General features: G+C 45.6%; 7 protein-coding genes and 4 long non-coding RNA genes across 22 annotated transcripts; 6 read left to right on the top strand and 5 right to left on the bottom strand.

Moving 5' to 3' along the window:
• The first annotated feature begins 32,091 nt into the window (after positions 1–32,091).
• On the top strand, positions 32,092–32,811 carry LOC125739353 (uncharacterized). The gene is made up of 4 exons (XR_007397123.1): positions 32,092–32,248; positions 32,449–32,488; positions 32,579–32,728; positions 32,779–32,811. It is a non-coding gene; the product is annotated as an uncharacterized LOC125739353 (long non-coding RNA).
• Positions 32,812–34,420: 1,609 nt separating this feature from the next.
• Positions 34,421–37,634, bottom strand: c1d (C1D nuclear receptor corepressor). The gene is made up of 5 exons (XM_049009378.1): positions 37,585–37,634; positions 37,184–37,327; positions 36,922–36,988; positions 36,384–36,439; positions 34,421–34,809 (listed from the first exon to the last, which is right to left on the bottom strand). The coding sequence occupies exons 2-5, from the start codon at positions 37,322–37,324 to the stop codon at positions 34,624–34,626; spliced, it is 450 nt and encodes a 149-aa protein (XP_048865335.1). The 5' UTR covers positions 37,325–37,327; positions 37,585–37,634; the 3' UTR covers positions 34,421–34,623.
• Positions 37,635–37,675: 41 nt separating this feature from the next.
• Positions 37,676–48,319, top strand: LOC125738570 (uncharacterized). Of its 9 annotated transcripts, none has more exons than XM_049007707.1 (20): positions 37,676–38,106; positions 38,182–38,389; positions 38,476–38,642; positions 38,833–38,963; positions 39,054–39,220; positions 39,667–39,752; positions 39,838–39,918; positions 40,403–40,517; positions 41,728–41,903; positions 42,399–42,620; positions 43,569–43,777; positions 44,061–44,189; positions 44,372–44,509; positions 44,659–44,890; positions 45,076–45,277; positions 45,647–45,872; positions 46,166–46,293; positions 46,872–47,044; positions 47,342–47,564; positions 48,180–48,319. In XM_049007707.1, the coding sequence occupies exons 1-20, from the start codon at positions 37,948–37,950 to the stop codon at positions 48,317–48,319; spliced, it is 3,312 nt and encodes a 1,103-aa protein (XP_048863664.1). In that variant the 5' UTR covers positions 37,676–37,947. The 9 variants fall into 9 exon arrangements, with proteins under 9 accessions (XP_048863664.1, XP_048863663.1, XP_048863662.1 ...); XM_049007706.1 differs by having other exon boundaries at positions 42,396–42,620; positions 46,169–46,293; XM_049007705.1 differs by having other exon boundaries at positions 42,396–42,620.
• A 310-nt stretch (positions 48,320–48,629) lies between these two features.
• On the bottom strand, positions 48,630–54,166 carry dnaaf10 (dynein axonemal assembly factor 10). Its single transcript, XM_049007715.1, has 8 exons — positions 53,819–54,166; positions 53,473–53,573; positions 53,203–53,333; positions 52,990–53,091; positions 52,777–52,892; positions 51,508–51,642; positions 49,191–49,288; positions 48,630–49,003 (listed from the first exon to the last, which is right to left on the bottom strand). Exons 1-8 carry the CDS (start codon positions 54,002–54,004, stop codon positions 48,796–48,798), a joined length of 1,077 nt encoding a protein of 358 aa, XP_048863672.1. The 5' UTR covers positions 54,005–54,166; the 3' UTR covers positions 48,630–48,795.
• Positions 54,167–55,776: 1,610 nt separating this feature from the next.
• On the bottom strand, positions 55,777–74,160 carry LOC125738572 (calcineurin subunit B type 1). Of its 3 annotated transcripts, none has more exons than XM_049007718.1 (6): positions 73,896–74,160; positions 64,045–64,084; positions 60,029–60,205; positions 59,157–59,216; positions 58,725–58,909; positions 55,777–58,184 (listed from the first exon to the last, which is right to left on the bottom strand). In XM_049007718.1, the coding sequence occupies exons 1-6, from the start codon at positions 73,896–73,898 to the stop codon at positions 58,137–58,139; spliced, it is 513 nt and encodes a 170-aa protein (XP_048863675.1). In that variant the 5' UTR covers positions 73,899–74,160; the 3' UTR covers positions 55,777–58,136. The 3 variants fall into 3 exon arrangements, with proteins under 3 accessions (XP_048863675.1, XP_048863673.1, XP_048863674.1); XM_049007716.1 differs by lacking the exon at positions 73,896–74,160 and adding an exon at positions 65,799–65,972; XM_049007717.1 differs by lacking the exons at positions 64,045–64,084; positions 73,896–74,160 and adding an exon at positions 60,434–60,896.
• On the top strand, positions 68,186–74,230 carry LOC125738574 (uncharacterized). The gene is made up of 3 exons (XR_007396866.1): positions 68,186–68,322; positions 68,437–70,673; positions 74,095–74,230. It is a non-coding gene; the product is annotated as an uncharacterized LOC125738574 (long non-coding RNA).
• A 3,275-nt stretch (positions 74,231–77,505) lies between these two features.
• cnrip1b (cannabinoid receptor interacting protein 1b) lies at positions 77,506–80,778 on the bottom strand. Of its 2 annotated transcripts, none has more exons than XM_049007720.1 (3): positions 80,313–80,778; positions 79,371–79,503; positions 77,506–78,374 (listed from the first exon to the last, which is right to left on the bottom strand). In XM_049007720.1, the coding sequence occupies exons 1-3, from the start codon at positions 80,489–80,491 to the stop codon at positions 78,210–78,212; spliced, it is 477 nt and encodes a 158-aa protein (XP_048863677.1). In that variant the 5' UTR covers positions 80,492–80,778; the 3' UTR covers positions 77,506–78,209. The 2 variants fall into 2 exon arrangements, with proteins under 2 accessions (XP_048863677.1, XP_048863676.1); XM_049007719.1 differs by having other exon boundaries at positions 79,359–79,503; positions 80,313–80,755.
• Positions 80,779–82,506: 1,728 nt separating this feature from the next.
• On the top strand, positions 82,507–90,315 carry plek (pleckstrin). Its single transcript, XM_049009139.1, has 9 exons — positions 82,507–83,041; positions 86,603–86,758; positions 87,031–87,212; positions 87,382–87,473; positions 87,690–87,874; positions 88,540–88,644; positions 88,941–89,024; positions 89,757–89,829; positions 89,920–90,315. The coding sequence occupies exons 1-9, from the start codon at positions 83,000–83,002 to the stop codon at positions 90,057–90,059; spliced, it is 1,059 nt and encodes a 352-aa protein (XP_048865096.1). The 5' UTR covers positions 82,507–82,999; the 3' UTR covers positions 90,060–90,315.
• A 1,872-nt stretch (positions 90,316–92,187) lies between these two features.
• LOC125739241 (uncharacterized) lies at positions 92,188–95,087 on the top strand. Its single transcript, XR_007397101.1, has 2 exons — positions 92,188–94,491; positions 94,589–95,087. It is a non-coding gene; the product is annotated as an uncharacterized LOC125739241 (long non-coding RNA).
• A 20,263-nt stretch (positions 95,088–115,350) lies between these two features.
• On the top strand, positions 115,351–116,440 carry LOC125738856 (uncharacterized). Its single transcript, XR_007396924.1, has 3 exons — positions 115,351–115,570; positions 115,810–115,868; positions 116,069–116,440. It is a non-coding gene; the product is annotated as an uncharacterized LOC125738856 (long non-coding RNA).
• Positions 116,441–129,039: 12,599 nt separating this feature from the next.
• On the bottom strand, positions 129,040–134,356 carry prokr1b (prokineticin receptor 1b). Its single transcript, XM_049008308.1, has 3 exons — positions 134,293–134,356; positions 131,971–132,497; positions 129,040–130,657 (listed from the first exon to the last, which is right to left on the bottom strand). The coding sequence occupies exons 2-3, from the start codon at positions 132,435–132,437 to the stop codon at positions 129,961–129,963; spliced, it is 1,164 nt and encodes a 387-aa protein (XP_048864265.1). The 5' UTR covers positions 132,438–132,497; positions 134,293–134,356; the 3' UTR covers positions 129,040–129,960.
• Between the last annotated feature and the right edge of the window lie 7,417 nt (positions 134,357–141,773).

Genomic DNA, 141,773 nt, shown 5'->3' with positions numbered 1-141,773 from the left:
ATCAACCAATCATACGGCACAGGCCCAGACTGGCAACAAATCCACTTTCCTACTGTGACTTGATGTTTTATGGCTCACGGCAGCATGTCTAAATATATAATTCCATAAGCACTTAGACATTGCCCCCCAGCATGTAAAACCATACCAAAGCCTATTAATGGACACCTCTTTAATAAGATGGGGGGGGGGGGGGGGGCATTGAGCACTGTGGAATGAACCACGACAGTAATCGGCCAAGCTGATTCTGCTGTGGCTACAAAGGAAGGCTTGGACCTTGAGATGCTGGGAAGCCAGAGGACGTGGAAGATCTCTGGGCATCAGTGTGGCAGCACTGCCATGTCCCGGAGACCTCGAAGGAGCTCCCCATTTCTTACAGAAAAAGTCAACATCATGCTCCACGAATATGCAGTCGAGAAACCTCTGTCAAATCTCATTTCCAAGCCTGGGTAATGAGGTTACTTAGATCCAATTAGAAAGGGCTTTAAAATTAGTTACGTGGGTTATCAAATCAGATGACAGGAAACATGATGATGAGCTTGGAACTGCCAGATTCATGATCTAATCAGTACACACAAGAGCCATCCAGACCGCCTTCCAGAATCCTGCCAAGGCTTGATGCGTTTCCATTCCTCAAATTCATTTTGTATCACTCTCATTTTATTAATTACTAAATACAAAAATTCCACTTCCTCTCCTCTGTTGAGGTTGAGTTTGCTTGGTGACTCTCTTTTAAGAGAGGATTGGGATAAAGACAACCCACCTGGCATTGAAGCAGCCTTTGAGTGATCCTTACTCAAGAGGGACCGTTGACCTAGATGGAAGAGGACTTCCTTCCCTGAAAGGCATAAAAGCAAAATTGGAGCCTTTATAGAAAATGAAGTAGATTGCCTACTGAATCGCACTTCTAGAACAGAAGTATTGCCTGTTTTTTATGACCAGTTTTCCTATGGAACAAGGCACATTTTATCCAACGAAAGCCATAAAGCTTAACAAAATAAATAGCTGAAATGTTTATTTAAAAATCCAACTGAAAACATTAGAATAGTATTAAATGTTGGGTAACCCAAACATGTTATAGAGCAGGAAGTTCTAAGCAGCGGAATATGTAGATTTCACAGGCTTTCACTCCCGGTTCCCATCCAGGCTCTGATTTCAGGGTTTTCCGGTTTTCATCGACTCAACCATGTCTTATTGGCTCAGAGGAGATTTCATGAATGAGGGCGGCTATTTGAGGAAGAGCACTTCCTGTGCAAAGAAAAAAAACCTGTCAGAGCGGTCGGCAGGAATGGCCACATTTCCATGGCCGCTTTCCAGCAATTGACTACGGCAGCCAATGGGAGGCTGTGGCAGCCCTGCTCTGGCTTCCACGTGAAACTGGAATATGAGCAGTGCTACTTTCTTCCATGCGAAGCTCCTGACCTGTCACTTTTTTTATAGTTTGGGGACGTTTTTTTTTTGTGAAAGAAGATGTCTGATCTTGGCAAGAGGCCCACACTATCGTCTCCATCATCTCCATCATCTCCATCCCGATGGTTAGTAGCAGGAGTCACCCATTAGCTGGATTTACTTCCAGGCCCAACTCCATCACGCCGGCTGTTCGTGAAGATGCCGTACGGCACAAACTACGTCAGCCGCCGTCTGCTCCAGACTTGGCACTTGGCAGCTGATCATACTCAAGGACTTGGTCCCATTTGCCAATTAAAAAAAACATGTGTGGTTCAAGGCACCGGCCCTGCTGTTTACGGCGCGGTGTTTGACCGCAGCCCACATGGGGCCAGGCAGTTGGACCACAGCCGGACGGCCTTTCACACGCCGTACCATTCATCTGCCGGCCAAAAGCCGCCCTCTGTTTTGCAGAACCTTCCAGAATGTGCATCCTCAAAGTGGCTGTGAAGTTCTTCCCGCACAGCCTCTTCAAAGGTGCGGGGAATGGTCCCACTTCTTTCTTCCACCACGACGGACGTGAATTATTCCTCCCGAATGATGAGCGTGGAAACATCATATGTTGAGCCAGACATCACGCCTCGACGACACATAGACCATGGATCGGGCGATCAAAACGTCAGGCCGCAATACATCTCTGCAGAAAACAGCCGTGTAAAGTGAACAACTCACGCTCTCAGTTTTAATCGGACCCCCCCCCGGTCCCCGTCCCCTTTCACGTCTCTTTTGTATAGAGGGGCAGGCTGCAGTTATTGTGCCAGGAATTGCCTGTGACAGTATTTCACGTTCGGCGCTGGTCTGTTGATGTGGTGATTTATCGCCAAAATGAGGGGGAACGTAATGTAAAAAGATAACATGCTGTCAGGGAAAGAAAAGGGGGGGGGGACAGAATGAGAGCCCTGCAATGCCCCCAGAGCACTATCATTCCTATCTTAATTCCCCCCTTTTCCTCGGCTCACATCTCCAGACCGTGGCGTCCCCTGTGCCTTGGCCAGCCGCAGTCTCTTGCTGCCCTCTACAGCTGCTGTGATGCGGAAGGAAAGACCAAGTCTCACCCGGCCCCAAGCATCCCTCAATATTACCACGAGATCCAATATATTTTATGCTATGCGGGGTTTCTGATATGGGTAACTGCTGCCATATCCCTCTGGCATTCAGCCTTGTACTGAGGGCTGCATGGTTGCTATAACTTTACATTGCCCCTAAATTACCTCAGGGCAAAATCTCTGGGACATTTGTCTGAGGTTCTTTCACCAACTGGAGTGTGTGTCTGCTGCAGGAATGCATGTAAGCCGGTGCTTTACTTAAACATTTCGAACGCAGAATATGTCCCTGTCTTGACAGGCAGAGTGATTTGCAAAGGATTGTGAGGCTCCTTTAAGGTGCTGAACTGGTCAAACAAAAGGAGGAGGAACAAATACCATGTAATTACCGCAACCTACCTCACCGGAAAAGTGACGAAGACTTCTAGCGGAAAGGACCCAGCCCAAAACCTGACGCAAATGCAATCTTCAGAATCCTGGGATGTGGGACCTTCTTTTGTACCTTTGAGTAAAACACTTGAATTGGCAAGTAAACATCCATCCATCTGAAGAGGAACAGGTGAGTTATGACATAATGTGGGAGCCATTGGTCGTCACGGGAGTATCACGGGCATGTCAGAGCCTCGTTATCGCCCCGACAGCGCGTCTAAAACGCGACAAGGCTTGTAACCACAATCACGGCTTCACGCTTGTTCAGCGGGAGCCAGGTTTGCCCCATCAATACTGAGATAACAGGCAACGCAGAAACAAAAGATATATTTTCAAAGAACTAACTTCACCCTCCTTCCCATAATTCCCTGACAATTAAGAAGCGACAACTTCAGCACCATGTCCAGAGAGGGATTATGCCAAAGGTAAAGGGCCTAGCGGGGAGAAATCAGGACAAACAGACCTAATTTCAGAAGCCTCGCAATACTTTGGCTTCCTTTAGTACCTCAAATATAGGGTGGTAACCTGTTACACAGACAAGTTTCTCTCTGAATATAGTCCATGCATACGTAAATCATTCCAGAAACACTTTGCACATATTTTTAAAGCACTGGGAGTAAATTGCTTTATTATCATATTCTGTAACTGCTATAAATCTTTAATATAACACCCATTCGTCTTTCAGTCGCTTTTCCTAGTCAGGGTCATGCAGTCTTTAATACAACCCTGCCTCCATACATTTTTTAGTAAGTTGCTGGAGTTTTTTTCCCTCCATGTTTTCCCCTGTGCTGAAATCTTATTGTTGAGTTATCGGATATTCAGACCCGACTTAAATCTGGCAAAGCCGGAGGCATGTTTTGGTCGACCCAGTTGGGAAGGGCTTCTCTCTCACCCCCCCCTCGTGACTGGTGTCCCTCCAGGTGTAGCAGGATGAATGCCTCGCATCCTGCTCACACCAGGCCGGCGGTTTTGCCCCCGCCTACCAAGCCGTCCTCTGGCTCTCATCCCATTTTACAGCCACGCAGGCTTTCCTGAGCTCTCAGAACCGGGTCACGCCAGTCAAATCCAGTACTGCATTTGTAACTGTGCATTGTGTGTGTATGTGGCTGCCTGAATCTTCTCTGCTCACCCATCAGGGGAGCAACACAGCCGCAACACAGTGCTGTGTGCTACCTCTGTGAGGCTGCACAGACTTCCAGCGGCACAGTTTTGCAGTCTCACATGACACACATCAGTCATGGTCAATTTACGTCTATATGAAAATACAGACTTTACACGTAAGAGCTCATGTTGTACGTAAATTAGGATGTAAGTATTAAATTTCACCTGATCGATGTAAACACTTTTGGAAAAATATTTTATGACACTGAAAGAAAATTCTGTAAATGACAGGATGGATTCCTAGCAAGGAAGGGATATACCACACACTTGTTGAGACTGTGCGCTTGATCAAATAGGCAGCACTGAAAGCACAGTCGTGGGATTTCCGCAGTGGGCTTTTGCTCACAGAACCTTGTTCCCTTATTGAATTATCACCCAGAAGCTGGATAAATGGTGCGTCTATAATCCACCCATTTTACAACAGGTTAACCAATAGAGGCTTGCTTTGAGGGGACTCCCTGGAAAGGAACGCTACTCTATCACGTGATGTACACTCATACAAAGTCACACACTTGGGCCACTTACACAGTCATACACAGGGGATTACACAGAGAGAACATAGAGAGAACTTGCAAACCACAGGCCACAGAATTTCTGAACAGGCACTTTCACACCAAAGTTTTGGCCCTAGGTTCCTGGTTAGAAGTTCCTGGTTAGTCGTGTCGGGCACCTTTGTAGGTCCTGGCTGCTTCCATGTGGTGCTTTCAGGTTCACGGGAATTAGGACCTTCATGTTAGGAAAGCATGGGAGAGCTTGCAAGTTAAACTTCACACACAATTTGATATGAAACCACACTGGCACACCAAAACAATGGAAGACGTATTAGTTGTTTTGTTAGTAATTTGTTAATTATTAGGGGGATCAATCACAATCAAAGTAGGACATAGCCTTTTATTTGTATTTTATCTATACAACTCGTAACATTTATAATTCATTATTAAATCTGGCCAGCAGATCGATGTGTTGTTTTCCACAGAATAAAAAACGATGTAACCTTATCCCACTAATTAGCCCTGGTAAGTTTCACTGCCGACGCCGGCTATAGAAGAAAAAAGTATATCTGCTATCGATTGGATTTTCCACTGCAGAAATATGGAGATGCAAGCAAAATGTATTCATTAGTGATGCATTAAATGTAATGGAGTTACAAAAATAATTCCATCTGCTCAGGTTTTGCTCCACTACCTCTGGCTCTTTTTCCCCGCTGCTGTTTTGGTCAACTAATCAGCAAGTTATCGCTATAAGCCCCTCCCCAGTAGTTTGTGTTTGAATGTACCTAGTCTGGAGTAGGGACTAAAAATGGGTTCTGGAACTGCCTCAGAGAAACAACAATTGTGCTGAGTTCCTAGGGTGTGAATGGAAAAAAGTTCTGGAAAATGGTTCTGGTTCCTGCGGTGTGAAAGCTCCAAATGACCCGTCGAAAAAATATTCCGTATTTCCAACGGACCTTAAAAATGATACAACATATCTGAACTGATAGACACTGAATGCATTTTAAAAGGCCTCAGATATTTTAACAGATTGATGTCAATGCACTGTGCTCCCACTGATGTTAAATGCTGGTCCAGTAATGTCAGAACCTTGCCGAAAGACCTCCGCCCTCAGTCACTCTCATGGGTCTTAATAGTGAGAGTTTCTGTTAACTGGGCCCCGTAAACAGGCACTCATAAGAAAGTAGCTGTTTATGCTCCTATTAAGGGCAAGTTCCTTGTCACAGGAACCTTCTCACCCAGCCGTGGCCCCTGCCTAGTCGGAGACTGTGGACAAGGGGGGTTGGTTCAAGCTCATCTCTCGGCAGGATCTCACCTAACGTCACCCAAACTGACTACTTTGGAGATTAACGCTATTGTCGAGAACGCTTGTAACCGCCGTTAAAAATATAAAGAAGTACAGGGGGTCTTGGGCGCGTGGGTAGAGTGATGGCTCAAAACACTAACACCCATAAACAAGGAGGTGGAAAGGAAACTCGGGCAGGGATGTGATTAAATGCTTAATGACAAAATTATTTGACTGCTGGGATCGCAATTAGGCAGAGAGGTATTTTGAAAAGAGTCTAGTGCCAGACAATCCCTAATGACTCTTGTGCTGGCTTTTAATGCGGCTAAGAAATAAAAACTGGTAACTTGAAGAAAAAAAAAAAAAACGTGTGGGACAATTGCCAAATATCCGCAGGGCATTAGCAACCAACTGGTGAACCTCATTAAAAAGCAGAAAAACCTATAACCATTAAAAGTCCATTAAGCAGCATGTAATTTTGTGGAACTAAATAGCAGGCAGTAATCAGAAGCACATGAGGTCCAGCTGGGAAGCTAAGCAAATTGTTTCGATTAGGGGCGAATCCATCACCAGGAATGCTCTTTCTGCTTTTTGATGGGAGAGAGGGATGGAGAGGGCTGGGGGGGGGGTCCATTTTTCTCCCCAATGTCACTCCCCGGCAGATTCCATTTTCGGTGTAATTATGGTGACTGATGCAGATTACGGACAAAAGGTGAGTGAGTGACCAGAAGAGCCAGGCGTCGCTCATTTGTTTGTTCCTGACAACATGCTGGGATGGGGTGGTGGGGGGGCGGGGGGGGGGGGATACACATCAAACAGGCTGACCGCTTGCAAGGTTACTGAGCTGCGTGGTGGGGAACTTTGGGCTTTTGGAGCTCATGAATAATGCAGATTACCACAAGACCCTAAGGCAGGGGATCAGAGAGCTAGAGAGAAGTCCAGCACGGTTTGGACCTGGCACCATTGCTTACGTCCTCCGTTTTGGAAACCGACATGGTCACCTCCCAGTGCACCTCCACTACCGGGCTTTATTCCAATTCCAAGCACGCTGATATTATTCTCAGAATTTGCAGCTTTCCGCCAGATCAGGATGTGCCTCATGACGACACTGTAGGAGAAGGCTTGACTAACATTGTCCAGGATGTACATTTCAGAAATCATCATTAGATGAACCGTGACGGGAAAATTTAACATGGGTCAACAGCTGTTAGTCAACATAGCCTATTCCCAGTGGGGCACAAGAAGCCAAATGTGGAATATTACTTCAAAAAGTTAAAGGCCTTTGATCCGTATGGCCAAAACAAATGGGTACATTACTGACCTCTGTGTACCACGTGGAGGAAATGCACAAATACCATTTTTAAAAGTCTGTCTCGATAAGCCAGATACATAATATTTGTTATAGTGTTCATCTAATTCTTCAAAGGTGTTTCATGCTTCTTCTGCCCTCAGAAGATGGGCTGGAGGTATCAGACTCCCAGAGACACACTCGCATGGTGCTGGGCACGTGCCCGGAGCAGCTTTAATACGTGTGTACAGTCATTACACAGTGTCAAGAGGTATATTCACCTGGCAGCCTCTGTTGTTAGCAATCTGCTAAATTACAGGGTGGTATTAAAGTTCTTACAAGGCTGGCTCAGAATCTAGGTGAAGGTTTTTTTCTTCCCCCGCATAAAATCTCTGGCATGCTTCCTTTGCATTATTGCATTAAGCCCAGCTAGGTCTGAACAATAAAGATGTAAAATATATGTCAGATATATGACATATAAATATGGTGGCACAGTGGCCACCGGTTTTACTTCATACCTCCAGGGTTGGAGGTTGTTCTCCCCGTCTTGTACGAGTTCTTCCAGTGGTTTGGTGTGGGGGCGGTCCAAAGACATGTAGTTAGTCTAATTGATGTCTCTGAATTGCCTTGTTTAGCGTCAGTGTGTGTGTGTGTGTGTGTGTGTGTGTGTGTGTGTGTGTGTGTGTCTGTTCCCTGTGAGGGACAGGGATCCGGTCCGGGGTATAGAGGTTCTCAAGCTGATGTTAAAGATCTGGTGACTGTTTTTCATGTCTCTATATTACCTGGTCATACAAACTCGTCTTTTATTAAATATGTCTGACACGTGTTGTGCAGTCAGATGTAATAACTGGAGAGGTGATAAAGCTGGTTTAGCATTTCATTGATTTCCAGCAGACCCAGAAAGATGCAGTAAGTGGACTGAGGCTGTCACACAGGGGAACTGGCAGCCCATTCAATACACTCATTTGTGTATTATTTATACGAGTAATTTATATATGCTTTTGTTTGTTTATTAAAACTAGATTTCAGGGTAGTTCTACAGGAATTTTAAGTATTAATGAAGCATTGAAGTAAATAAATAGTGATTTGAATTATATTGTGATAAGTACTGATATTTTTTTATATGAAAAAAACCTTGATAAAATATTTGGCCATTTTGCGTAGCCCTAGGATGATATCAAAATTGATTTACACACTTGATTTACATACTGTCTGTCTGTTACTGGACATTGCAGCATAAATAATATAAAACTCTCATTTTCGGTGCAATCAGGAGGCAATCTTTTGCGGGAATTTCCTTTACGCCAGTCCCATGTACATGACCGGCCAGAAAATCATCTAAACATTTATTAGCTGTAAACTGCTCACGTGTGTATCAAGACATGATGTTAACTAGATAGTTGACAGTGTCATAATACTGCTGCACCCCTGCACTCATGACTCTGTAACGAGTATGGATCATGTAAACCCGCCTTGATGAGTTTTTGCTAACATCTAGTTTTCCAAAAGACTAGATAAAGGAAGATCACCATCAACCACAGGTGTGTCACTGTTTCAGTCTTGTCATTTTTTTGACCAGCAAGATGGCAGTGTAAACGCTGGCATTATGGGAAGAGTGATGTAGGTGGAAATCCTTAATAGCCTAGCGCTGTTCCCTATGCCGCTTGGGATTGGCTTCAGACCTCTCTGCAACCCTGACCAGGATTGAGTCTTTTGCACATTGATGGATCCGAGATCCCAAAGCTTGACCCCCAATTCCCCCGCCATTGCATTGTGCCATAATATAAAGCTGAGTGGTGCTGGTAGGGGCTGCACCCTCCACCAGCACAACCACTATCACTGAGCCCAGGTCTTAGGGCTCAGCTGTACCGTGAGAATGGAAAGAAAGCCTCTCTCCAGTCTCCATTAGGGCTGGTATTCTGCCCATTGTGTGTCCAGCACAGCACTGAAACGCTCCAACTCTTCACCGCACACGATGAGCAAACACAGTGAAGAGAACGCCAAGACTGGAGTACACGTCTGTCATAGATTAGGTGTTAAATGGTGCCCGAAACAAATGGTTATAATAGCGTAACTAGGCAAGCTGGGTCCTGTGTTTGGAAGGGTGTCGCCTTTCAGCGCTGGCTCGTTATCGCTGTGTGACTGCATGCAGACAGGAACCCTGCCACTGTGGCCTTGGATCCGTGGGTTGGCAAGCGACTCTTGGGCGACAACCTTGGAGCTTTGGCATGGATGCTATGAAGGGCAGTCGGCACATGGGGTAGTTTGCTCCTCCTCTCCTGGGATTCCCTACACTTTGATCTTCTCAGCATTCCTGCTTAGTATAGACTAATCCCCAGATCAACCGGTGTTAACCATTAACTACAATGACTATGATAAGCACCAGTGTGCGGCAGGATTAGCAAGTGGCTTGAGCACAAGGGTGGAATACCTGGTGCACTCGCTCCCAACACATCAAGCGGAATGACAAGCACAAGGGCACATTTGACTGGGAAGTCCGTTGTGTCGGGCACTGAATCGCAATTTGTTTCCGGCAGTAACAGAACCTACCCTGCATATCAATTACCGTTCCACCGCTAGCTCTCCTCACACCTGTGAAGGCGTTCGGCATAACTGCCTCCTGGATCACTTCCCGCTCACCTTGCTGATTTATGCACTTGGCCCTGTGACAGTGTTCTGAGATGCCGATGCTTTTCTCGCACCAGATACTTAGCTTGATGCCTTTCCTTTATTTTAATTGCTTCCTTCTGCTCTTATCGCCAGACGAGAGAGTCTAATGTAAAAACACTACGAGATAAACAAATGGAGTTTGGAAGGCCAGAAACCTCTATCTGCCCGCAATCCCCACACTTCCTCTGAGAGAGAAGGAGAAACAGCGGAGGGGGGGGCTGGGGGGGGTAACTGATTCTCACCTATCCGGTACGGCCCATTTACTGTAGCCTGGTGGTTTCCCCCTGAACTGAGACACGCTTCCACACCCCTATCCCAGTAATGGAGGAAGTGGATATCTGCTAAGCACTCCGGGTCACGGACAGTTTCCCACCCAAACGGCATGCAAGGTTTTGACAATGCTTAAGGTTGCTGTTCGACATCAAAGGGGACCCGGTGCAGGCATCCACTCACCCAGCAGACGGCTCAGGATGACTTGCAGTCTGAGCGCAGTCTGTCACCATTGTTTATATGCATATTTACCCACAGACATCACAGCAAAGGTATAGGGGTCAAAGCAACCAATCACCTTTGTCTAAACTTTCCAACGGTCACGTCCACAACAGTATAAGAACCACGGTGACCAATCACCGCTGTTTAGACTTGCCTACAGCCATCTCTGCAACAGTATATCTGCTAAGACGACCAATCACTATTGTTTATATTTTGCCCCAGCAATAGTATATAGATCAAGGCTACTAATCAACAGTATTTACATTCATCCACATTCATCTCCACAGCAGCAGTAGCATATGGGCTGAGGCTACAAATTAAGCCAGTTGGATATCCGAGAGCAATGCCTTATGCTTGCTGTTCAGGCCTGAGGCACGCCAATGGTGCGCTGTCAGGAGGCAGGTCCAGCACAGCTCGGGGGGGGGGGGGGCTGATCCAGCTGCGACTCAGGGATAACTACACACGGCGTCTTTCTTAACACACTCCACCTGACGACAACGTGTTTAAATAATCGGTTTGCATTCTCCCTCAGCTCTCCGCTCCTACTGGCCCGGTTTGAGTCGGAAAAGGTCTGCTTAAGCTGATTGATGGGGATGCAGTAAAAAGTGAATGCTAAAACGGTCTCCGACAACCAGGCAAGGGCCACTCAATTTGTTCTGTCTGCACCTCGATCTTGCCGGCCGACTTTGCAGAGCCAGATCTTGGTGTCATCATTACATAATTCACCGACTTGGGCTCTCCTCCCTCTACACCCCATATTTCTTTTCGTGTGTTTCATTCGCCACTGTCTTGTCCCACTCACCATTCACCAGTGGCTCTTCTGCATACCCTCCATACGCTCTCCTCGTATCCCAGTGTCGTGACTCCAGTTCTCCCTCCTGTCAGGCAATGGCGTAACCTGAGCTTGCAAGTTTCAGCAAGTTTCCCCGAGCAATAACTTAACCCCGGGCTCCCAACCACCAGCCCAAGATTAACGTCCATCAAGGCTTCATTCAGAGTAGACGGGGGCAGTTCTCTGTTCACATCTCCCCTGCTGCCTCTGTCTTCCTGCGTAACTAGACCATTCGTCCAGCTGGGCTCCACCGGGAGGAGTTTCAGATGCTGAGGCTCCAGCTCAGCATCACCCAGAGGCTGAACCTTCATCTCAGACCACGTCTCACATTCTACATCACATGGAGCCCGTCTATCCTGGCCTCCCCCACTTGTTGTGTCTCGTTCTACAAGTGTGGAAACGTCTGTTTCATTTCAGCAACCACCACACACCCCCCCCCCCCCCTTCCAGAGTTGCAAAGTAACTCGATCTTTGAAATTTCTCTAGGTTTCCTGAATAACCAACCAACCCCCCCTCCCCCCCCCCCCCCCCACCACCACCTCATCTCAGCCCCCGCAGTGTGTGAAGATTAATGCCCAGGAAGGAATGAGCCAAGCTTTGTCATCAATTATGAGGAGAGGAGTATTAAACTGTAGTAGGAAGTGTCTGAGCACTGGCCTGGCGTTCTATCACTTGGGCCTAGGGCCTGCCATCCCACCACTGCCATCCCGCCACTGCCATCCCACCACTGCCATCCCGCCACTGGCACCCTGCCACTGCCATCCCGCCACCAGCTGACCTGGCCCATCACCGAAGCCTTTGCCACTAATGCACACAAACACATGCGACTTTGATCGGCTGTTCTCCAGTTGAGAGCCTTGCGATTGGGCTGCAGGTAACTACCTGCTCCAGCAACACCCTATGTGGGAGAACGGGAGTCACACTGCGCTGGCCGGGCTGTCTGCACGTTGCCCAGCTAGAATCTTCTCGAATCCGCCTTCCCCGGTTTCACGTGGCTTCTCACATCCTACTCCAGCCTTTTATTCGCCGGCCATCAGCTGGGAAACCGGCCTCAGATGCACAGAGGCAGCAGTGAAGCTTGGCCCATTTGCAGGTTTTGTTTTGTCAGCGTCAGCAATTGTTAGAAACCAGTTTCAATCGCAAGAATAGCAACACTGTACCCCTGGGAACTGCCTTGTCATATTGGGCATTCAATGATTCCGAGGCTCTCATTTTCAATAGGAAACGCAGACCATAAACTGGAGTCCCATGTAAGAATCTCCAGCATCACCACACTCCCCAGCTTGAATATGGGGTGTAGAGGGAGGAGAGCTGTATCTGACATAGATAAAAATGCCCTGCCGTTGAAATTTATATTAACCATAATAGCCTAAATGACCTAAGATAGGGAATGGTTACTCCTTGCATAAAGCCACTCAATCCAAAATCTCGAGATGCAAAGGCACCCCCCCCCCCCACCCTGCCCCCCACCCCGCCCCCCAAAATACTTAATGCATTTTGGTCTGGGCTCTTCCATAGTAGTTGCCATTTCCCCTCCCAGTAAATCCCAGCTAAGTTCAGGCACTTGCGCGGTCACGTTTGGACATCTATTGGTATTCAGACCCCATTTAACTGCAGGGGGGAGGGGCTCATGAGATAATTGCTTGATGGAGCGTGGAATAAGAGGGCAGGTGATAATCCGGTGCGATTAAAATGGGGGTGTTTTCATTGGCAGGCATTACCGGGTTGGGCATTGTAAGTAACCCCGGGGGTACATAATCAGGGCTTTGGCAGCGTACACTTTCAAGAGGGCATAGCCTCTTAGCATTCCTGGACCTCCATATCACCAAGCCAGTCTTGGCAAACTCACAGATCCCTCATTCGCTGGGGAATCTGCTGATATACCGAAGGAGTCAAAACTTCTCCAAGAGGAGATGGACAAGCCTGTTCCACACAAATGCTGCTCACATATTCCAGGGTGGGCACAAGTACATGTTCGACAGTTTGAACGTTCAACACGCGGTTCACAAGGCGTTAAGGAGCACACCGGAAGAGGCACACAAAATTACCATGCTGCGAGGTTCTGGGCCCCAAGCCAAGGGTGAATTGATCAGATGACCTCTGTGGTCTGCCATGTGAACATGAGCTCCCTGGCCTTCTCGTTACCAAGCGCTGGCAGGGCCGCACCCCCCCCCCACCCCCCACCCAGCTCACGCTATACTCCAGGGTGCCCTTCTCCCACTGTCTCGCACCTTCTTTAGGGATTACTCCCTGGCCTCTTCCTGCTAGAAGAGTAGGAGCTCGCCAGCATTCCTTGGCTGGGGTGAGCTGATCTTAGAGGTAGGGCTAAAGACTGGGACCCCCTAAGGGGGGGGGGGGGTGTGAGCATTGCTGGAGGGCTGGGGTACTGGTGAGACGGTGGGGGGGGGGGGGTGGGGAAGGGGGCGTCAACACATAGAGAAGCGGAGCCCAAGGAAGCTACTCAACACTTGGGAGGGCCGCTTTCCTGTGCTGGGCCGGGGGGGGGGGGGGGCACGGGCACCATGGCGACGGAGCATAAACAAACAGGTTCCGTGGTGAAACCGGAGAGGCGCGGCCGCACTGTGCCAGATGTTTCCAGACTCCACCAGTCGCGGGCGGGTTTCACATGCTCCTGAAGGCCCGAGGTCTACAGGTCTCCTGGCTCAGTGCTGTCCGCACGCCGCCCCCCAGCCGCCCGTGTCGTCCGATTTAGCACGTGTCTGGTTCTGTTTGTCTTATTGTCATAAAATGATTTCTCACATTACTAGAACGCGCGTCTTTGAAAGGCCCCTTTAACGGCCAGATCGGGTTCCTCCAGTGAGTGGAGCGACACCAAGTGCTGCCAAAGCATCCGGGCGCCAGTGGCCAAGGCCTCTGCGTGGATTTTTGTGTCTTATTTTGGCAGTGTCAATGGTTCTCTTTTTAGGTGTGGAAGCATCACTGGGAACAGAAGCAGACGTACTCTGCCCCTGCAGTCAGTTTTAAAATCTATTTTCAGATAGATCTTAATGATTGGGACTTAAAAAAAATAATAATAATAAACCTTTTTCAAATAAACTTGATCTGAGGCATCAATGTGTGCAGTGGCTCTCCAGTGCTCATAACCTCCATTCCACACGTGATGTGGCGTTTGTCAGCTGGAGTAGTTGAATTTATTCGTGAAATGTGCTTCCCTCAGCCCAGTCAGTCAGCTTAATTGGACACAACTTTTCTGTTCTTTATGAATATGCTGGCATAAGTTGTTCAAACAACAAACCAGATTCTTTTACGAGAAGGTAAATATTTTACAAATCGGGTATTTATTTAGAAGGCAGCCTCTGCCAAGTGTGATATTATTTGCATGATTGAAAAGCCTGTTTCGGACTCGGTGCTGGGGCTTTCAAGTCGGGCCATATTTAAGTAAATATGGAAACTGCCCCCAGCTTTAAATCGCAAACACGTGAGCAGTCCTCTGCGAAAATCACACTCCCGGCAAAGCCCCCGCGAACGGAATACAAATGGGATCCTTAATTAATGACGACTGGCACTTGCGGTTGACTTTTTTTCGGGCGATCTCAATTAGGGGGAAGTCCAGGAAACTGTGAAAAATTATCTCGGGAAAAGAGTTTGACTTGGTAGGTACAGGGTGTGCGCCGGCTTTTTCAGAAATAAAATGCACGCCAGTGGGTCTGATTACACTCTGTGGTGATTTCCCTCCCATTTAGGGCTCAGCTAACTGCAAACAATCTGTCTGAGGGCGGAAATCAGATCCAGAACTCGGGAAAAGTTCGGAAAAAGGCCCTTGGAACACCGACGCAATCAGTCAGTGGCGGAAACAAATTCTGCGTTTCGCAAAACATTAGAGTCGAGTGGCGGAAAAAAATGAGCCAGTCAGCCGGTAGGTATGAAACAAAATTTCTGGGCTGTCTGGGTTAACCAAGAAAAAGTAATTGCCTTAAATACAATACATATATATGGTAAAACGTTGATAATATAATATTGCTTAAACCTCACAATCATTTTAGCTTCTCAGGTACACATGAGCGACAGAAGTGTAGTTTAATTCTCCTACCTCTGTACAGGTGTGATAGTGTGTTATGAGAATAAGCAGATTGTTTGATCATAATTTAGTAAAACTTAAGCATAAGCAGGGGAGCCTCAAAATAATAAAAATAAACAAAATATGAAACTGCTTTAAAATTTTACATTTTCAAGGGTATTTAGTAACATTTACTCCACGAAGGATTCATTAATTCTCTTTGGGCTCCACTTGCCTTGAGAGCAGCAAATAAAAAAATAGCTATAAAATAAGAAAGTAGTACGTAAATAGGAGCATGACGTTGCACCACAAGACCCCACGGCACGCTAACTTGCGGGCGCTAACTTGCGGGCGCTAACTTGCGGCCGCTAACTTGCGGGCGCTAACTTGCGGGCGCTAACTTGCGGGCGCTAACTTGCGGGCGCTAACTTGCGGGCGCTAACTTGCGGCGCCTTCAGCCATCAGAGCTAACATGCGGGCTGTCCGTGGGATGCTAATTAGTGGGCTGCAGCACAAGGTGCGGCTTGGTACGAGATTCTGAAAAATTTCCCTAAAAAAGAAAGAGACGACGCTGTCATTAACTTTGGGATAAAGGACGCGAGACGTTAATTAAAGTGCCCCTGACAGCCTTTGCACAGCGGACGCCGCATCGGTGACAGGAAGCTAACAGACGGGTGTGGGTCATGCTGTGCGAGCTCTATTTCTGGGTGGAGAAACATCCTTGCCGTTTTAATTGGTGGGGGGGGGGGGGGGGGGGACAGAGATAGCATGCCCCCCACCCCCTATGAAGCTGTGCCAGGCCAGAAGCGATAAGGACTGAAAGTTTGCGGTCTGGTGCTACATGTGATCATCTTGTCACGGAACAGTACACACACACACACACATGCATAATTCTGAAGGGGCATCCCTGTCACACTCACATATACATACTGAAGTGACATCACACTCATTTCAAAGGACCAGCATGCACACGTGCACATGCACTGGCAAACACGCCCAGAGGCACGCACACGTGCACATGCACTGGCAAACACGCCCAGAGGCACGCACACGTGCACCGAGACGAATGAAGAAAGGCATGTTGCTGAAGCTGTGGGCCAGGCAGGACCCCTGCCATATGTAGGTAATGAGCTCTCCCTGGGCCTGCGGTGCCGTCTTCGCCGCCAAATCCCTCCATCACCCAGACCTGGTTCAACGGTGCCCCCCCATCACTACACCCCAATTCATGATTCAGCTTAGGGTGACCAAACCTTGCCAGGTCTGAGCTAACACAGCTCAGGATGTCTCCTGGCAAAAACACCCATTGACTTTATTCATTAAATTTCGCCGCTCCTCCCTCCCTGACCTGGAGATCTGAACAGATACAGGGACCACGGGGCCAGTGGATTTCCAAAGACTCCCCACCCCAAACAAATAAGAAAACCTGCAAAAAATCTGCAGATCCCAACTCTCGCCAGGCGACAGTCACCCGCAGTGATGGCGGCGTGAACCAGGTGCCTCCGTTTCCTCTTTGTCATGGTCATGTGGAATCGATAAATGATGCCAGGGCAGAATGACAGCATGGCTGACAACGGGCAAAGTTCTGGGGGTGAGGAGCGGGAGAGGGGTAAACTGCACAGTAATGCTGCAGGACTCACAATTGCAAGAAGCAAACGAGGGGGTGTGAAATATTCTGGGGGAAGAAACAAGACTTCAGTTAGGAAACAAGGAAAAACAATAGGAGAGATATGGGTGTGTCCATCTGTTCATCACACACACATGTCTGTAGGAATCGACCCACTTCTGAAAGCATGTCAAAGGGCACGATACTGAAAGAGGATCATGATTTGTCCTAAATAGTACAACGGATAACGTACAGCCTGTCCCACAAAGGCTTCATCCCACTGTGAGTTATTTAACGTCGGCAGGAACTAAAATGCGAAACCAGAAAATATATTAAACGTGAAATGCATAAACAAACTGCCAGCATCGACTGAAACGACAGACCTTAAATTGCTCCGAATTGCCGCTAATGAGTAATGAATCTTTTCCATTGCTGCCATTCGGAAATAAACAGGCAGCTGTTGTTAATTACATGTATTTTCAATAATGAATATTCCGGAAATGCAACAATTAAGCATGGGCTTTCATTATAGCCCCACCCTTTGAAAATAAAGTGCAATTTAACGATTCACGTTCATGAGCTCACATCGTGGAAACCCGGGAGTGGGTGGGTAGATCTTGTGATCAGCCTGGAGAAACTGAACCAAGCCCAACTTGACTGCACAGTGCAAAAAGCGCGGCGGCAGTGATGGGAGCCCCTCCCCACCAAAATGCAATTACTGTATGCCCAGGGTCCACAAGGCGAGGCCAGGCTGATTGCCTAATTATTATTTTTACTTTAATATTTGGCACCGGCAAAAAGAAATAGCTACACAGGGTCAGGGAAGGTGGAGAAGGAGGGTGAGTCTTTCTGAACGAGTCCAGGCCTTTGTAAGATAGAAAATTCAGTCCCAGAACACCTGAACGCAATTCCTCAGATTGGCGGGGATGAAAGCGGAGCGGCTCCATGCCAGCGGAAAGCTGATCTCCCGGCAGCTGGCTCGCCCATTTCTCAGGTCAGAAATTCTATCCATCTGCTGCCCGCCTTCCCCCGTCATGAGCTCAGGGGCCCTGCCGCGACCCGCGCCCACACCGTCCAATCCGGGGCCGAGGCCGGTGAGGGTGGGGGCGGGCTCTGTGATGTCTGATCTTGACCGGAGAGGCAGAAGTCGATAAATAACGGGAACGCGGAGCGAGTCTTGCTCTCTTAAGTGCTCTTGCCTGACTGGTCTTCTGGCTCTCAAGCTGCCTCCTCCAGCGAGGGATTTTAAACCCAAACGCCCCCCATGTCTAACACCACCAGCACCCCTCCCCTTAACCTCCCCCCCCCCAAGCCGTGAACACAACCAAGACTGAGAGTTGCCTGCGCTAAGCTACCGAGCCTCTTCAAAGCCTGGTCTGTTTGTTCCGCCGCCGCCGGAGGAAATAGCCGAGCAGCCTGAGAGAGCTGTCAGGACGGCGGCCCGATGCGAGAGCCGGGGCGGCCAGCTGCTTCTCCACACCAGCACTGCACGGTTCCACCAGCACTGACAGCATCGCAGCCCATTTACAAAGCTGTAGCTGAATGGTACAAAGAACAAGAACCTTACTGTCGGCGCCACTGTTTCATGGGCTAGGAAAGTACAGTATATGAATCCTGTGGCAAGCAATATCACTCCATATATATTTGTATTTAGTGGTTCTATCATTATTAGAATATTTATACGATTACTTTAACATTCAGGTTTATACAATGATGATAAAAGTTTGGGTCTCTGCTCACTGTCCTCTTGGTTTCTTAAGTTATGTGACCTTTTCTCACCACAAGGGGTGTCCATTTTTGCCCGCCTGCTGGGAACCAAACTCACAAACAGCTCCATACCACAGATTTGCACTGGAGCAGGGAGGTCTTGAGGAGAACCCAGTGGACCTAACGCTAAAGCGTGTTAAACCTGTCAACCTGAAGCTTATAGGATGGATTTGGGGCAGATGTTCTACCCACCCAAGTCGGGGCCACAATCCTCAGACGAGTTCCATCCCTGTGGGACCCTCACATTTGAATATCTCTGAGCTTAGCATACATAGAGTGACTATGCCTCTAGCTTATCTAGCTTTAAATAGGCATTCTGTCCCCGTGAAGTCATAACAGGCCACTTAAACGAGCCAAGTGATCGAACAGCCATTCCTCCAGGAAAGAGGGTGGTGAGCAAGGTGTTTGGGCAACTGTCCATGGCAGTAAAGTGGAGAATGCCACCTGTGGGAACAGTGGGAACTGACGCGGGGCTTTCGAGCTAAAAACAAACAATCAAGTAACAAGTAACATTGTCAGGAAGCCCTCCTGCTCCATAGTGGATTTCGGCATTCCTTGGGGGGGGCGGGGGGGCATTGAAGAGGTCATGCCCTCTCTCAGGGTGTCTGAAACAGCATGACGATCTGGTCCACATTAGGGTTTACTCATGCTGGAGCAGACGGTGCAGTTTTACAGCCATATAAATTACCAGCATAATTATGGCATGTTCACACGCACATCCCTGGGAGGGCAGGCTGAGCCCCCACATGAATATTCAAAACCCCCCCGTTAGATCGTATACCCTCGGAGCTACATGTGTGCACCTTACAAACAGCATCCAGTCCTCTGCCAAGCACATCGCAGATCGAGACTGGCTCCAGTGAAACGCCACACCCAAAGTTCTCGCGTTTCTCCCGAAATAACCAAGCGACCCCGTTTGGACTCAACCACGGGCATGGATGATGACAGACCTTTGATCTCAGTGCTGGGAAGAGCTCCGATCACGCCACATTCCGCCGGCTAATCACAGCATTTTTAGTGGCCATTACTCACAAGGCAGACCCCCCACCCAACCCTTTACCTGAAACTGTGACCAAGGAACGGCATGACGTAATGCAACACGAGAGTGCCGACATATGGAATTTGCATTTCCACGAAGGCATCTTGGTGGTTCCTGGCTTGTCCGGCTAGGAACCCAGGAGGACGGACATACTGCCTGACAGTTGTGGCTACAACTGAGCCACTTCTCTGGCAGCCATTACCTCCCCCATTTTTGCAGATTTATCACCTAGCATTGACTATAGAATCCTTACCAATTAATTATCTTAGTTTTGGTTCACAGAGGGAGGTGCTGCAATGTCCCCTAGTCCCACATCTGGTCCAGCGCTACCCCTGACCCTCTGCTTCAGGCTCCAAAGTACAGTTGATTATTCCAGTCAATGTAAGACGTGCATTACAGATCATGGTCATGGCCCTAATAAATCACATGACCCTCTGAGGTCATCGCAGAAGCCAGCCTCACTTTGGGGCCACTGGCCTCAGCAGCTCAGTAGAACAAAGACTCTTTTGTGTCCATTACAGGTGAAGCGGCCCAGCTTCACCTACAGATCCTACTGGCTCCTTTCAACAGCTGACTATCATTTCCCGCTTCCTGATTTACTCATTAACGTCTAACAGAGGCCCTGCTTCTTCAAAGAAAAGAACGATTGACGCCGATGTCCAGACACGACGGGTAGGAGCACACAGCCCCCTCGCTCTTCTGCCGTGAAGTTCAGTCAACATTTGGAAACCCGTGGTGGGGAGAGGGCCTCCCTTCTTACCCCCGGCAACGATGTGCAATTGCACCTCTTCAAAGAGGTGCTGCCGGACTCCTAACCAGGCTGCGGTTGCTGGTGGCTCGCAGGAGTTTCACCCACACATGCATTATTAACAGCATGGGGGGGGGGGGGGGGGCACTATGCGTCTCCGAGAGGCATGTTTACGCCTGTTTGTACGCAAACACAGGAGGCTGCCTTGGTCGGGTGCAGGACTCAACGCAAGGCCCTCACAGCCGCTTAAGGGGCAGGGTTCGGCTGCCCCGACTGCCTAGCAGTTCCTTGTGAGGGATGGAGGGGTGCGTGTTAGCAGCTAACAATCAGTAGGGGGGCATGATTACTCTACACTGAGACTGTGGTACCAGAATGTTCTACTGCAAAGGGCTTCTGTTTACCGAGTTGACGAAGCTAAGAGGGAATGTGCCACTAGAAGGGAGCACTAAGACACACAAACCTTTGTCATGTATAAGTGCTATTCTTATCCAGCCTCTCTTGATAGCAGAAATGGTTTATTGCTTAGTTGCAATTCGGTTCCCAGCATTGGTACAGCTGGCGTGGGATGCCAGCCGTCAGTGTCATGGGTCAGACGGAGACGCTATCCTCCAGTAGCGAAAATCACCAGATTTACAACTGAAATCTTACAAGATCGTCCCTACGCGCTCGTCTCCCCCAGCCCTTTCAGCATAACCTCAATATTCTTTCTCTCCTGATGCTTCTCGCACTCAGATTTTCTGCTTTTCTTGGCCTTTTTCAGCTTTTTGGGGGCGTCAGCACCTGCTATGAGGCAATAAAGGGGACAATCGCTTTGGACTGGAAGCACTGGGCAGGGGTTGGGGGGCTTTGAAGGGGTATGTAAACAACTTGTCTGCCCGGACAAGGCATTCTGACAGGTCCCGGGTAGTCAAACGGCAATTGTTGCCTCTCTCACATCTCGGGGAAAGTCACGGCTGAGCGGCTTCACCCGTGGCTCTCTGGGTAATGGTAGCCTTTTGTGGTTATCATATCGCTCCTGGATAAAATTCAATAAGAGAAACTGCTTTGAATCAAGGCGCTGGAATGCCGCCAGCTGTGTTACAATACAATGCATCTACAGAGAGAGAGAGAGAGAGCGAGCTATAGAGAGGGGCGAAAAAAAGGCATGGGGGGGGGGGGGGGTTTGCTTCTGGACTTATTCTTCAGCGTCTAACCCACTTCCAAGGGTGTCCTGCATTTTCTCTACACTATGTGAAGATGGCCATGTGCTCCTTGACCTTCGGAGAATAGTAGCAGTGGCAGATATTAAAACTAATATTGCAGGGTTTATAAGGGATGAAAACTAAAGCTGATCCTCTTTAATGTCCACTCAATCTTTTCTATTACCTATTTTTAACTTTTTTTTTTGATACAGACCTTTCGGACAAAAGAGGGGGGAGGGGGAGCTAAGTGGGGTGTAGCATGGGTTTGTTGTCACTTGAGGTGGCAATCCCCCTTTTTTTATTTAGCCAGTGTTATATCCTCGTGCTGCCTGGGCTCCTTCTTTCACGAAAGGCACCTTTAACAGGAACGGGTGAAGAGCATGAGGAACTTATTACTGTCTGGCTGATTGAATTCCTTCCTCTGGATCCATGCGACGTTACTCCTGCTACCCAGGTCGGTTGTCGCTTTGTTGTGCAGGATGTGAGGTTCTCCAGCATAGGTTCAGCAACTGAAATGACTTACCCTTGATCTGATGCGACCGGATCGTTGTGCAGCGCTGGGCAGCCGCACTGCCCCAGGGGACCCGACACGTGGTCGAAGAGTGTGAGGTCACAGGACTTTCAGACCCTTCTATCAGAGGCCGTTGTGGCATGGAGTTTGTTCCATTACAAAAGGAATGACTGGTTGATCTTAACTTAACTGGTCTAGATTCAGAAGGCTACAAGTTAACCCGCTGTATGGGGGGGGGGGGGGCACATAAAACCCAACTACCTGCCACAGTCTCAAACACTGAGATTTTTGTGTTACATATTCCACATCTTTCAAGGGTTTTGTAATAAGCAGTCTGCTCATGTTCATCCATGTCATCTGGTACATGCATGCAAGTGTCCGGTACTGATCCAGTTTAATGTACCTGTGAGTCCAGAATGTCCATGGAAAATCCTCCAGGCTCCAGCAGCAGCCAGGAAGTGAGCCCGGTAGGACGAGCACATCTCAGTGGCTGACAGCTGCTTCTCCTCCTAGGTGGCGTCACTGCAGGAGGTCAGCGTGCGGAAACACAAGCCGCCCGCCAGGTCGCCGAGCTCGTTTGCCCTTAGACGTGTCGCTGATGAAAAACACCCGCTGAGGACTAGACAAGCTGCAGCGGGTTCAAATCCCCAGTCCTGTCAAAGGCTCCGACGGCTCGAAAGAAAGACACAGGGAACTGTGTTTCTGCAAAGACCTAGAACAACACAACACCGCAAAGCAGTCCCATGAAAACACGGCCTCCCCGAAGCAGACACTCCAGTAAAATGACAGGAACTGACTCAGTTTTTACGGCTCTTTCCAAAGCAAATCCCCCTCCAGCCCCAAGGTGCCATCACCATCGCATCTCCGTACACTAACACTGTGTTCCTCTCCTGACTGGTCCCACATAAAACAAAAACTCAACTGAGTCCTCAGCTAATGCTAACAGTGGTTATGCATCTCCTTCAATTTGCTGGCAACTTGATCTGTCAGCTTTCATGTCTGGCTTCTTTGGACGGGCTACATCGACATGGATTTTTAAGTTTCTGTGGGTAACACAAATACACTCTCATACAAACACAAGGGGAGGAAAACTAATGTCCTTTTAAAGCAAGAGGCAGCAGGGGGTTCTGTTTAAAACAGTCTCTTTTAAGTCCCCCGACGTTTTTGTACCACTGACATTCTCATTTTACCTTATACCCCGCCGGGTCGCTTGACGGAGCTGAACATGACACAAGAGATATTTCTGCGAGAATGAACACCAGCGGGGTGAGGCAGTGTTCGGTAACGATGAGCGATCCTAATTGGAATGTAACAGGACCCAGCGAGTGACATGATTTTCACAGTTAGGTCCCTGGATCCTGCTCCACCCCAGACAGGACGTTCTCAAAACGTTCTCGATTTTTAAAAATAAGTTCACTCCAAGCCACTTGTTCGTACACGCTCCTAACTGTGCTACCCTGTGCTTAACGAGCGCCAGTGATGCCCGAGTGAAAGTAAAGCCGCTCGTCCGTTTCAGGCATACAGAAATGTCTCTTTACTCCTGCCGTTACTCGACACCGTTTATCGAGCTTGATAGTCGGACAAATTGGGGCTCGTCGTGAATCGATGCAAACAGCCTGTTACGGAAATGAATGACTCATTCAGCAAAAGCAAAAACGGTTCTGCGCATTTGTCTTCATCCGTGAAACAGACAATGTGTGCATTCATCACGGTTAATGCAACGGCAGATCCGGAGTCTACATTTACTTCACGGATTTAGTAAGCACTTGCTAAAATCCCACAGAACCACTTAAAAGATGACATACTTGAATAAAGATGTTTTTCTTTTATTCAGCTCTGCATATTCTGCTTTAAAGAAATCTGTCATAGTCAGACTCTCCTGGGTTTGCGTGAGTAAATTGGGACACATGGCCCTGCATTGGTGGATGGATGGGAGGGGAAATGGACTAGAGAGGTGGACTGAGCTCGCCCACCCATCTGTGGGGCAGGTGCCGGCCAGGAAGGCCATGGTGGGACAGCTCAGGCTCAAAGGACGCCAACAGCCCTCCCCAAAAGCACCCGCCAGAAGTCCGAGGTAAGCAGTGACTCGCTGTCGCCCCCTACGGTACCGAGTCAGAGTCCGTAGCCAGCCCAGCCTATAGTTCCTGCTTTCTGCATTCCAGCAAAGTGCCTCAGCGGTCAAGCTGCCCAGGCCAGACTGCCTGCCTCTTATCTGCATGCTATTTATTATGTCACTCCCATTTACTGAGATTTCCTTGCCGCTGTATCGGTTGCCTGACAGAGTTTAAATAGGACAGATTGATGGCTTCCCTTGGCATCTTTTGGAGATTCGGTACGAGCTGAAAAAGACGAGAAAAATTACATAAAGGATGATCAATGACCGTCAACAGCAGGTGTGGGGGAATCTCAGTCTCGGGCGCCTTGCAAGAGCCAAGTGAAACTTTCTGGCTTGTTGGCAAAAAGAATCAGTTCAGCGGGAGTCCCTCCTGACGCACTCCACTAACAGACAGTATGCACGTGACGCCCCTCAGAGATAACGACAGGCTGTCTGCCTGTTCCCAGGCCCCACCATCGATCCCTGAGTCACCGTCCAATTGTTAGCTATGGGCTAGTTGGCCTTGTGCGGTTCCACAGCTGGGACAAATCCACAGACTCTGAGAAAAACAACACCGCTGAGAACAGAGATGGGAGGGATAACAGGTCTCTGTTGCCTGCACGGGCCCTTTCCTGTCCTTGTCCTCATCCCTGTCCCATTTGGCTGGCCCGGAGCTGCAACAGGACCACCTCTCAGGAATGTTTACCCAAACCGCCCCTTTAAAACTTTAACTGGTAGCTGCAGAGCACTGAAACAGGAGGACAGTGGGGTGAAACACCCACGGGAGCAGCGCTAAGGTAAACACAGAGGGGAAGTTATGGATCCATGGCATTCCGAAGTCACCCCCCCCCTCCCCGCCCTCGCCTCCTGTGACAAGGGCAGAGGAAGCATGCCTGCCGGAGTGAGAGAGAAGCGACTGCAGGGGAGGCCAGGGGAAGGGGGGGGGTGCGGTATCGAGTTCCTGGCGACCTCTCCTCATTTGACAGAAACAGCTTGGCCCTGACGAGGCTGGTGCCACCCGTGCCCGCCTTTGTGAAGCGGTGCGTCACTGACGCCGTGCAGCTATCCTGACAGGCTGGCATGAGGTCGCTGTCGGGGGTAGAGTGGGGTGGGGGTTGACCGCATTCTGCCGGGGTGTCAATTAGGCAGCAGGAACAGGGGTCACACCTGCAGGTGTCTCACTGGGTGATAAATGATGTTTCTTTAACTTCAGGAGCTGTCATTTCGAGCCCCACTGGCTGCGTCCTTTCTGAAGTATAATAAAGTCCTTTCAGCAGGCGGGGGTGAGGGGGGGGGAGTGATGCTCGATACCACGGTTGCCAAAAACACCAAAATACCTCCCAATTAGTTAATGATACATTCCGTTTCAGCTGGATGTAACAGGATTTAACAGGCTGTCGTTGGAGACCTGGCCTCTTATGCAAACTGTGCCACCCCCCCACTGGTTTTATTACACAGACCATGGTCCACCCCCCACTCTGCTGTCCACCTGGAGCACTAACTCACCAGCAGGTGGGGAAAGTGAAGTCCCTTTGAGACCGGCAGGATCGCGATATTTAACAGCACATGCGTGCAGTGCAATGCAGGAGCGCCTACACACGGATCGCATTTCAGCTGCCGAAATTTAGAGCAGTATGCAGGCATGGTGTGTAAGTCAGTATGGCTGCAGGAGGTGTGCTGGTTAAGAACATGGAGTTAGACTCCAAAAGCTTCCAGTTGAAATCCAAGTAGGACTATTAGCAAAGTGCTGAATTACCACATTAAAATATACAGCTAAATAAAGACATAGATTCTCAAACTGTATGCTGCATGGATAAGGAAGTAAATCCAAACGTCTTCCACCTGCTTATCCAGGTTAGGATCACGGGACCCTGGAACCCACTGCGGCCAGCATAGGGCAACAAGCCGCGATAGATAATGGATGGGGTGCCTGTCAGGCAAGAAAATGCAGCAGCGATATTATTGACCTGCATACTTGAAGTTCAGTTTTGCAAAATTCAGTCCATGGGATACATTTTTGAGGAAATTTAACAAAAGTCCTTCATCGGGTTACATGCGGACTGGGTGAGTTTTGGTTCCCAATATCGTACAGAAATCTCATCTCAAAAACCTTCAAAAAAAATTTGCTCCTAAATTGTCAAGTTTATTGAGATCCAAGTGTTACCCAGTTAATTTTATTAGCATAAATGTTATTCTTTCTTACTAGAGGCTTTTATCGAGAGCGACTCGTATAGATTACAACCTCCTTGCTTTACAGCTAAGTGCTGAGGCTTGAGGCCCACAAACGCCAGGCTGAAGCTTAAGCTCATAACTAGACTGCAGAGGCAAATGAGACTCAGAATGTGCTGCCAGGGCCGTTTGTACACGAGGTGGAAATCGCTGAGGATGGAGAATGTAAAGAATGGGGAGGGGGGGTTGTGTGGGGTGTTGCCTTGACTCCAGCTCCCGGGGGGGGTGTACAGTGCAGCACCTGTGGTAGATCACATGACCTCAGCAGCAGGACGACCCCCCGACAGCTGGACAGATGGCTGCACCCGCCCACATCACAAATCCGGCAGATCTCTCTCCTGTTCCAAGGCTGCACTTCTCCAAAAGGTGCTTTTCCCACGTCTGGATCCCAAGTCGACCACCGCAGTTTGTCTGCTGTACAAGCCGTACCACGGCAGACCCATGAGGCTCGGCACTCTACTCCAGGCTAGTGGCGGCCGACCCGGATTGCAGCTGCGTCCGGTTCTGCCCGACCCGCCCCCAGCCCCGGCAGAGCTGACGGTGCTCTATTCCTCTGGCGGGCTGCCACGTGCTCTGTGTTACAGCCGCCCAGGGGAAACTCGAGGCCCCTGGACCGGCTCACAGGAGCAAGCGCCGAGAGATCAAACGCACTCTCTCTCTTGGCTCGGGTCAGCCGCATGCTAATTCCTATCTCCTACACCACGGCACCGAGAGCAAATTTATCGGAGCCTTTCCAGCTCGCAGGGGATGGGGCCCAGTCAATTGGGCAGAGACATCCCGGGCTAGGGAGGCCGGCCCAATACTCGAGAAGCGAAAAAAGCAACAAACGTATCACTATGTCCTCCACATTTTCACCCATGCTGGTAAACTGTGATACCAGGGCTAGGACATCTACAAATGCTCGGACAATCAATTCTTGTGTTGTGACAGAGCTTTCAGCCCTCAGGTAGCACCAGCAATATAACTAGATGTAGACACAATCATGGTTGTACAAGTGCTTCCAGGTTTTGGCTAAAACCCGCGAGAAACTTAGGAACCAAACAAATTTGATGAAAGTCCTTCAAAATTTGGAAAAGATTCGCAGCATCATTTACGGTATTTACCTTTTTGGTCAAATTTATATTCTAAGAAACAACTGTTGCAGCCATGTTCAAGCAATTAGAGTGCAATGGTTCCAAAACTCCAAAACTCCAGATTTCGCTGACAATTTGGAGGAGAATGCGTGGGCTCCAGAGCCCTGAGCATACACACGCAGCCCTGACATACAGGAGGAGACGAATCCATATCTCCCTTTAATTGCTCATCAGCAAAAAACATTTGTTGTTCCACATAATATATGGGCGTCTACTCTATGTTGGCTCTGTCACAGTGAGGACAAAGGGTTCATATTTACCCTCCTCTGGTACTTACTGCCACAGATATTGTGCCAAGAGCCATCCGCTTTCACAAGGTCAACGGGGACAAAGGAAACATACGTGTAAACACTGGTAACCTCCACAAAGCCCCTATTAAATAGATACACGTGTAGGAAATGGCTGACAACAGGAGTGGGGGATGGAAGCGAGGGGGTCAGGTCCCTCCCTTGAGCGGCGAATATCTTGTATGTCTGATTACATCGAGCCAGAAGGGTCAGTATGCGAATGTGTCGGAGTGTGACCATACCCACATTCATGGTGCAATGTCTACACATGCGTATGCGTGAAGAACTCAGCACCACGTGGTACAGCTAGCAGACTGTGGTGACGGCCTGGAGGACACGCGCCTTCCGATATAACACCTCTGGTCGGGGGACCCTCACCTCCCACCCCGACGGACGGATGGCAAAAAGGGCTAGGATATGGTTTTATCCCCCACAATTGTGGGCAGGAAGGAACCCGCCATCCCCCCCCCCCAAAAAAAAAGAAAAAAAAAACTTGCTGGCAATGATGGGGGTCATTTCCAACCCACCCCCATGCAAGTAAACGAATCTCAACAGCAACAGCGGCTCCTCAAAACCCAAGAGCAGAAGAGATGCACAGACAGCAAAAATATCTGCATTAAGGGAGCGAGCAAAACTGCTTTGGCATATAGTACATGAACCTGAGACTCTGGAAGCTTCTTCCAAGCCTCTGTATGCAGAACTACATGGGTGCGAGAAAGAGAAAATATAATCACTTTAGAAGAATACAGTGGCTTTGTAGACCAGTGCCTCTACCTGGCTCACTCATGTTTGCACACGCCTCTGGTGGAAACCATGGTTACCGCAGCCCCCTCCCGCCCCACAAAGATCTACTAAAAATAACCCGTGCTGACTGCCCCCCATCGAAAGAGGCTTGGGTCCGTCTCAACTCCTCAGCAGCAGATCACCCTTGGGGCGTAGTAGTTAAAGAACTGGTCTGCCAACAGTCTCACTGATACAGCCGTCAGAAGCACCTAGCAAAGATGGTCACATTCGACTGTCTTGTCGAGTCTAACAAAACTATTTACTCTGCTCACCAACCTCACTTTTTTGTTCCCTAAGGTAGACAAAATGGCAGCCGATCATCCCACAATTGGCCCCGAAGCAGGTTGGGAACTAATGCTTCCATTTCATTGAAGGGTTTAAAGCTCACAATCCATTCTCATCCCCCGATACGTTTTTAGATTTTTGAACCCGCTGTCACAAGTGTCACATTCATTTTAACCTGTATTGAAAATGGGCTCCAGTTCCACCAGCCCTCTGTCTCCTACACATTGTGATGGTCCAGAGTTTGGTAGAAAATGGAGGCCAATCATCCTACAATCAGCGGTGAAGGAGGCTGAGAGCAGCATCTGTTTGTTTTATTGAGAGGTTTAAAGAGCGTGATCCATTCTCTCTTTCTGACATCTTTTTAAGAATATTCTCCCAAATTGGTGAGGGACACAAAGCACAATGGATGGAACCAAAACAGATATTTTAAGCAGTGTTATCTGCAATTGTATTCAATTTTATGCTAATTACGTTTCCTGATGGATATCACCACTTTGCTAAACCCCTCAAGGGCTTTCAGGAACCATTACAGACTATTTACCAAAGTGCTATCAAAGTAAGTGGTGCCTTGCTCAAACCGCCTGATACAGGCCACAATTTCACAATCGCACTGTGAGCAAGAAGGCACATTGTTTCATGTGTGTTACAGCTCTGTGGTACTTTCAAACCGATTACTGCGGTCATAATCACTGTTATCATGGTTGTCTCCTCGGTGTGATAAGAGTGATTATCAGGACAAGCGAGTGCTTATCTGCTTTGATCTCTCAGCGGGAAAACAACATTAGCCTAGCTTCTGCCCGTAGAGGCTTCCTAGACAGCAGAAGGTGGAGCTGTCATTTGCTGCCATCTAGTGGAATGATCAAGGATAGACAACTAAAAAAAAGAAAAGGACTGCAAAAACGTTGTTACCAAATATTTTGAAGATATTTTAATTTACTATTTACAGTCTATATAAAACAAACAAGAAACCTCATAATCATAGTGTCTGATCTTCTACTCCTTTGAATGGCAACACGATGGTACTATCCTGTCGCAGTTGGTGTACTAGCAGAAGGCGAAAGACGGTGAAGCGTAAAGGTGTGGCGAGTGTTAATCCTCCCCCAGGGAGGACGGGCTGTCAGAGAGAAAGCTGGGTCCTCCTGGTTACCGCAACGACACCAGTAACTTTACGGACCGTCGCCACTTTCCACGTAAAAACCGAGAGAGAGAGAGACGGCGCAGACGGGAACCTCTCAAACGGTCAGCTGTCGGGGTTTCGGATGCTCCGTCTTCCCACTCTTTCACACCCTTCAGTTAATCCCAAAAAGGGAAATTGAGCATGCTAACACCACCAGCCTTACAGGACTGCCTCACCACGCAGATGAACGCGTGACATTGTACGATAAATGCTCCATGTAATCACGGTAAAAACTCAGGGTGCGTGACTGACATATTTAGGACGCGTGTGATTAGTGGGAGCTGCTAGCACGCGAGAAACGCTCGCTCCTCGGCTGGTGAAGAAGGGCGCATACTGCGACAGTGGCAACAGTCAGACCCGGAAACTTGTCAAAACAGGAGATCATCCGCCCATTCACATCTTCCTGCCAGCTGTTGGCAGCACCCCCACCTTGCCCCTAGCAAAACCAGAGCCAGAGTGATCCTGACCCCAAACCAACACCACACCCCCCCCCCACCACCTCTATCCCAGACCAGAAATCCCCTCCGTGTTCTTTAAATGGGTTATCAAAACAGTGTACATAAATGTACTCCAGGAAGGCGGGTGGAGCGGGGCCTGGCAGTGCTGGTATTAAAACCAAGATTCGTCTTTTGAGGGTGGGGGACAAAAGAGCATTTGAGGCCTTTGGCTGCAAAGCATCAACATTCCTTGGAAAATATATAGGCAGACAGCTGTGTTGCCCCCTGCCCCCACCCACTAGTGAATACACCACTGTCTGACAAATTATGGGAATGCTCCAATCCATTACACACCTCTCTTGTGTCTTAACACTCTTAGGGGAAGTGGTGTCTTCGGCTGTAAAGTCTGAGGGGGTGCTTCCTGTGCGCGATTAAAATGCGCCAGTTAAGTTGCATATCCCCCCACCCCCCTTTTATTGCCCAACTCCTCCCCATTTCCCCCACTGTCCGTGCTCCCGGCTTGCAAACAGGGCCTGACATTTCATACCCAAGCCCCTAACACCCCTTCACAGCTCCTGACTAAACCCTCAAAACAAACTTCCTTCCCATCTGTACAGCCAGTTGGGGGGGGGGGGCTCTTATCTTGATGAATCTATCCATTTGTTAGACAAGGTGAATGCAAGGTGGCACACAGGCGCGGAGAAAACCACCTGAGGGCTGTCCCCATGCAGGCAAACTTTTCCCCAAACTTATATGCCTGCCAGCTCTACTTAGAAAACTGACTGGGGGGGGGAGCAGACAGAGGGGTGGTCTAGATGGAGGCAAGATACCCCCCTACCCTTACCCCATTCTTTGTCACAGGCGTGCACGCAGCGCAGGTCATCGGTCACAAATGCATCTGCGGAGAACGCAGAGATCCTCGGACTCCAGGGCTCCTTAACTGGGTCACCCGAGGCAGACATGCCCGTCTACAAGGAAAGACCCCTGGGACTCGCTAGGGCTCCCTCGCACCAACCAGCCACAGAATGAGAAAAATGTGCCTTGGAAACAAAATTATATATAAATACGCACAAATATCAGAGTGTGAGCAAGAAGCTATAAAATCCAGGCCACGGATCTGGACGCACTCTGCCGTTTGGCCGCCATGCTTGGCAATAACTTACCGCATCAGAGAGCCTGCCAGAGACCGCCATTAATCTTCCCCAGCCCGGGGTCAGAAAAACCAGTAATATTTTGCCGGTCCCAGCTCCAGCTAGGGAATTCTCCAATTCTAATCGGGGAAGAGGCATATTGTTCACTTTGGCTCGGGATGGGGGACATTCAATAGGCCACGGGCAATATAAAGCAACTGTTACAACTCTGGAGCAGAACCCTTCTGTCTCCCAGAAGTCCCTGCTGGCCCAGCTTGTCCCCACCCCCCCCCCCAACCGAAATGACAACGGCCGCTAGCTAAGGTGTCTGCGTGAAGGACGAATTAGCGACCTCTACGCCATGAACCCAGCTGAGTCCGCCTTCGGTCGGTTGTTAGCCACATGCTAACCAATAGTGCCACAATGGCCACAGGACAGGAGGCTCCAGGAGGTGCAGTCTGGTGGATGAGAGCTCCTAGGATGTACAGGAGGTGAAGTCTGGGAGATGAGAGCTCCTGAGATGTACAAGGGGCTCCAGGAGGTGCAGTCTTGGGGATGAGAGTTCCTGGGATGTACAGGAGGCTCCAGGAGGTGCAGTCTGTGGGATGAGAGCCCCTGGGATGTACAGGAGGCTCCAGGAGGTGCAGTCTGTGGGATGAGAGCTCCTGGGATGTACAGGAGGCTCCAGGAGGTGCAGTCTTGGGGATGAGAGCTGCTGGGATGTACAGGAGGCTCCAGGAGGTGCAGTCTGGGGGATGAGAGCTCCTGGGATGTACAGGAGGTTCCAGGAGGTGCAGTCTTGGGGATGAGAGCTCCCGGGATGTACAGGGGGCTCCAGGAGGTGCAGTCTGTGGGATGAGAGCTCCCGGGATGTACAGGGGGCTCCAGGAGGTGCAGTCTTGGGGATGAGAGCTCCTGGGATGTACAGGAGGTGCAGTCTTGGGGATGAGAGCTCCTGGGATGTACAGGAGGTTTCAGGAGGTGCAGTATGTGGGATGAGAGCTCCTGAGATGTACAGGAGGCTCCAGGAGGTGCAGTCTGTGGGATGAGAGCTCCTGGGATGTACAGGAGGCTCCAGGAGGTGCAGTCTTGGGGATGAGAGCTCCTGGGATGTACAGGAGGCTCCAGGAGGTGCAGTCTTGGGGATGAGAGCTCCTGGGATGTACAGGAGGTTTCAGGAGGTGCAGTATGTGGGATGAGAGCTCCTGAGATGTACAGGAGGCTCCAGGAGGTGCAGTCTGTGGGATGAGAGCTCCTGAGATGTACAGGGGGCTCCAGGAGGTGCAGTCTTGGGGATGAGAGCTCCTGGGATGTACAGGAGGCTCCAGGAGGTGCAGTCTTGGGGATGAGAGCTCCTGGGATGTACAGGAGGCTCCAGGAGGTGCAGTCTTGGGGATGAGAACTCCTGGGATGTACAGGAGCTCCTGCTATCCCAGCAGTCAGCAAGTGCATGCAGAGCCAGCCCCAGTCACACTGTAGCAAAGAGGAGGAATTTCCCAAAGTATGCCTGGACTTTACCTGCTTATAGGAATGGAACATTCTGAAGGCTGCCTTGGACAAAGGCAACATTACCCATTTGTTGTGGGACTCCTGCAAGTTTGTAGCGGTCACCAGAATTGCCGCAGGCGACACCCCCTGCCATATTCCATCAGCCTCAACAAAATCCACCAAGTGAGCCTCAGGACAAGCTATTTCAGGCAGGTTTCCTTCCAGTCTGCCAGGCCACAGCGTTGCTCGAGTCCTGTTCGCAAACTCGAATCTGAAGCAGCCAAAACCTCAGCGGTCTCATCCGAATCTCTCATACCCATCAGCTCGCACCCACCCACATATGAAAGTGAGGTTCCACCCCCACCGCTTCCCATTACCTCCTCTGAGAAGTCTTCCGAGCCACTGACCAACCTCCACCACCACCCTATGACGTACCTAAGCAGAGCGCATTCCGGAAAAGAAGGGGTGAGGGGGGGGGTCTGCATGATGGACACGCTGCATCAACACTATCCAGACCACGGGCTTAAAGTGGAGCCTTAAAATCACATGCTGGGATTTCCAACCGCAGCACGTCGAACACACAAGAGAAAACAATTAATTGGAGGCTGCTGGAGAAGCGCCACATTAATTAATACAATTAGCCAGTATCTCAATTGACAGGAGCGTGCAAAACCCAGGAATGAAGGCAGTGACGTGCAAGAGATTGATGAGTAATTAGACCCCCCAGCACTGCCCACAATAGCCAGGCTGCTCTGGAGCAATATTTTAATTAGTCCCTCCCCAGCTTGGCACAGGCCTAAATCCCCCTCGCAAACACATCTGGAGTCATCCGGCTGCAGGTTTTCTGTAAAAGGAAACTCTGACACCTGACGGTATTCCATTCGGTTCAGATCTCTTGCAGTCCGACCTCCCACCACTGAGATCTGCAGCCGAAAGGCCCAAATGCCTGCAGACGGAGTAGCGTCAGTCGCTAGACGGCTTCCGGAGATTCGCAGTGGGCGACCTGATTCGTTTGCGGTGACAGCGGGTGGCCTAGTTAGCAGGTGATCCGCTGGAAAGGAAGGCTCCGGTCTTCCCAGTCCTCCGATAATCAGTGACAAGACCAGCAGAAAGCAGGAGCGCAGAGCTCATACAACGCGTCGCTTCACACACTGCAAAGGCAAGACGTTTAACAAAAGACCCGTTACCAGGTACCACTGGCGCCCCGAGCTGACAGATACCTCCATGTTTCCTACGAAACGCTGACGAGCATGTGACCATAGAGCAGCATTTATATAGACAAACCCACACCAAGCTACCGGGGCTGCAGTTAGGCAAAAACAAAATGGAGATGAGGAGGAAAGAACTTAGTGTAATGCTTCAATAAAAATCAAAGTCCAAAAAGAATGAACATTTTAATCATTTCATTACTCAACATCAACACTGATGCACAAAAAAACGCCCAATAACCGGATGTTCTCCTTTTAAAATCTCCATGATGCTCCGATGTTAACTTTGCGGAGAAAGTCACCACCGTCCCCCACAGATGAGTGGCCCCCTCGGTGACGCCCGCTCAGTCACGACATCCGCTCCGCCCCCTCACTTTCGGCTTGGCTTCTTGCACTCCCTCGCCTGGGAGCTGCCTGGCGTGCTGCCCGCCTTTTCCTGTCCCGGCTCCCACAGCGCGCTGCGCATAAACCTGGATGCCGCCGCCTTGTCCAGACGGGCCGCCGTCTTCCTGTCTGCCATCTCTCGCACCTTGTTCATGTACGTCCGAATTCTCTCCTGTGCAACAGGGACAGGTTACAATCCAGCTCCTCCACCAGTTATGTCAGGCCACTCGTGATTCTAGCAACCCTTTCCCAGCATGCTCTACTTTTAAGCTGGTGTGTGTGTGTCTCATATATATATATATTTATATATTTTATATTTTAGGTTTATCTCCCCCCCAAGCCCCAGGAGGCCAATTTTAAGCAGTTTAAATGAAAGTTTGCAGATGTAGTTACACAACGGGCCAGTGCTTTAAGGAAAATATCAACCTTACTTAGAAAGAGAGACTTTTAAAATGACAAACAAAACAAGAGGGATGGCACATGGGAATTCTGGGAAAACAGAAAGGGTTAGATAAGTGTGCTTACAGACAATAGTTTCCAGTTCACTTTCTGTGAGCATAATTGCACATATCAAAAAGGAATGCTGAAAGGAGAATTATTAAGGCATAAATTACAGAACGGTACTCTGGAGTCGACACATCCTTGTCTCCAGGGCCAAAAAAGCTTTTATCTCAGAGTTTTGAAAGCACAGATGGAGGGGGAAGGGAGAAATTAACTCAAGGCATCAGCCCCCATTTTTTCCACCAGTCTCCTTCTTGGCACTGAAGGAGCACTTGATCCTCCACAAATCCCACTCTGTCATTCAACGATACGTATTAATCTTATGTGAAAGCAAAAATTACGGGAGAGTCCCTTTAATGTGGCCAATGCACAGCTGTCCTTCATTCCTAACTAATTGTTAGCACAGCTCTATTACTTGAGAAACAGAGGACTTCAATGGCGGGGGAGATGACTGCGGGTGAACATGTCTGATGGAGTTTAAAAGATAAATTTAAAGACAGCGTGTGTCACGCCAGAGAATTTTTCATTAAATATCAATTAAGTAACTATTTACTTACATAAATTTCAACTGTAGTACGATGTTGAAGCAATATTGTACATTAAAGAAATATCCCTTTAATAGGGTTCAAAGGTCACCCAAAGCAGCTCAGTGGATGAACTTACCGCTCACCTTGCTTTTGCACTAAACGTTAACGTGGGTGTGGATTTTGCTGCATGTTAGTGGAGGAGTTAATGCTAAACGCAAACATTCCTGCACATGCACACACATACTAAATATCTCACAGCTGCATCCTGTGTCTGGCAACCACTTTTCCTCCCAAAAAACAAAAAAAAAAAAAGTAAAATAAATAAATAAATAATAAATAAAAACAGGACCACCACAGAGACTAGACATGTGTGCACGCAAATTCAAAATGACAAAAGCGTAACCATTACACAACGAGCATCCTGTTGCCTATTTATGGTTTACGTGACTGTCAGAAGCAGTATTCTGATGTTATTTATACAATTTATGGACTTTAATGAAGAAACATGTAACAGAGAATATCAACAGAAGTATTGAGCCCAGTGTCACTGTCAGACTGTTTGCTGAAGCAAGAAGCAGAATGAGCTGAAAACAGCAGCAGTTAAAAACGGCATTTGTGAACTGTCAGAAGAAGAATATTTAAAATGTGTTGCCTTTATAGAATAAATATGTGGTTAAATCCAAGCAAAAAGAAAATAAAAAAGTACTGAAGTACTCACTAACTCTTGCTTGACTCCATGCTCCTTTGGGTTTACACCTTGTGTCACCAAGTATGCTGCAGTGGGAAAAATAGCAGGTAAAGCTACAGTACACACTAGGACAGAGTTTCCCAATCCAATCCTCAGGGACCCTCAAACAGTCCACATTTTTGCTCCCTCCCAGCAGAGAGCAAAAATGTGGACGGTCGGGGAGGGAGCAAAAACATGGACCGGTTGGGGGTCCCTGAAGACTGGGTTGGGAAACACTACACTAGCATGTCAGGGAAACCCCATACCTTACAAATATTTAGCAACGTTCACATTATAAAAGATTTTTTTTTACAAAATCCATTTTGAAAACAAATAGGTTGCTAACAGAAAACACTTCATTGCACAACCCACTATCCAGGGACTTATTTTGGTAGGAGAACCTACGGTAGGGTAATTGTTCACCTCAGGCTACATTAACTAATTACTATACACTTTAAAGTTACGCACATTATCCCCCATGGAGAGAGCAGTGTCAATCATATTTTAAGATTAACAACGCTGCACTTACTCCAATATAACGAATTTAGGGCATAAGCAGACATCAGGTCCAGCTTGGCTTGTTCAAGGGGATCCAGCTGGAAGAGATAAAAAAAAACAATACCAGATGGGCATAAGTCCTAACCACGGTTTGCTGGAGACTGTTCAATCTTTCATTGTGAGTCCAGCGCAATACCCAATTTTGCTTTTGAAACGTTACATCAAGGCCACGTTTTACATTGAGACATGGTGGTTTTTGCTGCATCCTCAGGTAAAACTGATAGCGGTCTTACTTTTTGAACGAGCTCATTCTTCGACACGGACACCAAGGTCTTCACCATGTTGTGCATAGAGTCCACAGACGAGTCGAACTCCGTCAGATACTCTTCGATCTCGGCAGGGTATTCCTCGACGGGTACATCTTCATCTGCCATTTTCTGCAGTTACGTCGATAAAGGTTGTCCAACCGTTACTTAAAACCCTTAACTCCACTGATCCCCGACAGAGTATGTGGCAAGCTAGCTTATAGTATCAGTACCATTAACTAACTAGTTGTATTGTAATTGTAGCATAGTCGGGTGTTCCTACTAGAAGCTTCAATCACAGTTCCATAATTTCCTTTCACGACCACTAACCACGTCCGTACACAAAGGAAAAACACAGAAAGTAAATACTTATAAACGTACACACACACCTGCACCCAAACACGTTTTATAAGTTTACTTCCTCGCGTGACGAAATTCCCGGAAACGGAAGCAGAAATGAGCAATCTGGGAAATGTTGTTTCACAGCTGACAGCTATATTTTTTCTGTTATTATGAACACAATTTTAATACTGAACACCAACAATAATGCGTATAATCAATTAAAGTTAGATCCATTGCTGTCGTTATCCGTATATATTTTTATCATTTCCGTGTGCTTTAAATGTTTTGTTAAATTGTCTTGTTTCTATAGTGACAGCGTCGTGGGGTTGATACCTAGGTACAAAAATCAGAGAAGTTTACCACTTTAGTGCGGAAACTTCTGTGGTCCGTTTAGATCGTAAAATAATACGATGGACAATTGTGATTTGGAGAAGATCACAATTTCAGTCGGAACATTAGACCCCCCTTTCCAACCATCTATCACGCGATACAAAGTTACTGTCCCAAGTAATATTAACCAAGTGACACTGAACCTTCAAACCAGTGACTGCGGCGCCTCGTACAGAATCGTGAGTACTATACCCTCGCTATCTAGGCACAGGTACTTGGTTCAAGCCTCTGCAAACCCCATATTTCCTTTACAGTGTTTTGGCAATGGCTCAAATGTATTAAACGTTGATGATGGAATGAATCAGGTGGATATAGAGGTAGTCGCTGAAGATGGTACATCGCAGATTTACTGCATAGAAGTGATAAAGCTGTCGGCCAGCACGGCGAAACTGGAGGACTTAATAGTGTCGCCGGACACAAAACTACACCCTACATTTTCTGCAAACATGTATGAATATTCATGTAAGTCTGTTTGTCATGTAATCAACTGTTCAATACACTGCCGCATTTCAAATGGCGTGCTGCAATTATTACATTCATTTTCTTAGGTATGGTTAATTTCGATTGCGACGCAGTAACTATCCTGCCAAAAATACCGGATGACAACATGCAAGTTTCGGTCAACGGGACTCATATACCAGGACAAATCCGCTTAGCAGTCGGTGACACTCGGATTGAGACCAAGGTTTGCTCGGCAGATGGCACCAAATCCCAAGTAAGAGATCGCAATTCTACCAAATTTTGTTACAACGATCAGTTGAAAATATTTGCTGTTCTTTGTTGATTTTTTTTCTTGTGTCATTTTCAAAGCAAACGAGATTATTATTTTTTTCATTGAAATCACGCTGAGTAGGTTTGCTGTGATTGCAGAAAGATACTGCCTGCAAGTGCATCATCTCTTGCAGGTGTACACAGTACTGGTGACACGGAAGGAAATTCCCTTGGCTTTTACGTTTAATGACGTGAAGGACCGGTTGGAATATGAATGTCCCGTTTCCCTAACAGCCTTTTATCGTCCTGTTTCAGTAAGTCCCAGGTGAGGAGACACCTTTAGTGCTGCCTGCTTATTGCTACCCAAGCCCACAATGAAGACTTATCTGTACGACTTATGTCATCCCTTCCACAGCGAGCCTAAGCATATCTTCTCCTCCCCATACATTGACATGCTCACCCGGAGGTCAAAGGTGAACCCTCTGAATGAGCTTCCCCTGAAGGAGAGCTGGCGGGTGCCAGAACTTGATCTGGACAGGAGGATGTCAGCTGCTCTAGTCCAATGTCCCTTCCACTATCGTGGTAGGTTCTGATCAGCAAACCCTGAAACGTACCCACAAACCCACAGTGTGGGTTTGCACAACAGGTTTGCACAACCTGCATGCAACATCATGTCCTTTTCCAGGTCTTGAAGTAGAGCAGTGTGCACGACTGAGCTTTTTATGTTTACTCCTGCTATTTGTTTATAAAAGCAATTTGAGGTCAAGTGGGATCTTCAGGGACTCACCTGCACTGTTACTGCTGGGATGCACTAATCAGACATCCAGCACTAAGTGCTGTTGCTCCAGGATGCAGACACACTAATCACAAGATAAATTGTAACTCTATTTAAGCAAGAAGGGTCTGATAGAGACAGACTGTGATTCTGTCCAGAAGTCTGTCTGTCTGTCTGTGCCTCTGCTGCCTCTGAGGCGTCCGCGCAGTCCATTAGCGCACAGGAAGTGACCTTGCCTCTATCCCATGGGAAGGATGTGAGAGTCTGCTGAGGTTATCCGAAGCTGGGTCACATGCCAAAGGATGTCCGTGCAGGCCGCCCCAGAAGCTGGACCCAAAGGTCAGTGTGGAAACTTCAAATGGAAGCTCAGGATGCAGGTCACGTGTCCATCATGTGAATATGCAATGCGTGATCGTCCTTGCAGGAAGTCACTGGGACAGAGTGGTATAAGAAGTACTTTGCATTCTCCAATAAACTGGAAATCGAGACGAAACACACCTTGGAGGTAGAAGCTGTGCTGTGTTTGTCTGTATCTATACTGTCAAGTGATTTGTTACAGACAGTCTTGCATCTATAAAAGTACACAAAGTATGAAATATTTAACTATTTAGACGTGCTTTGGAACCTGTATTGCTGAGATTACGGTCCGCAATACGACTCAAAAACCCTAATTAAAACAACACACCTAGTCTTATAAGCATTGTTTTCATTTGACTAAGTAACTTTTTCTGCAAATCAGATACATTGTCTGTTAAAATCAAGCAACAATTTCTTTGCCTAGTTTCTCAACCCAATCTTCAGGGACTCCAGACAATTCACATATTTGCTACGTTCCTCATTCCCAGTGCACCTGAACCAAACAATGAGGAACACCGAATAGCAGGAACTGGTGTGCTGGGAGTTGGGAGGGAGCTAACATGGGGGTTCCCAAGGAGCTGGTCAAGAAACACTAGATCATTGAACAGAGAGCTTCCTCTTTCCCCCTCGAGATGCGAAGCTGGGAGATGCGTCTCCAGACGGCGATAGGGGGAGACGATGTCGGTGAACTGAGCCGTCACGGCGACGCTCAGCTCAGACTGTACCGAGAGAGGCTTCCCGAGCCAGGTTTGTGAGACCTCTCCATGGAACTCCTCCCAGCTACGATTAGAGAAGCTTCCAGGTTAGCCCTCTGCTACAGACAGCATAGTCAGACCAAAAAAAACATACACTAAAGATGTAGTCACTTGGAATTTTCATTCATCTGCTTCCACAATCAGAATGAATGGGTCTGGAACTTCACCGAAGGGTCATAATTAAAGCAAACTCATTGTCCTGTTTCTGCAAAGGTAAAGCTCAAGTGAAAGACAATATAACCCCTGGCAAGATTTAGGCAGAAAGGAGTTATCTGGGGAAATCTGGGCAGGACAAAAGAGTTGTATAGCTTGGTGAAATCTTGGCTGCTCGCACAAGCCCCCTTGCCCAGTGGCGTCCCAAAACTCATATGTCTCCCACACTCTCAACGCGGCAGTAGAGCTCCCCATGTGTGTGTGATACTCCGGCCCGTGTTCAGTCTAACCAGTGACTGCAGTGAAGCCCGATAAGCCCCAAAAAACAACGTCTGCCCACACTTAAAAAAAAAAAAAAAATTTTAAAAATGAACCACTGGAGAGATCAATACGGGCTCCGGCGGTTTGGGTTTTTGAAAGCTGCCCTCTGACAGGAAGCACCCACATGCTCTTCTCCGCTTTCTATAAAAGCCAGACGGGTCCAGGGTCCGCCCACATAGGCACTTCGTCATGCAGAAATGGACCTGCTTTGAATTTAATCCTGTTACTGTGGGCCCTTATCTGGGAAGTTATGTACCGAGCAATTATTTAATCGGAAACCATGACAATGAAGTTGGAAGCAGTTATGCTCATGAATGCTGTAGGTTTGACATCCATCCATCCATCCATCCATCTTCCCTAAACATTTATCCAGTATTGGGTTACAGGGAACCTATCCCAGTATTCAGAGGGTACAAAGCAGGGGAATACCCCAGTTAGGGTGGCAGTCTATCACAAGCCACATCTCCAGGTGTAGGTAACTTTAGAGATGGAGTACCCAGAGGACAGATAAGGAGCCTGCACTGATGCAGCATGTGCTGATTCTCCTTACCCAGAGGAAGCCTGTCATTATATTGTCTATCTTTAGTCTGTCTTTCTAGAAACATCTGTTTTAAGTGGACTTAAGTATAAGACACTTTGTAAGTGATAACTGAGGAATACTAGGAGTAAACTGAGATGCGCTCAGCATGGCCACTGTTTGGCAGTATGGGCTCTGCGTGTGAACCCAGGTCACCTGATCCGGTATGAGGACGGCCGGGTCCTGCTGGACTGCCTGGAGAGGGCGGCCATCCACTACGCTTCGGCTGTGCGGCTCAAGCCTCGCGACCCCAAGCTGCATTTGATGCTGGGCCGGGTGCTGGAGCAGCTGCACTACGCTGCCGAGATGCACGGCCTCAGTAGGCAGGTATAGTTCTGGAAAAACCCCACCCTCGGCGTCCAGGCCCATAGGAGGGGTGGGGGTGGGGGGGGGGGGGGGGGGGGGGGGGGCAGGCTTTCAGAGCTGCTGCAACTGGGATCCATCCTGGAAAGAGGGGGTGAGACAATGACCCCTGGGCAGCAGTAAAGGCAGAACGCCAACTGTCCATGACCCGTAGTCGGGTTTGTGACCTCATCTTCTCCCCAAGCATGGATTCCCGACTTTGCCTCTTATTGTCTGCTTGGCTCTGAAGGGATCCAGACTTCCACTGGCGGGAACCAAACTAGCATTCTCTCCACATCCGCTCCAAAGCTGAGGAAGCCCCCCCATGCAACCTTTCCACAAACTTCCCAGTCTGGAAAAACATCCCCCTGACCCCCACCACCCCCAAGGGGCCTGATGCTGACTGCGCAGTAAATGTAGTAATTCGTGCCTGTCTGATCCCTATGATGTTGTACTTGGGACGGTCTGCTTCTCTAGCAGGCTGAAGGAGATGCCCAGGACCTGGATGGTGCCCAGGTGGCAGGGAAGGAGGACGAGGTCCTGGCCATCTGCAAGCTCCACGGCTTCTCCAGCGGGCCCACCCTGGAGGAGCAGCTGAAAGCCCTGGACGCAGAGTACCGGCAGCTGAGGGAGCAGGGCCTGCCGGCCAAAGCCGATTACATCCAGACCCTTTTCATCTGGCTGTCAAAGAGAGCAGGAAAGGTGCCCCCCCCCGTCCCCTGCCAGCTCAGTGCCTCTGAGGTTTCAAAGGGTCCCGGGTGGTGACCTTCAGACAGAAGAGCGCTCAGATGGGGGGTGACCGCCTATGTGGCGACTTGGCTGGTCCAGGGGGGGGGGGGGGGGGGGGGCGGTTCTGCTGCTGTCTGGGAAGCAGAGCGATGGCAATGGCATTTCTCAATGAAATAACAAATGACACAAATCTAACATAAAACCATGATTTTTTTCAAACCCACTTCTAGATAAGTTCATCACATTTGCATTATTCAGAGATTTGATTACTTTTAAGGAAAAAACACCAGCAATTTTTTTTTTCTGCAGAGACATGAGTTTGTTAATTGGTCAACAAAGAATTTGTCATAGAATAACTAAGCAGTGTTTATGTACTATGATTTCAGATATACACTCAGAATTATGCTGTCACCCATAGTTCCTTATTAAGAATGTATGGGTATATTAAAGTTCAATTAATTCATTATTTACTTATTTCTGTTTGTGAAGAAGGGTCACAAAGTACTGCAGGTCTGTTTTGCCAGAGTTTACCTTCTGTAACACGCTGACATGTTGAGAGAGGATCCTGTTCTCTGTATGATATGGAAAAACGGTACCAAGAGGAACTCACTCATTTTATTTATATATATATATATATATATATATATATATATATATATATATATATATATATATATATATATATATATATATATATAAATATTTAATTGTGTGTCACTCGAAATCTTTGTGTGAATTCTGATTAGATACTAGAATTCGGCACAAAATACATCTATTTGTGTGACAAAAATTAAGAAAAAAACCTGTTGACCAGTATTAGTGGATATAGGAATTAGCAGACGAGCCCCTTACTGCAGCAGTCCTCCTCACTGCTGTAAAAGCAGCTATGATCAGCAGCCTGACTGCGTGCTGCTGCCCCAGGGAGGCGGAGCCAGAGCCGGCAGCCTGGGTGCGGAGAGACCTCTGCAGCAGGCCCTGCTGAAGTTCCTGGATGCCTGGTCCCTAAGCCCCGATGACTGGGAGCTCAACCTGCACGCGGGGCGCTTGCTGCTCCTACGGGGTCAAGCCCGCGAGGCTCTGCAGCATCTCTGTACAGGCCTGGCCCTGCGGCCCTCGCACGCCCCCCTCAGGTACTCCCCTCAGCACACACCTGTGACCTCTCTGCCCTTGGCTACCTTGCTCCTATCGTTTGCTCATGTGTGATGGCACTGAGGAGAGAGTTAAACACCTTACCCATCTGCACAGCTGGCTGTGTCAGCTGAATGACTTTAGAGTACTTAGATCAAGGGTATAACGGCAAGAGACATGTTTATGAACAGCTACTATCTTGCATGTTTGGATCGGTCAGGATTCTGCTGCATCCTTTGTCATTCCGGAGCACATTGCCGGCACCCTGTGCCTCTGGTCTGATAGGTTCTACACAGGTCTGGCTATGCTAGAGCAAGACAGGGATCCAGAGAGCAAGGTAGTGGCAGCACTGTATCTCCAGCAAGGCCTGGAGCATTTCATCAGCCTGAGCTGCAACCCAGAAGGCCTGGCCAGGTAGGTTGGGGGGGGGGGACAGGTTGCTGTGATCAGTCTACTTTAAAGCCCAAGCAACCGTGACAGAAATTAGTGTGCATGCAAATCATCAGGTACGATTAAATATCGTGAAGTTGCAGACCAGGATTCTCAGAATAACGTTTTTGAAGGTTCCCCCCCCCCCCCCCCCCCCCATTCACCAGTGCTGACAAGCAGGACACAGCGGACCTGCTGTCTCTAAGAAACACACAGTTCCTCCAAGGCTGCCTCAGTCTGGGGACTTTGCTGAAGGACTGTAAACGTCCTGGGAATGCCATGAGCCCAGATCAGGTCTTTCACGCGTAAGTGTCTCCAAAAGTGACGCTTGGCGGCGTTTCTGGTGCATTCCAAGTAACAGCGAGAACCTCACGCACATTTACCACGTTTAAATCGAGACAGACCATGTTGAGTGTCAGGAGAAAATGATCAGTCATGGTCCTCTTTCCTGAAGCACGGCGGTTTTGGCCGCGCGCGGTCTGTGTGGGTGCATGTGTCGGGGAGAGGTGGCGCGGCAGATGGACTGGGCGCTGCTATACGCCCACTACGCCCTGCTCCAGGCCCTCATTCAGGCCCAGGTTCCTGGCAGGGAGGCCTGGGTGGCCAGGAGGTGCCAGGCCCTGAATTCCCTTATTCGGCTCGCCACCATCGCCCCCTGCTGGGAACTCCTCGACTTGCAGGAGAAGGTGACTTTACACTCTTACTCCACACCCTCCGCCTTTATGATTCAGGGGCAAAGGTAACAAACCCTAATAAATATGAATAGATGGAAAAGGTAAATTTTTTAAATATAAAATACTGTCAAATCTGAATAATGAGAACATTTACACAAAGATCTGGATTTTTCTCTATGCCTTCTCCGATTGGCCAGGTGTGCCAGATTGGAGTGGTGGCCACGCCCCGCAGCAGCCACGCCCTCTGCCTGCTCGGTCAAGTTCAGCTCGCCCGGTACGACCATGAGCCGGACTCAGAGAGCGTGCGCGGCTCCCTGGCTGACTGCCTCCTCAGCTTCCAGGCCAGCATCGAGCTGGAGGACGCCATCCAGTCTGGACCCACACCCAGGCAGCTGGCCGGTGAGCAGGGAGAATTCCCCGCATCTTCCCATCCCTGAGCGCTGCAAACTCCTGCTGAAACTTCTGGCATTGCCTTGCAGGGGCGAGTAATTTCACCGTACAGAAACGAGTCCATGGGTACCTCAGATTGTAGCAACAAAAAAATTCCCATCCCAAAATGCACCTTGTGGTGACAACCATCCATCTCTCAACCGTTTATCCTGACCAGGGTCACATGGGCAACTTGGAGCATATCCCAGGCAGCAAAGGGCCTAATGCAATGTTGCACTTCGCCAGTCTGATGCAACAATAATACAGCAGATAATGGCACACTGCATTTATCTGCTTCAAGTTGATTTGTATGGATTTTTTATTCCTTTTCTCCTTCAGCTCAGAAGTGGTGGCAGGATCATCAGGCGAAAAAGGAGATGGAGATGTCTGCCAACCAGACAGCCTCTCCACTGGGGGGTGCTCACCATGGCTCAGGAGCGAGGGCTGCTGGAGAGGGGCTCAGCCGTGCCAGGATGCCAGGCAGAGGGTGTGCTGCAGCTACACCCAGCCGAAGAACTGAAAAACCAGCTTCCCCGTCAGCCAAACCTACCCCACCTGTGGCAAGGTGCTCTGACTTTGCCTTCATCATGGCCTTAGTTGAACCTTGCTTTGCCCCAGAAGTTTTCATAGTAAATAATGACATGGACTTTCAAGTCCAAGGCTAGTTGTAGCAACTTTGAGCACAACCGTTAACCTGAGACACTACAGTAAATCATGGGTAAAACTTGGCACTCTGCCCAGCACTGGTATTTACTGACTCGGGAGAGTGGAAATGAGTATTACACTGCACGTTCATTAAATTTATCTACAAAGTAACCGCACTACAGCAGTCTCATTTTTAGTCTTACTGTTGTCCAGCAGAGGGTGCACTGGAGCCAAGCCAAAGTGCCCAAGGACGCCATGCAAAACAACCTCAAAATCCAAGCCTACGCCCATGGCTCCCAAACCAGCCTGCCAGTCATCTGAGGAACAGCTCGAGCCTCAAGGTTAATGACGGTATCATAATGACAAATCATTTATTGACCATAGGCCATTTAAGTATGAATGCAGGTACATTGGAATTCGTCTCGTCGCCTACCCACCTTGCTCTCCATAGCTTGTGGGTCAGAGCACAGGGTCAGCCAACGTGGGGCCCCTGGAACTGGGGGTTAAGGGCCTTGCTCAAGGGCCCAGACATGTGACCGCTGAGCCAATCAGCAGCCCCAGCCACTCACCATCTGGGTGAAAGCCTACAGCACCCCCCACCTCTCTCAGGTCGAGGGTCTGCAGGATATAAACTTATGCAGCTAAGTTAGTGAAAAAAAAAAGCTGTGTTAAAGGTAGTGGTGGACATTTCAGATCCAGAAAGTAAAAATCCACAGCAGGATTTTGTTTCAACCAACCATCTGAGTACTTTGTGACTGTGACTCTTTATACTCAGCTGGTTGGTTGAAACAAAATCTTGGTCTGGACTTTTACATCTTGGACCTAAAATGTCCACCACTGGTTATAACTCAAGCTTCTGAAAAAGGCTCCACCTTAGCACTGACTTGTAAACATCTTTGTCCCCATGTGTGTGTGTCAGCTCCAAAGGCTGGGGAGCTTGCACTGGATCACATTAGTAGTGCAGAGTCCATGATGCGCAACTGCTGGTCCCACGTCCCGCGCCTAGGCCTGGCTCGGGCCCTCTCCCGCTCAGCCAACACCATGGAGAAGGCATGCACACTCTACCAAGAGGTCATCGCCATGGCACCAGAGGCCAGTGTAACACGCATCGAGGAATTCTTTTGTTTGCCCTAAATCAGTGGTTCTCAAACTCGGTCCTCGGACCCCACAGCCCTGCTTGTTTCCCAGCTATCCCTGCCCTACACACTGCTGATTACCTGGATCAGGTGTGTTCAGTCCATCAGAAGCTGAAAGACAGCTGGGACTTGTGTGTGGGGGGCAGGGATAGCAGGAAAACAAGCAGGGCAGTGGGTCCTCAGGACAGAGTTTGAGAACCACTGGGCTAAATAGAGAGTAACGGGCAACTGTCACACTGACCTTCCACTGCAGGTCCACGATGCTTACATCGAGCTTGCCGATTTGCTGGTTAAGTCTGACCCCCTGGCTGCCGTGGATGTTTACTGCAAGTTCCCGCTCAGGCCCATCAGTGAGCAGAACTTCGACGATGCCTTCATAACGGGAGAAATCGTCCGCATCCTCATGAAGGAGGAGCAGTTTGATCACCCGCAGCTGGGCCCCAATCTAATTGCCTACGGGAAGGTCATGGGTCTCGGTATGTTCTGCTTCTTGGGGGGAATACAAAGTCCCTCAAATGGTCATCAGATATGTCCAAGTCAACATAATTAACATTTATTGAGCCATTACTAACAATCTTTAACTGCGCACTACCCATCAAAAGTTTGGACACACCAAGTTGCATATGAAATAGAGTGATAGTGTGACATCACGTAACCTGGCCACCTGACCTAAATACAACAGAAATGGTTTTGGAGGAGTTTGACCAGAGAGTGAAGGCAGCTGGAAAAGCATCACAAGAGGCCACCTCATGAAACTGGCGTAGAGGAAAAAGCAGGTTCAGCCAGTCCATGGAGCAACTGGGGTTAAGGGTCTCACTCAGGGGCCCAATGGTGGCATCGCTCTGCCAACCATGGGATTTAAACCAGCAACCTTCTGAGACCCAACCCACAGAGTTGCTCCCTCAATAAATATTTAATACTTTTTTGATCAGTGCATAATAATCCATATATATTGGTTTATAGCTGTGATCTATGATTATTCGGAAATGACGAGAAAAGTACAAATAAACCTTTGTATGGGTAGATGTGTCCAGCCTTTTGACAAGTGCTGTACATCCTGTATGTCTAACATTCACCTTTCGTTTCTATAGGTGGTCTGGAAAAATACATCGATATCCTTGAAGGGAAATTCAAAACAAATCTCTTGAAGACTGTGTATGCTGGAATCCATGATAAATCAGTTGAAGATAAAGATCTGCAGGACTTTTTCAGTTTTAAATGCTGGATATAACCTGTTTAATGGATATAATCTCTGCTTAAGGGCAAACTTATTTTCTCGAAAGAGATTTGTGTGTGAATTTAATAATGTAATTACATCCTATCATGCTGGCATTTAAATTTACACATTTCTTTAATGCATGTTTGCTTTCTCTCTACCGAAGAACATTCTTTTGAATATCCTAGGTTTTGTTGCCTGAATACTTGGAAAGTGACATATCAGGCTTCTGAATATTTCCATGTATGGATGTAATTAAAACTGAAGTTCGTTAGTAGCAGTTCTATCTTGCATCAGACTGTGATTCGACCAAAGACAGCAGAAAGAAGTTATACAGGGTAAATTTATAAAAAATAAAACCAGAGTGAGAATGAAACCGAAACAAAGAGGGCAGATCTTGCTCTGTTCCTTAGAACGAGAGGCTCCTGAACAGGGGACACCTTCAGTAAGTCAGACCCCCTGAGGACGTGGCCGGGAAAACGAGGTGCCCTTCACACGCGGTTGAGTTTGGTGACGATGAGGATGCGGACGGCCTGGTCAAAAGCCGAGCAGACGCACAGGCCCTGCTTGTCGGGGCTCCAGTCCAGGCTGGCGATGGGTTGTGTGGACAAGGTGACGTTCTGCAGCAGGTTCAGGGAGCCGGCCACCCCCATGTCCACATCCTCAGCGTCCTTCCTGCTCCTCTGAGCTGGATACTCGCTGGAACAGAATCAGAGGACCACTATATGACATGTAACCTCATCTATCTAGCACCTGCACTTCAAGCCATTTTGCACAAATATGTGGTTGACAAGGTCAACTACGATGCTCTTCACAAGCCTCATGCATAGGTACCGGTTACCCAGCTACAGCAGGAGACATCATGTAGGAAAAGACATGAACTTACTACTTCCACAGATGTAGGTTTCCTGCTCCACCTGTGGTCATGAAGACGTCTCTGTTTTGTGGCAAGTGTCTCACCTGCCACACTGTGGATTTGTGGGCCTGAAAAAGGAGAAGATTTGCTGTCAGGAACTTAGTTCCAGCCACTGGCTTTTAAACGGTTTACTACACGTATTGCCCATTTAGAAATTCGTGGCATATCCTAGCATACAAAATTGGCATGTAAAAGTGCAAGCACCTCTGGTCAAAATTTGTTAGCATGAATAGCTAAGATTACCCGATTTTAAGTTAAAGACGCATTTCTGTAATATTTTAAGCAATATTACATTTTATTTCCATCTGTTGCAATTTCAAAATATCAAAAAAAGCAAAGGCCCCAAAGCAAAAGTGAATGCTTCTTGTAGCCAGCTAAGAGCCTTCCAGTTGTATGGGGATTCTCATCCATTGCTCCTTGTAAAAAGCCGCCCTGGGAGATTCCTGGGTCGTCCTGCATGCTCTGCTCTTCTGAGGTCTACCCACAGATTTTTGATGATGTTTAGGTCCAGCGACTGAAGGTCATTCGTGGCCTTGCACCTCTAGAGGTGGCCCACTGTGCATTCTGAGGTGCCTTTAGGATCATCATCTTATTGGAGATGCCATCCTATATTCTTCAGTTTTTTTACAGATGGTGTGATGTTTGCTTCTAGAAAATGCTGGTATTTAATTGAATCCATTCTTCCCTCTAGCAGTGAAATGTTCCCCGTGCCCCTGGCTGCAACACAAGCCCAAAGCATGATCGATCCTCCCCCTGGCGTAACAGTTGGAGAGCTGTTCTCTTCATTTCTCCAAACATACCTGTGCGCTTTGTGGTCAAAAAGTTCTATTTTAAAACTACCTCAGTCCACAGGACTGATTTCCAAAAAAAATCAGGCTTGACCTTCCATGAAGGTCATATTTGGCAGGTGTTGTTACAGTAGAACAGTGTACCACCACCTGCTAAATCTTCCTGAAGGTCGGACATTAAGCGGACATTTTGAGCTGCCCTTCTAGCAACGCTATGAGCAGTTCTCTTGGTCCTTCAGCCCTCAACTTGACCTCCAACGTTCCAGTTAACTGCCATTTCTTAATTAAATCACCGAAAGCAGTGCATTTTCAGGTAGCTGTTATCTTCTTATAGCCTTCTCCTGCTTTGTGGCCATCAATTATCTTAATTTTCAGAGTGCTAGGCAGCTGCTTAGAGGAGTCCATGGCTGCTGGTTTTTGGGAGATGGTTTGAGGAGCCAGGGTACATATAAAGCTTTGATATTTGCGTCGCCGGGCCTTTCCTAACAATGATTATGACAAAGTCATGGCCCTAACAAGCTAATTAAGGTGAGACCTTGGTAAAAGTTATCTGAGAGCTCAGATCTCCTGGGGTGCCCAGATTTTTGGCTCCTTCTTTTTCCCCCACTTTAAAATTATCCATCCATCCTTTTTCCAAACCACTTATCCTACTGGGTCGCGGGGGGTCCGGAGCCTATCCCGGAAGCAATGGGCATGAGGCAGGGAACAACCCAGCATGGGGGGCCAGCCCATCGCAGGGCACACTCACACCTACGGGCAATTTAGTAACTCCAATTAGCCTCAGCATGTTTTTGGACTGTGGGGGGAAACTGGAGCCTCTAAAATTATATAAAACAAAAATAAGACTCAGATCTCGCGTAAAATGTCGAAAAGTAATTTTGAGCAGCGTTCCCAAACTCCTGCATGAAAAGCCTTAGAAAGAGGAAAAGGTCGGGGCAACTAGCCTAGTGTTGTACATGTCATTATTAAACATGCTTCATATAAGTCACACACACAGCACATCTTCTGAAGCTCTCACCAGGATGGAAAAAAACTGCAAACCAATCTACGCTGCAGCCTTTGCCTTGAGTGACTGGAAGGCCCAGTCAAACAGTCAAAAACAGGATAAACGCCATTCTGTGGGAGTCCCCAGAATCCGCAAAGGCTGATTCCCAAGATCATACATCCACAAAATGAGCGCGGAAGAGGAGCTGCTTTCCCTACAGTGCGCACGGCCATTAACCCAAGGGCATCACTCCATAACTCAAACAGGACCGCTAAGAATTCTCTTAAAAGGGAGCTTTGTGCGTGTTATGAAATGGCGAAAACAGCCTTTGATGCACATTCCAGGCATAAAAGTCATATTAAAAAGGTTCCTAGTAGATTAGCACGCTTCACTTAGCTGGAATCAGATCAGGTTCACAAAAGCCAGGCTGTGTGGATGGAGCTGTAACAGACGCCTGTAACAAAATGCCCATTTCAGGGCCACAGGGTGGAGGCCAGACTGTTTCCACGGTTACCTTTTCTGAAACCGATGCAAAGCCTTTGGTCGGGTGCTGGGTTCGCATGTCGAATACGTGAAAGTTGCCCTCCAGCGATGTAGCCACCAGTTTGTTCATGCTGATGTCTTTCCGGTCAAATTCCACGCAGCATACCTGCAGACCAACGACATCACAAAAACTGACATGAGACACGGAATAAAGTGCCCTTACTTTTTTCAGTTTAAAGCAAATAAACATTCATCATCTCGGAATGATGTGCATTAAACTAGTTCAGATATTTAAGAGCTTGTGCTTTCTCACATTTCTTATACTAAAACAAAAGTATCCAATGCTGGGTCACAGAGGAACCAGAAGGGTAGACGACAGAGGGACACCCTGGATGGCAGGCCGGTTCCTCACCCACACATTGTATGGGTGATTTTAAAGACACCAATTCACCCATCTGTGCAAGGAACCAGGGTACTCAAAAGGACACAAATGCACAATACAGGAAGAACATGCAAATTCTACACACACAGCAGAAGCAGGATCCGAACCCCCAACAGCGGAGGTGGGCGGAAACTGTGCTCCTCCCCCTTAAAACGTTACACTGACTGCACACCTCAAACGACATCCATACAAAATGAAATCAAGCGCGTCAACGCAATCAGACGCATTTAACGCCACCACCTTGTTCTGTCTGTCACGCCACGTTCCTAGAGGGTGCAGAATGTTTTCGATGCAGCAGACCAACATAGAGAGAGTACAAATAAACGGATTGGGGCAAGTGAGCGAGTCACTTTAATAATGGATATGGCAGTTCTTTTAAAATGGAAGTTGCTCTCGTTATTAACATGCTAACAATGACAGACAGGAGAACCGACAATTTACACTCACGCTTACATGCTAACGAAAAACACATATTCCACGCAAATATTATACGGTTATGATATTGACCTTTAACACAAATATATAAAATACACATATTAATTTTATACACTATTTACAGATGCCCAGGGTGTGCTGAAAAGCATGCTGGTAACTGCAAAACTTGTCCTGCTGACCAACCTCGCGGTGTCACATTTATGTCAGCCAATCGTACACAGTGGGCGGGATCAGAACAAACATAAACGTTCACCTCAGGGACCACGCACAGGTGGCGTGCCGAAATGGTGATCACCGCAGCGATTACACGTCATACAATGTCATATTGCTAACATGATTCCGTGAATTTTCTCTGAAGTATACAGCCTCCTATAGACTGACTATGCACTAGGCACAGTGTGGTACACAATCAGGACGGCTTACCCCATTTTTTATGTTCTTTTCCCATCGCAGGGACATGTTTCGGAGATCAAAGAGCTTGATATCCCCATTGTCATAGCCAGCACACACACACCGATCCTGATCATTGAAGGCGTGGCCTGGACGAGAGGTAGAAAGGAGATCAAAGTGCAACTCAGCGTAGAGTAAGCTATAGATCACACCGTGCAAAATTACACTACATATTCATCTGCATACCAAAAGCCACCGTCCAGCAGTCTCTCCTGGGTTCCCCTTCGACTGGCTCCATGTTAGCAACAGGCAAATCCTTCTGCCTGGGGTCCCAAACCTTTACTGTCCCTGAAAAGTACAAAATGAGGGGCAAAAAAGCAGAAACTGATGAGCACATCTTCTTTGGACACCTTAGTGTAACTGAAGTAAAACTTTGCATGTCGAATCCATTATATTCACCATCTCTGCTTCCTGTCACAATTTCAGGGGCTCCATCTCCAATTCCCAAGCCTCCCACGCCATCAATGCAGTTCACAATCTCCTTGTGTGCCTTCACGGAGTACACTGGGACGTCAGCTGCTTCCAAGTTCCTGAAGATTTTTGTGTTTGCATAACTTGGTCACATGCCATCACGTATACAAGACATTTGGTCGGCTGTTCGATTTTTCTACAGCTACCCACCAAGGAAAGGTAGCTAAATAAACAGAAAACATAATAGACTTTACTGACCATATGTGGAGGTTCCCGTCAAAGTCTCCCGTAGCTATGTGTCTTTGCTGCAGAGAAGTAGCACCAAAAGTCCCACATTTTATAGGCTTGGCTTTTTCAATCTGTAACGAAAAAAAATTACGAAGTACAAACGACGTTTAAGCAACAGCGAGTAGCAGCACTTTGCTGCTTTAAAGGTGAACATTGACATTTAGATGCTTTTCGGTTTGTAGCACATTGATACTGTAACAGATGCACGCATTTAAAGAAGGGGACGTCTGTTGCCATGGTTACCAATTACTTAGGAGATTTCTGGAATAGTTGGGTCCGTAATTAGCCAAACGCTGTCTAAATCGGGCATTATTACCTCCTTAACGAGATGCACCTCTCCACGTTCAACTTCATAAATCTGCATCACTCCCGTTCCTCTGGCGAAGTTGCCCATGCAAACAAACTTGGCGCTGCATGGGATCCATTTGCTGTCAAATACTGTATAATTCAGGCTTTTGTGAATGTGTGAGATAATCTGAGGCTTTTCAGAAGGTGTGGACATTTTAATAAACGCGAACACGACAGGTGTAGCCAAATACTGAGGCAAACACTTGTGAACCCAGTGCAGACTTTAATTCTATTCGATCCCTAACAGCAGAAGGACAGTTGTTGAAACTGCGGCTTTCATTGCATCCAAAACACATCTGAAGGACCCCGATCGCTATGAGGCTGTTTAGTAAGATGCCTGTTTTTTTCCAAAGAGTTTGACAGTTACTGTACCTTTATTACTGAATAATTATTTTATATCTAAAATAACTGTAGTCACTTTAGGTGTAATAATATATATTTTCTGTAACAATATATTTTTATGACTACACCAGAAAAAAACACATTCGTAACATACTAACAAGGGTCCTCAGTGACGTTTTGTTTGGTTGAATGCTCTGGTAGGTTGAAGCGCCTCGGCATGGTGTGTGATAAGTAGTGGGAGTGTTTGGTGTGGGGGGGCTTTTTAAAAATAAGGTTTCCTTGCATGTATAACAAGTTTCTTCGAGAGGTGTTATCTGGAGCAGTGCACTGTCAAAAAGAGTAATATCTGCGCGTAACACGTATGTGTGTCATGGGGCTTTTCAACATTTACACCTTGTATGTTTAAACTGAGCGCAGTTGTGTTTATTTCCCGGTTTGGACGTACCTGAATTGTGGAGCCGAATTATTGCATATCAGTAATCGAATCTTTATTTTTTTATTTCTGCACCGTCATGTAATCACTTATTCTGTGAAAACGCAGGGAATCCCGTGTAACTAATGTCCCTACGAGCACAATCGTAAGTGAGTTACGCATCACGCTTTACCACTTCTGTATTGTAGTAGAAGGGACGGATGGCCGTAACGTTTTCATTAGCTGCAGTTTAATTCCTACCTACCATTGATTGATGCACAACGGGCTGCTTCTCACCCAGGAAGGCAGCATAGTTGGTCGTCTGTAACCGGGCTTTTAAAGGAGTGGTTGCATATTCTTTTTTTAAATAAAGCATACTTGGGAGTTAATAAGGGGTAAGGATAGGAAAAAAATACACTTGGGTAGTAACCAGGATGTACACTGCGTAGGAGGTCAGCTGCTTGATTACAAGATGGAACAATATAATTAAGGTGGGAATATATCTGTATAGTATCAACTGAATTATCTTTCCAGGAGTAGGTCCACGTTGATAGGTGACGTAACAACTAAAGATGTGTTGATCCCCCCCCCACACACACACACACACACACATGGAAAAGTATGGTACATTAGCCACGTATTCCCATAGCGTGGGAAAGTCCATGGCGCAGTATATCGTCATGTAAAGAAATTAATCCTGTAGCAGCAGCAGTTCTCTGGGTCTGACTTCATTACTGACAGATCCTAATGATTACTGACTCAGAAACAGGGATATTTAAGGAATGTTCTGCGAGCCTGTGGAGATCGTAGCGGCTTGATCTCAACGCACATTTCACACCCAATGAGGAAATGGTCTGGAGAGTTGTAACCCGATTGGCCAGACATGTAGGTCTCGTTAGATTACATACCTGCCAGTTGTGGCAAGAAGCTTCAGTGTTTAGCCTAAAAGATTGTATTAGTGTTTGAGGGTGATGTGAAACCTGCATCATCTAATTATTGGGAACTATGCATTCTGTTAAAATTTAAACAGCTATTGAACAAAAGTTTCCATGTAAATACAATGTAATCTTTAGATACAATTTTATGACACTTTGAAGCTGTAAATGAATGGATTGATGGACATCCTTCCTTTGTGATGGCCCCGCTTCTGTGGTCAAAAAAAAGTTTCAAGGTGCTGTTTGAAAGTTTATTTTTTTTCCATTTTCATACAGTATGAAGTTTCCAATATTTCCCACAGCACAGGATGCAGCATGCAGAAAAATAATTAAAAAAAAGCAAAGGAAGAAAGAATTGACCTTGAACCATCATTTGCCTTATCACAAAGTAAATACTCATTCCTCCAGAGACGGAAACAGTCGCGTTAAAAGTCTTACAGCATTAGCCACACAGAAGGGAAAGTGCAAAACCGTGTTTATAACATACTTCTGTACAAAAAGAATATTTATATATATTTATATATTTTTAAAAATCACAACTGGTTTCCCCTTGAAGCAGAGCAGGTGGCCGTCGGAGCAGAGCCAGGCCTGACCCGAAGCTTTGGTGGAATACACGTGACACGTCATTCCCAAGGATTTAAAAAAAAAAAAAAACTCCCGTGTAGTGAAGCATCCTCAGCGATCACGGTCGATCTCACGTTAGCATTCACCAGAGTTTGGCAACATCTATATCATACTGTGATTCTGTATAATGTTAACATTTACATCTCATATGTAAACAAGAGGAACGTCTCAGGAAATGGATCTACATGCATGGGGAAGGGGGTGGGGGGGCAAAAAAAAATAAAAAATCATGCAAGCACACTGAGAGCTAGTGGGGGGGGGGGGCAGCGTGCAAAATCTTTCTGAAAGACATCCTGAAAGGGAACGACTTGCAGTGAGACACTAGCCGGGATGAGCTCCCAGCCCAGCTGAAGCAGGACTCACGCTGGGATGAGCTTTAAGAATATATTTTTAAACCACTTTAAATCCCAATGTAACCCTTCACCCTGCCCCCCCCTCCTCCTCCTCAGTTCTCTCAAAGCACAAAAAAAGATGCGGTGAGGAGGGAGCGATAAGCTTTTTTTTTTTTTTTTAATTTCAAAATGCACACCCTCATGAAATGTAATCCACTGAGTATTTATCACTCTGACACATTAACGAGGAGTTAAATCTTAACTCCGAGGGTAAAATTTATGAGGAAAGAAAACAACCGTAAATGGGGGCACTGTAACAAAGGCATGGAGGGGCGAAATCTGGTTGAAAGCAAAAGCAATCCTCCCTGTTTAAAAGCAAAAAAAAAAAGACAACAAATATGGAATCCCTCATTTGCCTAATATACATATATCTGTTAAGGAAAAAAATAAGCCCGCACTAGTTCATCATTGTAACACACTATAAAGCAAGATGCAATTCTCGCCTATATTTACAAAAGATTATAAACTATCTGCGTTTTCTGACGTTTTGGAGCACATTCGAATGCAGTAGCTTGACTGTTTACCTTAACCGCTGTTTAAAAGGTAATAAAATACAAAAATACGTTAAAACGTTACAGCCGTTTCCAATAGAAATGTTTCGTTAGCTGTGATGTGATCTTTTTAAATTTCCTGGAAGTAGGGAGGTGTTGCGATGGACGCGAACCGCTCACAAAAGCTACCGCAATAAAACGAGGCCCGGCGCCGACGTAAACTGCAGTTCTGCTTGCATTAGACACGTTCACCTTGGCATCTATCTCTATGCTCACTACGACAACTCAAAGCAAGACAAGGAACTGAGATTAGCTTCCCCAACAATACAAATATACAAACGTGGTTGAATCAGGCAATCCCTCACCGTACAAAAAAAAAAAAACAAGCATTATATTTCTGGTGTACTGTGTGTTCATTCTTTTCTATGTCTAGGAAAGCGAAATGTTGAAAATAAAGCAGACTTATAGTGCGTGTAAAACAGAGACGAGGGGAGAGAAAGATTCATATATTTGGGATTGAGATTGCATCGATCACACAGTGCTTCATGTTCTCTAACCAGTTCTCCCATGATTAATATGATGGTGAAGTGACCAGACCTTAATCTGGCTCGTAATGTTAATAGGTTCTGCTTGGCACATCAAACCCTACTGTTATGTTGTGAAGAAATCAAGTATATTTAAACCGCAACTCAGTTCACTACACTCTTCCCCCCCTACAGAAATATAGATACACCTCCTTGTTAAAAAATAAACAAGACCAAAATAAATATAAAAAAAAAAAACAACAAAATAAAAACAAGCCAGCCCTATCTTCCTCTATCGCCTGCGATGCTCTTTCCAATAAAGAATAGCAACCTTTTAGCCATTTAAAGTGCTACACTGAGTTACGAAGAGAAACAAAGTTCAATAACACTTCAGAGTTGGCTTGGTGAGGCTTGTTCTGGGTGGGGGGGAGATAAAGGAAGAGAGATAAAGGTGGCTTCACAGAGAAAAAAAAAATACTTCCATTGAAATACACAGAGAGCATCGCCGGGGGCGTTTGGGGGCAAATCTTCAGGGGTGGAGAGGAGAGCGGGAGCCGGTAGATCCGTCACACATCCACCACCATCTTTTTGTGTATGTCTAGTCCTCCCACCACCTGCCAGGGCGGAGGAAAGGGACACGCACCGTAAAACAGACGTCGCGCACAGATGGGCGTACACCCACATACTCGGCAGGCAAAAACAATACGGACGGAGACACGCGTCACATGATGTTTTTAACATCCTCTCACCATTTAATGCAGGTTCGCAGCTGCTGCAAAGAATTCACTGGAATGACCTTGAGATACGTTGGCAATGCTGACAACGTCCTGCCCCGACCCGCCACCCCATCCTGGCACAGTTTTAGATGCCATGACTCAGACTGCAAGCTCAGCATCCGCGTAGCTGCATTCTAATCTGGCTGGGGGTGCATCTCCAGCACTGGCATCATAATGAAAGGACGCCTGTATGTGGGATTAACCTGCAGAATATCACCTTGAGGAGCACGACGGCCAACTCGGCCCAAAGACACGCCGTTCCGGGTCTTAAGAAAGGCCGTTCTCAGAGAACGGGGGCAAAGATGGCCGCCGGCTGTTCCGGAAATTGCCAGAGAGGACGACAGCCTCATTGCTCATCGCCCTCGTCCGTCCACTCACCGCGCAGAACTCCTCGAAGGATATTCTCCCGTCGCCGTCCTTGTCTGCGTTGATGATGGTTTTGTCGACTATCTGCTGCAGCTGGGTGTCCTTCAGGTTGTTGCCCACCATCATCTTCAGGACCTGGAAGAGCTCGCCGTTGGAGATGTAGCCGTCCTTGTCCATGTCGTAGATGCGAAAGGCGACTGGAGGGTTGAGCAAGAGAGTTGGGGGTCATTGACTGAAGAAAACATCAACCAAAGGGAAAGATCTAGCAATTGCAGACAAACATATAAGGAACAGCACAGTGAAAAGAGGCACGGAGCAGATGAGCACCATGTTTTATAATCACGCAGAATATAGTTAGAATGTCAAGTATTTAAAAAAAAAAAATACCTAGGTTGTTCAGAATAACAATTCCAAAACATATTAATGCTAACAGAATATACTCACATCGCAGCTTCTGTTCCTTGTCACCTTTGACACTAAATTGCGAGACTCCCTCTATAAACTCTACAGGATAGAAGAGATGCGTACAGATGAATATTATGGGAAACATTTAGTAGGAAAGCAGGTCGGTTTTAGACTAATCGGATAAGACCCTCTTTCAGCCAACCAACATGTATGATTGTGCAAAGCAGAATATTGGAAGGATGTGGAAAATGACCAGCGTCCAGATGTGACAGCCCCAGAGATTGAAATGCCCCCCCCCCCAATTAGGCCAAAATGAAGAACAAGAAACTTAGGAAGAGGGTTTGAGTAGTACTTCAAGTAGTGAAGAACAGTACTAAAAATAATGAATAAATAATTAATTATCTGACTTGAGCAGCTGTGCGACACGCAAGCAGAGGGGCTAGTTTACCGAGAGCGATGCTTTTGTCCAGCTGGACTTGCCTGGTGTTACGTTACAAGGGCAAGTAAACCGGAGTTTGGCCGCCGCTGCAGTAAGGCCAAAGTCCCACAGCCCTCCAGCGGCCGCTTACTGTCAAGCGTGGAATGTGGCTGACGTTCTGGAAAAGCCACGCTTTGCTTACGGATGTTTCAGGACAGGCCTGTTTACGTAGCGCCTTTCTGTGAAACGTCACGGCTGATGTCACCGCTGGACGCGAGGTGGCCAGCGGATGGAGACGCTCACTGACACGCAGGTCACAGCGACCACAGCGCGAATGCACTGGAAATCTAAACCGATTTATGTGTCCCGTGAGCGGACGCCATACATATTACATACATAACATGATATATGAGCCTAAATCAGTCCAGTACAGTAAAATAATTCTCATAATAATTACCTAGGGCTGGAAGAACATGACAAAACGGTAACTCACCTTTGAAGTCGACTTCCCCATTACCGTCAGTGTCGAATATGTCGATGACTCTCTGTACCAGAGGATTCTGCTGTAACTCCGGCAACGACATGAACTCCTCTACGCTCAGGGAGCCCGAGTTATCGAGGTCGAGTTTCTTAAACCTCTTCCCTAGTCTCTTAATCTCGTCAGCATCAACTGAAAGGGGGGAGGGGAGAGAGAGAGGTCAAGTCAGGATGAACGGATTCACGTGGGGGGGGGGGGATGGTCTTAGCTCAGGCACAACAAAGTCCACCCTCCCCACCCCCGATGACCCTGTAATTGCAGCGCTTGGATGTGGGAGAAAAGTGAAGAAATAGACAAAAAATACCAACACACAGACATAAACGTGGTAAAATGAGAGTAAATCCTGCCCCGCGAACTTACGTCTGGTGACCACTGCCGTTGTTAACGGCGGGAAGCCACGGGTTGCCTCAGACGGTAGCTTATCCAGCGTCCTCCGCGCACTGGCCATAGCGGTTCCGAGCCGCGGCTCTCCAGCGCGACTCTACTGCCGAGCCATAGGGCAGCGCGCCGTGTCGCTAAACCCCGAGCTTACTCACTGCGTCACGTGACCAGCCGCGGCTCCGCCTCCCTCCGCGCTAATCAGTCTGGCAGAATGATAAATTAATCTTTACATGGGCCCGCTAGCGAGCGAGGGGGGGAGGGGGGCAAGGCAGAACGAGCGGCTGCTCCGTGCCGGGTCGCGGACGGCCGGGCTGCGCGTGCGGGGGGAGCCGCAGGGCTGGTCTGCCTGCTGCCTTCGTGGTGCCGCGGTAACTCACCGTGTCCCTCTGACTAACCGGGAACAAAAGGACGTGCGTGGTGGACAAGTAGCAGGTATCTGCTCTGGAGGGGCGGGGAGGGGGGGGGGGGCACTCATCGCTAGAGATCTGGATATTTTTATGAGCACAGAAACACATTACGGTTGCATAACTCATCTTTTTATGCAGGGGAAAAAAAACACCATGAAAATGACAGAACTATGGAAAATACATGAATGTATCAGTATCAGCAGCAGGGACTGGAGCGTGGACTGCAGACTACTGAATGAAACCACACTGCTTGTTTAGCTACTTTTGGTTCACCTTCCAATCCTGGGCTCTTTTATTCAATAACAAGCACAATCATCTGAAAATCTGTACATTTACTGGACTCTCCTTCTGCCAGGGGATAAATGAAGGCCATGTTGAGGAAGTATGGGCAAGTAGCTGTAGAAATATACACAAATTGAAATTCGAAGATTTGAGGGACCTTGTGAGAACTAACAAAATCTTACAGCTTTTGAAAAAAGTAACTCCAGTGTATAGTGTATTTTTTTTATTATTACTTGCAATTATGGGATAGGCAACATGTCTCTGGTTGTTATATCACAGTTCTGCCACTAGGTGTGGCACTGGCCATGCGAGCAGTGGCTACAGTCGCTCTTTAAGTTAACTGCCCTTACAACGACGCCATGACCTGCTGGGTTTTCCTGGAAAGCCTGGCGCCATGTGAACAGGGCATCTTATCCTGACTGTAAATAAACGCTCCCAGGTTCGAGGGACTTCCTGTCGGGGCCCTCCGACGCTGCCTGTGGGTTTCCCTGGAGACCGCAGTGCGCCGTGCGAGGGTAATCTGAACTGAGCAGCTTTGCCAGCCTCCCCCAGCTGAACACGGACAGTGAGGCGCCGTCAACTAAACCCAGCCCTGATGTGACTTAACATTTTATCGCCAGTCAAGCGCAAGCTGACGCGCTGAGCGGTTTCACGTCCCGATTCAATGAAACCTACTTAAAACCCTACAAAAATCAGTACTTCAATTCAACACATATTTACATCCAGCATGTCGGCCTGTTACACATTTTACTCGAGTTTCTATATTAAAACTCATTGTAATATTGCACATTTAGCAGGAGAAACGTGTCCTGTTACTGCTACAATGTGCAGGCCGGCTTAAAACGTCGAGTCAGTGCCGTATTTTTCCATCGCCAACTCGCTCGCGGCCTGCTGGGAAGCCCCCATGCCATTAAACAACAGACTTTAGCAAGACAGAGAGCTGATAATCGCTGCCCCATGCCAGCTAGCTTGAAAATCCAGGCAGGGGCCGTAACAAATGGATTCAGCCTACGAGTCCGCCACAATCATACCTCCCAGAAACGGAGAGGCGGCTCATTTTGCATAATAGTCTTGGCCGACGGGTCGCGAGAAGCTTCGATTATCCCTGTGTGACAGCGGTCTGCCAGCAAGGGGGAGGGCCACAACACCATTATACCGCTCGCCACCCCCGCTTAAGGATGCCTGTCGCTTTAAGGGAGAGCACGTCTCGCAGGCTGTTGCCCACCACAAGGTGGCAGTGGCACAACCCTAGCGCATTGCAACATCACCCACGCACTTCCATTAGCGCTAGCGGGATGCGTATTAAGCCTGATGTGTGTGTGTGTACGTGCTTGGGGGGGGAGAAAGGGGACTGCAGGCTGTATTTATATTTATAGCCAAGAGACTGGAGATCCCCTGCTCCGTGCCCCCACCCTCCCCGGGAAACCCCTAGCAACACGGAAACCCGGCAAACAGGCAGGGTTATTTTTGGGTGGCCAAAGACACCTAGAGTCAGACAAGCCGGACAGCATAAGTGGTGTTCCCCGGGTTTGGCCGCTGACCCGCAACAGCAAGGAGCGGCTAAGTCACCGACGGTTACCATGATTCAAAAACACGCCCTTCGCCCTCCCCATGTGTGGCCGCTTCAGAATTTTCTATAAGCCGAATCACTTGATTGCGAACGAAATAAGGCATCAATAATTGATGGGCCTACCAGCTCCCACGATCAATAAGTAACAAGGCTTGAAAAACAGAACAGAAAAAGAAAAAAAAAACAGATATATCAGTTTTCAGGGGTGTGTGTGCGACACCTGTGTGACTGCTAGATTGGAGTAGCGAGCCGTGTTTCCGAGCGGGTCTACATCACAGATGGCTGGCCGGGTGCCAAAACAGCGAAGCACAGCCCTCCCCAGTGGGGCATTAACTGACCAATGAACTGTCACATGGGGGCGGGAAACTAACAGCGACTTAAACGGTCCTCTCGGTTTGTGGGGCCGTTCCTGTCCTGATATTTGGTTATCGCTGTGGGCGGACGCAATTTTAGATATGAAACGTGCAGGCGTATTTACATGTGTGGGTCTGTGGATGGGAGGATGTACGCAAGATGCTGGAATTCTAGAACCAGGCAAGGCAGCAGGCCTGGTATGAAAGCTCAACACAAGCACTGCGGCAGTCAGCTATAACAGACAGTTAGACAGATGATGCACTTTATTGATCCCAAGGGAGAAGTTCGCTATGAGTAGCAACTCGTTATAATGCAGAGCGTGGGTATAAATGAGGAGCAAAATCTAGTGGATGCAGGCATCTATCACGCCGAAAGGGAAGTGGGCCCACTGGCTAAGTGGGCTAATGCTAAGGAGTACCAGCGCAAGCAGCTGAGCGTACCAGTGCTTTCAGTCTCTCCCTGAAGAAGAGCATTGTGGGTCCAACAGTCAGTGTGACTAAATCGGGAGAGATCATGAGCCGACATGGGAGAAAAGAACAGGGGAACATTTACTGTACTGACATTTCACCACCCCCACCCCCATACTCACACACACACACACACACACCATCACTCCCCCATTTAAAGAGGAAACAAACGAACAACAAACAAGGGGTGTAGATGAAAGGATGCGGGTCACCACGCCATTGGCCGGTTAGTGACATGTGACCCAGGCCAGGCCAGGCGACCACCGCGATGCAACGCAGCCATCTTGAGTCAGTTCTAATTAGGTATCGGGAATGCGAGACAACGACACCCTGGCAACGGGATTCATCATCATACAGGAGCCAAGAGCACGATATCGACAGGCACATCCTACAGCAGCGATGTCGCTCAGGATTTATTACTGCCGACTATTTATACTGTTTTATTCTTTAAAGAAACACGAAAGTATCTGCCAGTAGGGAGATGAGAGAAGCGAAATGCCAGATACTCACAGTGCGAGCACATTTCCAGAGGATAACTGGCTTCATTTCCCTGCGGAGGAAAAAGGAAGAGAAAAAAGAAAATTGGTTGAGGACTAATTTTTGCATTCATGAGGAACACAGGTTAGTTAAAACAAACAAACGGAATTTGTCAACTAATCGCGAGACTCGGGCCTCCAATGTTAACAGGCAGAAATATCGATTTCAGGGCAAACCGACTTAGAAGAAAACCATGATAGTAGGACAAATTGGGGGACACACAGAGAGAGGAGCTCTGCTGGGAGGGCGGGGAGGGTGGGGCTCGTGTCAGCGGCCATAGAAGGAGATGTGCCGTGCAAACCGGGCGGGGGGCGGGTTTAGAGAGCACGCCACCAGCACCGCACTTCGACATCCCGCGAGTGCCCCTCCAAGTCTCATCGCTGGTTAATTATGCAAGGAAAGGACAAAATGCACAGGGAGGTGGGGAATCGAAGGGGGGGGGGGGGGGGCGGGTGGGGATGAGGCCTGGATCTTTCCAGCATCAGTAAATCTAGGGCAGCCGCACCGGGACAGGCAGGCCTGAGATCTGAAGGCAGCACAGGCCGACCAGTGAACAGCAGAATGGCTAGGGCAAGGCGACCTACGGTGCCACGCGAGGGCCAGAAAGCACGCAAACTAAAAGAGAAAAGAAAAATAAGCATGAAAAGTGTGCCGGGTATACAGCAGCCGCTAGATGGCTGGAATACATGTAACTGTGTGCAACCCCCCGCAGCTCGAGGGCAATGCTGGGAGGGGCTTCAGCTGGCCTTCTCTTTTCCCTCCTGGCTTTACACCCCCTCCCCAACACTATCACATCCAAGTAGCTTAGAGCGTATGGGGCCCTGCATCCTTCAAGGTACATACTGAGATCAGAACAAAAGGGGTTACAGGATGGACATTTTAAAGGGGGGGGGGGGCATCCCCCAGCCACCTAAACAAAAACCACAGCATGGTAGACAGCACCCTGACACCCATGAAGTTGCATCACATATACCCCACCAACCCCCTCCCTACCACCTTCCATTCAGGAAGGCTGCTCTAACCTTTCAAATGCGCAACTTACATGTCATTTCGCCTCATTCCAATACAGATAGAATGGGGGCGGTATCCTCATCGCAGGCAGGCCGGTCTGCCACTCACCGTGCGCACATATCTCCATCACACTGTCCTGTCCGCTAGCAAGAGAGAGTCAATCTGCAGGCCGTGGGAACAGCAGAGATGGCACACAGCCAGCCCGGCGGGAGTCGACCACGCCTGGGAGCTGCTGTGGTAACGTGCTCACAAGCAGGAGGCCTGGAGGGAGCGGGTGCATTACCAAGACACACTACGGCATGGTGGCCTGACCCACAAATGTAGGCGGATAAGGGTTCTGCAGCTGTACCCTTGAATTAACCGCGGAAACATGTCAGACTACAAGACATCTTGTATTAATCCATCCATCTTTCTTCTAACTGCGTATCCTGGTCAATAACACTTGTAAGAACACCACAAATACCATAATTCTGAGCCTGCAGAACATCTCATTTCCTGGGTGAGACCACCAGCTGTCCACAGATAACACCCTCAGGTGCCCCCTCACTGCACAGAGAGAGAGGCCGCCCTGACAATTCATGGCCACCACAAGTTCTTCTGGGTACCAGAACACCAACTTCCTCTTAAATCGCCTCAATCGCTTCTTGAGAGTTATTTTCTGTGACATTCTCAACTGGCCCGGGCCTGATGCTTAGGTATGTGAAACCGCGCCTTACCGTGTGATTACGCATTTGGCACCCTGCGCCCCAACGCCTGTCCCGGCCCCCGCCACGGCCTGTTCCAACTCGCCGCAGCCCAGCAGACATCATAAAGTTGGAAAAAAAAGTCAGGCAGGGGGGTCAACTTCCCCAAGAGACGTGCTTGCTGGCTCAGATGCCACAGGCTGTGTGACTAGAACCAAGACCACAACGCTTGAATTAACTCAGACAGGAAGCCAAACATTTTTTTTTAGGATGTTGATGTCAGATGCCCCCGCCCCCCCCACCCCCCGATATTAATCACGAGTGTGGGGCTTAGGCATTAAAGCACATGGTCCTTCCCACTTTGCATTTGCCAGGGCTTTCCGTAGCACCTGGTCCTTCGAGATGCAAAGGGTATGACATCACTTTTCAGTCATCAGGCTTCCTTGAAGGTGTGAAATGACGGGAATATCCCAGGCCATGTTGTCATATGGACTGAAGCTTAAAGAGACAGTACGGCTGAGTAGTAAGAGGTCATAAGGGGCATATTAATGTCACCTGATACAACTAGAGTCATGGTGATTGGGGAGGGAGCCACCCAAAAAGCACCAAAGAAGGGGAGAATTCTTGAAAGTGTAGATACTGATGACATTAACAATTTTCGAGATTTGGAAAAAAAAAATCTGTTTTCAATCAGCCCTTCCTATCTTAGAGGCATCAAGTGCTTGTACCCTAAGCAAAGCACCGTGTCTTCCACCCATCTTAAGACCATTTATGCAGTACCTGGTTGGGGGCAATCTGGAATCCATCCCAGAAAGCACTGGTACAAGGCAGGGAATCACCCAGAATGGGATGCCAATCCAGCACTGGGCCACAGTCAGACTCTGGGAAATGTAAAGACACCATTTTGCATAACTGCGCGTTTTTGGTCGGCATGAGGAAAATGAGAACATGCCCCAAAAAAGCAGAGTGGAGATGGGATTCGAACCTCTAACCCTGTCAAGGTGAGGTCATGCTGCGGACAATGAATTGTACAACAGTGCTGACAGCCCCCAAAAACTACTCCCTTCCTACATAACGTTAGCCGAAAACGTCGTTTTGTGGTACCACTTATGGCTCTAGCAACAGTAACCAGAATGCAACAGGGTCACCATACTCCTGCTCTCATGGAGATGAAGAGAACACCAGTCACTATTATGGGATGTATCCCCCACCTAAATCAAAGGGTACTTCTAAGAGAACTTCCCATAGTTCTTTTGGTCTGCTTCGTCGCTGGTCCCACCTGCTGCCTTCACACTGCAGGATGGCTCCATACCACATTCAGTCGCAATGTAGATTCTCCAAAGGTCAAAGGTCAGGACTTCAAAAACACCATGAGACCCAGACAGAAAGTTGTCTACAGGGGGGCGCGCAGGACAACGGGCGCATTCGTGTGGAGCCAGCAGATGGACAGGAATAACCCCTTACCCTGTGAATGGGATCGAGGGGACATCCATGCTAGGAGTTCCCTACTGCACTTAACCCCGGTTAGATCCCTCCTGCCACTGCTCAGCATTTGTCATCAGAGGCGTTAAGCTTCCAGCTCATCTCACTTCGGTAGACGTACACCTTGGGTTGGGGTGTCAGCTCGATTTATAAAAAGCAAGAAATCCTTCCTAGATTAGCCAACGTGTGGAGTGTCACGCTTTTCATTTAATTTTAACTCCCTACAAAAGCCAATAATCAAAAAGGGGACAGGAACAAGCCCACCACCAGAGCTAACTCGGGACGTGGGCCCGTTGCCGGGGGCCGACTGGTAGCAGTGGTTGTGATGACGGCTGCTCATTCAGGATTAGTATGAACAATGAAGACTTAGAAGGGACACTCGCCTGGGATTCGTTTACGATTTCTCAATCAGGTTGGGTTTATGGTTGGCGTTTGACCTACATTAAGACTGTAAACATGCGTCACTGCCCCACTGCCACTTTCGTCAGATTCTCTTAAGTTTCTGGGTGTGGTCTCCGCTTAACTCGGCCCTTTCTGACGTGTGCATTTTGGTTCTTGGGAGACCTTTCAAGATTATCCTTAAACAGCTTGTCCTCGACGTGTGACCTTCCCCTGGATTATTATGGCTTCTTTGTATGGTTCGTTGCCCTGTTTGCTCCCAATTCTTATAATGACAGTTTGCGAAGACAACAAAAGACCTCCGATAAGCACTATGATTGCAGCACCAAATAAACTGCAGGGGAGGGGGGCGGGGTCTCGCCCCATGCATGGATCCTCGGGTAAATTTAATCCACAGAGATAGCGAATAACAGCAAAAGGGACAGAGGGTTTAGGATTACCACGTCGCTAACTTAGACCAAATCTGCAACAGTGAAGTGGGGCCCGCAAATATAACTCAGGAGTGAACTTCATTTTCGAGGTAAAGCACTTGGGTTGGACCATTCTGGTAGGGGCAGGGGTGAACTTTAACGAAGTAGTGGAAGCAAAATTACAGTGTCATTGGCACAGCAGAGTCGAAAACCAAAGACCGTCGTCAAGATGACGGGTAACTCCAGATGTAAATAAACTGTGTGCGGTAGGTAGAAGTGGGGGGGGGGGGTGTTGATGCATTCTGCGGCACTTGTGAATAATTCATCCATCATTCAGAATCAATTAGACGCTGTTGAATAAAACATGCTTTGTACAACAGAGACTGTGGAGTTGAACTGAACGGCTGCCCTCCCAACGTCTTCACGGTGCACCGTGGCAGTAAGCAAGGGCAAACCTTGGACTCCATCGCTCGCTTTCCCACTTATTCTGGAAGCTACGTTCTTCGGCGGGGACGCTTCTGTGTGCCTGGCTTGCAGCTTCCACGTTCCGAGGAACCGACCCACGTTGGACGACCTTTATCTTCGGCCCCAGAGGCCTGGAAGCTAACTGGTTGTCTGGTCAAGGCTGGACTAGGGCGAAAAACCCAGCTAAATGCCAGCTGATGGCACTCCGTTATCCAGAGTACCACAGTCACAGCAACTGGTGCGTCTGCATGATTTTTATTTGTGGGTGCGTGTGCGAGTGTCTCCATTCTTATACTCAGGTATCGGCGTTCCTGTATAAAGCTGGGCTTAGTAAAAAAAACTTTCGTAGTCATTTACATTATAAGATTCTGTGAGAATACTGGTACAAGTGACTAAACATTTAATTGGCATCCACTAAGGTGAGGGACAGTACGGGAACGTGGCGAATGCTTCGGATCACAGGCGGCTTTGTGCGTGTGCAGATTTCACGTTCTCCTCCTCGTCTGTGTGCTCTCTCTCTTGGTAGCCCGGTTACGTTCCATGATTTAAATGGATGTGTGTCTATAATTTGCCCCAAGATTCTCTGGCATCCAGGGTGTACCCTGAAGTCTCCGGAACACCCTCCGGAACACCCTCCAAGTCCGCCACGACCTTGAAATGGGGGGAAAACAAAATCCGGAAGGCGGACAGATGTATAGATGACTAAGGTGGTGTGAAAGTGCATCAACTGTGGCACTATACAGTTTTTTTAAATTATGATGAAAAAAAAAGTACTTTTCCATCTTGTCCCAACATTTCTTTTAAATCACGACTTCATGCAAAAAAATGCTTCTCTGATATAACTGGAGTTAGAAATCCGTGGTTGTATCTGTACAATTTCTACAAGGTTCACGAAGCCGACATGAATCTCAAGCATCATCTCAGCAATGAGTCCACATAATGCGTTCTGATAGACCAAGAGGCACCAAACCCTGCATGCGTGACACTTTATGTTATACCCATTATGAACAAGCAATTAAAATGATAATTATTCGACATATTCCTTTTTTAACGATAACCCTCAAGTCTGAGAAACACTACAATACTGCTGCAATTTATAAAATAATGCAAAGGGGGTAGGTGACACAGATAATTAAACCAGAGCAATGGCCGAACGAAATCCACCACATGAATGGTTGACCAGTAATGGAATCCTTGGAATTTAAATCACATTCCTTGTTTGCATGGAATTGCTCGTTCTAACTGTAACATTTACTCTGCCCTCCTTAAGAGATCCGGGACATATGAGGAACAGGGATGCAAATACGAAAACAAAACGACAGGGGTGTAAACCCTAACCCTTTACGTTACAATAAAGACTGATTTTTTTAACACACACTGGTTTTTGATTGGGCCCTAAAACGTAACACAGACTTATAAATGGATACAATACAACACAGTTTGGCCCAATTTTAACGATATAAACAAACTATCCTTTCTTAAAACAATATTAATTGAACTGTTGCTTACACCAGCATTGTGTCCTGTTTTAGCCCTACTAAACGATCACAGCGTGAAGAAACTCGACATTGCAATTCACCAAAAGTTTTGAAATGTAGTGTGCCTGAAAGGCAGACTTGGTGGTTCAAAATTGAAGTGGTTCACTTTTGGTCCAAAATTTGATCTAACAAATACTGGGGCATCAGTGGAATGAGAAGGATATTCACACCAGACAAAACAGGCCGTAGGCCCAAAAATCACCACCTTTCAAATTGGGTGCATCTGAAGAAGCAGCCATCTGAGATTTCACAGTTCTGGCGCATCAGCCTGAAGGCCTGGCCAGGACGCTGTCAGGCGAGACAATGGGCCCCCAAGATCAAGTTCCGTCAAATCCGTTTTCCAGCTACCCATCACTAACGTAATACACCGGCTTTTCTGCTGCATGCCTGGTCTACTGGAATTTCATAGTTTACTGTAAGTGGGGCTGAATCTCCACACATCACTTTCGCATGTCTCCTGAGATAAGTTCTAGATCTGGGACGTTCCTGAAGGTGCTGGCTGAGCTGGAGCAGAATCAGCATAATAAACCACAATGATGCCGCTTCGAACGAAAAGAGGTGTCGCACCAGCCAGGGACGAAAGGCACATCACTGCAACTTGCCAAACTTCCAAGGTAAGATCAGAGTCCACTAAGCGGAAGACCTGAGTTCCTGCAATGTTAAGGACCAGTATGACAGTCACAGCAGACTCATGCAGGGTCAAGGAGACACCTGCACAGGGAAAACGCCAGCAGCAACCTCATGGATTACGATTCTGGAGTACCAGTGTCATGGAGCCTGTACATCAAATGTGGCACTGACCCAGGGAACACAGTCGAATCACTACAACAGTGACAATTGCCAGGCAACAAGATTAACCCTTTCAGCCAAAGACTCAATTGCCCAGCTCAGAGAATTGACCGACTCCAAGGGATTTTTGTGCAATGATCACATTGATGTCTTCCATGCACTGCCTTAATCGAAGTACAAATTAATTTCAAAATGCATTCCACAGTAAAATGCTTGTAAACAGCTTCGGAACTGCAGCAAATTCAGTTTAAACTGTGGGATTTCACTTCAATAATACTAAGTGAGTACCCCAAAAGGCAAAGTGTAAAATTCAAGGATTACACGCAAAAATATTAAAATAATAAGAAGAATCTCAGTAGGGTAAACATCCCATCCAACCCATTTCCTCCATTTTATTTAACCCTCATATCCATACACTTGCAACCTTCTCTATAACTATAAAATATAAAGTCACTAAATAGCAAACCACAGGCACCAAATCAATGACGACTTGAATGTTAGGCTTTTATTTCCTGGTAACATACTCAATACTGCTGAGTACATGGAAGGCAGACAGGATGATACTGAACAGAGTTCTGAAGAGACATCATTTAATAAAGAGCTTGTGTTAGTGTAATTAAGGCACTAATGCAATCCATTCTACAATCACTGTAATTCACCTGATGCTATTATCCAGCCAAGCCAACCTACCCTTAATTATTCCTGACACAGAGGTTTGGAAATGGCTCTGAAACCTGGTGCTATAACATATTTTAGACCACAGGGACATATTTAGATATTTTTATGAGGAAAATCACCCGTTCCCAGCCTGCAAATCAGGAATGCCTGTTTACAAAACTTAGAGATTATGAAGATAATGATGGGGAAGGTGGCTTGCAGTTTTCATGTTCTTCCTTCCGGCCAAAGGTCTGGACGCGCTGTGCTATGTTATTCACCTTATATCAGTGTTTCCTAACCCAGTCCTCAGGGACCCTGAACAGTCCATGTTTTTGCTCCCTCCCAGCTCCCAGCCAATCAGGAACATCGAATACCTGGTACACGTGCGCTAGGAGCTGAGAGGAAGCAAAAATATGTACTGTCCGGGGTCACCGAGGACTGGGTTGGGAAACACTGCCTTATAGTAAAAGGCCTCACGGTAGTGATGTAATACATATCAAATACTGAAAGATCAAGAGGAGTGTTCCACATATCAAAATTTTCTCAAATTTTGGACTCAAAATAGCCCCCTTTTGCCCTGATGACGGCACTGCAGACCCTTGGCGTTCTTTCAACCAGCTTCCAGATGTAGCCACCTGGAATGCTTCTCCAGTCCTGAAGGAGTTTCCACAAGTTCCAACCACAATTTAGCTACCTTGCTCTTACTCTTCGATCCAACTCATCCCAAACCAGCTGTATAGGGTTTAGGCTGGGGGGGGGGAGACGGACTACGGGGGCCAGGTCATCTGTCACAGAACTCCATCTCTTTCCTTGTTCACAAGATAATACAGTATTTACATAACCTCAAGTTGTGCCTAAGGTCTAGTGGAAAAACACGGGATTTTCAGTAGGTTTGTCCAGACTTTTGACTGGTTCCGTATGTGCATGCAATAAAAGTATGCTTATTTTATTCATGTATTGAATGTGCTGAATATCTATAGGAATATCGTTTTTTTATAATTTTTGTTGTGGGGAATTGGCCGTGAAGCACATAGGAAGGGGGTGGTTGTCTTCGAGAGGTTGAGAACGAGGGGGCAAATGAGTGACAATTCAAACACTGACAGCAGTGTTCGGCATGGGGTGTTGTTATATCACCAGGAGGGACAGAAATTGTGACAATGAAAGTTGGGGGAGTGAGGGGCTATAGGCCAGAATGGATATTGATAACTTAAAATATTAAGTTAAACAAAACAATTCCGACAATGGTAATTATGGAGACTGGGCGCTTGTACAACATACCGGCCAAATGGCCGCGCGTTATGCTCGGTTGTCCGCCGCCACTCACGCTCGAATCCCCGCAGCTTTAAGATACCTTTTGCGCCTCGTCGCTAAAACAAACGACACACTACCAGATTACACATATTAGGCGCTAACTTAACTTAAATTACATTCATGCAACTAGCGTGGTTATCCGCGAATATGACGTGAGATTAGATGAACCCCGAATGCTGATAAGAGCATAAGGAAATGCAGGGAATCGTTTGACAAGCGGATAAAGGCAGAAATAAGTAAATAGTCGGCATATATGGAAAATAAAGATTAAAAATGCATTATTTACCGCGAAATGAATCGCACCCGATTTGACGAACAGGTTGGCTTCACCTGCTCGTGCTCGACATGGTGACACTCGATTAATTTTCCCTAAACATTGGGGACATAATGGTGGCAGGAAGCTGCATTTAAACCAGGAAAACAAATTACACAGCTCTCACTGCACTCTGATATAATACTATATTAAAAATTCAGATGATTTAGGGCTGGCGCGACTTTAATAGTACTGTGCGTGTTATCACCCTACAGTAAGTGTCGCTTTAGAGCAAACGGCTCAACATTCAACAGCAATTCCGGAGCAATATTACAAAATCACTTTGGAAAAATCACCCCCACTATCCTCAAAGTATGGGTAAACATTGCACAAAGCGGGAGGTTTTCAGTCGAAGGACCTTATAGGGATAGAGTAGGCGTTAATCAAGACCGAAATGCAGAGGCTCGTTTCCAAGATTAAACCAGCCATCAGTGTTTCTCCTCTGAAACGATCGGGCTCTGGATAAACGGATCGCTGAGTTATAAGGCGGCAGCACAACTACAGCCATGATCATCTGCTTATAAAGAAAGGATGTGGGCCAAGTGGAGGAGGTATTTAAATGATCAGGAATCCTGCCCGGTTGCAGGCTTTCATTTCATCAATGCAATAACCAGAGCCGATGCCTAATAAATATATGATGGGGGGACCCTATAATCTGCAGCGTTACGTATATTAACTGGAATGTGGTGCCGCAGACATTGCATTAACAGAGGCGTGTCTGCCGATAACTAGCCCAGGCTGATAATAATAGCAGCGACAGTCTTACCATTTTGCCGGCTGGTGGCTGAAACGCTCCTTCCCGTAGATGCGATGCGAGGGGGGTTTGCGCGACAGGAGGGGGGGGCGGACTGAGCAGCGAGTCTGCGCAACAGCCTGCTTTTTATTTTTATTATTAGTATTTTGTAAGGAGACCGCTGTTCTTAAAACGCACTCTCCTGTATATGTTTTCTGGTGTTCCTCTGCAGCGGTTTTCGGGAGACTCAGAAGAGGGGATGAGCAGCGAAGGAGGGATCCGTCGGTGTCCGGAGAAAGAGGCTGAAGGAAGAAAAGGGGTGGAGGAGGGGGAGGTGCAACAGTACAGTACATCCGGGAACCTGCGCCTTTCCCTTTTTTCTAGGTTACGGCTTATGCATGAGGATCATTTTCTTTACATATATTATATACATTCTGGTTTATCTTTTACGTAATATTGATTAGGATGCACCAGATTTTTATATCCTTATTTTTCTGTATTTCACCAATCCATTGATTTTCAAATTTCCTTCCAACAGGAATGATGAAGCCAAAAAGCGTAGATTTGTTACCCTGAACTCCCTGCATATAGACCGTTTTATTTTAAAAAGTTTTAAGACATAGTTGTGTTAATTTGTATGTATGAAATCCCAATTGATACCTTGAATTCCCAAGCAATACCTATATATCAAATGAACATTGTTATCTAGCCGCTGACGTGACACTTCCTCATCTTTATTTTTACTTTTTTCATTTTAAAATGATTTATTGGGGAAGTTTCTCGTTACGGCAACTTCACAGTATTGCATTAATAGGACACTGTTATTACGCAAAGGCACCGACATCCAGTTGTGTCGATTGAACAATGGGGGGCGCTATTTTCACTTTACTCTGAATGATGTAGTGAACGACGTAGCTCTTTATATTAATTCACTGTTATGCATTGTTTGCCATTTTATTTTTTGAACAGCAGTCATTTTTGCCGTGAATGTGCCCCCACACCGTCACTATTAATAAATTAAAAATCCTTTTAGCACCGCCGTACCAATCATATTTTCTTGAAATGCATGAATTATATTAATAAGTTAATATAAATAAGCAAATAGTTATAAATTAATAACTGGAAGTACCATGACAGGTGTGAAATGTGCTGCCAATTAACCTTAAATTTGACTGACGCAATGTCTATATAAATTTAATCGCACTTAACCCGATCTATCTGCTTTGGAAGCTCACGATAGACTTTGGACGTAAAAAAAACGTGTTGAGAAAATATTGAAGCATGTGATGGAAGATTTGAAAAGGCGGACACAAGAAATTATACTGAAACACGTAGAAGTGTTTTCCTACAACGTATATCTGCAACACGATCGTTAAATGCCAATCTCCGCCCTGTGGTAAGCTGTGAACCATGTAACGGTCACAGGCCAGGTAACCGTAGCTACACACTTTATATATAGAGCTTTCTACATATATGGCCCCGATACTGTGCTATATTCTCCTGGCGTGGTTTAAAAATGCTTTTAGGTCAGATGTGACTCAAAGTTCACTCGAACACGTTTGCTCGTAGCGCGTAAATACGTTTGCAGTTTTCTTCTCATGATCTAGGGGCTCCTTCCCGATTAGGTAACCTTGAATTGTAAATAATTTGACAAAGATAAAAGGGCTTTGGGGGGGAAATGCGAGTTTGCACACCTGTAGATGGGCAATCTGCAGTGAAACCAGAGGCTCAGTTAGAGATTAATGGGTATGGTGGCTCAGGCTTTATTAGGGGAGGCTGATGGCAAACTATTCACGACTTCAGCCAATAAATACATATTTATTTGAGGGGGCTAAAACATTTTAGGGGGGTTAACCTCCCCTCTAAAATAGGTCTAATGATGCCTCAGAGTGAAACCATCACCTCGTTTGGCACAAAGAAATTTCATGGCAAATTGCACCATGTCCCATGACAACCTGAGCAACTGTTACCTAAAATACAGGACAGGCTGACTGATGCTCTACCATGACTGACTCCAGAGCTTGTTCTCCCCCCCCCGTCCCCCCTCCCCCAGGCATTCGTGGGGGAGGGAGTGCCCCGTTTGCCCACCTCTTATGTGAGCCGCTGCAACCTTTCATGCCCTCCTAAATAAAGCATGTGACCACAGGGGTTGTCAGTGCGATTTGATTAACAGCTGACTGTTGCAGGAGAGGGCTGTCACATGGCATGGTGCTGCAATGCACATGTGTGAATCCACTTATCTGTAGTGTGCTTTATTAATCTCCGGTGCATGGGTGACTACAGGTTCATAACATGTGTTACAGTTAACACGCATTTAATCAGCAACAGGCACATCTGAGATGCACCATTAAAAAAAAACAAAACGATGGTTCCCATTTCTTTTAAAATGTTTCTTTTGCAGCTTCGTGAAATCACATTCATTATATATATGACTGTATTGGAATATAATTAAGCAATAATCAAGCAATTCAGAACTGGACCATGGAGCACTGGAAGAAGGTGGCCTGGTCTGATGAGCCACGTTTTCTGTTACATCACGTGGACGGCTGGGTGCAGGTGCATCATTTACCAGGGGAAGAGATGGAACCAGGATGCACTATGAGAAGAAGGTAAGCCAGCGGAGGCAGTGTGATGCTCTGGGCAATGTTCTGCTGGGCAACCTGGGTTCTGGCATTCATATGGATGTTACTTTGACACGTACCACACCATAAACACTGTTGAAGATCAGGAACCCCCCTTTGTGGCAACGGTATTCCGCGATGGCTTCTTTCAGCAGGATAACGCGCCCTGCCACAGTGCAAAGAGTTCAGGAATGGCTTAAGGAACATGAAAAAGAGTTCAAGGTATTGACTTGGCCTCCAAATTTACCAAATCTCAATCTAATTGAGCATCTGTGGGATGTGCTGGACAAACAAGTCCAGTCCATGGAGGCCCCACCTCGCAATTTAAAGGATCTGCTGCCAACATCTTGGTGGCAGATGCCACAGGACACCTTCAGAGGTCTTGTGGAATCCATGCCTCAATGGGCCAGAGCTGTTTTGGTGGTGAAGGGGCAGCTACACCATACTAGGCAGGTGGTTGTAATGTTATGGCTGATTGCAGCATATTAAATAGCTGAGATTGAAGATAATCTGAGTTACTGTAATCCTCAAGATAAACCTTTAAGATGTGAATGAAGGAATTGCCATTTAGACTGTTCACTATTGAACTGACAACCCAAAGCTGATAACAGTCTAAATTGGGAGATCCTCCAAATGTTAAGTACATACTCACAATTTAGTATATATTATATACTATAAATGTGTCCAAAACATGTTTAAAAATAGTGAACCAAAGAATATTTGATGAAAAGCTACAAAGCAGAGTGCTGTGTAAACATGAGTTTATTTTAGCGCTAGTACCTTTATATTTTGTGAAACCGAGATGTATTTAAATTGTTGCCAACACAGCGCCACCTACCGTGAAAAACGAGTAATGTATATTTTAAAGTGTTACTTCAGTCAGATCTATTACATAATATTAGGTGTTATCCTGTACTTTTAATATACCAAAATAAGACATGAATTATAGCCAAAACACAGAAGGTGAGATAGCATGAACACTCTTGTGAAGGATTTGATGAACAAAAAAGACAGCAAGAGGATCGAATCGCCTGCTTTATTGAACAGAGTTGTTTGCAGTTATGCTTTTCCTTTGTTTTTATATGTTCATTGCCAGCATTTTCACATCTTGTCTCTGATGAGTTTTTCATTACCTTTCAAAACTGTTTAATAATTTAATAAGTATGAATAATTTCACTACAAAAAAATCACAACTACAATACACATTGGCCGATCGCCCGTTAATATCAGTATATCTCTTGATCTAGGTCTGGAAAGAAATTCACAACAGAGCAACATTGATTGAGTAAAATTGCCGGGCTGCCATCCTGTGACCCCCAACGTATCATTAATAAATAAGTCGCCTAACAAAAGAGCTTGTTTGACACTTTCTTTTCCGTCCTCCGCAGCTTCCATTCTGCTTCTGCTGTTCGTAAGCAGATAAAGGAGAAAAATATTTCATACGAATAATAAATAATCATACACAGTTTACAGAACACAAAAACAGAACCACGGGGGGAAAAAAACTGAAAACACAGTGTCCACTCAAACAACAGATCAACTGATACACGTCTCGTCGGTTAGCTGTGAACGCAGCTCTGCCAAAGACAGGAGACAAGCGATAATTTTATTGGTTCCTCGTGTGCACCGTTGGATAAGGCTTCATGCTGGCGTGTGCTGGCGTTTCCGCTGGGGTTCGGATGCTGGTGGTACCCTTGCCGCGCGTGGCTTGGTTGGGTACCCTCCCTCATACAAACATCTCCTTGTTGATCCACATCAAACTGCGGGTTTCGTTGGGCTTGCACTCGTACTCTATGTTAGAGAAGCTGTTTCCCCATTGGCAGTGGTCCCGCTTGTGGTAATTGTAGTACTTGACCTGCCACACGGTCTCAAATGTGCCCGCCTCCGGGAACTAATGCAGGACATGACAGACAGAGACATACAAAGTCAGTCGGTGACCTGCGCAGATTGTCAGCCAATTAAATTTAAGCTTTTCAATCTGATGCATATCTATAGTTCCAACTCAGTTACTCATTCGACTAGTTATTAATTCTGTAACGGTTAAAATAAATCCTAATCTTAAACATAACCAATTCAATTGTGATGAAAATAACTGAAATTATCTCTGGCCAAGCGATATTTCACAAGGTTCTCTCTTCAATTAAATGCTTAAACTACCTTAAAATAATTAACCTGACCAGAAAACGAAAAAAATCATAATAAAAACGTGTAAAAACATCTAAGGCTATTCTGTAAAACACAGTATTGACGTGAGAATGTTTGCAAAGCGCTTTAGAGGTGTATTTAATCTCTTTTATTATCACACGCCTAAACTGCCTCATTTTAATGTCCAAAGACATGCTGAGGCTAATTGGACTTGCTAAATTGCCCGTAGGTGTGCATGTGTGAGTGCATGGTGTGTGAGTGTGCCTTGTGATGGGCTGGCCCCCCATCCTGGGTTGTTCCCTGCCTCGTGCCCATTTCTTCCGGGATAGGCTCCGGATCCCCCGCGACCCAGTAGAATAAGCGGTTTGGAAAATGGATGGATGGATGCCACCTCGTCTTAAAATAGGGGAAACTTTACAATAAATCGCCCGCTTTATTTTTAGTAAGCGATGATTTCATACGGACAAGTGATTTCTGCTAGATACTGATCGTACAAATATACTGATTGTGACTAAATGCGATCAATATTTCTCCCTCGAAACTGGTAATCGGGGTGGCGGGAGGGGGGTGGACACGGTAAAACAGCTCATTTTCACCTTCCTGCACCACATTGAAACATGAGGAATGAAATCAGGCTGCTCACTACACATATGCAGAGCATATGAAAATTTAATCAGTGCATTTCGGTAATTATGTCATCGTACGCAGTCGTCCGTTCGGCGGGGATTACCTGTACGCTGACCTGGACAGGCTGTCTCTCCCCGCTCTTGGTGTGCATCACTCCTTCGGTGTCATAGGTCCCGTTATAAACCACCGACTGGGGGTCTTTGGACTGCTGCTCCAGAGGGAAGCTTATCCCGCCTATGCTCATTGTGCTGCAAAAGCACAATTCAAAACCAGCGTTTGACATTGGCATTGATTTCCTGCTGCTCTGCATCTCATAGAGTTCAACACGCACGGTTCACGAAAAAAAAGTAAATAAAAATAAAAAAAATCCGTGAATTAAAGCATCAGTATTTCCGCCATGATATGGGTGGATTTTTTTTTACTTAATCGTTCGGCGTAAATACAATATTTAACTCAAAATGTGAAAATGAGGTCATCGCCGGCCTAAATGACGGATTTATCACCTGCTGTGGATTTGGAAAGCTATGCCCAGGATCAATCTGCGCCTCCTGTCATGCAATCGCCGTATAAATGACAGACTCACACCAATGAATAGGTATCACAGTCGATCATTACATTTAAAACATTTCTTTTACCATCTTCGCCGGTTCTTATGCACGGGATGATTTTGCTTGAGAGAAAATACGGGAATCGCGATTAGTGTTTTTTTCCCGGTGGGTGGGCTGACAGAACACACCCTTTTCTTTATTACCGTATATTTTACACGTCTGACCAAAGTCCACGAACGCTCCGATTAACCCAAATTCATGAACATACATGCACCAGGGTTATTCGTATTATATTACAAAAAACAAATTTCACAATCCTGATAAATCTAGGACTGGATGCATGTTACAGGCCTTGAGAATATAGATTACGGTGGACGTGGGGGGTAGTGAATGAACATGATGCGGCTGCAAGTCACCAGAATAAACAGATAAATAGTATGTGCGCAATATTAACGAAGCGTGCATGAGCCGATTACTGATTCACAGGTCCGATCGCTATGTGTACTTACGTCGCCTCCACGGCCCCGGGCTTCACCACCACCTCGATTTTGTACTTTGATCCAGTCAGCAGCTTAATCGTCCTGTTCTGTCCGAATCTCGACCCGTCCACTTTGAAAAACACCGGCCCGTCGTTGGGCTGTATTTTAAGGGCAACGGCGATTCTGATCAGCTGCGGAATGTCGCCCATTATTGCCCGCGATAGGATCGCTGCTCGGCCGGATTTCTTTCCGAGGAGACGCCGAAAGGAGGGGCAAGCCGAGGATTTCTAGTGGCAATACTGGCTAGATAGGTACAATATTATGACGTACCCCTTCTAGCCAAAAAAAACGCGAAAAACATTGCCGGCGGATGTTCATAATAAATTTTTACATCTCCCTCGCCATAATCCTTCCTCTGACAAAGAGATAATCCCTACAATGCTCCTGTAGTGCATATAGACAGTCATTGACAGCAGACACGTGGGCTGTTTAAGGTGCGACCCTATTCTCTTGGTTGTATTGCAGTCCCATAATAAGTATATTCTTTGCCAGTTTATCATATATACCTATGTTTATTGATTTCCTACATATACGTAGACTATAACATTTCGTTCATGGCATGTTTTCTCTTGTAAGTTTATGGCGATATAGAACCATATAAATTTAACATTTGTGGTGTTACTTAGGCCTGATACAATTCAGGTTAAGAAGTTTATGTCATCATCTACTAATTCGATTTTTGAATAATTATTTTTCAGGATACCTCAGTTCTGCAGGGTCGAATTGGTTGCTGAATTTGACTGGTTTTCTCTGTCCGAAGTGCTGAAAGCGAAGTGCTTGACGTTCGCATACTGAGGCATGCAGTGCACGTTACAAGCGTTGTATTTACATGAATGTCTTTATACTGAAAAAACAACAATTTTGGTGGAGGTAGAGAACTTGAACTTTTTTGTCTTCTAAACTTCTAATGGAAAACAATTATGTGAAATCTACATTTATACTTAAACTCTTTTTTAGATCTACTTGATGTACAGTTATAAATCTTTGGTAATTATATACTGGAATTTGAAGTGTGTATTATTTTCAATTGCAGTGTATATGAAAGCGTTAAATAAAGAAAAAATATTATTTATCTATGTACTGTACTACCAGCAGAGGGCAGCCTATGTATATATTTATACCGATGCTTATTCTTGACTAGTATTTCATCCATTCTCTTAACCGCTGAATTCATTGTCTTCAGCTTTTCCCAGAAAGTACGTGCCATGAATCAGGGCACAATTGATGGCATTTCAGCCCATCGCAGGGCACGCAGTAATGTGCTCCACGATACACTGTGGGCCAGGGGTCTCCAACTCCGGTCCAGGAGAGCTACCGTCCAGTAGGTTTGCTATCCTACCTGGCTTCTGATGAGCCACAGCTGGTCTCAGGCAAATACCAGGAACAGGTGTGGCTCATCAGAAGCCGGGTAGGATAGAAAACCTACTGGACAGTAGCTCTCCGGTACCGGAGTTGGAGACCCCTGCTGTGGGCTGTTCAGGGACACCTAACAGTAATAGATTTTGGGCTGAGCGAGGAGGGATGTGTGAACAGGGAGAATATGCAAACCACCGGCCTGGAGCGGTGAGGCTGCTTTGCTATCCTTTGTGCCACATAAATTTTTTAAAAATCAGTGCCCACCCTTGCACCTCGGACAGAACATAAATGCTGGAGTCTGGTTTGCTTGCATATATTTCTCATGAAGCAGCTTCTTAGTCTGAAGGGAAGTGCTGAATGCGCATGAACCTGAAGCATGAAACAATAAAAGCAAACCTACTAAAATAGAAAAACTCTTTGTGTCCAGCATTCATGCCTTTTCCTGCGTGCACCCAGGAGATAAGCTATTGCATATAAACACCAGCTTACTCAGCACAGCCCATGTCAGTTTGTGACTCTTTGATAAGGTTCCCATTCTCTTGCATTCCAGTGCTATATAACCTGTCTATCTTCCTATCTTCTTTCCCTACAATCAACAAACCCAATATGACCAACGTACATCAATGTGCATTACTGGTTACTATGGTTAGTAGAACTGTACTATTTCTGAGCAAACGTAGGGACTAAAGCAAGCAGAGACCAACACGTACGTCCACGAGCCTTGCAAGCTGCAGAATCACAAAGGCGTGAGCTCCACGCTCTCATGCACATTACTTTCACTTTCCCTGGCGTAGACGTTCACAGCTGCGAGAACTTGCAAACACGCAAAGAAGTTTGATTTTCCGTAAGACATACGCTGTAGTAATGACCGGCTAACGCTAATAACGCAGGGAGTGTAGAGTATTTGCTAGGAAAGGGTGTGCTGATGCTATTACCAAAAAGCAGTCGGAGATATTGCAGAAGATGAACAGTGCAGAACTTTATTTGACCAAAAGGTTATAAGTCAGAAATGTGTCAAGCTTTCGCTGTTAAAGGAGTAGCTCAAAATTCTACAGCTGATACCCTTAAGATAACATTTCATATGACATAGCTGTTAGTCATTGTGACACAGTGTGTAGGAAGCATAAAAAAAAACCCGTAAAGGGGGCCCGTTGGTTGGCAAGCAGAAGGGGAGGAAGTAGCAGAAACCTCACTGACTTCGACACGACGCGTCCAGCGGCAGAATCTTCCTTTTTCCGAGGCAGGCCGCCCTCCGTGTTCCGCCGAGAGCTGGTTCCCCCGAGCTCTGCACTTCGAGATCGATGGAGCCTGAGCAGATTAGAGAAGGCTACCTCGTCAAAAAGGTACGAGCGGTATGAGTGGAGATGAGACTGCGGCAGGCCGGATGGGGGAATGATGGACAGCCCATCTCCGTAACAGAAAGAGTAATGGGGATGAAGTCCATGTCGGGGTATAGTCACGTAACATCATTTGGTCATTGTTGTGAATGTAAAAATCTGCAAAGTAACAGCATAGAGCAAATACAGACAGTTTTAAGGTACAATTGTACTTAAAATATACTTGTATTAATAGATCATTAATAACAAAGTTCTTACATGCGTGGTGTGACATGCAACTCCTTGACGATTTAACTGAAAGTAAAATACGATTTGGAACAGTTATTTCATAATGCAGTTGAAATGAGCATTTAGGTCCGTGTTGATGTTGGTCTTCGCGGTGTTTCACTTCGTCATCTTTGTAATTTCTATTGAATACGAGTGAGGAGTGGAAAACACAAACACAGGCGGTGATGCATTTAGAAAACGATAACCCACATCTGTTTAGGACAGAATGATAGTCATCAGAACCTGTCTTGTACTCATAACTGCAGGTACTCAGACAGGTATTTGAATCAGTGTGTTAGTTTACTGCAACCAGTGGCCAAGCTAAAAATATGTATAACCAGAATGGTAACACTTTTCTTGTGGGGGGCCAAACAGAGTAGTGTCATGTTCTTACTTACATCTTAAATAATCCCAAAGGCCTACTAAATTTTAGTTACATACTGAACTGTTCGTTTATCATTCATAAATCATAACGCCTCTACTATCTCAAGCAATTACTATATTTGTTACTATACCTCTTAATGTTGTAAACCTGTGTGAACAACTGAAGGAATTAATGAAGGAAAAAGTAGTGGACAACACAAGGTTTGTGTTCCGTGTGATTCTTCGAATTAGATTATATTAGATAAACTTTATTGGTCCCAGGGGGGGAATTCTTGGTATTACACAGCCAATTGCACTGCATGGGTATTGTGTCGCATAAAAATTGTCTTCCATGAGTCTGCGGGCGGTACCTTTACGACCGGTGGTCTTGAGCGAGTCGAGTTAGCGGGCCATGACGCAAACGAACCACGATGGTTTCAGAGGGAGTCTGTCGAACTGCACTGTTTACGTCAAACACGCCAGCTTCACACTCATGGAAAACATCTGCGGGCCCTTAGACCATGCGACACCACCCACACGAACCATCACCAGCCCTCTGGTCACCAAGAACAAAAAAAAATAGAAGGGCGAGGACGAAATCGGTCTATCTATATATATACATATATATTTATGTCACAAAAACATGATCCTGTGACCACATCACTGGCAGTTCCTCTGGCTAAATTTAAATGCAATTCAATGTGCTGGATTTGCAAACTGAAAGAAAGCAAGAGGAATTATGAAATAGCGTCCCAGCAGGAGCAAAACGAGACTGCTGTCATCCATTTCGTCTGGCACATTTAGTAACATATAAAATATTTTTGTCTGTAATGCTTTAAAAGTTGGGCTGAAGTCTCTGAAGTTGGCAAGTGAATTCTACATGCCGTCTACTCATTGTAGGTAGACATCGTGTTAATGAATTGCCTAACGAAATTCTCCCACAGGAGGAGAGTGCAGGAACATTTTATTGTTCTGAGGAGCTACAAGCTGCAGAGTAAACTGTTTAAACTTTTAATGAGAAACAGCCACACTAGAACATAAGAACATAGATTTACAAATGGGAGGAGTAAATTTGTTGCCTCCCTTTGTTCCATCCCTCAAAGTCAAAAGATGTGCATTTCCTATGGTGTAGATACAAGCATTATTATTATTATTGTTAGTATTATGATGAGATCAAAATTTATTAAAGACAAACACAGTTGGCGCCCACCTGCAAACCCCCTTCCCTGAGACAGGCCAGGAAATGCAGACTTACCAGTCGCAGAGACGACCAGCCCCCTCCGCCCTGCAGCCAACGATTGCAAGAAGAGGTAAAAAACCAAAAGAAACAGAAACCTCAGCTAGTAATACCTAGCCAACGTCCAATCTGCTGCAAAGCCTGAAGGCATCTTTGAATGGCCGAGGCAGAACAATTGTTAATCGGGGATTATAGAATGACCTTCCAGACACGCGGAAGTAGATGGTGTATTAGACATTTGACCAGATATATGCCAGAGCAGAGTTACTCCTCCATCTTTTCTGAGTTTACCTAGCACCTAGTTCTTTAGATGAGGGACACGCTTACCAGTGGGGGGGGCACCATTTACTTTTAAAAAACTGACAAGCCAGAGGTAATTTTGGTGCAGCGTCACTCGATCGTTAGTTGAGTACGTAGCTGCTCATTGTTGGGGAAGCTGTACTGCGTTGAGATTGTGGTGTGTTAATGGTTAGGGAAGTGCACTTGTAACTGAAAGATCAGCTGAGGTACCCTGAGCTGCTACAGGTGACTGGACCTCACACCCTTCAGCGCTGCTCCCCGGGCGCTGAATTAGCTGCCCCTGGCTGTGTCACATATGGGTTAATTGCAGAGGACGCATTTTATTGTGGTGTGTCACCAATGACCACTGATTGTCTAATTCTAAAAAATAAAATAATAATAATAATCTGGGGCGGCATGGTGGTGCAGTGGTTAGCACTGTTGCCTCACACCTCTGAGACCCGGGTTCAAGTCTCCGCCTGGGTTACATGTGTGTGGTTTGCATGTTCTCCCCATGTCGCCGTGGGGTTTCCTCCAAGTACTCTGGTTTCCCCCCACAGTCCAAAAACATGCTGAGGCTAATTGGAGTTGCTAAATTGCCCGTAGGTGTGCATGTGTGAGTGAATGGTGTGTGAGTGTGCCCTGCGATGGGCTGGCCCCCCATCCTGGGTTGTTCCCTGCCTCGTGCCCATTGCTAGGCTCCGGACCCCCCGTGACCCAGTAGGATAAACGGTTTGGAAAATGGATGGATGGATAATAATAATCTGATGGTCAGGATAATTTGCTTATTGTTTTATTCAGCTATGGGAGACCACACTGATCTCCGGGGGGCACCAGTGGCCCGGGGGCCGCATGTTGAAGACCACTTTCACTAGCTTATCTGAATAGTCCATTATGTCAGAAAGAGTAACCTGCGGAAGTTGCTTTGAATGAAAGAGGTTTCAAAGTATGTGAGCACTATGATGTCATGCTGAACAGCAGATTGTATTAGCTTGTCATTCACAGGAAGCACAGGCAGGTGACCATACCTGTCCATCATTATTTCCTACGCTAGGTTCTGGCGCCTGTTCATGAATATTGATGTGTGAGTGCATTGACTGAGTTAATGAGTATTTGGCTCAGTGGGCTAAGTCTCTGTGCCTGTGATTAGATGGTTGCTGGTTTGGGTCTGACCTCAGCAGAATAATCTGGGGACCCTTGAGCAAAGCCCTTAACCCCCAGCTCCATGGGGGCTGCTACAGGTGGCTGCCCCTCCCTCCCAAGCTTGCTGTCACCTACATGTGTGTCATGGAGAGTAAGATGGAGTAGGTAAAAAAAGAATTTCCCCATGGGAATCGATGAAGTACCATTATTACTATTATAACACTGAAAGACAGCTCTTACTCATATTGCTTGTCTTTCCACAACTCACTCTACCTCAGGGGACGGTGCTGAACTCCTGGAAGGTGGTTTGGGTGGTGCTTTCAGAAGATGGACTGGAATTCTACAAGAAGAAGACGGATCGCAGTCCCAAGGGTATGATCCCTCTGAACGATGCAACGCTCACGTGCCCATGTCAGGACTTCAGCAAGAGGATGGTACGTGCCACATACCAGGATTCCCCTCTTCATTCAGGAATTATATGCTGCCTCCCAGTTCTGACTTACGATTCCAGTTGGTTACAGAGAAGGTCTACTGATGATCAGACAATACAAATATTTTGTAATATTAAGTGATAAGTAATGATAACCAAAACACTGGTTTAAAAACACACTTGCCACATTACAAAGGGCAATGAGGCAGAGTCTCCAGTACACTATTGACTTGATGTAGCTTTTTTTGGGTTTAATTTTACCTTTCCTTCATACAGCTGGTATTTAAGGTCAGTTCCGCAAAAAAACAGGACCACTTCTTCCAAGCCTCCCATTTGGAAGATCGAGAATTCTGGGTCAAGGATATCAAGAGGGCCATCAATTGTTTGAAAGGGGGAAAGAAGTTTGCCAGGAAGTCGACGCGGAAGTCCATAAAACTGCCGGAAACAGTCAACCTGAGGTATAAGCCGGCTAGCCGAGAGCCTGCGTAGATGGTAAATGGGCAGGCTGAGAAGTGCCTCTCTCTTAAAGCTGCAGTCCCCTCCTCCAGCTGCTTCCACCCAACATCACCTCATTACACAGTATCCCAATTGCTGAAGAGTGCACACCTGTTCCCTCTTACCCTACAGTCAGCTGTACACGCAGATGAGAGACCAGGATACTGGAATCAAAGAGCTGAAACTCGAAAAGGAGAATAAAATATTCAATTACTGCTTCACAGGTACAAATACAAATTTGTTATACCATGATGTAATAACACCCTAATTTACACTTATCGCCAATCACCCAATCATCTTCTATACTGCATATCCGATATGAGACACATTTAGTCATAAATGAGTAAAACATAAATAAACAAAAGACGCAGTTCAATGGTGAGGTTAAATGGGGAGTCCGTCCTCTTGTCGGTGACATGTTACCCACAATCCTTTGGCAGGTAACTCGGTCATCGACTGGCTAATTTCCAATGAAAAGGTTAGAAACCGACAGGAGGGGCTGATGCTGGGGACAGGGCTTCTTACCGAGGGCTTCCTACAAGCAGCCGGGGATATATCCAAAGAGGGCGCTGAGGGGGCAGCAGAATCCTCCCTGTTGGACCAGTCTGATGCTTTTTACTACTTTGTGAGTAGCTCTGCCTGCTGGGGGGGGGCATGTTTGACACTGATTGTGTGACATGGAGTGACAATCACGTAACCAATATAACAACAATGCCAGCACTTTGGGGTCATTCCTGCGAGATCAGACTATTAACAATTTACATTAGTATATTTATATCTAGTATATCCAATTTCAAGAGGATATTTCCTAAAAATTCTTAAACTGTTGTAAAAACATAGAAGTTGATGATATTAAAGAACAAAAAAAATAAATGCCTAAGGCTCCCATACTTTTTATCCAGAAGTTCAGTGTGTCACAGAGATAAGAATATTCTGCAAAGAATCCTGTAAAGAAATAGGGATAGTAAATGTAAGCTGAGAATCGTCCAAGAATGTTCACATAACCAGAAATATATTACAAAAGACCATCCAACACATCAACAATAAGGGAACGATTTAGAATATTCTAAAGATATTAGAAAATTCATCTGAATATGCTGAAGCAACTTATTCTAAAAAAAGATTGAAAGAATAAAAATTAAACCTGATAGCAGTTAGACAGGTTAATAAAGGGACCCGATTACATTCTTCAGTGGAGTGAAGACATATCAGAGCTATACATAAATGCGATTATGTATCTCAACATGGTTTTTCGACTTAAGGAGAGATACATTTGTGGTTTAATGGCAGGCTGACAGCGGCTTCTTCTGCGAGGGGTATTCGAGCGATGAGGACGCCATCGTGAAAGAGCAATTCCGAGGAAACATCATGAAGCAGGGCTGTTTGGTGAAGCAGGTAGGGCCAGTCGGACCAGCACAAACTTAAGTAGCCATCTTGGATGTGAAGCATTTACCAGAAAATCTTTTTTGGGTTATAGGATTATGTTTAATTAACAGACAAGATCATCTGAATGCAAAAGACATCTTCATACGAATGGATCCATTTGTAAATATTCAGATAGTTCTCTTGCAATCCCATATTTAGTTTCTGAGTTTGGTGGCCAAAGAGGAAATGAAAGAGCTTCACACAGGTCCTCATAAAGACATGGGCCCCCACTCAGCAATTTTGGGCTTGTCTGCTACTCCCTTTAGGGCCATCGAAGGAAGAACTGGAAGGTGCGAAAATTTGTCCTCCGAGACGACCCCGCGTACCTCCACTACTATGACCCCACAAAGGTACACCTGTCCGGCTTTTTTGGGTGACATTTGGGCACGAAGGCAGCAGACACTGCGCTTTTCCTGGGGCAAATTAATGACTTTGCCAAATGGCTAATGGTTTGGCATACAGACAGATCTATTCAGCATCAGGGGCTGGGTATGTTTATGTTGAAATTCCATGTTGCTTGGCCAAAATATGCTCTAAATATATTTTGCTGTGAACATCAAATAGATAAGTAAGATATAGTTAGAAATGAAAAAAAAAACGATATTCTAACTGAAATTAACTAGATAATGTAGTTCACTTTTTAAAATTTGATTTTAGCTTTTCATTTTAAAGTATTCCAGACATTGTCCACTGTTTCCCTGATTCTTTTGTGAATATTGCTTTGAGCTTTTTTATGGGATACTGATATGGAAGCCTGAGGTAAAACACAGATGATGGTATAACCTCTTGTCTGGAGAAGAGACATGATGCAGAACTAAGAAATACAGTAATTGTTTCAGAAAAAAGATGCATCACGATTCATTAATGATGAATGAATAGATCAGTATGTAACTAAAACTTAGTAGGCAAATCTGGTTAATTAGTACACAAGTAAGAGCAAAACTCGGCTTTATTTGTGCCCCAACTAGTGAAGTGTTACCCAAACATCTAACTTTAAGTTAAAGGCAAGAGGTCGATCTGAGGAGTAGGACCTTGTGAGGTTAATGTCACGGATGCCTCATGTCTGTCTCTCTGCCCCCCAGGGCGATGAGGATCCACTGGGCTCCGTCCACTTGCGTGGGTCTGTGGTGACGGCCGTGGAGCACATTCCGGAGGGTAAGACGCGCTGCAGTGATTCCCAAGACTCGTAACTAAGGGAAAATGCTACATTAACCCACTCCCCCCCCCCCCCCCCACCCCCCACAGCTAAGAGGTATAACATAGAGGGAAACCTTTTTGAGATCATCACGTCGGACGAAAAGCATTACTTCCTGCAAGCCGCCTCGCCAGAGGAACGCAAGGAGTGGATCAGCAACATTCAGATTGTGGCCAAGTCCGGAAAATAGTTGCAAGGACAGAACTGGGGTGTCATGTGTGTCTGAAACCGATTAGACAGCTTAACCTACTAAATGAGTCAGAGGAAATGGGAGATAGGGCACTGCCAAAAGAACAGAAATACTAACAGCCTCACTCTTTATTATTATTTTCACAAAAAGACTTTAGTTTTTGTCATTTATGAAGCTGATGTAAGATATTATATCTCTGCTTCCAGTTGAGTACAAGCACTGCGTCGGTTTTCATGATTAAAGACCATAGAGTATGTTTATGTGGTACAGTGCCTCATTTCACTGACAATAGCAACACTTTTCTGAACCGAGATGCGAACAGGAAATTTAAAAAAAAAAAAGTGTGAGTGAGGTGGGAAACCCTACAGACCACTTCGCATTTTTGAGACACCATTATAGATTCCGTGCCACATAGAGACACTTTACAGTCTTAACTCAGTCGACTAATCAGCAGACACAGAGAAGCTCACACTCGCACGTTGCGACAACGAACTTGTTTTCTTTGCTGTTTGTTTTGAGCTGTTTTTTATTAAGTAACCACTTGGCATGCGTCTGGCTGTTTGGTGACCACAGGGTCTGAATGCAATCGCCAGATAACAGGGCTGTCTCCGTCCGTATCTGCTCTTGAAGATTCGCTATCATGCCGGTCTTCACATTTACGATCATTTTATTTTCCACTAACAGCAGCCTTATTAAGCTCGAGTTGAATTCTAAATATCCATCTTTACGCGTTAATAATCACATCAATGAAACAGTAAATAACTGAACGGGTAAATCCCTAAGATGAGCAAAAGTCAGTGTAAGTGTCGTACATAACGTTGTCTTGTTACGCTCCATGGACATAGCTTGAGAAATCCTGAGGGGGAAAAAGAAGTTAAAAAATAGCAACCAGCTTCTTTCCTGTCACTGACACATATTTCGTACAGCCCCCACATCGCCGGCACCGTGAAACAGAATGTTGAGAAATCCCCCATTGTTGCAACTGTATGTGACAAACTTTTTTTGCATCTGTTAAGACCTTAAGTTTAATTTCCCTTCCCCGTCTTGACCGGCAATTGTCACTCGTATATAGGCCCCTTGACAATTAACGGGCAACACTGAGGAAGCGGTACTACTGAATTGCTATTTCACTTTCGCAAAGAAAAACATGGCTGCAACTTTTGGACCAAACCATTTCCTTTAGCAAATAGGGCTAAGTTACTTACCCAAGAACCACAAAACCCTAGGGGGAGCTGGCACCTTATAAAGTGACATTGCAACAGTCAACTGAATTCAAAAAGAAGCAAGTGCATTTAGAAGCAGAACGACTTCTCCGTTGCTGGTTAGTTATATGTCTTGTGTTTTTACAGCAACACCAACACCACTAAATGACATGCTTGTCTCAAAAGTTCCGTTTACATGTAGTTTTCACCACAAGGTGTCGCTGTTACACAAATTTGAAACCACCCTTTCTGAAGAAGTAATTGACTGTTTTGAGAGCTGTCTGCAGCATACATTAGAAATCGGGAGGACCCTCATGAAAACTTTTGTTAAGCAATAAATTTTGCCAATGGGTGGGAGGAGGAGTCCCACATGATAAATGCTGCTGTCTCACATATACCTATCACCCCACCCTGAAGATACCTGGTATGCCAGATGGCCAGTCCAGCCCACCCTGACGCTTGTCCCAGGAAGCACAGGGCATAAAGCAGGACAGTCACCTACCCCTGTCCCATACTCCGGGTAATTTAGAGACACCTGTCTCCTCAAACTGGAAGTCTTTCTACACGGTAGGAAGCGTAAATAGATATGACTCACAAATAGGGTGACCACTGGCATGACTTGATAAAGGAGGGCGCCTATGAAAAGTTTTTGAGCGGGGGGGGGGGTTTAACGTCGTGCACATACTGCAGATGCCATGAACTATATATCTATCGGGATAATTATCCCGTTATTTCGATCGAAAGGCATAAGAAATGCTTTCAGACGCAGCAGATCTTGACATCTATAGTATGTGCGTACAGGGGTTTCACGTTTTTTTGTGAGATTAGGGGTGGAAGACAATGGCACTAGTTGTTTATGGGGAGGTGGGTAGGGGGATGGAAAAATGAGGACACAACGCATAACAGCCTCACACATTCCCAAGTGTTTGCGGTAAAACCTTTTAAACAAATTCTATCCAACGTGCATCTAATTGTTCATATGTGAATAATTCCTCTGTCCTGGAATTTGAGGCGAAATTCTGCTGCCTCGCATCGCCTGATTGGCAGATGCAAGCTGGCCAATCAGGCCACCTGGAGCAGAGAGCATGTTACTTGGATGTCCATTGTTTTTGGTGTGAATAGAATGACTGGCTGGGTCGGATGATAAGGCTTACAAAGGACTTTTTGCTGACAGCATCATTCCTATTCCTGTTCTGAGGACACTGACTCAGTTCTGCATAGTCTGCGCTCAGCTTGTTTCACCATTCGCGGCCATTTTAATCCATTGCAATGTTCAGGACCTGAAGGGCACATGGCAAGACAAAGCCCTGCCCAGACAAGCAGCTACTGTCTTCCAGGCATTTGTTGAGCACATCCTTACTCAGGAGGCATATAATATACTGCTGTCTAGGGCTGTATAGCTGCAGGTGGAAATCAGAGATAAAGCAGCTCTGATGAAGGAAAAGAGGCCAGATTTTGGCCATTTCAGTCCACCGTAAATACTAGCTGGTGGTCCTTTTGGACTGTAGTTCCAGGCCTCATACTTGGTTGCTACTATTTCTGTTTATCCTTCCAGTTTCAACTATAAGCAGATTGAGATAAATACTTCTATTTCAAATAATACACCACAAGGCACCGATGTACAGTTATTCTGACGTTGATATACTCAGTGATCAGACAAGACCTATCCATGCTCCAATTTCATACTTGCCCCTACTGTGTCCTTGAAGGCTGGGCTGAGTCTTCCTTTGCAGCGGCTCTAGGTGCAGCTTTACTAGGGAGGCCCCTTAATCAAGAAAACTGATGACCTTCCTGTTTCCCACGCAGCACCATGTAATGCAGAAGCCTTGGGTGACTGTGGACTCTGCCTATGGCTACAGTTGAGCTTAGATGGACCAATTTCTGTGGCTGAAAACATCTGAAACCTTTCAGTCATTGTTGGCTTTGATTACTTCAACTTCAGCCACCTCCTACCTAAAGTGTCTGTGGAATCGAGAACCATCGAGGTTGGGGGCTGTAGTTGCCGTGAGACAAGTTCTTCAAAGTTAGACCTAAGAGCAGGTTTATTAAAACCCATAAACGAGTGAGTCTAGTAGGGAGACTTTCAAAAATGAAAGTTAGCAAAGAAATGAAAGAAGATCTGTGGGAAAGAGGAATCAAACTGGCAAACAAAACTAAAATATCAAAAGGCAGTTGGTACCATTCACAAGGAACTGAGCAGATGTAAAAAAAAGAACATGAATTTGAAACTACAGCTGTAAGAGTGAGGAACTGTTCTTTTGTACTTTTTCTTTGGAATCTGCAAGCCAGCTGTGAGTATTCATGATCTTCCAGTTAACTAGAGGCATGTTGAGGGGCTTACGACCAGCAAGGGAGCACAGCAGTGACAGATACGGCGTGTGCTACTCTTCCCGTTCTACATGAGTGATTAGGATGGAAGACTACAGGAGAAGTGGAATTTAAATGGATATTCCTGTAAAGAATCCGATGGTCCAGGTTGAGCTGGAAGATATCAGTGATCCATGATGCGCATCACGAGCTAGAGAGGTCTTTTGTAGCCTGTATTTAGTTTTACTCTGGGCTGTTTGGCACATATGAGCCTTGTGTGGGAACCTAGAGTGATCAGGCAAGGCAAAGAGGTAAGTGAACCAGGACAAGATACATGCATTTCAAGGAAGGCGACAATCACCTTATGTGGTCATTAATAAAGCAAAAGCTTGTCAAAGAAGGAAAAAAACACTCAGCACTTTGTCGTTTTGGAGAGGTGCAGTCTGGTACAGACCACTACGTGTACATCGTTGCCCAGCAACCAAAGAACACAATAACGTCAGTGATAATTTGGCACAACCTCTTCCTAAGGAGAGCACTCTACTCATGGACAAGGAACTAACTGTCTTTAGGAGTAGTGCTTTCTGATGGTGTTTCTGCTTGATGCTGACGGCACAATGATTGTTCTGGTACCGGAGCTCCTGCGAGCAGCACTCTTCAAGGGAATCTGCAAGCCCACCTGATGGGTGGATTCGGCTTTGCTCAGAGTGCGAGTCACTTGGAAAACAGGAGTGATACAGGACAATAAAGAATGTTACCCAAAGGTAACCAAAAGGAGTGCCCAGGTTCCCAAAAGATAAAGACAAAAGCCGTACCACTGCCCAACTCTCAAGAACTACCTGATTCCTGCTAGGTCAAGATCAAGATCATGAGGTATCAAACAATGGGCGCTTGGAAAATGAATGTAGTAAGTCACAAGTAAGGTCAGTGGAACAATGATCATGAGTCATAATTGTATGTAAATTTCTAAAGTGTCAAATATTTTGAAGGACTTAAACAATTCCCTCTGGTCCCCTCTAGTGGCCATCCGGAGTATTCCCTAGAACAGAATGGGCAGCTAACATCCTCCGATCACACAGCACAATTTTCCACTTGTGCAAGTTCAAATTCAACAAAAACTAGCTCAAAGCTCAGTTCACAGAGATTAAAATGAGCTAGTCCGCATTCATAGTTCACAATTTTGAATTTTGAAGTATGTTCACAATCCCAAAAAATAAACCAGTTCAGGATCATGTCGTCCATTTTTTTTGTATGAGTTGCTGTCAATGCAAAGTGAAAATTTCAATCAGCAATTAAAATATCACTAGCATCACCTACCATTAAGAAGCTCCTGTAGTCTACTTAATTGATATAAACAAATGACCGCAGCTCATGCAATTCAGCTTCAATCTTAGAATGTCTTGCAAACACATTCTTGTTGCATAAAATTAGCCTCATATATTCGATATTCAGTTTTCCAGATGTAATGTGTTTTGACAAAAGCAAGTCAGGCAGATTTTAATTTTTGTTGTCCAATACACAGACAATGATGTACGCCAATAATATTTTTCAAATCGAGCCCTTTCATTATTTGTGTTTAATCTTATTATCAGCTGCTAAAATAGGTTATTTCAGCAGTAACGAGATGTTGGTTCAGCATTCAGAGGTAATGGAAACTTGCACACCCCTTGTCTTTCCAAATGTGCGAAATTGTGATTAATTTTTGAATGTTGGTATGTGCATTTTACATTCACTTAAAGTCAGGTGCCCTGATCAGAATGTCCATTCATAACAGAAAGGGTTACTCCAAAACAACGTGACACAGAGCCATCTAGTAAAGTTTGCTTTTAACAGTTGACTGTATGGGACACCTGTTGGATTTTCAGATTATGTATTTCCAGATATAATTATTCCTAGTTATACTCTGTACAGTCAGTGTGCATTGGAATAATTAAATTGACTAATAACTCTAAAACTAAATAAGAGACGTCAAGTATATTGTGCTCAAAGCACTTCATTACGAGACCGTGCACAACATTAAATGGTCATTCATTGCACGATGGAAATAATTAAAGTACATCTTCCGAAGCTCAGTGTTGTAAGCACGGTGTATTTATGTTGTACAAACAAGATAATTATCTTGTGCGAACAAAACAATATCTTGAGAAATCAAGATATAACAGTGACCTTTTATTGGACTTCACGAGTGTGGGAAAGCACCGTTTCAAAACCACACACAAGGCATGAAAAATACACAAGCACAGATGTTAATATTCTTGAAACTTTATATCACCATTATACATTCAAATGTGTCCAGTCTACCTTGTTACTGGCTCTAAGATGTGAGTTCTGAATGTCATGATGTGACAATCATTGATGATGTTTAGAGTCATTGGTAGAAGATGAGAATGATGAATGCTGGGGGAGGGGATTAAGAGATGTGATCTGATGGAAGAAGCCAGTGGCCAGATTACCCTCACTGCAAGTTTAATGTCATGCTAGTCACAGTCATGGTAGACGCCAGGTTTGGGGCCAATCCGGAATGCATTGATGAATTCCAATCCAAATCAGGAAATGGAACTGGAGTTGGAATTTAAATCTCCCTGAAATTCTAATTCAATTCCAATTCTGTTCCCTATAGTTTTTTTTCTAATACCAATTCCAGTTCCATTTCCTGATTTGGATTGGAACTGATCAATGCATTCCGGAATAGCCTCAACTCTGATAGGCACGTTATTGGATAACCGAAAAACAATTTATATGGCACATTTTTACAAAATACAGGATAATCACCTAAACTGAATCGCCTGCCACTGATCAAGATCATCATGTAGTAATTTTCCGAGTCATTCCGAGACATTGTAATACATTGAACTTAATTTCACAATATGAACGTTAATTTTTTTCCCATTATTGCTACTTCTAGTTAGTGAGCATCGTTCATCGCTCTGGCGTGAGTGAACGACACTCATGTTCACATTCATTAGTTGCAAACTGATTCGTTCAGTTCACCGAAAAAAAGATTGTGTTCAATGAACGGTGCTCAATTAGCGACGTTCATCCTCACCGCGTTCTCCCGGGCTGCCGTATTTCAGCAGGCTAATTCACTAACCACAATGAAAGCCCACTAAATTATAGCAGAAGTCAAATACAGGGCAGACTATTCTCACCATGTTTTGACAGAGCCTCGGGTCTCAGTTAATGATGTTTTTTGCAGATTTCCATAATATCTAGACCCAGTAACAGCACTAAGTACACCTTCCACATCTCAGACCGATGAGTCATTTTATTTGGATGCTTGAAGAGTTCTTTACGTTTATTTTTGTGTCAAATAAGTAATATTGAGGCCTAGTGCTTTGTGGTATCCAAACTTTGGTTTGATGGAGAGAAAAAATAAAAACATAGGTTATTTTTCCCAGAAAAACACTATGTCTTTTAATGTCATACAAATAAAAGTTGGATTGCAGAAAGGGAAATGTTTTTTTTTTTTTATCGTCTTGTCCTTTGATATCTGATCCCTCTTTCCGAACCAGTTATTAGAGGCTTGGTGAAGTGTGCATAGAGGGTGGAACAGGTCAGGAGAGAATGTCCATGAAATGTTACGGCTTTGTTATGAAATGGTGGGTTTTTGAGATGAAGTGCTGTTGAGTCTGTATGGGTCTGTATGAGTCCTCTACTGATTATCTTTCCATTCTGAAAGCATCTGCCCCCCCCCCCCCCCCCCGCAACCTCTCACATTTAGGATCCCAGGCAAAGTTTCCCCTGCAGCTGAAAGCAGATAAGGTCCACGGGATTGTGAGTCAACCAGCCGCCCACTACTGGCCAAGCCAGCAGACCCAAGGGGTATCTCATGTTAGCCAGTCTGTTTTGCAGCCAGCTCCTCCCATTAAGCCTGCAGCATGGATGAATCTCCACATTATTTAAGCGAAATTGCTGCTCAGATGAGGCCCGCTTTTGCTAAGCCTTTCATTTAACATTGATCCCCGTCGAGGAAATGGGATTTGCCCAATTAACATTTGTCTCTGTCAATTAGATTCTAAGCTGTTGCTTAAATCTACAAAAAGGACATTCTATTCTTAAAAACATCAATTTTGTTTGACAATTTCTGTATACACTGTGAAGCACGCTTCAGTGTTTCAGTCATGATGACACACAATGATAAATCCATGTGTGTTCCTCCTATTAGTTTTGTATTTTGCTGTCTCCTCACAGTTTTCCAGTGGAAATTAATTTGAAGAGGCCTGCTCTATATTTTACACCACTGCTTTCCAGTCTGGTCCCTGGAGACCCACAGCAGGCCTACGTTTCTGCTCCCTCTGAGCTCCCTGTCAGACAGTTCACATTTTTGCTCAGTATTTCACTGGCCCCCCAAAGACAAAATTGCGAAACACTGTTTTACAGAAATATACTCCATGTCAGGGGTCTCCAACCTGTTTTCTTTTACAAAGAAAACAATCCGGGGGGGGGCACCGAGGTGAGACAGGGGGTGGGGAGGGGGTTCGTGACCGCGATCGACCGGATGGCGACCACTGCTTTCTGTGAATATATGCGTATAATTCAGTGCTAGAGTTAGTGTTAAACATTGTTCTTACCATGTTTACTGCTGACTTGCAGAATCTTTTGTTTTGCAACAGGTACGTAGGTAAAAAAAAAAAAAAACAGGAAGGCTGAGTGATGTCAGCAAAACATTTGCATTTTAAGTACAGGACAGCACTACAGGCTGCAGCCCTGCAAAGACAAAGCAGCCCCCCCCCCCCAATAAAAAGAAAAAAAAAAACACGTCCAAAAGTATCAGTGGAAGGAAGCATTGATGCATAAACCTAAAAGCGGATGATAAATTGAATATTAACGATTGTTTAAAATAAGCATGTACACCATCCTAGTTTTGCATGGTCTAGCAACAGGACTATACTAATGCGTTCATTTGAAAATAGTCACCTCACAAAATACTGTGCTCGCTTTCGACCAATAACAGGGCTGTGAGCAAATCTATGAAGCTACCACATTCATGATTCTCAGACTAATGCGAATGCTGTCTCTGGCCTGCACGTTTCTATGCATCGGACAGGCTGTCTGAGATGGAGGGGAGGAGCTGCAGGACTCGGACAGAAATGACAAGGATGCTGGTACTGTTGCTTAAACTACATCTGCTTCTCTCACTGCTGTGGGGTATCCCAGCTGGCCTGTTGAAGCCTGTTTATCCAACCGGACAGGGCTGATCGCTTGCAGTTGTTTTGCTCCTCCAGTCCAGCTCCTGGTAAAACTAAAGCTCTCGGAGGTCTCAGTAGAAGCAACGGCAGAAATGTGGCATCGGGAATGAAAGCCTACGGACAAAACAGGCTTTCAGATACCAGGAGAAACAAGCCTGATTTCCAGCAGGACGCAAAAACATCTGCTATATAAATAAATGTAAATGTAATATATCTGTAAAACAAGCCTGACAGGCGGCAGATTCCAGGTGCTTCACTCATTTCCGGAACAGAATAAATTGTGAATAACTACTAAGGGTATTACAAGATTTGCATCCTCTCAGAGGCCTGAACCTTATCGTCTTCTCTGATCCCTCTTGCCGAGCCAGTGATCCTTGGGTCTGACCACTCCCCCTAAATGAGCCACTCTGCCACTCCCCAGGACTAATCACTAGGGACACCATCTTTTGTTTTATTTCAGTTTTATTTTTTAATAAAGGTGTTCATCCTAAAACAAAAAGCCAATCTGCTGACCTCCCTCAGGGGTGTGGCTACGGATCTTCTGTTTATCCGACGCTTTGTGTCTCCCCCATACAATCAATAACACTTACCCTCACCTAGGGCTGGGTGGTATATTCAACCTCCATGGTATATCAATATAATTTCAAAACAAGGTATAGAATAATACAATACCTTTTATATTGATATACTTTTATTGTGCACTAAAATTAGGGCTCTGTTAAATATGACTAATAGAAACCAACAGTATTCCTTCTTGGATGTTAATAATGCAAGAGCGTCGGTCGTAACATTGCACAGACTCCCAGAATCCACAGCAAAAATGCAAAACAAACAGCTAACATAAAATAAAATAAAAAAACAAACAGCTAAAATAAAAAAATAACTATTCAGTTTACAGGTTAAAAATACCATTATTTGCAATATTTGTTTTGTTGAAGAGTCATAACCTATAATGAGTGTCTTTCCAGTTTTTAATTACGCTTTTAATGGTTGTCATGACTTCTGCTTTTAGAGCTATTTGCCAAACAAATTTTCGATTTAGATCTTATTTTTTTCGTTCATAAACATTCACCTTCTGTTTTAAGAGCAGCGTTATAAACTGATTAAAAAATGCTGTTGGTAGACGTAGCGGCGTGAAAGAGCCCTTTGCGGAGGCTGTTTTGTTGAACCTTTGTACCACAGATACCGGCCTGGGTATAGTTTATTTTTCTCCTTGATATCTTAGATGTGGCTGTGACTGTGGTGCACATTTGTCATAGCATTGTTTTCACTAAGCTCTTTATCTTCATCCAGATTTGCATTTATTGTATTGACAAGTTGAACCTCCACGAAGCCTCCTTCAGCACGTCCCAAAGACCTTCAGTGAGGCTAAAGTCACAACTCTGTGGTGACCAAGTCATGCGTGAAAATGATTCCTCATGCTCCCTGAAGCACTCTTTCAGAATTCGAACCCAGTGAATCTTGGCATTCTTGTCCTGGAATATGCCCGAGCCAACGGGGAAGAAAGAAATTGGATGGAGGTACAATCTGGCCATTCAGTAGGTTCAGGTGCTCAGCTGACTTCACTTTATTGCTGCATAACATCGCTGAGCTGTAATAATGATCCAGTCATTGGCTCTTAAATATTTGCTGATATAAATTCAAATGACGATTCTTTTTTTTTGGCCGGACAGTGTATATATAATATGTTGCTATGCTATTCTACTTAAACATATTGAGATATGGATTTTGATCCATATTACGCCCCCCCCCCCTTGAGAATCTGGGGCCATTCCGTCAGGTTTGTTCTGGCGCTGGTACTGAAATAAAAAAATCATGATGCACTGACATCAGCAAGGGAAATCAGTATTGGATGTGACTTATGCACTTTTATTTCTTGCAAGAATGTGGTATAGTTAAGGGCAGGGGGTCTGGGGAGGAGGACGGGGGGGAATAGAATTCATCGGATCACCCAGGAGTAACAAAGTAATAACACATTTAAAACAGATGTGTTTACCTCACTTAATAACCAGTAAATGGGTGACATTCTCTGCAAAGTGCATTTCATGAGCAGGAGGGTGGCCTAGTGAAAATCTTTCCTTTCACTCCCCCTGATATATAAAAGCATTAAAATACATTCATGCTTCCAGAGACTAATGTGGGACGTTGACGTACAAGTTCTCAGCAATACATCTGCTGACCAGAGGAAGATGAACAACTGTGTGACACCATTCATTTACAGATGGAGCAAGCCAACATGTAGCTGTAGCTGACATTAGCTGAGGATAAATTCTGGTGTCGGTCTTTGTGACTTTAATACTGGGCTAACGCAATGGTTGTAGCGGGTGTGTTTATGATCTGATTTCCCAAGTCAATTTTCTGTTAGCCGAATTTGTTGCTGTTGGCTTAGCATATTAAAGTTCTAGCATTTTTTCCGCTATGCAACTGTTTACAGGGTCAACCTGCTACTGGCGGGGCTGTAAATGTAAATCATCTATGATTAACCCTGTGCTTGTAAATCCTTCACCACGGAACCAGGAAGGAGAATTCAGGTGGGGCTTCTCAGATGTGCTGGAGATCTTCACTCTGGAATATGTCTATACAGAATCGTAACTCAACAGAGATTTAATTCTCACCTTGTTTGGTCTGGCGCTAGGGAAAGCTAAGCAGCTGTCTCTTTAGATTTACAGTGAAGCCTAACTCTTTCTTTCATTGTTTGCATTTTAAAGCTGTTCCTATGGGGAAAAGTCTGGATGACACCTACTGTAGGAGTACATGTCTAGGAAAGTATTTGTGAGATTAAGGCTGATTATAACATCAATTGTCATGCATCCCATCCTTAGTGTTCCTTACCCAGTATTCTATGCTTTTTTGGGATAGACTCTAGGTGCACCTCTATCCTGCACTGGGGCCTACCTACCACGATGCTGTTTTTTTTCTGGGTTAGTAAGATATCTTGATGGATTTAAGGTAGCCCGGGATAAATAAAGGTGAACGAAGATTCTTTTTAAATCCTTTTAAGCTGGGGTACCTTAAATCTGCTTCTTTCCAGCTAACCAACAAATCTTGCTTCGTGATACAAGGCCTTGGATAAGTGTTTGTGGAAGATGCATGTATGGATGGACAGATGTAAGATGATTGCATTTTCCTTGGGTTTGGTGCATTTAAGGTATTTACAAGGGTGCATCTTTGTAGGGTGTAGAACCGGCCAGCCAACAGAAACACATGTAGCTGACAAGATGGATCAACGTTCCACAATAATGTAGCAAGTGCCCCGAGCAGCACCAACGTGTATTTATGGAGACTGATTAGGGGACTGAGAGACAGAGACCTGCCTGCGGATTGGATGTTCAGAGGAGAACGTCCTGTGGGATTAATATGTATGTTTACATTTGTTCCTGTAGCAGGTAATGTTATTCAAAGTGACATAAAGGTCACTGCATGCATTAAACAGAGGGCATCAGCACAGAATCACTGAGCTGACTGAGAGTTGGCTTTGTGCTACAGTGTGGCTCAAAGTTCTCATAGAAAATGCAAGAGGGCTTTTGATAAGGCTAAGAGTGATTGGTAGGCTGGTCAGGCAGGGTTTGCAGCAAGCAGTGAGGGTTTTGCACGAAGCTTTCATCCACCGGGTCAGACACTTATCACTCAATCATGAGCATGAATCTGATACAACCTCAGTGCGTCGGCACTGAGAAGAAAGCATTTCTGAGACGGTCGCTCTGTGCCCAGCTGCCACTGGGAACAGATTGGGGTAAAATGAGAAGCCGCTTAGGTGGGAGTTACAGGCTGTTTTAGTGAAGGTGGACATCCTGCATACTGTAGTAAATCAGTACGTTTTACGGCACCCCAGCTGAATGCAGGGGCCTTGCAGATTCCTCCAGGTCTCAAAAAGCACAGCACCTTAAGGGAACCCTAAGCAGATTTTCTAGAGGATTTCTGGAGTTGAGAAGCAAAAGTCTCTGAAAGGAAAAACAAAAAAGTGCAAATAAATAGACAGAAATTGATTTTTTTACATGAAACACTGCCTAGCTACTGACTACTGTAAATCCGTCAAATAGTTTTTGCTCTTGATTTTCTGAGGTTAAGAGTGCCAGCATATTTGTAAGACTACGAGGTAATAGATAAAATAAATAAAAAAACAACTGGGATTGTAATCATACCTTCAGCTTTATTGGTTTTGCTTTATTTCTGCTTTCCCGTTATATTGAAAAGTGCTTTAAATATCAAAATGCAGACTTAAAATGGGTTTAACGGTCTGTTAATTTGGCATGAAATGGTTTAGTGGGAAATGTGCGAAAATGGTGGCAATAGATGAAAATATAAACTTTAATATTTTATTGCTGCAATTAATTTATTAACACTGTCATCATTTATACATAATAGTTTATGGTAACTGCTTAAAAATGTTTATTTTATTTAATTTACAGACAAACCATCCAGGGCAGAGCATACCATAGCCAGCTGAGAGCAATATCCAGCCAATGGAGCTATTTTTACTGGCGCTGTGATCATTAGCAGGAAAAAGTCAAATGTTCAAATCTATAAAGATGAAAAGACTTCGGTCCACATATACTTCTTTTTAAATTAATGAAAATATAAGGTTAAACAAAAATGAAGTGGCTCTATTGATTTCTACATTCATTTTCAAAAAAAAGGAAAAATTAAAATGTAATTAGTCTGTAATTGTAGCTTTCTTGGGACTTAAAAATGGGCGTTAAAATGGTCCTTCTTGACCGGGTAGCGTTGGGATTTAGTCCACAATTCTTCCTCGAATTGACTCATGCTTACAAGACCCTGAATAACCCCTTAAGTACAACTTCGGCGCAAACACATTTTACACCGTAAGACCGGATGCGAATGTCATACTTGGTCACATGATTACTAACGGATGGTGCACACCGAGATACAAGAACGTACTGTGAGCTTCCCCATTTGCGCAAGCTAAAATAAACACGCAAAATCATTTGAGTTAGGCAACCCATGGACCCCAAGATACCCTTCCCTCCGAGACGGGTGAGTCCACACGACGTCATTCAGTCCGCCTCAGAAATAAATAAAAAAAAGAACCGCACATACAAAGTACCACCAATGAGACCATGCTCACTGAAAGGGGAACTTATATCAAGCACCTGGCACAACAAAAGGAAATAATCTCTTCAAAAGATAGCATTGTCAGTTTGAATATACCTCCATCAACTCTTCACTAAGTCATGGTTGGTCTTATCTATGGACTGACAAATGGCGCCCCCTTGTGGATTGTATTGTCATAGTACTTGGACCATAACATTCTGCAAAGCAGCTGCAGGCAAGATTAGCTGGACTGCCTGATGCTCAAGAGGATGTAGCTTGGCGGTTCCGGCTATTTTCGTTCTAAAACTTGCATCGCACTGCAAGGGCCAGTGTCTGAATTTCACAAAAGCAGGTTTTAAATCTGACAGTAATATACGCGGATGTATCTATGAATGCTTTGAAATGTAATTTAGCAGTTAAATCTCACGTTAAATCAACAGCCAGTCTGTTGCGAAAAGTTACATCGCGTTCTCTAGAATCTCACGTAGCTCACATTTGTTTTACGATCTTACATGGTAGATCACTTACGGCAAGGCGGAAGAATTCACTCTTCCAGTTTTGAAACGGTACCATTCTCCAGTTTTTTCCCCTCAAATGCGCACTGACTTTGAAATTTATCTCGCGAATAGACGCAAATGTGTGACACATGGCTGCGACTGTCCGCACACATGGGCTCACTGTCTGGTGATCCTCTCTGTAATTACTTTTGCGTATATAAGGCCATTGGATGGTACTGGGCACAATGTACCATACTTGTTACAACTGGTTGGCCTGCAGGTGCTCAATCATATCGAACTGTATCTGACTATTGGAAGGTGTAGCTCTGTGGGTCATGTGACGTGCACTTGGTTTATGATTGGAAAGTTTTGTGGAAGCTGAAGAGGGCTGCAGGTAAAGGCCCACACGATAAATACTGTAGGCCTGTTTGTAAAGAATGTAATTGTTGCAAAGTACTATTATAAAGGTGCTTAGGATTGTAGAATAGTGTGATTTGGGAATAAAACATCCTGAATTGTAATTGTTATTCTGATCGGAAGGTCTCACCTCTACCTTAATGCTGGTTTCAGCCGTTAGGCTGCAAATAATGGCTTGATGTCATTATGTCCTAATTATTTATTATTTATATACTATTACTATAAAGTCCCGAGCAGTTGCTAAACATTGCGCTAGCCTCGAGTTTCCAATGTTGAGTTAAATGCTGACTTAGATAGTGATTTCTGGAGAAACTGCCGCCTGGCACATGGTGATAAAGATTAAGCCCTGTGGGAAAACGCGGCCGTACCATTGGATGACTAGTTCTCAGTGCACATTTCTGCTGTGGGCCTGAGTGCTTTCTCCTCTATCTAGGAGGTGTTTAATAGGGCTGTGCAGGGGGGGGCTGGAGTGTCTGAGCACCAGCCCCTTTCCCCTGAATGAATGACAGTGCGCCTTCTTTGATGTCCAAGTCCCCATTGCCCCCACCCGATCATGTATCAAGGGGACCCCCCCCCCCCCCATATTGAAAATCTGCCGCATTCTGCTGTTTGAGCACCTGCCCGATAAGTCTGCACACATCACTGGTGATAAAGGCCAGATTTGCCGATTAAACTGATCTGATCATCTGACTAAATATCAATGGTCTTTTCTTACACCATTTGGACATGTTGCTTTCTTTTTTTTATGCAATACAAAAGTAATTCTTTGCATTGCTGTAATATTCGTTTAACAGGATATGGAAGCTTAAATTTTTAATCACGGTTAAGTTCAATTCACATATCATTGTTTTGGGATATAGGCCTAACCTTTTCGTTTTGTAGACTTTATTTTCTTATTGAGCAGTTGTTCGGTTTCGAAAAAATTTCTGATGATAATAATTATGAGGGCTAGACTTCAGCTACAGAATGTTCAGGAACACAAACTGAAGCCTCACACAGGCAAGAACACGAAGCCGTTAAAAGGCAAACTGATGACACTGATGCAGATTTATAAAAGACTTGGAAAAAAGGCTCCATAATCACAAGCGAATCTGTAGCTTTATGTGCCTTTTCTAAATGTGAGCAATCTTGTGAGCTGTCGTCACTCTTAACTCTTATTTAAAGTGTGTAATCCCAGGCATTGGGGTGATTTACAACATCTATTTCTCATGCTCCCGAATTCTGTCAAGTTGCACGACTGACCTCATCGCCTGCGGCTCTGAATCCTGGTGTTTTATTTTTTACTAGCCTGATAGTAAATGAAGCATGTTACCCTTTTATGGCCGACCTTTTCGGAAACAAACACCGCCATTTATTTTGGCCGGCTTGTCCATGAACCACAGAAGTCACTAAACTGATAGCTGCCGGCAGCCATGATGGTAGGTCTTCCTGCGGCAAATCAACAGGGTGTCACTGGTAACTGATCCTGGACCATTTCTGGGGTTGATCCTTCGGCAGCTCTACAAATCAGTATCCTTGTGACACTTAATATTTCTATGGTAGTGCTCAGTGATTCTGGCCAAAACTGATTTGCCTGAAGGTTCCTGTTTGTTTATTCGCATGCGACTACAGTTTGAAATGAATGAGTAGACCAGACCATTTTTTATATACTTACATGCTACAATGGGTGGATGAGGACGAATCACTGCATCTCACAGTAACAATTAAGGAGAAGGCAGTGAGGACACTGATTAAATGAATCTTAATAAGCAGTCATTAATGTAAATTCTGCCCCCACTCACACTTGAATACGTCCATCCTTGCCTCTGCTGAAAACGTTCTTGAGAGGCTAGTTTTGAAGGTTGCTGAATGAGCGAATGAGACATGATAACAATGCTATGCAGTGAGAGCTGCCCTATGGTCTGTGTGGCAAGTGTGTAAGTTAGCTCTCATTCTTTAGCCCTGGATGTTCACAGACAGGAGTGGACAATAACCAGTCACGGCCTGCAGAAGTGATCGTACGTGAATAAATAGAGTAAAAAGCATGAATAGAGCCAAGAAGATGTCAAAATATGGCAGCTAAGGGCAGGATGAAGCACACCCAGACAAAATATAGATGACAGAGTTGCACTGAAACACAAAATAATGGTTGAATTGGGTATGACAGGTCAAAAGCAGCATCCATGTTGATGAACTTGGCTCCTATTGAGCCACTTCAAGAGAGCTACGGATAACAGCAACCCTACCCACAATCCTCTCGGACCAGGTTTGGTCTTTGCCATTGCCTGGGGAGACAAAATACTCCAGCAAGCCCCTCTAGGTTTTCCAGGAAGTATTGGCACAGCTGTTTGCCACTCGTCTCGTCGCCTACACCACACGTGCGAAGCTCACTCTGAAGTCTTTTGAAGTACTTAAGTAGAACCCTTTGAAGCTGACATGCCAAGGCACCTGTCAGCAGCTATTTGAATCTGAGTCCGAAGTCGAATGCTTCAAGTGCTGTACGCTGTAACTATGCTTCTTTCTAGCTGTTACGCTCACTGCCTCCAGGTCATAACTTGCATAAATCGCATGCATTAAACCCTGGTCAAGCGTCAGATTCCTGCATCACAACAGTAGGTGTGTATTGGGATTTTGCTTTGAATTGCAAATGCCTTCCGCTAATAGCTACACAAACATGGCCGTGTTGTAAAGGTCACATAGTACTTTCCAGTGTATAAATGTCTGTCAGATATGATTACAGTTGCGTGCTGCCATTGCTAATTCGATTCTATAAATATCGACCATATGCTTCTGACAGCATGCTGAATTGTAGTTTTATTGATTTATTTACAATAGGAAATGCAGTTAAAGGAACAGTCTATATTAGTGACTGAATGGGTTTTGTGGGCCTCTGTGGGCTTGCGATATTTCCCCATCTTATAACTTTTGTTGCGTTTGGCGTCTGTCCATTCTGACGCTCCCTGGGTTACGATGGTCCGTGTTACGATATTTCAATTTTACGATGGTTATAAATACGGTGTGCAACACTTCATTAAAGAATAGGCTTTGTGTTAATGATTTTGCCCAACTGTATGCTAATGTAAGCATTTAAGGTAGGCTAGGCTAGGCTATGATGTTTGTCAGGTTAGTTATACCGTATTAAAATACAGTGTCACCTTATGATATTTTTGCCTTAAGATTTAGGTTTTTCGGAATGCAACCTTATCGTAACCTGGGAAGCGTCTGTATGATACAGTAATCTGAGATGAAACGTCAATCCCATTGGCCAGACTGCTAAAGAATAAGTGCTATGTGGAGTATAAAGATGTAAGACATATAGACAAATCATATTAAGCCATGGAAATGAGGCGTAAGAAAAAAGAAATAAAGTTAAATTTATGAATTGGAGAGAGAGATTGTTCCAATAGATATGAATTGAAAGAACATGAATGTGCAATGAACATAAAAAATAAATTTTAGTTTTAGTGTCATGAGTCCGGTCCGGGGGCGGGGGGGGGGGGGGGGGGGAGTCCTTTTCATGGTATATTAGTACATGGACAACCTTGAAACTGGTCGGCAGCATTATTTCAAATAATTCAATTGCTAAGGAGATGGAGAAACTAATGTCCAGAGCAGGACAGGATTTGTAATGTTTTAACTGATGTGAGCATCTGTGAACCAGAAATGTTACTGGAGACCTTTGCAACATAACCAGTAAGTAAGCTGATGAAGGGTGACAGACAGGCAGATTCTCCATGGTGTTTCCCAATCCAGTTTTGTGTAACAATTTCTGAGCCATCCAGAGCTTCACGTTGTACTCAAATATCAGATACCTTTTCCATACATTGTGTTTTTTTATATTGCAGGGTCAGATGGTTCCTGGAGAAATTAGGTGTTAAGAGCCATACTCAAGAGCCCAACAGCAAAATCACACTACTGGGTATGGGATTTGAACTTATGACTTTCCAAACAGAGGTATAGCATGCTAATCCACTGCCTCACTACTTTAGTGATGAGTTGCAATCATCAGATATGTAAAGGTAGGCTTCTAAATGCAATGTCTTTGGTTATTTCTTAACCTGTGCGACGCATATTCCCGACTGTGTAGTCAACACATGTTACACTGGAGCGAATGAAGAATGCTTGGTGTTCGGAACACAAATTTTTAGCAGTTAGCCACACCAGTGTGTTTCCACAAACACCACGTGCGACGTGTGGCTTTCTTGGCGGATCACTGTGCCCTTTTCCATGTTGCTACCACAGCTAAGGCCTGCGGTAGGAGAAATGGACCGTTTAAGGGTCTGGGGGAGATTCCCCCTCTAAATACCCAGCAGCGTGGCACCAGCAGCAAGAAGGTGGCTCATCTTGTTTTCCAGCATAGCGTGTGGCACATTTAAATGGAATACCAACTGTTTCCACTGTGGGTCATCAGCATTCCAGCACAAATACTGAGGAGAGGGACTCCCATTTAGTGCTCCAGCAACACAGCACTATGAAACATTAAATATTTATGGCGTTTTAGCTGATGATTCACCTCCAGCCTGTTCGTTCCCAGATCAGAATACTGGCACAGTTTATAAATAAATATTGCACTTCATATACGTAGCGCGGGGGGGGATCTCACTGCATAATGTCACTGAGGTTGGAACAGTCCATGATGTACCCAGCCAATCGAGAGACAGTCAGAGGTCTAGCCACATAGCTGAGATTTGCTGTGATGAAAATCATACAGCTGGATCACACGGGTCTTTGCAGGCAAGACCATCTGGTTGGTGCGAAGAATCACTCCCACTGGGGGGAAGCAAAGCAAAGTACATGATATGCATGAGTGCTGAAATATCAAAGCAAATAGCTTAGGCGGATGAAGCTAAGAAGATGGTGTTACAGCACCACCGTAGTAACCAGCCCACTTCTGACATCTTACCGAGGGTTAGGATGATCCCATCGATGCCCTTTACCTCCGTGAGACTATCAAATGGGTTTTGTGAAGCAGTCATCATTGTGTATGCGGCCTGTGGAACTCGGCGGTATAAAGGTTTTTTAGTATGTCACTAATCAGGACAGGAGCGGGCATGTATTGGGCCACTAGGGGTCCTGGGAGCAGGCATATTTGCAGACACCTTGGGTCCTTAGGATAGTTGCTGCTACTGTACGTTGAGATGTTGTGGTGCTTGGGCAGTGCATCCCTGGGAAGGGAATATTAATTAGCAATCCGGAGAATGTGACCGTTGAAGGTCATAAGGTCGTCATGCAAGGTTTATTGGGAATGAGTCAGGGTCATTGTGTGCCTTTTTCCTCTTATGGCCAGCAGTTCCTGCTGTCCACCTCGTTTGGTGTTTCCCTTGTGTAATGTCACTGCTGTTGTGTGACTTAGCGGGCTGAGTGTGCGGCTCGGTGGCTGAGATCTCTTTAGTTGTGGGTCCGAGGCCAGCCTCACATGTTTTGTCATTTTATTTCAGTTTATACCTGGTTTGGCTTTCTCTGCCTTTGTTTTTGTTCTTGTGTTTGCCTTGCCCTGCTTCTTCCTTGTTTTATTGTCTTCTACTTGTATGTTGGGTACCTGCCCCTTTTCCAGTGTTAACCTCATCTGTTTATTTGAATTGATTAGTGTTCTTAGTCTTTGTGATTGTTAGAATTCCCTGGTTCTGTGTTCATTAGTATAAGTTCCTCCACATGCTGCTTGTTGTCTTGCATTTCCTATGATCGGTTAATTGTCTCAGAGGTTCCCAGCAGCCCTGTGTCATGTCTCATTAGTTTTGTATATTAGTACTTTCTCTCATTCTGTTCTTTGCTGAGTCATTGTTCTTATGTTTCCATGTGGTGCTACTGTGCCCATTTACCTAGTTCTGGTCCCTGTGTTGCTTGTAGGTCTATTTATGGCTCTGTTAGTTATGTTTTGCCCTGTTTGGTTTTTGACCCCTTGCAGTCCTTTGTTTTGGTGTTTTCCCCCAGTGTGTTTTAGTTGTGTTGTTTCGGAGCTGCTCTGTGGATCATCACCTCCGTCGGCTTTTCCGTTTCCCTTGCAGTGCAGTCAGCAGTCCCCACGGCTCAGCGTGCTTTGTGACACTGCGAGAAGATTGCGGCCATTCTGGATGCCTCTAAGCCTTTCAAGGTTAACGTTCATGGAAGATCTTTAGTTTGCACTGGGTCTGGTACCCTGTCAATGATTCCAGCTATATGTCCCCAGCTGGATTCAGCAGATCTTCTTTTGAAGCAGAAAGTCTGCTTGTGTCCCCGATTGCTGATACTGCAAAGACAGGTCTTCTGTATACCCCCATTGTTAATGTCAGCAGCTCTCATCTCATCTCAGCGCCATGCAGTTGGTACCCAGTAAGCAGAGGTAGCGGCTTCAACGGGAGCAGTCGATCCTTCTTTTGAGGATTGTCTGGCTTGTGTTTCTACACAAGAAGCAACTTTGGGTACCGGTGTTCCTGATGTCATCATACTTGACCTTGAGGGGCTGACAGAACAGCAAGCTTCACCAACTAAGGGTCTTTTTTTTCAAGGTAAAACAGAATCTGCCAGAGGAGAAAGAGATTTGGGTTGCGCCAATTTAATTACGCACGAGACTCCATTACTGGATGAAGTTGCAGGGCATCAGCCCTTTCGACAGAACCATCCCTCGCAACGGTGAAGGTGCTCTTGAATAGTTAGGTTATTAGAGAAATCCATAGCCCTTAGTCTTTCTACCGTTTCGGTGGCCAAGAAAGACGGAAGCCTTTGACTTTGTGTGGATTGTCGACAGTTAAATTGTAAGACCTGATGTAATGTCTTTCTTCTTCCCAGAATAAGAGTCCTTAGATCAGAACAGTGGTGCCAACAGTGGCCAAGGTCCGTGCTTATTGGGGCACATTGCAGGTCACCCGCCCAAATGAGATCCTGGCCATTGATTTCACGGTCTTGGATCCTGCAAGTGACGGTCAAAGAAACCTTTTAATCCTTACTGACATTTTCACCAAGTACATCTAAGCTATTCCTACTAAAGATCAATGAGCAAGTATTCATATTCATTCTGAGCCGGGATGAAAGTTTGAAAATATGCTGATTTGGCAGATTTTAGGATTTATGGCATTCAGAAGCGCAGAACCACGCCCTACCATCCCTAGTGGAATGGATAGTGTGAACGGATCAACCGGATTCTGCATGACTTATTGCGAACGTTGCTGTTGATTGGAAAGAGACACTGACTGACTATGCCTCTTGCCCCAGCTGACCTTTGCGTATAACACAACCCCTCACCAGACTATTGGGCAAACTCCTTGTTTGCCTGCTTGTTTACTGGAGGAGGATGGATGGATGGATGGATGGAACTGTTTGTTGGGTAACTCAAAGTCCATAAGGAAGGAGGGTACTCTGTATTTCATGCCTATGAAGATGGTCCAGTCCGACAGGTACCACAGTCTGAGTTGAGGGCAATTCCAGAAGGGCAACAGAATGGGATGGGGAGAGCCACCCCCATGGCAAGTAGGACAGACCCACCAAGTTCCCTAGTCTTTGAGGAGGACATGTTGGGAGATTCAGGGGCCCTGTTGTTTGAGGAGAAGCCCCAAGTCACTCAGAGCTGCTATCCCTATGTAAGTGGAGGTGCCCATTTTGAGTGTAATGCAGTGTAAGAAAGGTAAGAAAATTTACATTGTTTCTGCATAGCAGAGAAAAACTAAAACAAAGTCAGAACTTTAAGCTTTAACACGTTCCAAGTAAGACAGTACGAGAGAATGTCAATATTTGAAGATTACTGTTGTTGTTCAGATGGAAAATATAAGTGTACTAACCTGTCTGTATTTATTGTGGTCTTTCCCCTTAATATTCATTAACTGTCATCCTTTTTGAGTTCTTACCATTTCCCAGTACTCCACAAAAGAGAATGGGGAAAAAAAACATAATTTTTGGTATGTTTTTATTGAAAATAATGATCTTTACAGACATGCCACATTTCCAAAGCACTTAGCCTGGTTTATGAGGGTGATAGTAATTCAGTAATCTCTGGGATCATGGGGTACTGGGCAGGGGACACCCCAGTAAAGGTGTCAACTCATCACAGGACACACACCTGGCCAGTGTAGCATCTACAATTCACAGAAACTCTCAGAAAAGCACAGGGAGAACATAGAAACTCCACCCAGACGAGATTTTAGGTATGAACTCCGGCACTGAGAGGTATGAGTGCTAATCAATGTACTTCTGATCAGCTACAACACCACACTGCTCAACCCAATAGTGATTTACCAAATCAAATCATTAGCAATGAGAGTCGTCTGGCTTCCATTCCTTCCACACACAGACAATGCCATGAAAAGTCCGACCTAATAATGGACCTTGAATAGCTATGATGATTTTTATGGCTGAACTTTATGTTAAGACATCTAGGTTAGCTGCTAAACCAGCATAATGCAACACTACACTGGCAATTTCATAGAATGTTTAAAAACTGTAATATGTTTGTAAGTACAATGGGAAAAGTGTATCACACAAACCACGCAATGAGAGCATAACTGGAGCCCGGTGCATGGAAAAAAGAGAAGCAGACCAACATGCAGATGCAAAGCAAGAGAGGCAGAGAGCAGACTGGAAGAATGCAATGTTTTTAAATGTTTTTCTTGTGAATGTAACCAAAAGCTTTTAATCCACAGATCTACTGAGTTATTTCTAATGAAAGAAGGTATTGTTCTGTGACAGTATTGAGGAAAATGCTGTTGTGGGTTATATTTTTATGCGGTTATTTTGTGTATTTGTTCTTAGTTTTAGTCATGTTCTACTGAGTATAAATCTTTTTTTTTTTCGTGCCGGCAGTCTCCAGTCGTTTTAATTTCGTGACATTTCGTTTTCTAGAAAAGACATTAGAAGTGATGATATTAATGACACCTGACCAAAGTTGGGGTATTTTATTATCGCTTATTAGTTTTTAAGTATAATTAGAAGTATTTGAGAAGTATGTTTGTATTTTGCACAAAATACACTAATCACTGCATTGTTCAGTCATGTTTAGTGTTCTTTTATGAGAATTATTATTATTGTCTGGTGAGGTTTTGTGTTTTATTCTTTAATATTGTGAAACGTGATTTCTCTTAAAACGGCATTTGTATGTGTATTATTAATACAGGACTGGATCGATATGCATTATTTACTTTTAAACAAGACACTACTGGTGTATTCTACTGTGGAAATAAATGTTCATATAAAAACACATCACAGTACTTTATTGTAAAATCAAGTTTGTACTGTAAATTACTGAAACTATATTTTGTTTGCAGTATTGCAGATACAATTACAGTAAGTTACTATTAAATATTTACTGTAAATTATTCATTATTTCACTGACAACTGCTGCCAGGATGTAAGTTACAGTAAAATTTACAGTGATTATTTTTTTTAAGTGTTGTGACTGTGGAATCTCATTTTTCACAATAACTTTTAAACTTATCAGTGCTTTTAGTCTTGCATTCTTAATAATGGGTCTGAAACGTACTTGGGTTATTCTGTTCATACAAGGCCATAATTACTGTAAGATGGTTTATCTTTTACATAAAAACGTGTAAAAAGGAAATAATTTTGACATGCAATTGTACAGTGCAGTACTGTTTGTTTAAAAACTGGTAATAGGCTGTTTGTCTTTAGTAGACTGGTATTGGCATGACCTGCGCATCCAGTCCTCGTGTGTGCCACGCCCCCTGATCATCCACATATGCTTCCCCGATTGTGCCCAGCTGTTTCTTGTTAGTTCGGCTTGTTTTCTGTACTTAGATCATGTCTAAGTCCATCTGAGTCAGATCCGTCATTGATGTTTGTCGCCGTCTCCCTGCGTCTTCCCTTGAATAAATCCCCGGTTTTCCCTGTATTTTGCCTCATCCTTCCCCGCTTCCTGCCTGCCTGTCTGCCCGTCCAACCCGCGATCGCCACAGGTATGGGTTAAGGTTAAGGGAGCCCGAATATTATTCACAAATTTTCATATTTGGCAGGATCTTCCGCCCCTAACCCTTGTGAACGTGAAGGGGTTGCTGTATATTTATTTGCTTTTATCCAAAGCAACACAGCAATTTCAGCTATATATACACTTGCATCCCTGAGCAGATATTTATACTTACCAAATAAATACCTTGACCATTACTGTTTGAACCTTTTGTCTTCCTTAATTATTAAGAAAGAATCCTGGAACATTCCAAAGAAAATAAACATAGTTTCAGAAATATGAGTAAATGATGGCATTTACATTTTCCAAGGGAACATTTTTGAAATCACGATTGTAGAGCATCCACAGAGAGAGCGCCAGTACACAGAGATCTTTGGGGCCAGAGCGAGCGACTGTGGGCTGTCTTCTCGTGGGGAGCTCTTGTGTGCCACAAGACTGCGTGAGGTAAATGATTGTTCGTGAGCTTGTGTCCCATTCGAGGGACAGCATTTTGCTGGACTCCCCTCGAAGCCAAGGGCTTGAAATTGTACATGGGGGGGAATCAAATCTGTTATATTGAAATGGCAACTGAATCTAAGTAACCGTCATTATCCAGGCTGTGCAATTTTTTCCATCATCTGGCCATTGTCCTCAAGTATTCTTGAGCATGCAGTAAGAGAATACATTCAGCTTTTATTGCCAGTGCAAAATTTCTGCATCTTATGTAGTTGCCTTGCAACACTGATTCGGCCTGGAGAGGAGGAAGCAATCAGAGAAGGAACGAGAAGCCACAAGAGCTGCAGGAACATTCTTGGCGGGTCTGAGTGCTGCTAGTCGTAACATCATATTTCACTCTGGAGCAGCTGACATTCACCAGTGAAATGTGAAATCCAGGCCTCCATATCAAAGAGGAAGGTTCACCCGGAGGGTATACAGCGATAGCTACTGTGTGCAGAAGGTGGGGAACTGTGTACCACCTAGATAAGTCTCCTCACCTCTTAAGGTATGGAAAGCATAGAAATGATCGCCATACCGCTTCAGGGCCATGTTCACATTTTCCACTTCACTGATTAGCAGTGGTGTAACCAGATTATCATGTGGGCAGACGTGTATCGGTCCACCGCAAGGACTACGTGTCCAAGCCAAGGAGATGAGGGAGCACGGGCAAATGCTAGTGGTGAGCGAAAATGCATTTGGGAGGAACGACTTAATTGGGAAGGGGCTTGTTTGTTTGTTTTGCAGCCCAGCACGGATGCAATATGGGAAAACTGGACTCCATTTCAAACTTCTCAAGATCTCAGGTAAGGCTTCGGCAAAACATGCATGGTGGTATGTCTCACCTGAAGGGCTGAATTTTAAACAGCCGTAACAATAAATCAATAACTCTGAAAACTCTGAACACTGCTGCTACTGCTGATATGTATGCATGCATGTATGTATGTGTGTGTGTGTGTGTGTGTGTGTGTGTGTGTGTGTGTGTGACACTTTATTTACCAAAAAGGCTCCTGTGCCGCACCTGCTGCCCCCTTCCTGCTCCTGATGCTGGGAAGAAGATGATGTTCGTGCACCGCTGCCGTTACGCTGAGCCAGTCTGGTCCCAAGAGAGGAGCCTTTAATTGCCAGGCAACAAACTTGCGACATCCGATGCTGAAACGAAGAGCAGTTAATGGAGAAACCCGGCTGTTCGTTTTTAGCGTCTCGCTGCGAGGGTGTTGTTTCCTCTTTTTGTTTTCATCGCTTGTTTTGGGTTTGTATTCCCGGGTTAGTGGGGGGGGCAGGCAAGTAGGAGAGTTTTAAGGCTTATTATACCCTGGTTCAGGGTCTAAGTGAGAGTCACCGTTCCTGCTCAGAAACCGGCAAGGCAAAGGTTTTATGAGGGTTTTTTTTTTGTGACTAACAACAGAAGAAGAAACATAAAATCAGTAACAAAAAATAGGAGAAGGTCAGATGCTGGGAATCTCAGTCAAAATGACAATAACAATATTTCACACAAAAACAAGTTTTTGCATCAGAAAAGAGGAAATAAAACTGTTTCAAAATAACAATAGAAAAACTGCTATATATATATATGTGTGTGTGTATATATATATATATATATATATATATATATAATACAACAAGACCAAAATTAAGATATCGCTCATAAACCTGAAACCTAAATCTCTCATTTCATACACATTTGCATAATTTTCTATTGTCTGTGGTCCCTGGAAGTCTGCTTAGTTCAAGCCTAGGGATTTCAAAATGAAGCAGCCCATCATCTGAGCCGGATAAGTATTCACGGCCTGTCATCACAGTTTAGATTTAGGGGGAGACACGTGCCCGTACTTTCTGCTCGATTCCCACAGAGCAGCATGAAGCGCCTCTCGACAGTTTAAATGGGCTTCATTAATTACTGCCTGTTGTTTGTAGAACGAGTGTGTCAGAGCAAAGCGGCTTTTCCTAACCCATCTGTATTTAGGCCAAGCGAAAACATACCAGCCAGTTAGCAGAAGCGACCAAGCAGGAGCCTGAGGTCTGTGCTTTAAGTGGAGGACGGAGCTGCTAAAAATGTGACGATGAGGCAACTGCCAGTCCAGTCATTCCTCTCAGATCCGGCTCCTGTTTTCCCTTCTGGGGGGGCTGGTCTTATTTTTATCACCGGTGATGCAAGGCACATTTACATTTTATATATTTAGCACTTATTTTTATTTGAAGGGGCCACATATTTTTTGCCAATGCAGGATGCTCCCTGACACAATTGGACGCTAGGGGCGACAGTAAAATTACTCTGCTGACTCTGGGATTTAAAACAATCACAAGCACAGCATCCTGCCCTGTCGGGGCAAACCCCCCCCCCCCCCCCCCCCCCCCGCACATGTTGGCTAAGAAACATCTTGGGCATTTATTGGCGTCTCTTGTTTAAAGAAATGGTTGCATTTGATTGAGGATGGAAGGCAGATCTCAGCGGGGGGGGCCTGCATTTGCCAGTCGATGTAAATGAGACACGCGGCCCGCCGGGTTGGTGCTGGAGGCACGTAGCATCCCTCCCTCCCGCTTTCCAGCAATATTCCAAAGAGGCCGAACAAAACCGACCATGTTCCCTATAGGCAAAGCAACATAAAAGGAAAATACTTCATTTCTCACCGGCATCCCAGCGCTAAAAGCCAACAGCTATTGAAATTCTATATATCTACTAGTACAAAAAGAGGAAAAGAAAAAAAGTTATTAATAATGGATACGACTGTGCTGTAAGGTGCTGTGCAGTTCTTGTACAAAGTTGTTGCATCCCAAACATACTCCTGAACAACCGTAATACAGCCCTAAGTAACATCCATTTATTTGAAAGAAAAGACAGGGAATGGATTTTATTCAATTTTGTTGAATGATATGCCCACAGAAGGCAATGTTAAAATGCAAACTGAGATCAATCAAACGGGAATATTTTTGGAGACTGCTGAAAGCGCAGGAACTCAAAACTGTAAGGCAAAAACAATACTGAAATTCATGATTCAGATCACATAAAATCACATATAAATATTAGGAATACATATTGGTTAATGTAAGTGCACACTGTATTTCTAATATTAAGGGTCTTGGTTTGCCGCACAGCTCTGTCTCTGGAACCAGCCTCACTCACATGTTAGCTGCCTTTGTGACTGTGGACTCTTGCCTTTCTTACAGTGACTTTTAAAATTTCCTGCGCTGTTAATTTTGCATTTTTAATAATGAGTCGAAAACGCAGTGCTCCCAGCGCATACAGTGAACAGCATCATTGAGATGGTTTGAGTTCATAGGAAATAGCTAAGAAGTTTGACATGCAAGCTGTACAGTGCAGTACCGTTTCCTTAGAAATTGTTGATAATCAGACTTTTCACGTTATCGTTTAGGCTAGCAGGACTGTTATAGGTTGAGATTAGTGGGGGGCCAAGTATTATCCATGAATTTTCACATTTTCTGGAATCTTCTGCCCCAACCTTCGGGAATGTGAAGGGGTGACTGTATCACTCATCCTCTCTGAGCTACGCAGACTCCAGGCCTAAACGGCCAAAGACTCTGTTGTGATAGTGAATCACTGGCCTCCAGGACACAGGGTAATGATAGATTGCTTACAAGGCAGATGAGTAGTACCTTTTTGCATTGCAATTGGTCATGAATTGCACCTTAAGACATATTTAGGCCTGGAGCAGCCCTTCCAGGGATGATGTCATTCCTGTTTCCACCACCTTTGTCTCCTTAGCATCTGCTGCGATTGTTGTGTGCTGATCCCTCGCCTTCACTTGTACCGCACAGCTTTCCAGTATCACCAATGCTGGAGAAATGAAACCCTGTGTTTTACTAGTTCTAATTGCAAAACAACATGCTTTTTCTCCTCCTCAGACCTAAATATAACCACTCCTCTTTTAGCGACTAAATCCCATTGATAGGTCATTAAGCAAAATGGCCGCTAAGTGAAACTCACAGTAGCATATGCATGATCGCGACAGTGTCTACAAGTTTATTTCGGCCTTCCCTACTCAATTTCTTTTATCCTTCATTATATGCACATTTTTTAATCAACATTTTATACATTGTACTTCAAAATCTTCTCTTTCCCTGGCATGAGTTGTCAGGTATATGAATTTTGGTTGCAAATCCACATGTCATCCCCGGCTCGTCCGCTCCTCCTGTGTGCCACGCCCCCTGATTACCCACGTGTTTTCTCCCGATTGTACCCAGCTGTATCTAGTTCATTTGCTCAGTCCTGTGTATTTCAGTCCGTGTCTTACCCGAGTCCAGTGTCCGTCATTGATGTTAGTTCGTGTGAGATGTTTCCTGTTCCCGTTTGCCCTAATAAATCCCCGTTTGCCCTGCTTTCGCCTGTCTGCCTGCTTCCTGTTGGATCACCTGCCTGTTCGCCTTACCGGCTTCCAGCGTCCCGTGACAGAATGACGGACCACAAAAAGAAGAGGAAGCAGGGGAAGCAGAAGACCCCCGAGGAATCCATCTGTCTGGGGTCCTGCTCGCTCTCTGGCTCCAGTCTCCCTTTCGAGAGCGAGAGGGAGGAGCTCGTCCCTAGCCCGGTGTCGGAACCGCTTCATTTTGGAGCCCGTATCCTGGCCCGACTCTGGGATAACGAGGACGAGACGCAGAGGCAAGTTCCGTTCCCGGACCTCGAGCCCTTGTCCCCCTGCCAGCCGCCACCTCTCGAGCGGTATACTTTCCGACCCGAGAGGCTGCAGAATTGGGGAGGACGGCGAGCGATTAGAGACCCAATTTTGGTATGCCCCGCTTTTCACAGGGGGCAGGGATCGTCTCTCCCTCGCTGGACTTACCAGTCCCGCCAGTGGAGGCCAACGCCCCTAAGACGCTCCCCTCATCTCTGTCGGAAGGCAGAGAGTGGCTGGCACACAAGTTCTTCGCCCTCCAGGGCTTATATTGGAGGATGTTGGACAGTTTCGCAACTCCTAGGGACTCAGAGGTGGAACAACTTCTGCGTCAGCTTCACCGAGACTTCGAGGCTTTTAACCCCGCCTCTGAACCGGCGGCCCTCGAAGCCCTCGCGGAGGGTTTACAGAGGCTTCTCCAGCTCCGGAAGCCGGAGGATCCCGCACCGGAGCATCCGCCTCTGGCCCCGGAACCTGAACCGGAGCAGCCCCCTCTGCCCGCGGATCCTGCTTTGGAGCAAACGCCGTTACCGGCGGACTCCGCGCCAGGACCACCGCCTAAGCCGGCGGACCCCGCTTCCGGGCGACCGCCGCCGCCTGCACGGCTCGCGGCACCCGCCCCCCTGCACTCTGCGCTGCCGGGGCAGTCTCCACAACTGCCCGTGAGAACAGCGCAGCTTCCTCTGCGAGTGACACCCGCATCGGTGCAGCTCGCGCGGCTGCCGCCGCCCGCGGATCCCGCTCCAGAGCGGCAGCCGCCGCCTGCGCAGCAGCCGCCTGCGCAGCCAGCGCAGCCCCCACTACCTGCTGCTATTCCTCTTGCAGCTCCCGGGCCGACGCCCCCACTGCAGCCACCTGCAGCTCCCGGGCCGGCGCCCCCACTGCAGCCACCTGCAGCTCCCGGGCCGGCGCCCCCACTGCAGCCACCTGCAGCTCCCGGGCCGGCGCCCCCACTGCAGCCACATCCAAGTCCCGACCGCGCTCCAAGTCCCGACCGCGCTCCAAGTCCCGACCGCGCTCCAAGTCCCGACGCGCCCGGAGAAGCGCGCCTTGGAGAGGGGGCTCCCGCAGGGGAACGACCGCCTCTGCCGGTGGACCCCTCGCCGGAGCGACAGCTCCTGCCTGCTGAGCAGGCGCCCCCACTGCAGCCACCTGCAGCTCCCGGGCAGGCGCCCCCCCAGACTTCCACTCCAGTCCCTGACCGCGTTCCTGTCCCTGACCGCCCTGCCGCAGCTCCAGAGGCGCCCCCTCCGCCTGCCGCAGCTCCAGAGGCGCCCCCTCCGCCTGCCGCAGCTCCAGAGGCGCCCCCTCCGCCTGCCGCAGCTCCTGTCCCTTTAACCCTAGTCCCCGAGGTGGTCCCGGACGACTCCATCTTGGCTCCTCCCTCTTCGGAGGTGGAGGAGCTGGAATGGGACCCCTCGGGGACAGAACTTGTGACTTTACCCTCGCCCCAGCGACCTCGACCCCGAGCGAGGGTCGTTACGTCTGTGTCCCGCAAGGGGAGGGGACACAGACGTAGGACTGGGGTCCCGCCCGCCCTGCCCCCTGGCTCGCCCTCCCTCGCCTGCGCTCTGGCTCGGTTGGCACCTGCGGGTCCTGGCCCTCCGGGTCGGATGTCGCCTACGGGTCCCCCTCCGAGGCCTCGTCGCCCCGCCTCGCTCCCCTCTCCAGAGCCTGGTTGGTCGCCTGCGGGCTCCCCGACGGCGGCTCCTCGGTTGCCTGCGGGGCCACTACCTCCGGTCCTCCCCCGGACGTCGCCGCCTGCTGCGGCTCCCCCCTCCTCCAGGCCTTCGCCGTGGGCCCCTCCTGCTCCCTCGTCCCCTTCCCCGGTGCTCCCTCCTGCTCCCTCCCTGGCCCCTCCGCGGGTCCCTCGCCCTGTCTCCTCGGCCCCTCCGGGGTCCCCTCCGGCTCCGGCCTCCCGGCCGCCTGCGGCCCCTCCGGCTGCCTCCCGTCGCCCGCTTAGGCTCCCTCGGGCTCCCCTTGGTACCCCCTCCTTCTCGCCCTGTGCCCCTGCCTTTGTCCCTCCTGTCTTTGTCCCGCCGTCCTCTGTTCCTGGTCCCTTTGTTCTGCCCCACTCCGTTCCTGGTTTCCCGTCGTTCCCTCCCGTCACTCCCGCTCCTTTTGTCCCGCCTGTTCCCTCTCTGTCCCCGTTTCTGGTCTGTCTCTCTGCTTTCCCGGTCCTGTGTCGCCTCCTGTCTTACGTTCTGTCTCTTGCCATGTTTTGTACTTCGGTCCTGTTCCCCGTCCTGCGTTGATTCTGTTCTTGTTTTTCTGGTCCCGTTTTGCCTCGTCCCGTCCGTCGCCCCCTTCCTTTGGCGCGCCCGGAGAAGCGCGCCTTTGGGGGGGGGTTCTGTCATCCCCGGCTCGTCCGCTCCTCCTGTGTGCCACGCCCCCTGATTACCCACGTGTTTTCTCCCGATTGTACCCAGCTGTATCTAGTTCATTTGCTCAGTCCTGTGTATTTCAGTCCGTGTCTTACCCGAGTCCAGTGTCCGTCATTGATGTTAGTTCGTGTGAGATGTTTCCTGTTCCCGTTTGCCCTAATAAATCCCCGTTTGCCCTGCTTTCGCCTGTCTGCCTGCTTCCTGTTGGCTCACCTGCCTGTTCGCCTTACCGGCTTCCAGAGTCCCGTGACACCACACACACGGGTCGGAAATTTTATTATTGCCATCGTATTTGTAAATGGTCGCTAACCGAGGTCACAAAACACTAAGTGGTTGTAACACTAAGAGTTGTGGTACTAATGTATCTTTTCCCAAAATCTGACCTTGAAAACATGACTTCTGCTAATGGGTCCTGAAAGGGCTCCAATCTTGGAGTTTTTTTGTTGCCTTTGGACCCAGGATCTGTCTTGATCTTGGTATCAATTATTAGCCCCGTTGAGTCACGGTCATTCAGTGATGATGTGTCCTTTGTATGGTCCATATAATGCATTCATAATTATTTATTACTATTAGTAGTAGCTATAATTGTAGCAATGGTCTGCAGTATGGGGGGGGCACCCAGGTAACATTTGGAGCATTGTTAAGAATGCGGTGGTAAACAGTAATGAAAAATCACCTACAAATAATTTGATGCAAACTGATACAGCTGTACTAATGTAAGCCTAAATTACATCCTGGTTTTTTTAAAACAAATTTATGATTTTTAGGTAAGGCGAGCGATGCTGATGATGAGTGCAGCGATTTGATATCTACCAATCAGCTGTATCTTTAGACATCGGCAGCATTAGCCAAATCCCCACGTGCACTGCGCGTCCAAGAAGTGTATTATGAGGTGAGCAGGCTTCAAAAGCGCAGGAAGGAAATGAAGAGGCAGAAGTTTATATATGAGTTTTGAAAAGCAAACAGACAAGTGGGCATGAATTTATGCCCCCCCCCCCCCCCACCGATTCATATGTGTTCCTAGGGTTGCAGAGGTAGCAGCAGTAATACAAATATATATTATTTGAATGAAGTCACAGTTTGATTGTTTAATGGTCCAGACGCACGTTTGGATGTAACTCAGTGCAGTTGTCTTTCCCATCACAATCCCATTGCTTATTACTAATCTCTTTTGGACTTGGAGGTGGTTACAATGTGAACAATATGGTTGAGTTGTATTTTTTGGGTTTGCTGACAGGTACACGGTGCCTCTTACTCCTGGACTGCACCCTCACCCCCACAAACGGGAAACTGCAGGAGGAACATCACCATCATCTTTAGCCAAAGATGCGAACTATTGGAAGAAGAGACACATCAAAGAGCACTGCAGGAGGACACAATTGCAGTAATTTATCATAATTTATCTACTGAGGGATAATAAAATCACAAGAGTACTTCAGTATAAATGTGTTTCCACAGCTATGAATGCCTTCTCAGAAGTCTTTGATTTTTAGCGATTATAATTTCTATTTTGAGCATTGTGAATTGTGATATAGAGTACAGAAAGTCTTTCATAAAAGGGAGCAGGAATATTTCGACATAGTCGTGAGCAAAAACGCATGTTTACAACAGGAATAGCTGCATGTACCAAAAGATAATCTTGCTAAGCAGCCAGATGTTCATGCGATTGATGCTTCAGGACTGTTCCAGAACAGCAACTGAATCCCAGGACAGCGTGTGCTCAAGAAGCACCACAAGCCCGAAGATCTGCAAAGCCCAAACTCTGAACCAGCCTACCACACTGCATGTGCCACGGTTTTACTCCCACAAACCAATTTTCTCTCTCGATGAAGGGATTTGTTGTTTTATTGTTGAATATCACCGTCATGTAACTCAGTGCAACAATAAAACACCAAACTAATGAATATTGCTTCCCTAATCAGCCACTCTCCATTTTAATTTTGATTGACTAATTGCTACTAATCTGAGCCATGAGTTTTGAGGTACACACATTCCCAGATTACTCTATACCACACTGAACAAGCAGGTAAGTAAAGGGGGGAGTCATCAGGCGTAATGCATCTCTGAAATCGAAGCCTCATTTCCTGGGTGACACCAACACAATACGCTCGTAGCAGGACTGGATAAGAAAATGGCTTTCCTGAGAAGTATAGTACAGAAATATAGCAGGAAAGGGGCCTTTTGGAAATCGATCGAAAGTAAGCGTTGCATGAAACAACAGCATAACAAGTACTACTAGAGTCCGAAAAGGATAACACCCCAACAGAAATCCAAGACAGAATCTGAGGAAATTGAATTACAAAACCTGTTATTTGCCTAAAATGGCTCCAGAAAGGAAGAAAAAAAACATGCAGGCCTCACATTAACCACAAAATAAAGTTTGAGAATAAACATTAAATAGCCAAGTGTGCTCAGTAAGAAGAGAAACCAGCTTAGCTTCGTTTTAAGGAGCCATGAGCTGCTGACAAAACTCTATAAAAACCTCGGGGTTCCCATCTTTGGGAACATCATATTTTTAACACTACTTTTAATGCAAAAACTTGTTTTCTTCAACTGAAATGGTTCCATCTTTATTCTAGGACTGTCAAAATGGGAGCATAGCTTATAACTGGTGCCACCATTGGAAAAAAAATATGTGGTAAATAAAATAAGTCATTGAAAGGATTGTGGGAAAATGTAATGGGTTGCTAGGAAACTGTTTCGATACGACATATATCACAAAAGACTCCTGATCATTTATCATGAGCTTCTTTCATATTCTCAGCAAAATTAAAGCTTTGTTCTACTTTTGTATTATGTGGGTATTATATGTTATTTTTGACAGGGGCACTGAAATATTACAGGGTTACATTATATCTTTTCACTGTTTATATAATAGTGTTAATTTATTGCGGATCAATAGGCCCATCGCTGCTATTGGTTTGCGTCATAGATGCGAATATGCAAAAATCACAAAAAATAGGCCATGAAATTACATCTGCTTGAGTCAATTTGTTTTAAAGAAGTTAAACTCCCAGACCACCATCATAAGCTGATATTTAAGAATAAAATTTAAAGAACAGAAGCCTGAAAAAAAAGTATGTTAGAAATGCTTTGACTTAAACTAGAGAATCTTATATTTAAAATAATAATACAAAGAAGAATCAAAAGAAACAACATAGGGTATATTTTAACACGCAGTAGCCCCTTCACACTTGTGAGGGTTAGGGGTGCAAGATCCTCGAGAATGTGAAAATTTGCAAGTAATATTTGTGCATCCCTAACCTTAACCGATAACAGTCTGTTAGCCTGAACGATAACATTAAAAGTAAACTTGTTACCAATTTCGAAACAAACAGTATAGTACAATTGCATGTCAATTTGCTTTGTGATTTCCTTACTATGCCCTTTTAATATGGAATAAAAACCATCTAAATTATGCCCCTGTATGTACAAAGTAACTAAAGTACTGTAGACACTAGAAGCACCACCTTTCAGACCCAGTATTAAAAATGCAAAACTAACGGCGCTGAAAAGTTTAAAGGTTACTGCGAGAATGTGAACCTCCGCAGTCACAATTACAGCTAAGATACGAGCGATGACGGCTACCGAGACAAGGACGTGCGGCATATCCAAGCCAAGACTAAATATTAAATAAATAATGTGCACTACACTAACTGTGATGCCCGGCTCGTCCGATCCTCGTGTGTGCCACGCCACCTGATCTTGCCCAGCTGTGTCCACTTATTTTCGCCCAGTCTCGTCTACTCCAGTCCATGTCTTGCCTTAGTTTCTTGTCCGTCATTGATGTTAGTGAGTCTTCGAGCTGTTGTTCCGTCCTGCCCGTCCCGATCCTCCCGAATAAATCCCCGTTTTCCCCGTACTTCGCCTGCTTGCCTGCTTCCTGCTCGCTTGCCTGCCCGTGCGCTTACCCGTTTAACCAGCGAAGTCTGACACTAACGAATATTTTGTATCACTAAAACATATTTTATGTGATTTTATGTGATCGGAATCATTTTCAGTATTGTTCTTGGCGTGTTTCTGCGTTATTTCGGCAAGCTCCAAAAATATTCATGTTTAATTGTGCATAGCCAGCTTTCAAATAACTAAAACCGCGAATGTCAAGCTCGTGAATGTGAAAGTGTGTATTTCTATATGTTTACTAGATACCGCATGACCCTTTCTATGATAAGCAAATACAATATGAATGGTTGGATGTTTTCGATGTATAAAGCTGTGTACTGTGTTGAGCGTAATCTGTTTTGCATACCGTACACTGTTGCACGCCATGTCTGCACATTGTGTGCATAGATGGAAAAGCCACTTGCGGAAACATCCACATGGTTAATGTACAGCCAGACTAGGCACTACCAAGATTAATTTGACAGTTTCAGCAACTGTAACCAAGGTACATAAATATCCAGCAATCTGGCAACACGTCATCTATTCCACTGGAATAAATTAAAAGGAGCAAAGCGTGAAATTCGCTCCCGAGGGGTAGATGGCCTGAAGTCAGAAATACGAAATATTTGGAAATTTTCGAAGTTCCAGCATATCGGCCCCCAAATATGCCAATTCCCCAGCAGAATTTAGCCAGTCCTCCAGCAAAATGGCACACCACCACTGGCAGGTCTGCAGAATACTCATCAATATTTCTGTATTTTTTAAACGTATTTCTGTATTTTGCTTTTGGTACTATTTCACTGCTGTATCTGAGTGCTATGATGAATTTAAGTTTTTATTTACAGAAAATACAGACGCTCCCCTACTTACGAATGAGATATGTTCTGACCGGCCGTTTGTAACTTGAAATGTCTGAAAGTTCGTATGTTGAAAGTTCATAAGTAGAGGAGCATCTGTAATGACATTAGCTGTGAGATCCATCCATCCATCCATTTTCCAAACCACTTATCCTACTGGGTCGCGGGGGGTCCGGAGCCTATCCCGGAAGCAATGGGCACGAGGCAGGGAACAACCCAGGATGGGGGGCCAGCCCATCGCAGGGCACACTCACACACACCATTCACTCACGCATGCACTTCTATGGGCAATTTAGCAACTCCAATTAGCCTCAGCATGTTTTTGGACTGTGGGGGGAAACCGGAGTACCCGGAGGAAACCCCACGACGACATGGGGAGAACATGCAAACTCTACACACTGTGAGATGACAAACAAATTCATCTCCTTCTTAGGACCCTAACCCACATTAAAATTATTATAGCTAATTTTTTTGCTTCACAAACCTTTTCAAAAATCGAAATGGTCGTCATCAATCCAGAGACAAAAACCAATAGTATGGTGAAGCATGACTGATGGCCTCTGGCAAGCGGAATAAATCCTTTCACACATGGACACCATCCAAAAGGCATAGTTTGCAGCTGAGTTTCCCAACCCAGTCCTTGGGGAACCCCAAACAGTTCACATTTTTGCTCCCTCCCAGCTCCCAACACACCTGCACCAAGTATTCTGTGTTCTTGTTTGTTTGATGGTCCGGTTCAGACAGCTGAGAGGGAGCAAAAATGTGGACTGTCTGGGGGGTCCTTGAGGACCGGGTTGAGAAACATTGGTTTACAGTACATATCATTGCTGACCTTCAATCCAACATTGGGTTTCTGCAGTGTGGCTTTGGTCATCACTGCCCTGATGTGGACAGTTATCCATCCATCCATTTTCCAAACCACTTATCCTACTGGGTCGTGGGGGGTCCGGAGCCTATCCCGGAAGCAATAGGCACGAGGCAGGAAACAACCCAGGATGGGGGGCCAGCCCATCGCAGCTGGACAATTATTACGAAAGAATAAAACGTGTCATTATTCTCAGATGTCAGATAACTCAAGTTTTAAGGTCAAAATGACAGTGAAATGATAGTTTAATCTTAGATTGGACTAACCAAACCCAAATTCTAATGAGTTACATTGGAATCGGTCATCTTGGTGGCGAAAATTACACTTTGTGAGACCACTGCAGTAATCCCATAGTAGAAATCCAAATGTGCTGGCATAGTACTAATTAATGACGCACTGGAATTCAGATCCTGACACATCTGCTGAAATTCTTAAGGCAAATACAACTCTTCCTGCAAAGATGTACCTCTTCCTGTCAGGGAGATCACTTTGCGTATTTGAGGACAAGGTGTACGTCAAGGTCTGTGATTCCCAAAGATCCTCATTAGTGCGCGTTACAAAGCACAGCTGTCACGGTATCTTAGGATGGCCCCTATCCAGGGTGAGTATTGCAGGTAAACCATTCAGACAAGGTAGTTTCAAGGAACATTGCATGCAAGGTAATAGCACAGCGCTTGTGCACATCCAGTACAGATGAAACCGTTCAGTACATGACCAGTCTTTTCCCATTTCGAAATGTAACGAGTCTCGCCTGTGTTTCTCCTCTAAACCATATTTTCCATCTAAAATATGAAATCACTACAAGATGTCCATCTCCTTGATGACCAAAACATTTTTTTAAGAACTGGGCAACATACAATGGACATCTGGAGGTATGTTTAATGTTACATTGTTAGATACACGTGATTTTCATGACAATTCGTATTTCGATATTTTGATGCTACTCTTAAGTTTCTAAAAATACGAGACAGCATGATTATGCACCATCATTTTCTGAAATGTTATGCTAAAGCTTTTCCTTTTTACAGTCACTGTAAATACATCATATCTATAATTTGTCCATTTCTGACATAAACAATGTTCCTGACCTTACATGAGAAATCATTTCAATATTGGCACATTCAACAGCAAATGCTAAATGAAGACCAGCTGGACAGCAAACCAGAGTAGTTTTCGGTTGCATTTATTAGATTCCCCAGTATCAAAGAATGAAATATTTTACACAATTGTTTAATCTTAAACTTTTAATAAAAACACTAAGTAATCTTTTGCTTCAAGATCACACCAAATAATAGTACTATTCGATGTTTACATTTAAAAAGCTAACCTCTTCACAGTCATGGGGATCGTACCAGAATTCCACTGTCATGCTTATTTTAACTTGCCAAGCGCTACAAATTTAAATAGCTTTCTCTGACAAGCTCCCTCCAATCAGAATGACTGGCGGGGAAATAAGTTTGAGTTTCAATTACTTGAAACAAACACATGTTGTAAATATATTTAAACTGAATTGTAAGAAGTTAGACAGAGCAAACATCACAATCCAACTCCAGTTATGCAGAAAAGCTAACACAATTACCCAAGTATGCATAAGTAACTGCTAACCATTAGCAGCAGACCACTAATATCATAAATTATTTGAATCACCCGCAGTGTGTGTAATGAGATCAGCTCATTCGACATTATTACCCTACCAATTTTTTTTAGTCCCACAGTACATTTTCACAGAGAAAATTCCGTATATTATTCACTAAACCCATGAAGAATAAGACGGTTTTTCTTGTATCGTTTACAGAAAACCCCCCCTACTGTAATAAACAGAGATCGCTGCTTGTTTCTGCTATCCACATAAACAATAAATATACACAGTACTCGAAATATACTGCAGCTCTTTTATTTCCAGACTCAACATGTTGTCCACATACTGAACGACAGAACGCATGAAGCACATCTACATCTGCCTAGAAAACACAAAAGACTTTGCAATTTTTAGAGAAAGGTATAAATCGAAGCATTAACTCTTCTTTGTTTTTACACCGGCGTGCACCTACACTCCACCTGCCACAGGGCCATCTACGCCAAACAGAGGCCATGTACAGCTAAGGAGTTAAGGAGCTCCACAGGCAACCTCTGTGCAAATATAAGATGACCCCTTTTTGCTCCGCCCACTGTCCTTTTCTATGTTCTGTTTCATAGCCGCTGCCATGGTGACAGAGCTTTCCACTTGCATGCGTCTATTTCAACGTGTCCAGTCTGAGATTGGATAGGAGTCTTCAGTCCTACTTCAGACGAATGCAGTCGATCTCTGTCACTGGCATGGAGGAGGTCCGGAGGTCCGTGTCCTCGGCAGTCTTGCCGGGCACGTAGGTGGACCTCCATCGAAGCAGCACGATCCTCCTCAGGTGCTTGACTGTGTTGTTCCTGACACTGACAAAGCAGAGGGTGTTGATCATGCCATTGCTCATGGCGATGCATTCGATGATGTAGAAAGCCACCAGGGAGTTCTTCTCCCGTGAGATCACTGTTGGGTAGAAGTCACGCAGGATTGCAAAGCCGTAGTACGGTGCCCAGCAGAGGATGTAGGCCGTCAGGATGCCTATGAGCACCACGACGGTCTTCCGGCGGCCCCGCAACCGTCTCCGGATCTGCTCAGTCTGATAGCCCGGCACGGTCTTGAACCACAGCTCCTGGGAGATCCGCAAGTAGCACAGCGACATGGTCAGCACGGGAGCTACGAACTCCACGCCAAAGATGAACAGGAAGTAGGAGCGGTAATATAGCTGCTTGTCCACAGGCCAGATCTGGGCGCAGAACACCTTGCTGGTCTGGGAGGAACCGTGCGGGTATGTGGTCTCCGAGGCAAAGTAGGCGGAGGGGATGGAGATAAGGACTGGGATGATCCACACGCTGACAAGTAGGCAATAGGCTGTCTGGTGCTTCATTCGCGGTCTCAGGGGATGGACGATGGCCATATACCTGAGCATTGAAACAAGTGCATCACATTCACTGACTAACACAGTGCTAGTAAATCACATGGCTTGTGAATGATTCTGATACCTGATCTGAGTTATATAACTAAGGTCTTTGCTGTTTTTGTTCTCTATTTTCCTGTTAACAGTAATTTCAGTAGTGTCCCAATTAGATTCAATTTCCTCACTCATATCTTCATGTTTTTATTTGCATAAAAGGGAATAATCCAATCAGGAAGTGTTCATTGCTAATTCACCAGATCTCTCTAACTCATTGGAGCACAGGCAAAATAATAATAATTAAAAAGATTTCATCGAAACGTACTGAGCACCCAGTAAAATACAAAGCCTTTTTACTATTGAAATTTTGGACAGTTAGATTAGAAGGTATCAACTTGCTCCATTGTTCTACTCAGTAGTAAAATTTGATTAGCAGCAATGGTTACAGTTATTATTTAAAATTGGCAAAATGATTCTAACATCACTTGGAAACGTCTTCCAGTTGGCAGTCATATTCCAACCAGTCAAAACAGTTATCTATTAATAAAAATATACATGTACATAATGAAACAAAATATTGTAAAATATCATAATAGAATCCATATGGAATAAGTTATTGATTTCATAGATACCAGTTAAACGATTGTTCTTTTAAAACTTTTGCATTTTAAGTCAGGAAAATTCATCGTCTCTCCAGCAGTGTAAGTTTTCTTGATAAAGTCCATCCCTACTTAAGCAATGCAGTAAAAAAGGTGTTATTAATTCCTGTTTTCAATACAATTTTATTGCATTTGGACTAAAATATGGACATTTTTTTTCTCAAAAGGTACACAGAATTTATAAAGGAAATGTTATAATTGCCCTGTTGAAATTAAAACATTTTCAGATATGGTCCAAGAATACCTACTACAATGTGATTTTCAACTAGAGTTTCAGAACCTTTGAAGAATCCGGGCAGGTACATTTAATCTCCCATGAACGCAGTACAAAACGAGTCCTCCATAAACGTTTGTGCGCTTTCAAGCACATCATAAAAATATTATGCTCAAGTACAAGCTGTATGTTGTTAGAGATACCCACAAGGCACTACCCAACTAAAGTAATTAGAAAATTAGACCACAGATAATTAAAGATCAAATAACTTATGGTTTCCATAAATGACCTACATTTTTTCACGTATTTCACTTTAGCTGTCAGTTTTATAAGTCACTCGGAATTAAGACGAATATGTTTATTTGTATCGAGAAGTGCGAGCTGTTCTTTCCTTTCTATAAATCAAAAGTTCCTTAATGTTGCTGGAAGGTGTAGAGTGTGACTCACCTGTCCACTGCAATGGCCAGCAGGGCGTTGGTGGACACATACAGGGAGACTGTTTGGAGGTAGCTGACGGAAGCGCAAAGCAGGAGCCCATGGTCCCAGGAGAGCTGCTTCACCACGTAGTAGTCCACCAGGAAGGGGCAGCAGACCACGGCCACTAGGAAGTCTGACACAGCCAGGTTGGCGATCAAGAGGTTGGTGAGGTTTCTCAGCTTCTTATACCGCGCCAGGGTGGCAATAAACAGGAAGTTGCCCACGCCGCAGACCAGCATGATGCAGACGAGCACCACACCGATGACGATGGTGGCTACGAAGAAGGCACAGCCCTGTGTGGTGTCAGGCATCTCATCCTCCGGCACTCCATAGTCCATGTTGTAGCTGTCTGTGAAGGGATCTGCCAGGAATCCCGGCAGATAGCCGTTTGTGCCTGTGTACGCCGTCGACAGCTGACTCCCATTAGACTCGCCCATAGCTGAGACTCTTGCACTTTGTATCCCTGCTTACTTGACCCTTCTCCAGCTTCTTAGGGTCTACAGACAAAGGAATCACAGGTTGGTGATCATAATGCTGCTTGCTTGGAGAATGAGAACGGGCCGTCCGTGTCACAGCCCGTTTGGAACATACAGATAAAGTTTGTAAGACTGACTCTGCTTCAAGTACATCCCTCTCTTGAAATAACTCATAACACTGAAAATAAAATCTGTTTAATTTATTTACTGCACATTCCAGTTCATTCAATTCAATGACAATCTGCACTGCCTTTCCCTATCAAATCAAGTGTTTAACTACATTTGTTTTGTCTTATTTCTTAATATTGTCTTGTTTATATGTCTTGGACATATTAAATCCATGTATTACTTTTTCTTTTTGCACCAGCAGAGCACAATATTTCATTTCAGTGTATGACCTGTGTGTCAGATAGCTGACAATGACAATATTGAAGTTGAAGGAAAGCATAAAGTTCGGATTATTAAAAAAAAGACATTTGGTACTCCTATTGAGTATGCAAGGTACATAATAAAAATGCAACGCTAGCATCTACAGAGAACGCAGAAGATGACGTTTCCAGTAGGACTAGTCTTCAGTCTGAGACCTGATTAACGGGCCCTCACATACATATACGGTGTTAATTTAATGTGGCTGTTGCTCTAGTGTCAAAATAGGTCAGTGGTGAGTTTGTATCTCTTGCAGATGCAATTCTTTTTAGTGGAGGCCACCGTTAAATTAATGAGCTATCATAAATATTTATTTAAATTTAAATACCCTTATTTTTTATGAGGCAACCTTAGGGAGAAGGTGAGATGTTGCAATGTAATATAGTCATCATTAATACTGTATCAATTACAGTTTAATTCCCGAGATATTGTAAAGGTCAGTGTTGTTCGCACACATTATTTGTCCCATTATTCAGCCATTAAGCTGCTTTACATGAGAATAAAAAACGCTCGCGTGCTCATGTTAGGTCTTTTCGTTCGCGAAAACGCGTAACTTGTCATGTGGAAGAAGCAACTGTGCGTAAAAAATTATTTCCGTTTTCTGTCATACGATGTCAGTAAAGATCTCAAGAAACCGAAGACTTATTTTAAAACATCCCAAAAATATATATTATATTATCTATAATATTTTATACAAGATGTGATTACGCGTCAAGCAAACGGCAGTCTTAGTCTTTCTCCATATGAAGGATAAAACTCTGTTTCTAATGTGCATAAAACTTTCTGAATAAAGCAGCTCCCCTTAAAATTGCTTTTTCCGTGATCTGAATTCAGCAAAACTAATTGCCGTTAAGCAGAAGGAACCGGAATTGTTGGTGTAAGGCTTGATGGTCCATATTTTAGGAACAATAACCTACTGGTTAATGAACGAAAACACGGATCACAATTCCCGTCTCTGTCGATACAATCTCAGTATTTAATTACAGTATTTTTCCCCACTGAATCTGTTTACAGAGATATACAAATTTGGTCAAAAAAGCAGCATGCAAATGCTTTGCCTAAAAAAAATTACCATGCATAAAATAACTATATGTAAGGATTTTTAATTGACAGTTCTTATTGTTCATTATACAAAAGTGACACGCTTACGTATTAATTATGCTTAATAATTCAGACGCCATTTGAAGGTAATTGTTAGCTGATCTTAGTCAATTAGTCAATTAAGCATGTGGAACAGAATATACAACAGTATAGTAACAGTATAACAACTAGAATTTACAATTTAGGCAGAAAGGCTCAAGACTTTATACCGACAGCACTGTCCGTGAACAATGTTGATATCAATACAACGATTATACAACTCAATTAACGCAGAACAAATAGCACTTACCGGTGGTTATAAAATGGCATTTATTGTCATGAATGCCGCTTTTTCTCAATCACGCGGCGCACAGCCTTCGCAAAGACTGCGCTGTACTTCAGTGCTATGAAGCGGATTGGTGCGGCTCGGCGCTCAGGAGAACCTCCCAGTAGTGAGCGCTGCGCCAGTCTGCCGTGGCACTCAAGGCAATTACGTCTGCAATTTAAAATCCCAATTTCTGACGCAGATTCTCCGTTCGCCTAGCACTTTTTTGTTGAGATACTACAGATTTCCATGCATGCATTTAAACGCGCAAATTACCAAGCGCAGAAAGTCTACTGTTACAGTAACCGTTTAAACCACTACGCGAATTTCACTTAAAGTTGCATTATTTTGAAGAGAGCCCCAACCCCTTTTTTAAATCGTGTTTGCATGTTTTTTTGGGTCTGTGAAGGTTGAATAATTCTGATTTGTTTTTGCGCCCTTATGAAATATTTACGACATCGGTTTTCACTATAGTGTTTACAATGGAAGAGATGAACCAGAATATTTAATTGACAAGTGAGTCATGCTTACTTACGACACTCACCTCTGGAGCAGCGCTTGCTTGGAGAAATGTCACGGCAAGCTTTTCATTGGATAGTCTGGATTTTTTGGGTAAATGACAGCGTTAAAGTCTGAGACCGCTGTCTGTTCTCTTGGTTATCATGCATGTCGTATTCCCCTCTAAAGCAACCCATTACGGCACCTCTCTACAATTATTCAAATCAATTGATTGTCATTTGTTTATTTAGCAGAAAGCAAAGGGAATCGAGGCAATATATCACAAGCTGCCAAGGAGCCAGCTTTGCTAAGCTTCATTATTTTGCCCCAAGAATTAAAAAAAATGAAGCTCTTTATGTTACGGTAAAATCTTTTGGATGCCTGTTCAGAATGTGAGCTACAGTATAGCTTTTGGACGGGTATCATAACTCTTAGAAAAATGTGGTGAGCTATGGATTCACACTTATTTTTGGTGTATCCTTGTGATTACTTGGGAGTTTCATCAGAAACAATTAATATGACAAAAAAAAAACATTAAAAGATCCGTAATATAACAGAACCAGTAACCCTTTTTTAAAACATTGAATATGTAAAGGGATGTCAGTCTGGCAGCTCCGTTTGTGGCACTGTGACCCCCCCCCCCCCCCCCCACACGCCCCCCCAGCCCAGGTCAGGTCAGGTCGGGGAGCAAGCGCCGGTACAGGCACCACACGGCTTGAGTAATATAACTGATGCTCCCTCACAATGCAAGTAATGTGCCTCATTCAGGACTCCCTGAGCAACCACTTGTTGAACACAAAGGCGAACCAGGGATACTCAAGGATTCTCCGCAGGGACGCGGTACCGAACGAGTCCTGTCTGTGTCTCAGCTCACTGGATAGCGTCCATGTCTCACAGCCACACAGCAAGACAGGGAGCGTCAGGGCTGTAAAGACTTACAAAGATCGCCACGCACCCCTTTCCAGCGACCTCATAATCCCCCCAATCCTACAGACTTCATAGAAGAGTCACCACAGACATGAATGTCACTGCCGAGGTAAGTAAACTCCTCGACGCAGTTGACATTCTCTCTGCAGAGAGACACATTGCCGATGGCCGTGCATAAGAAGTCATTAAAGGCCTGGGTCTTGATTGTCATCCGGGACAGTCGCAGTTGTCCCCATTTTCACACTTTCCAAATTTTCACACCGGTTTCTTCTGGGTATACTGGTTTCCTCTCACAGTCCAAAACATGCAGTGTTTGTCTAAAAATTATCCCATCTGTGCCCCGCCCCTCCCTCGTGACCTTCTTGGGATGGTGATAAATACCACTGCTGGGTACGTGTGTCCCACCCAGGTCTCATATCGATTAAATTCAGCCCATTTCATTCACAGCTGGTGTGCAAAGTTCCAAAACAAGGAAAATTTGTATTCAGCTTAAACTCCCATGTGAATTTGAACCCAGACCACTTTGCTGGTTGGCGGGTGATGGACAATGACCCTGCACTGACTGGAAGCTCTCAGGATTGATTTGGTTAGGTGCCCGTAAAAGTGACCGAAAACAACAAAGAAATTTCACCCACACAGCTTAAAATACACACTCTGGGTGCCAGTAGATATGTAAGGCACTTAAGCCATTGGATGTATTTTCCAGTTTTTGTTTAATACTCTACCCTACTGATGTGATACTACCATGACAGTATCAGTGGAAAATAGAAGGAAATTGAAGGATGGAAATTGCTGATTTAAAAAAGCATAAAACAAACAAAAAATAAAAGAAAATAAATGTAAAATATCACCTTTTGTGAAGACAAAACCAAAGACAGCAGATGGTCTGTCCCCGGGCCCTCTGAGTCCTTCCCCTTACATTGACAGAGCCAAAGAACCACAGTAATCCCAACCAGGGGCGTAGTGCAGACCACATTCGTGTGTAGGCACCTTTTCAAAACCACACACATGAGTCGAAGAACATGATGTACTGACCTGCAGACCCAGGCAATGCAGATGCAGGAAGCAAGCGAAACAGCTTCAATTAACCAGGAGCGCCTTTTATGAACAGCTCTTAACTGGACCAAGCAAGAGCAGTATCCACCAACGCTCCCAACACACAGTGCCCACTGGAGTGGCCTTCCCAACTACTCCAACAACACACGGTGGGCCCACACACACCTCTATTTACAGCACATAACATGGAACACTGTACACAACATTACGATACACCCGCTAATAGTACAATACATGACAAATACACTGAACTATTTACTATAACTGTAAGGGGTCAGTCCCAGGCTACAGTTGCAAGGCAAGGAACAACTCAGGATGAGGCACCAAACCATCACTGGTCAGCTAACTAACATTAACATAAATTCCAAATGCAGCCTCATAGTATGTCTGTGCTCACACACTGATTGCATAGCTACCCAAGCAGAAATGCGCGTGTTATATTTTGACAGTTTTACGCTAATGTAGCATTATTGTATGTATGCGGGACAACAACGCAGGCAGTTCAGTTGCTTTGCAGTAGCACATTTACTTGGCTAGCTATTATAAACAGCTTAAGATCGCTAACCTTGATTGCTGCCGCTAAGAAGTGAGTAGTGAGTGTCACAATCATCGATGATGCGTAGAGGGACAGGGGAGAGGATTTAAAGATGTGATCAGATGGAGGAAGCTCGCTCTTTGGCCAGATTTACCCTGACTGCAAGTTTACTGCAAGTTTTACGACGTGTTATTCACAGTCAATGTAGGCACACTGTAGATTGACTGAGTAATTTATTTATACGTTACATTTTTACGGAATATTGGGTAGGGATGGATCTAACTAAATCGATTGGCACATTGCCTCTGATCTCCACCATCCGCCCCAGGAAGCCGCAATCACAGCAGTGCGCTGCGTTCTGCACAGGCCAGAGGGGAGGTCTGCTGCAGCCTGGATAAATATCCCAAATGCCTGGAACTCATCCCCCAGGTTTACTGATACATGTTTAAACGAAGAACGGACGCCCTGACAGTGAACTCTCTGTCAACACATGTTGGACTAGCAAGGGCAGCACACTCTGTGACCCAATAATACCGTATGTATCGTACGGTACTTCTGTGATAGTAAGAAAACACCCACAGTGTCTTGTATCAGCAATTTCTGGCAGATTGAATTTACCAATTTATGATTATTTTTCCCAATTATTAGTCTTTTGGGAGTTCCACTAAGTATGTTTCTTGAGCGTAAAAATGAGTGAAAATGGAAATTAATACAGTCCTTATTTTGTTTTGTTTTTTTACAGGATATACAGTTGTGTTCAAAATTATTCAACCCCCACTGAAATTGAGTGTTTTGGCCAGTTTGATGTTGATTTTGATCATTTCAGTCATCTTGTTTACAATTAAATCAAAGAGGCACTTGTAAGTCAGAGAAATATAACATTTATAATGAAATAACCACAAATGTCTTTTCTGTGCTCACATCATTATCAGTTTTATTCAACCCCCAAGTGACATTCATTCTTAGTACTTAGTACAACATCCTTTTCCAGTTATAACAGCTTTTAAACGCGAAGCATAGCTTGACACAAGTGTCTTGCAGCGATCTACGGGTATCTTAGCCCATTCTTCATGGGCAAAAGCCTCCAGTTCAGTCAGATTCTTAGGCTTGCGCGCTGCAACTGCTTTCTTTAAGTCCCACCAGAGGTTCTCAATCGGATTTAAGTCTGGTGACTGCGATGGCCACTCCAAAATGTTCCAGCCTTTATTCTGCAACCATGCTCTAGTGGACTTGGAGGTACGCTTGGGATCATTGTCCTGTTGAAAGGTCCAACGTCTCCCAAGCCTCAGGTTTGTGATGGACTGCATCACATTTTCTTACAATATCTCCTGGTACTGAAGGGAATTCATGGTACCTTGCACACGCTGAAGCTTCCCTGTACCTGCAGAAGCAAAACAGCCCCAAAGCATGATTGACCCCCCGCCATGCGTCACAGTAGGCAAGGTGTTCTTTTCTTCATAGGCCTTGTTCTTCCTCCTCCAAACATAGCGTTGATCCATGGGCCCAAACAGTTCTAATTTTGTTTCATCAGTCCACAGAACACTATCCCAAAACTTTTGTGGTTTGTCCACATGACTTTTGGCATACTGCAGTCGACTCTTCTTATTCTTTGGAGACAGCAAGGGGGTGCGCCTGGGAGTTCTGGCATGGAGGCCTTCATTACGCAGTGTGCGCCTTATTGTCTGAGCTGAAACTTCAGTCCCCGCATCTGACAAATCTTTTTTCAGTTCCTCAGCAGTCACACGGGGACTTTTCTCCACTTTGCACTTCAGGTAGCACACAGCAGTTGAAGTCAGCATCTTCTTTCTGCCACGACCAGGTAGCGTTTCAACAGTGCCCTTTGCCTTGAATTTGCGAATGATGCTTCCTATGGTGTCTCTTGGAATGTTTAACATCTTTGCAATCTTCTTATAGCCATTGCCCTTCCTGTTAAGAGAAATCACCTCTTCTCTTGTCTTCCTGGACCATTCTCTTGACTTCACCATGTTTGTCAACACACCAGTAAATGTCTAGAAGGAGCTGAGTATCACAGTCATTTTAAATCTGCCTAATTGGTGCTTATTATGCTTGATTGCTGCTCGTTGACATCCATAGGTGTTTTCAATACCTGATCGAAAACACTTGAATGAACCTCTGTTCTTAAGAGTGGTAGTCTTTAAGGGGTTGAATAATTGTGTCAATGAAGAAATCACAAAAAAACATTTAATACTGTTTTACAAAAACAATTGATGTCATTTTAGTTGCATTTGGTTCTTTAAAAAGTCCTTGTAAGATTTCATTCTGAACACAATTGCAAATGTACACTGAATTCCCTAAAACCCTTTACAGCATTGGGGCTTGAATAATTTTGAACACAACTGTATGCATGGACTAACACTGCACACCAGCGTTCGTGACATCCAGATGATTTGGCAGATTTTCACATATAGAGCACCTCTGAGACTTAAAAAAAACACACACATTTTATTGTTAGGCTTACTGAAGATCACAGCATATTGGTCAGAAATTGTCTCAGACTGGAGAAGAAGACAGACCGCTAAATTACTTTACTGACCTTCTGTGTCTCAGTATGTGTTCAGTCAGAATCAATCAATGGATATTAAGCAAGAATAAAGTACACAAAACTCACAGAGGGCTTTCAAGGCAGTAAATTGAAAAGCTGTGTAGCACCATGTGTTATTGGGTGTTGAAAGGGTTAATGCCATACAGGGCGATTTATGTGTGATGTGTTTCTTAACCCTCTCTGTATGGAACATTTAAAAAAAAATCCAGTATTTTTGAAGCTGTTTTTGTTCCTTTTCCTGCACATTTAAGCTGTATTTCAATAATTGCGAAATCTTTGGCTGAAAACAGTGTCATTCTGCATTTTGTCTCTCATGAGGGTTTTTTTTTCTCAAGGGTTTATCAATCATGTATTTCTGGATCATATCAAAACGGTATTGGGGCTATTTATACGGTTTGTGAGCATGCTGGGAAATATTAATAGGCTCCACTGTGCAGAGCCATCTCACTGGCACTACACTGTCCCCCGCACCCCCCCAACCCCCCCGTCCCCGCAATGGTCAGCCGTCCCAGCAACCCTCCACACCAAGTTCCCATCGCAACTCTGAAAGAAGTCCCAGTCCCCCGTGGCAGCTGCAGGTGCGATGGGGGAATCGTCTGCTCTCAAGCACTGGCCTGGCTTATGAGTCCTGGCAGGTGCAGGCATTGCAAGTTCCCCCGGGTGCCAACCCTTCCCCTTACGCAGCTTAGAGGGAACCTTCTGCTCCCTAGATCGGGTGGCCGCAAGCAGTCGCTCCAGGTCCCAATGGTACTGGCCATGCTGCTTCCTCCAGCTCACAGTGGTACTAAGTCAGCTGGGCCTCCAGAGCAAGGTGTACCCCCTCGTGGCTGAGCAGCACAGCCTCTGCGGTCTCAGCAGCCTTGGCCTCCTTCTCCAGGCATCTGTGCTCATGCTGCCAGCAGGCTAGCTGCTTACATAACTTCTCCAGGGTGCGCTGATTATTCTCCATGTCTTCCCACAGTTGCCCCTCATCCTAGTCCAGCACTCTTGGGCAACGTGGGCCTCTAAGATACGACGCACCTCCTCATGGCTGAGCAGCTCCGCTTCCACAGACAGGGCCTGTTGCCTCTGACTGTCGCCCTCTTGCTCACCGCGCCACTGCTTCAACTCGGGCCGCTCCTGTTCGACTCATCCAGCCTGCCTCACACCTGAGCCAGCCAAGCCTCCCAGCTACAACATGCCTCCTCCCGACCGAACAGAACATTTGTCGTTTATCTTTGGTGGAGCCATGGGAGATTTAAATTAGAGCAGCCTGGTGCCAGTATTCTTTGAGTTTGCTTGAATACAAGTTTCACTGCAATCAAACCTGCATCAAATAGTTCTTTGTGGCTTCTTTGCCAGCCATGGGGTCAGGGGCTGATTCAGTGCATCAGCTGTGCACTTCTTGAAGACTGAGCATATGGTTTACTGACGGTACCTCAGAATGGCATTTCACCGGCAATGCAGTGAAAATGATACACTTTAGATAACGTTTTCTTAGTGTTTTTATTGTCCACTAAATTTACCATTAGGTGGATTGATGGTTATTTTCTTTGAAAATGTTCTTCGATGGAGTGAAATGCTCCTGGGCAGCTCTGTAAGCAGAAGGGCTCAACTTGTGGAGCTGACAGGACCCTAATCTCTCCCAGCGAGTGCATTTATCGTCTGGTGATTGATGGAGGAGAAGATGCGGCTCTGAGCCCAGTCTTGGGAGATTCTCACTCCAATATTCCAGCCTATTCCAGCAAGGTGGAGCACAGCCAGAGAAACAAGATTCTACACTCACTGCAGTAGCTTCCAGATAATAAAGGATGAACAAAATAAGAACAAAGTTCGTAATACTTAACGCAGTCACCATAATGCATTACACATACCTTCATAGTGCATTATAATGCATTTTCAAAGCAA

This window comes from Brienomyrus brachyistius, chromosome 3, assembly GCF_023856365.1.
Source record: "Brienomyrus brachyistius isolate T26 chromosome 3, BBRACH_0.4, whole genome shotgun sequence".
Lineage (NCBI taxonomy): Eukaryota > Metazoa > Chordata > Actinopteri > Osteoglossiformes > Mormyridae > Brienomyrus > Brienomyrus brachyistius.
This window is presented reverse-complemented; position numbering and strand designations above follow the sequence as displayed.

Excerpts from the sequence above, each read along its gene's own strand:
- c1d (XM_049009378.1), bottom strand. The coding sequence starts at position 37,324 with ATGGCAGATGAAGATGTACCCGTCGAGGAATACCCTGCCGAGATCGAA. Across the intron at positions 36,989-37,183 it reads AGAATGAGCTCGTTCAAAAA|CTGGATCCCCTTGAACAAGC; the intron begins GTAAGACCGCTA and ends TATCTCTTCCAG. Across the intron at positions 34,810-36,383 it reads ATGGAGTCAAGCAAGAGTTA|GAGAGAATTCGGACGTACAT; the intron begins GTGAGTACTTCA and ends CCTGTTGCACAG.
- LOC125738570 (XM_049007705.1), top strand. The coding sequence starts at position 37,948 with ATGGACAATTGTGATTTGGAGAAGATCACAATTTCAGTCGGAACATTA. Across the intron at positions 38,107-38,181 it reads GCGGCGCCTCGTACAGAATC|TGTTTTGGCAATGGCTCAAA; the intron begins GTGAGTACTATA and ends TTTCCTTTACAG. Across the intron at positions 45,278-45,646 it reads CACACCCAGGCAGCTGGCCG|CTCAGAAGTGGTGGCAGGAT; the intron begins GTGAGCAGGGAG and ends TTTCTCCTTCAG.
- dnaaf10 (XM_049007715.1), bottom strand. The coding sequence starts at position 54,004 with ATGTCCACACCTTCTGAAAAGCCTCAGATTATCTCACACATTCACAAA. Across the intron at positions 53,092-53,202 it reads TGTGACAGGAAGCAGAGATG|GGACAGTAAAGGTTTGGGAC; the intron begins GTGAATATAATG and ends TGTACTTTTCAG. Across the intron at positions 49,289-51,507 it reads TTGCATCGGTTTCAGAAAAG|GCCCACAAATCCACAGTGTG; the intron begins GTAACCGTGGAA and ends CTCCTTTTTCAG.
- LOC125738572 (XM_049007716.1), bottom strand. The coding sequence starts at position 65,891 with ATGATGTCTGCTGGGCTGCGGCGAGTTGGAACAGGCCGTGGCGGGGGC. Across the intron at positions 60,206-64,044 it reads TCTGGAAATGTGCTCGCACT|TTGATGCTGACGAGATTAAG; the intron begins GTGAGTATCTGG and ends CCCCCCTTTCAG. Across the intron at positions 58,910-59,156 it reads CAAGGAACAGAAGCTGCGAT|TCGCCTTTCGCATCTACGAC; the intron begins GTGAGTATATTC and ends TCAACCCTCCAG.
- cnrip1b (XM_049007719.1), bottom strand. The coding sequence starts at position 80,491 with ATGGGCGACATTCCGCAGCTGATCAGAATCGCCGTTGCCCTTAAAATA. Across the intron at positions 79,504-80,312 it reads CCCGGGGCCGTGGAGGCGAC|CACAATGAGCATAGGCGGGA; the intron begins GTAAGTACACAT and ends GTGCTTTTGCAG. Across the intron at positions 78,375-79,358 it reads CTGTCCAGGTCAGCGTACAG|TTCCCGGAGGCGGGCACATT; the intron begins GTAATCCCCGCC and ends GTCCTGCATTAG.
- plek (XM_049009139.1), top strand. The coding sequence starts at position 83,000 with ATGGAGCCTGAGCAGATTAGAGAAGGCTACCTCGTCAAAAAG. Across the intron at positions 83,042-86,602 it reads AAGGCTACCTCGTCAAAAAG|GGGACGGTGCTGAACTCCTG; the intron begins GTACGAGCGGTA and ends ACTCTACCTCAG. Across the intron at positions 86,759-87,030 it reads AGGACTTCAGCAAGAGGATG|CTGGTATTTAAGGTCAGTTC; the intron begins GTACGTGCCACA and ends TCCTTCATACAG.
- prokr1b (XM_049008308.1), bottom strand. The coding sequence starts at position 132,437 with ATGGGCGAGTCTAATGGGAGTCAGCTGTCGACGGCGTACACAGGCACA. Across the intron at positions 130,658-131,970 it reads CTGGCCATTGCAGTGGACAG|GTATATGGCCATCGTCCATC; the intron begins GTGAGTCACACT and ends TTCAATGCTCAG.